Genomic DNA, 144179 nt, shown 5'->3' on the forward strand with positions numbered 1-144179 from the left:
TTTGAAAGACGTGCAGCCTGACTAGGTGGTGGAAAAGAAAAACCCATTTTATCAGGAAAAATTCAAGCCAGGTGCAAAAGTTTGTGTGAGCAAAGAGGAGCCAAATGATAATCAGCAAGACGATGGGGAAAATGTCTCTAATGTGTGTCAGAAACCTTCATGACAGCCCCTCCCATCACAGACCTGGAGGCCAAGAATGGAAAAATGGTTTTGTAGGATAGGCCCATGTGCCCACTGCTCTGTGTAGCCTCAAGACTTGGCACCCAGTGTCCTAACTGCTCCAGCACTAGCCATGGCTAAAATGGGATAAGATACCGCTAGGGATGTTGCTTCAGAAGGTAAAAGCCCCAAGCCTTGGTGGCTTCCTTGAGGTATTGGGCCTGCAGGTGCACAGAAGGCAAGAGTTGAGATTTAGGTACCTCCACCTAGATTTCAGAGGATGTATGGAAACATCTGGATGTCCGGGGTAAAGTCCATTGCAGGATACACTCCTCATACAGAGCCTCTACCAGGGCAGTGCAGAGGGGAAATGTGGGGTTGGAGCCCCCACACAGAGTCCCCACTGGGGCACTGCCTAGTAGAGCTGTGAGAAGAGGGCCACTGTCCTCCATAACCCCACATGGTAGATCCAATGACAGCTTACACCATGTGCCTTGAAAAGCCACAGGCACTCAATGTCAGCTTGTGAAAGCAGCCATTGGGGCTGGACTCTGCAGAGCCACCGTAGTGGAGCTGCCCAAGGCCTTGGGAGCCACGCCTCTGTATCATTGTGGCTTGCATGTGAGACATGAAGTCAAAGGAGATCATTTTGGGGCTTTAAGATATAAAGACTGCCCTGCTGAGTTTTGGACTTGCAGGGGGCCTGTAGTCCCTTTGCTTTGGCCAATTTCTCCCTTTTGGAATGAGACCATTTACCCAATTTCTGTACCCCCTTTGCATCTTGGAAGTAACTAAGCTATTTTATTATTTTACAGCCTCATAGGTGGAAGGGAATTGCATTTTCTCAGATGAGACTTTGGACTTGGACTTTTGAGTTAATGCTGAAATGAGTTAATATATTGGGGGACTGTTGGAAAGTTGTGACTGGCTTTAGAATGTGGAAGGAAATGAAATTTGGAATGGGCCAGGGTGGAATGATATGATTTGGCTCTATATCCCTACTTAAATTTTATGTTGAATTATAATTCTCAATGTTGGAAGAGGGCCTGATGAAGGTGATTGGATCATGATGGCAAATTTTCCACTTGCTGTTCTCATGAAATTGAGTGAGTTCTCATGCTACCTGATGGTTTAAAACTGTGTGACACCTCCCCCTTTGCTCTCTCTCTCTCCTGCTCTGCCATGGCGTGAGATACTTGATTCCCCTTTGCCTTTTGCCATGATTATGTTTTCTGATGCCCCCCAGGCTTCCTGTGAGCCAGTTAAACCTCTTTTCTTCATAAATTACCCAGTCTCAGGTAGCTCTTTATAACAGTGTGAGTACTAACTAATACAGCATTATGCTAAGTGAAACAAGTCAGGCACAGAAAGACAAATAGGTATAATCTCACTTATACGTGGTATCTAAAAAAATAGAAACAGAGTAGAAAGGTCATTTCCAGAGGCTGTCTGAGAGTAGGAGGGATAGGGAAAGAGAAAATGTTGATCACAGGTTACAAAGTTTCAGTTAGACTGGAGGAATACATTTCAGTTATCTAATGCACTGCATGGTGACCACAATTCATAGGAATTTTCAAATATTCTTAGTAAGTTGTATATTTCAAAATTGCTAAAAGAATACATTTTTAATATTCACACCAAAAAAAATGGCAAGTTGGTGTGGGGGTGGATATGTTCATTAGTTTAATTGAATTTTTTTCTATAATGTATACATAGCTCAAAACATCATATTGTACTTCATAAATATACACAATTATTATCACTTTTAAGATAATAAAAATAGATAATATTTAAAGTAATAAAAATACTTATTTAGGGCTCATAGTATTGAGCAAGATATGAATAGAAATATGTCCTGAGTACTTCCTATCTTATTATGCTGGACAACTGTTCTCCTTGCCCTGAGATTAGGTTCAATATTCTGATCTAGTACAACTTCTGAATTTTTTTTTTTTTTTTTTTTTTTTGAGACAGGTCTTGCTTTGTCACCTAGACTGGAGTGCTGTGTCATTATCTCAGCTCACTGCAGGCTCAACCACCTGGGCTCAAGCTATCCTCCCACTTCAGCCTCCCAAGTAGTTGGGACTACAGGTGTGTGTCACCACACCTGGCTATTTTTATTTTTTATTTTTTTTAATTTCTAGTAGAGATGAGGTCTCATTATATCGTCAAGGCTTGTCTCAAACTTCTGGGCTCCAGTGATCCTCCTGATTTGGCTTCCCGAAATGAAAAATGCTGGGATTACAGGTGTAAGCCCCCACACTAGATCTTGAGCTGTTAAATATTTGTCTTTTCAATGTTTCTTCCAAATATTTTGCACTTACTCTCACACAAGCCAAATTGTAGACCACTCTTAGAGTTGGTGGGTTTTTCTTACTCTACTTTTGCAAGAGTGGTGTTTATTTCCCCTGGAAATGCCAAGCCAACTAAAAATTATATACTTATACATATACACAAATTCTCCCCCTCTCTCTCATACACATGTGTATGGAGAAAGAGAGAGAGAGAGAGAGAGGTATTCTACCTGAAAACTAATAAAATTTAATTGGTTCTCTTGATCTTACAATGAATTATGCATTCTTTAATATAAATGTCCTAGTATATAAATAAAGTGTGCACTAAGTAATTTCTAAAGTACTGGAAGAGAATTGATTCCAGAAAAAAAAAAAATAGGAATATGCTTTGATTAAGCAATAAAGAGAAAACTCTGACACTATAAAAAACAAACAAACAAAAAAACAAAACACAGAAAGAAGGTGAGTAATTACGGAAGTAAACAAAGAGCAGAAGAGCAGCATAGTACCATGTCCTGGAAGCAAAGGGGAAAGAGAAATCCCCAAGACTACCTGATCAAGATCTTTCAATACTGCATGCAGATTTTGCCCCTTTTTCTTCACTTGTTTATTTTTCACACAACACCCACAGGTATACTTTTATAATTTCTGTCAGATTATTACTTTCCTGTGCTTAACATATAAATGACTTCTTATATCACTAGAAACATAATTCAAAATTATTCCTTTGGCTTCTTCTTACTTTGAGCCTATGCAATGTTTCCCAGTTGCCTACCCCTCTCTCCTAACATATTACCTTGGATATTCCTTAAGTTCCTTGAGCCGACCAAGCTTGCTTGTGCTTTAGATGCTTCATCTTCCCCTCCCCTCTAAATCACTCCCTGCCTCCCCTCAAATTTGGGCTGAAAAGTTGCCATGAGAGGGGGCCTTGCTGATCCCTCTGACTCCAACAACACATGCATTCCTCTATTTTCTTACCAAACTTTGTTTTTGAATACTTTATCGTGACCTCATAGATCAATTTATCTTTGAATGTGCTTAGCCCCTACGCACCTCATTTGAACAGAAGCTTTCTAAGTTTGGTAACCAATCTCTTGTTCTCTTTTGCCAGTACTAGAAATAGTTCTTGACCTGTGGTACCCTTAACAAATGTTTACTGAATCAATGAATCAATGGTGGGTATTTAGGCTTTTCACATACCAGGATAATGGTAACATTTGAAACAACAATTTAAATATAGTTATAGGTAATAAGACACTTTCCAAAGAGAGTGTGTGTTTGTGCAAGTGGTTAACTTGAATTAATACTTTTGCTTCATTATTATGGTTCATTGGCAAGAAGAAGGAATGCTAACTAGAGATGTCACCAGAGATAAAATTATGTTAAACACACTTGAGTGAGGAAGAGGTGGAGTCACTGCAGACAAAATTTGATGGATCAGAGGCAAGGTGGCAGAAAAAGTAATTAGTCAAAAAATACATTTATGAAAGCTGGAAGGAAATGCGAGTGAAAAGAAAAGAGACTAAATGGAGTTAGAAAAAATACAGGTTTTCTGCAGGTGAGAAGAACAATTGAAGGAAAATTGTCAGGTAACCTCAAAGTTCTCAATCTGTAAATAAAATTTCTACAGATATATGGAAACATAAAACAGCTGTAGAGTTGGCGCTATAAGGAACAGAAGAAAATATTATTGATAGATGGCACAGGATCATCCCAGAAGCAATAAATATGCAATAGGGTTAATCATATTTTGCCAAGCACTGCAAAATATTGAGAGCAGCCTGGAAGCAGAGACAGGAAGTAGAAAGTGTAGCTGAATTGATTAGAGGTTAGCCCAGTGTTGCCAATGGAGGGATGAAGAATAAGAAAGTCAATTGGAAATCTTTTATGGGAACAGAAATTCTGATTATACCAAGATCGCATATGTCATCTAACCAATTTTGAGGAACTAATTTTGAAGCAGTCAATCATAAACAATTCTAATATTTTACAGAATAAAATAAATTAGGGGATTCCATAAAATGTTTTTGAGATGGCGAGGGGAGAGGGGGGAGGGATTGCATTGGGAGTTATACCTGATGTAAATGATGAGTTGATGGGTGCAGCACACCAACATGGCACAAGTATACATATGTAACAAACTTGCACGTTATGCACATGTACACTACAACTTAAGTATAATAATAATAAATAAATTAAAAAAAAAAAAAAAAAAAAAAAAAAAAAGAAAGTAAGGGAAGAGAACAAGAGTCTGGTAATCCAGAGAATTCTCCAGATCTTGTCTAAGACCACCAAAGAGGTTCCTCTATGAGTCTGCAAGAACCACAGCATTACTGGACTTGGGGTTCCACCTAAGGCAAACACAGCTTAGATCACAACACCCAAGTGTTTTCAAATACCTGGAAAGCCTTCCCAAGAGATCTGGGTACAAACAATTCCAGACAGTGACGACTACACTGAATACTTAACTCTTCAATGCCTAGATACTGAAGAACATCACAAGCATCAACACTATCCAGGGAAAACATGACCTCCCCAAATGAATTAAATAAGGTGCCAGTGACTAATCGTGTAGAAACAGAGATATGTGACCTTTCAGAATTCAAAATATCTGTGTTGAGGAAACACATACTACCCAAAGCATAGGACTTCCAGTACTATGTTGAATAGCAGTGGTAACAGTGAGCATCCTTGTCGTGTTCCAGATCTTAAAGGAAAAGCTTTCAATTTTTCCCCGTTTGATATGATACTAGCTGTAGGTCTGTCATATATGGGTTTTATTACAGATTTGATGTAATCCCTATCAAAATACTAATGGCATTCTTCACAGAAGTAGAAAAAAAATCCTAAAATTCACATGGAACCATAAAAGACCTAGAATAGCTGAAACTATCCTGAGCAAAAAGAACAGAATGGGAGGAATCACACTACCTGACTTCAAATTATACTACAGAGCTATAGTAACCAAAACAGCATGGCATTAGGCATAAAAACAGACACATATATCAACAGAACAGTATAGAGAACCCTGGAACAAAAGCACACACCTACAGTGAATCCATTTTCGATAAAAGTGCCAAGAGCATTAACTGGGGAAAAGACAGTCTCTTCAATAAACGGTACTTGGAAAACTGGATATCCACATGCAGAAGAATGAAACTAGACCTCTATCTCTTGACATGTAGAAAACTCAAATCAAAATGGATTGAAGACTTAAAGCTAAGACTTCAAACTATGAAACTTCTACAATAAACATTGTGGAAAATCTCCAGGACATTGGTCTAGACAAAAATTTCTGATAGTTATCACAGGCTGGCAAGGGGAGTAGAGGACTGGTGGGGAGGTGGGGATGCTTAATAGGTGCAAAAAGATAAAAATAATGAATAAGACCTAATTAATAGCACAACAGGGCAACTACAGTCAATAATAACTGAAACATACATTTAAAAATAACTAAAAGAATGTAAATGGATTGTTTATAATGCAAAGGATAAATGCTTGAGGGGTTGGATACCCCAGTTTCCGTGATGTCATTGTTTCTCATTACATGCCTGTATCAAAATATCTCATGTACTCTGTAAATATATACAACTAGTATGTACCCACAAAAATTTTAAAAAAGATTAAAAAAAAGAATACTCCCAAGCAAAAAAAAAAAAAAAAAAAAAAAATGCTTTTGAGATTTTCTGTGATACTTAACAAAGTGATTTCACATCATCCCAACAGCAGAGATTGACCTGTTATTCACAAAAACTTTTTTGGCATTGATGGTTTTCTGGTGTACTTACTTTAGATTTAGAATACTCTGCAATTTGCTTCTCCTGACAAACCCACACTCACAAACACACACACAAACCCAGTATGTAAGTTGCCCTCCCACACTTAGCATTTTATTTCTATTTGATTCTTAGATATTAAACTTACTTCAGCACTTGTGCTCCCATACACCTGCACACACCTTCTCCTCTGTCACCTTCTTTCTCTCTCCCTCATTCTCATACATGTGTGTAAATGTTAAATAACCTGCAATGTTTTCAATACAGAATTTGACAGTGATTGTGTTAGGATACTATGAGATGATTTTATGAAGAATAGTTTATAAGATATAAAATAAAAAAAGATCAATTCATTTATAGGCCTACCTATCCCATTTCAAAAGCCAATTGCTTAAAAGTGAGAAGAGAACAGATTCATAGGAAGACTGGTTATAATATTGGAGTCATAAGCTTTTTCCAACGTAGATAATAGGTATGTTTTTGTGTGTGCTTGTCTGTATGTACCTTATGCTCTAATGACTTTTGGCTCCTAAGAGTTGTCTTTATTATTCTAATAAGCAGTTAATGAAAGGTACAAATGACCTTAGAAATGTTAAAAATCATAACGGCATAACTCTCCTAAAAGTAATGATTATTTTTTCTTATTATTTGTCATTACGTTTATCTGTAAAATCAATCTGAAACCGCTTTTCACCTTTTATTGTTATTCTTTAAAAATATAGTAGAATGGCCAGGCAGGGTGGCTCACGACTCTAATCACAGCACTTTGGGAGGCCGAGGTGGGTGGATCACCTGAGGTCGGGAGTTCAAGAGCAGCCTGGCCAACATGGTAAAACCCCGTCTCTACTAAAAACACAAAAATTAGCCTGGCATAGTGGCATGTACCTGTAATCCCAGCTACTTGGGAGGCTGAGGCACAAGAATAGCTTGAACTGGGAGGCGGATGTTGCAGCGAGTTAAGATTGCACCATTGCACTCCAGCCTGGGCAACAGAGGGAGACTTTGTTTCAAAAAAAAAAAAAAAAAAAAAAACTGTGTGTGTATGCATGTATATATATATACACACACACACATATATGGATACATTTATCACATATATAGTTGAGGATCAAATGTATGTGAATAAGTTATGTTTTCTACAGAAAGTTCTTCTAGTATTCTATTTTTGATATTTGAACTAAACATTAGTGTTAGTTTCTAAAATGTTCCATTTTTCCAAGAAATTGTGTTGTGTAAATTGGAATGATCAATTATGATATTATCCACCATGCAATTCTAATTGTGATTTATTAATAAACTCTAGAGAGTGGCCATTATTCTATTAGGCAATTAAAAAGCACTTAAAGTTTATAACATGAAAGACAGGGTTTGTTTATTTGCCCTTTTAAAAATGATGAATAATTTAAAATATTTTCAATGTGTGGTGGTGAATCAGTAATGGATAGTGAACGAATGAAGTAACCAACAAATTTCAGGGCTGGGTGCCGTGGCTCATGCCTGTAATCCCAGTACTTTGTGAGGCCTAGGCAGGTGGATCACTTAAGGTCCGGATCACTTGAGACCAGCCTGGTCGACATAGTGAAACCCGTCACTACTAAAAATACAAAAATTAACTGGGTGTAGTGGCACATGCCTGTAATCCCAGCTACCAGGGAGGCTGAGGCAGAAGATTTTCACGAACCCAGGAGGTGCATGTTGCAGAGCTGAGATCGCGCCACTGCACTCCAAACGTGGCAACAGAGTGAGACTCTGTTTAAAAAAATAAAAAATAAAAAATAAAAGGTAACACTATTTTATTTCTTAAGTTGAAGGTTTTTAGTGATTTTGTCCATGGCCTGGAAAGATCTCAGAGTCTTGATGATAAGTCATCAGAGCATGCAATTGCATCTAAGCAGCTTAGACCAGAGCATGAGACATATTGACCAGAGCGATTCTTCTGAAATTTCCATGCTCCTCCTCTGATCTGTATCAGGCCTGATCCAGAGATTCATATGTAAAGGATGCTGTGTGTAAGACATTAGAGGAAACACTTTTGGAGGGGTATAGCGACAAATTTCCTTTGCCACTCTATATCTTCAAGAATTTTCTATCATTTCTCTTCAGTTTCACCGGAATGTGTTTCTGTTCCAGCGTTCCAGAAACATTGCCTAAAATGGGTGTGCTTTGTGCGAGGCTAGGTTACCTGTTTTCTCATTTTAGGAGAGAGCTTAGGCCTTTTTACATTGAGATGATATTCAGGAAAACTTTTGCATGGCTTCACATGGGGTCAAGATTATATTATTCCCATGTAAACATGGCTTTCTATGTCAAATGTATAATATATGAGTATTTGAATTAATAAATTATTTTTTTCATGGAATTAGCATCAATGTCTCACAGCCTTGAAAAGCTCCAATACATGTTCAAAAGCTGTTTCAGCTTCTGATATACTATAGTTCCATGCTTTGGACATAAACAGGATCAGGACCCACAAAGTAGTTCATGTGTGCAATTTGGAAACTTTTATTTTTTGAAAAGTATTCTATATTTAAAATTACTTTCTAAAAATTATCATAAGCCTCTAGGTTTCCAAAAGACTAAAAGAATTCTGCTTTTAGCTCAATTTTCAACATCTATGTTTTTGAAGTTAAAGGGTATTTTTTAAAGTATATTCGTTTTCCAAGGGCTTGATCATTTTCTTTTCCCCTGAGTAACATATGGATTCACAGGCATTTGATCACAATTTGTTAATTTCTTCTGTGTTGATGACAATTAGTTATTATTATTCCCTATTGGGGTAGTCAAATTTTGATAGTATGTTAGATATTTACAATGTTGGAATTATATGGGCTTTTATATTATATTCCATAATAGATTTGTTTGTTAGCCTAAAGATATAGTCTACTGCTATAATTGGCAAAGAAATTTGTTTTTGATAACCCTCAACTCTCTTAAGTTTTGTTCATTTCTTTTTCTTATACTACCAGTTTTATTATCTTTATGTTTCTTTTCAGATATTTCATTAGTGTGTAACAATGCTTTCTTTTTAAGTTAAACAAAATTACCAATTATAGAAAATCTCTTAATATGGTATAACTTACTTGACCCATCATCCTTGTTGAAATATGAATCTTTTACTACAGTTTACTTGTGATCATTACACAATGCCATTCAGAACATTTTTTGAGTTTATTTTTCAAAAAACATCAAACAATAACTTTAAAAATATCAAAATAAACAAAAACAATAGAAAACAACAAAAAATACCTTCAAAAAAGGCAAAATAAAAGGAAGAAACTTTTCTAAAGAACTATAGTCAGAGAAAATATAAAGTGGAAAGGAGATTAAAGATGTAGAAGTACTTTTAAACTTCCCAAAGGAAATATATTTGCTATTTTACTAATCACTGTAAGCCTGCCTAAGGAATATAATCATATATTCATATCTTAATCTATTTGAGTTTTATTTGTACCGCATTGTGTAGAAAAATGCGATAACTTCTTATAGAATTAGTTTTATGAGAGAAACTTGAAAACAATATAAAAGATACACCATCATTCTCACACCCAGACACAAACACACACACAGACACACACACACACATAAAATAATGGACTGTTCAGAGCAAGTAGAAGAGTTATTGATAATTAAACTATGAAAGTCAACTATTACTTCTGTTTTCCTGGAATTAAATCTTACCTGAACTGAGTAATTTTTGGTACATTATTTAAGGCCATTCACAATTACTACTTTACTTTATCTACAATAATGTGTTGCCCAATGTCATGTAAAAGACATGTGTGATGGTTAGTGTTTGAATCAAAGTGCTGCCTTCATAACTTGGAAACCCATGTACTGATTTACCCTCATTTGTATGAATCTGAAAATTAGACTTGTTAGAAAAATTAAACACCATTAAATAGTGCACTCACATTCCAGGAAAAGCTGGAATGAGCTAATTTGAGTGCATGTTCCTCATATATGCATGTTATATTTCAAGATTAGCAAAAGAAGAAAGGCTTAAGGAGGAGAAAGCTACTTTTCTGCCAGTGATGCAACATCAGTGAATAGTATTGTTAGCTAATTACTAGGGAATTTTATAGAAAAATATACTAAAATTAGGACTGAATATATAGTTCAAGCACATATAATAGTTGTATAATAATGAAATGTGTATACTATTATCCATTCTTAAAATATAGTGATTCAAGAGGATAGTTCCTTTGCTGTTTTTCTTTACTGCTTGGTCTCTATTTTTAATTCCTCCGGGTGATTTTTCCCACTGATTCTCTCTTCCACTAGATGTCAGGCAAGAGGAGGGAGTGGTAGTGAATCTCAAACCAAGACTACAGTTACTTTTTAAAGTGTTGGAAATTGATGACTAAACATAGCCAAAGTGAATAGCGATCAGGCATATGGAAGATAAAATGCTCTGATAATTAATTTGAACTAAATATTAATAATAGCAGCTGCAGAAAAAAACTGTATTATCTCACAGTAATTCCAATCTCTGTTTTATCTTCCTGAGGGAAAAATAATTCCCTGTTCAGCAAGTTTAGCTCCACTTATGCTTTCCTAAAACAACGTGCACTTCTCCTTTGTAGCATTCAACACAATTTTAATTGAATAATTAATTTTGTCAAGGTTGACTGAATGCATATCCACTACCTCCTTTCAAATACAAACCTTGTGAGGTAGGGACTAAGTCTGTTTTGTTAATTGTTTTATTCACAGACTGTAGCATAATACATTGGGAGATAGTAAACTTTAAAAAAAATCATGCATTGAAGACATGACTAAATAAAAGGTGGAATAAATATGAAATAATGAACAGATGAATGATGATATGAAGTTATCCATTTCTAACAGGAACATATTTCATTTTTAGAGTTATTGTTCAGGCTCAATTTATATATTTCTCTTAAAAACTTACAAGACTCGTGATAATGCTGTGGTCTCTTTAGTAGACTAGCTATAATATTGTGGTTAAAATATCCTTAGAAGGAAGCACTAATAACACTATAGATACATAATGGACGATTCCTACAATATAAAGGGGCACAATTTAGAAACACATATTCTACTTGAGAACATAAATATATGAGTGATTTGAGCATATTATTCATGTTTTTACCATGTGACAGTTTATTACATTACATGCCAATTCCTCTAGTGAGTACTTAAAATGCACAATACAAGATGACTTATCATTCTTGCTTCTCCTTGCCCAATTCGTGTTCCGTGGCATTGAATTAACTACTTCTTCTCCCTAGAAAAGTCAGTCTCCCTCATTCTCAATGGACGTGAAGATTTTCTTACTTACGTCTCAGGAAACCTCTACATGCCACCTTCTCAATAAATCATCCCCCAACTCTTTAGGTGTATAATTGCCAATCTGCTTTGTTCCCCTGCACATTTATGTAAGATCTACGATAACAAGTAGCAAATTTTCTTGCAGCTTACAGCATGCATGCATGTTTCTTGCCAAGTATTAAATGTCCTCACAAAGGGAGCCATATTTTTTATCTATAGGCCTTTGCAGAGTAATACAAGTTAGATACCAAGTAAATATGTTGAATAGTTTAATAAGGTAATAAACTGAGTATAAAGTGAGGGAAGGTGAAGAGCTTTATCATTAAGAGTAGGTACTAAAATAGCATAATCAATCAAGGATTGAGTCCCATTAAATTAGGTAATCTGAGTATAAGTCAATAATCAAATTTTAATCATTGCCTCTTTCTTTTACTTCCAAGATCAGAGATTTAGCTATTTACTTTCAGGGCTACGGCATATCTTATTTTGCTAATTTCCAGACATAATTTGTCTTTGCTTCATGACCTCATATTTCATTTTCCTCTGATACCTTCACTATTTCACATCAGAAGTTTATTCTTTGGAAATCTTTGTTCTTTTTCACAGTTCTCAACATTTACATCGTAACCTACGTGGATGCAATTCAATCAATAATTAAGTTAACATTAGCAAATTCTACATTTTTATCATATTGCCTTTACAAAATATGAAATTTGAAGTGGGTTATTTCTGTTCACAATAATCTAATATTTCTTACTTACAGTAAATTCTATTATGACAACTGAGGGTAGAATGAAGAATGGAGGAGGAACTTCCCTATGAAAACAAATAATTTTGTAAGCTTTTTCCTCAATGCACCAATTAAATGGGAGACCATGGCTTTCATTAGAAAAAGATGTTACTGCTGAGGCTGGTCACTGGAGCATAGAAGTTCAAGACAAGCCTGGGTAACATAGCAATACCCCATCTCTACAAAGGTAAAAAATAAGTTAGGCAGAAGGGCAGTAATCTATGGTTTCAGCTACTTGGGAGGCCCAGATGGGAGGATAATTTAAACCTGGGAGGTCAGTGCTGGAGTGAGTGGTGTTGGCACCACTGCCCTCCAGCCTGCACTTCACTTATTCCAAAGTAATATTCTGTCTCAAATTAAAAAAAAAAGAGAGAGAGAGAGAGAGAGAGAATATGGAGCCAGGCACATACCTTATCCTATCTCAAATGTATTTTCAGTGCCTTATTTTTACAATTTGACTACATCCACATATTGAAATGTACTCTAGTCTTTCCTGATAAAATAAAAAGCAAAACATGTGAACACATACACAAACAATAACAAAGTGTCTCTTTATATCTCACAATTTTTTCTCCTGCTACTAATCCATTTCTTTCCTCTGAGGTGCTATACTGGTAGTCTTCCTATCATAACTCTTACAACACAACAATAAACCTACATTTTTATCCCAAAGGTTATCATTGACTTTCATGCTGCTAAATTCAATAGACATTATCAGTTTTCATTCTTGGATTATTTCCACATTTTTCTACAGTGGAACTTTCTTCTCATTCTCTTTTGATTGCTCTACATCGTGTACGTGTGGGTGTGCACGGCATGTGAATGTGAATTGTGTATATACACATAAGGTTTTTGTTGTTGTTGTTGTTGTTGTTGTTGAGGGAGTCTCGCTCTGTCGCTCTGTCGCCCAGGCTGGAGTGCAGTGGCGCGATCTCGACTCACTGCAAGCTCTGCCTCCCGGGTTCACTCCATTCTCCTGCCTCAGCCTCCCGAGTAGCTGGGACTACAGGCGTCCGCCACCACGCCCGGCTAATTTTTTGTGTTTTTAGTAGAGACGGGATTTCACCGGGTTAGCCAGGATGGTCTCTTTCTCCTGACCTTGTCATTCTCCCGCCTCAGCCTCCTAACATGCTGGAATTACAGGCATGAGCCACCTCGCCCAGCCTATGCTCGGTAAGCTTTTAAGGATAATGTCTGTTCTGATAAATCTACATCAACAAAGGATAATGTTTAGCATATAGATACCACTTAGTAAATGTTTATTAAGTGATTTGCTATAACGTAAATGATGCCAGCAGTGAGGAGTGGCTGCTACCAAGACACCAGCTGCAAGTGGGGTTGGTAGGGCTGGGCTGCATGCTCCACGGAGTGGGCGGGAGCTGGTAACAAGTGGGAGCCCCACCCTCCTGAGTGCAGCTGTAGAGCCACGGCTGCGGACCCGGACATCTCTGCACCGTGCCCCGCTTTCAGGCTCAGAGGTGTCTGCTCCCACTGCCTGACTTCTTCCAGCTCCTGCCACCAATCTTGAAGTGAGATTGGGGCTGAATCTAGGTGTTGTCACAGACTGTCCGGGTGTGCACACTCTTGGGGTAGTACTGACAGGCGAGCTCCCTGCTGCCTCGGCCTCCTCTGGACTTTGGGTGCTGACGAGCATACGATGGAGGCTGAGGGGAGGTTAAGGGCAGCTCAGCGCTGTACTGCAGGTGCTGCTTCACATAAACAGCCTGGGCTCCATGAACAGTGGCAGGAGGCAGACAGGCTTCTGGGTGGAAGGGGGCGTGTCCCTAATGAAGCTCCACCTTCAAGCTTGGGAGGACCTGAATCCCAGGGCAGGCTGCGGGTCCTGCAGACTAGAATGCGGACTTGTGGTGCATTTTCAGGGCCCACCATGGCTGCAATGGACCAATAGATAGGTACTTCTTCCCCTCTGAGGTCCATAAAAGCCCTGAACTAAGCCAGACTTGAGGACATGACAAGAAGGCCAGCTGCGGAGAGGAGCTACCCACTCCAGGATCTCCTCTTTGCTGAGAGCTGAACATTCGTTGGGTCACCCTGCCGGCGAAGAGGAGCTATGCACTGTGGGTCTCCTCTGAGCTGTTCTGTTGCTCAATAAAACTCCTCATTGCCTTGCTCACCCTCCTCTTGTTTGGGTACCTCATTCTTCCTGGAGGCAGGACAAGAACTCAGGCACGGCCTCATGGCAGGATTAAAAGAAATGTAACACAAACAAGGCTGAAATATGCCCCTTGCTTGCACGTTGTGGGTGACCAAAAGGAGAGAAGAGAGAAGGAATGAAGAGCTGCAGCTGTTCAGGGAGCTCAGACCTAGGAGATCCCCGAGCCAGGGCTGTGACACCCTCTTTGGGGTTCTGTGGTCTCTGATGGTTCCAAGGTTTGGGCGCCACTGCATTCTCTGGTGCCAGCTGTGAAAGATGTTTGAGGTCCAGCTGGTCCAGCAGCAACCTTGAGGGGAGCTGGTGACCATGCCGGCACCTGGAGCTTCCACCCCACTGCAGCAGGCATGCCTGGATGTCCGCAGCGGCCAGACCCTGCGCTCGCTCATACACCCTTCGCCACTCTGTGCCTCACTCACCTCTGGCGGGCATCAGATTCAGGCCAGTAGTGCAAGCCAAGTGCGGCCTGTCAGGCCAAGTGGGTGGAACAAGCCCAGCGGGGCCAAGCAAAACTCAGGCAAATGTGCCACTGACCACAGAGGTTTCCGGCTGGCAAAGCGATACCCCAAGTATCCCACGATGTAAATACATAAATTATAACTATTTTGATTTGTTGATCTTAAGGTACTTATAAAACATCTGCTTGAAATTCTAAAATACTTTGCAAATTTTTCAGGAGAATAAACCACTTAAGAAATAATCAGAAGTGGGATTTTGTACGTTTCCCATCTTAGAATTTGAAAACCATTCCCCTCTTACATTGTGTGTGTGTGTTTCATAACTTTCAATTATTGAAGTTATATGAAGATGGTCCCAACTTATGATGGTTCAACGTACTATTTTTCTACCTTACAATGGTGCAAAAACCACATTCAGTAGAAACCGTACAAGTACCTCTATATCCATTCTGTTTTCACTTTCAGTATAATATTCAATACATTTCATGAGATTTTCAATACTTTATAAATAAACTTCACGTTACATAATTTTTCTTATCTAGTCTAACTTTTTTTAGGCTAATGTTAGTGTTAGGAGCATATTTAAGGTAGGCTAGGATAAACAATGATGTTCCATAGGTTATTTGTATAAATACATTTTTGAATTATAATATTTTAAACTTAAGATAAGTTTATTGGGATGTAACCCCATTGTAAGTCAAGAAGCATTTGTATTTTTAAAGGTAAAAATATTTATAAATGGCTCAGGATTCAGCTTTTAAAAAGTCTGTCTCTATCAGAGAATATGTATGGTTTTCAAGTGGTTAAAATACAAACTGTCCTGTGTATTAATAGCACCATACTCTGTCCAAGTAAACTACTGAACAAAAACATTCTGTTCTTAATGTCACAGAGAAAATGAAGAAGCTGAGATGTTAGCAACACCTCAGTGTTTATGATTTTTCCTCCCAATTAGCATACCCACTATTTAACTAAAACTAGTGATGGCTATTTCAGAATGAATGAATTTGTACATGCATCTAGACTATCTCCTATTATCTACTGCCTGCCCTTCAAAACATCATATGATTAAAGCTGTAGTCTTATGAATATGCTTTATATTGTAGGGACATGATTTGTTTTTTTCATGCATATATTTCTAAACTTCTACATTACTACTATTATTTATTCATAACACTCTTCAAAAGAAAAATAAAACAGCAGGTTGTATAAGCAGTGGTAAGCTAACATGTTGACAAGGAAAATATTTCACCAAAATTACATTATACAGTTGAGAAGTTGAGGACAATATTGTCACTCCTCAAACGCATTGATGATGTTTGTTTAAGAATTAAAGTTGAGAATTACACCAGAAATGCAAGAGACAAATGCTTTGCATATGAAGAAAGAATGGTAACTTTTGCTATCTGCACTGAAGTACAGTAAGCATTCTGAGATTAAACATGAGATTCTAAGATCCAGGGCTCAGTGGGAAGTTGCGGTTGATAGTGGAATACGTGAAGGTAAGTTGGAAATGTGAGTCAAAAGAACAAGAAACATAAGTAGTTTTGTTTTCTAACATGTAACATTTAGCATTTAGGGTAATAACGTATATTAGATATTGTTCTAGGTGTCAGGATATCAGAGATTAGTAAGATAAATAAGTCCTTTCACATAAGGAGCTTAATTTATAATAGAGGTCTTGCAAAATTGTATATAGAGTAAATAGAGTGTGTGTGTGTATGTATACCTATATAAAAACACATGTTTATACTATGAAAAATATTCAAAATCAGTAAAAAGGTAAGGAATTACAGAAGTGGGGGTGTTAATATGGAAAGTAAAATCAAGCAATGTTTAATTAAGGACTTCTCTTTTGATTAAAACTTGAATAAATGAAACAACTGAGAAAGGTAAAAATACTGGAGAAACATTCATACAAAAATCAATACATTAATGTTCATAGTGGCTTTTTGCATAATATCCAAAACAGAAACAACCCAGATATCCTTTAATGGTAAATAGATTAACATATTATTACATTGGAATACTACAGCCGTACACTGGAATACTAGTCAGTAACAAAAAGGATGTACGAATCCCAAGGACATTTTCCTGAGTAAAAAACCCAACCTCAAAGGGTTACATGCCAAATTATTGTATTTATATTATGTTTTTGAAGATACAAAATTACAATAATGACAGATAGGTGTTTGCCAGGGTTTAGGCTTGAAGGAGGGATAAGGAAATTTTTCTGTGGGGATGCTGGGGTTTTGGCTTGAGGGAGGATATTACATGAGGAAATTTCTCTGCGGGGATATAACAGTTGTTCATCCTATTTATGGTGATGGTTATTTGAATGTACTCAGAAATAAAACTTCATGGAACTTGATAGCCCACAAATGCATCCTACTCCTCCCAAAATGTGTAATCCAAATAAGCTATGTAGCTGAGGTAATGGTTTTATATTCATATCTCTTTCCTGGTATCGGCAATGTCCTGTGATTATGGAAGATATTATTCTTGGGCAAACATGAACTCTGTGCTATTTTTGCAACCTCTTGTGCAAAATACTCTGAAGCAGTTTCAAAATGAAAACACAATGATGGGAAAAGAGCAGCAATTAGATTTACAGGTGTGAACAATATAGCATGTGAGAGAAAAGTGTTAAATTTCCACAGCCCATAAAAAGCACTATACACATGTTTGTTAAATAAAAAAGCAAATAAACAGCAAATGTTCAAATGTAATTAAAGTGGAATAGTCAAGGGATATGTGCAGAAGTAGTTAGAGGTAGCCAGGGTCCCATTACTGTTTAGATTTTATTTTATCTTGGATGGGAAAACATTATGGTATTTGGAGATGGAAAGTAAATTGAATTCATTCATAATTTACAACATAGCTGGTTAAAGGTTTCTCTCTGTGACTGATAATTAACCAATTGGCCACTATTTAACATGTTCCTATTGGCTTAGCCACTGTAATAGGCAAAGAAGAAGAAACAGAAGGTCTAAGAAATTAACAAGGAACTGATATTACTAGAATATAATATGATTTATTCTTAGAAAACCATAAAGAATCTTCAAAAAGACTGTTATTCAATGTAAATGGATCTAATGGTTTAGGTTTACTATTTTCAAGGCTGTTGGTTGCAATCAATGAATTCCTATTATCCATGATATAAAAAATGACTTTAAGAATAATATAATATGACCAGGTGTGATAGCTTATGCCTGTAATACCAACACTTTGGGAGGCTGAGGCAGGAGGATCACATAAAGCCAGGAGTTAGAGACTGGCCTGAGCAATATAGTGAGGCCCTTGCCTCTACCAAAAAAATTTAAAATGTGCCAGGTATGGTGGCATGTGCTTGTAGTCTCAGCTAGGCATGAGGTTGAATCAGGAAGATTGCTTGAACCCAAGAGTTTGAAGCTGCATCGAGCTATGATTGGGCCACTGCATTCCAGCCTGGGTATAAAGTGAGACCCTGTTTCTAAAAAATAAAAATATAAAATAAAATTAAATGACACAATACAACTGAATGAAAAATACCAAATTGCTAGCTAAAATTTGTAACAAAAGACATGCTAGACTCTATACAGTCTAGTCATTGTAAAGATTTATGTTTTCTTCAAATTTATGTCTTTATTCAATGCAATTGCGGTTAAATCTCTATCAAATTGGTTTTGGTAGTAAATGAATATCTAATTCTAAAATTTATATGAAGTACTTTGTTACAATAAGAGCCAAATTATTCTTGAAAAAGAATAAAAACTTAGGGGAGGATTTACTCTATTAAATACCCATTTTAATATAAAGCTATAGTAACAAAATAATGTGCATTTGTCACATGTATAAGCACATAAAAATCATGTATTATAAAAGAACCAAAAGTAGACGAATATTCATAAAAAGGTCATTTCAGAGCAGAATAAGAAAGTTGTTTTTCAATAAATAATGATATTAAGTTGGGATATACATATACAAAAAGCAAATAAAAATTAATACATGATGCAATCCATTCACTCAAATAAGATTAAGTAAAATTTACATCTAAGCGGAATATTCATCCATTAAGTTATGTTAAATAAATGTGAAACTATGTTCACTAATTTGATAAAGTTATTAACTCAAGTTTTTGGCTTGTGATTTGCTATTTCTCCTCCTGAACAGATGGAAAACCTTCATCTCCCTCGTCCCCATCTGACTTTAGATTGATAATTTGGGTTGATTTGGTCATGAAAATGAGCCAGAAGTAACAGGGTGCTGTTTACAAGCTTAGAGCTTAGGAGGTTTAAAGTGACTTATTTATTTATTATTATTTATTTTTCACTTCTGCTCTCACACTGTGAAGAATGTGCACCAGCAAGCCCTCTGGTCCTAGGAGGAGGGTGAGAGACACTGGGACAGCTATCTCCACTGAGTTGAAGCGCAAAGAAGAGGCAACATATCTCAATCACAGAAGTGCAGTGACAAGCAGTCAGTCTGCCAATACTAACCCTCCTGCAGACTTTTGAGCAAAAATTAAATATCATTATTTGAAGCTACTGAATATTGGACTGCCTTTATATTGAGAATAATGTTGGGAATCACTAATGTGAATTTGAGGAGGAAATCTACATTTTAAAAATAGGAGTTGAACAGCATTAAACATAAAATATTGATAAATTGAACTACATTAAAATTATAACTTTTCTTATCAAAAATTATTATGAGAGCAAAAAGTAAGCCATAAAAGAGCCTTTTCCCCAAAAAATATGAAAAAGTTTTGCAAATCAATAGTAAAAAAACATCAAAATAGAAAAAATGTAATTTTTCAGTCACTGCATGAAGCAGTATATCCAAAATGACCAACAAACATTTGAAAAGGAGCATCATTTTATTGTCAACTACATTACTACAAATTGAAAGCAAATTAACAGAAATTCATGACTGGATTAATGCAAATTAAGAGAAAAATGAGATAGTACTACAGATTCCTAGAATGAATACAATTTAAAGGCCTGACGATAACAAGTACTGGATTGTGAGGCAAATGGATTCCTGAATGCTGCCTGTGGCGTTATAAATCAATAACGCAACTTTGGAAAGTCATTCAGTATTTTCTAGTAAAATGAATTACACAGGAATGCAAAATTAATAATTCCATTTATAGGTATTTGAGAGTGCTTATGTTTACTGAGATATCATAACAATGGTCAGGGCAGCATTATAAATAGATGACAAATAACTGGAAACAGACCAAATGTTCGCTGATAGTGAAATGATGAAAAATGAACAGAATGTATCTATGCATGGCAAAGGTGACTCTTAGGAAGCAATATTGGATAAAGATGCAACACAGATACATATTTTATAATTTTTCAAATAAAGTTAAAACCAGTTAAAACTAAGCTTATAGTATTAGAAGAAAAGATGGTGGTTATATCATGGGACAAAGGGTGTGTCATTATTAGGACACAAAACTGGGAAAGCTTCTGAAGTATAGGTAATATTTCTTGACCTGGGGCGTGGTTATAAAAGGGTTCTTATATTATAAAATTTGTTCAGTTGTTCATTTAAAAATATATGTTTCTGCATTTGACTATTACATGTCAGTTGAAAAATTACCCTAATCAAATTGCCAACAACACAAAAGCCCAGAGCCAGACAGATTCACAGTTGAATACTACAAAACATTCAAAGAATAATTGGTATTAAACCTACGGAAACTGTTCCAAAAGATTGACAGAGAGTCCTCCATAATTCATTCTATGAAGCCAACATCACTCTGATACCAAAGTCAGGAAACGACATAACAAAATAAAGAAAACTACAGACTAATATCCCCGATGAATGTAGATGCAAATACCCTCAACAAAATACTAGAAAACCAAATCCAACAGCAAATCAAAAGGATAGTTCACCAAGATCAAGTGAGTTTCATCTCAGGGATACAGGGTGGTTCAACATAACATGAGTCAATAAATGTGATCCACCACTTAAACATAGTAAAAACAAAAACCACATGATCATCTCAATAGATACAGAAAAAGCACTTGGTAAAATCCAATATCGCTTTATGGCAAATACCTTCAAGAAACCACACCTAGAAGGAACATACCTCAAAATAATAAAAGCCATATATGTCAAACCTACAGTCAACATCATAGTGAATGGGGAAAATTTGAAAGCATTTCCCCCGATAACTGGAACAAAACAAGTATGCCCACTTTCACCACTTCTATTCAGCATGGTACTGGAAATCCTGGCCAGAGCAATCAGGCAAGAGAAGGAAAGAAAGGGCATCCAGATTGGAAAAGAGGAGGTCCAACTATCTCTGTTTGCTAATGATATGATCATATACCTAGAAAATTCCTCCAAAAGACTCTTAGATATGATCAATGAATTCAGTAAAGTCTCAGCTTACAAAATCAATGAACACAAGTTAGTAGCACTGCTATACACCACCAACAACCAAGCTGAGAATCAAATGAAGAGCTCAATCCCTTTTATGATAGCTGCAAAAAATAAAAATAAAATACCTAGAAATATACTTGACCAAGGAGGTAAAAAGATTTTTACATGGGAAACTACAAAGCACTACTGGAATAAATTATAGATGACACAAGCGAATGGAAAATATCCCATGCCCATTGATTGGAAAAACCAACATCATGAAAATGACCATGCTGCCCAAAGAAATCTACAGATTCAATGCAATTCCTTTTAGTATATACCAACATCATTTTTACAGCATTAAAAAATTCCTAAAATTCATATGGAACCAAAAAAGAGGCTGAATAGCCAAAGCAATCCTAAGCAAAAGGAACAAATCTAGAAACATCACATCACCAAACATCAAATTATAATGCAAGGGTATAGTAACCAAAACAGCATGGTACTGATATAAAAGTAGATACATAGACCAATAGAAAAGAAGAGAGAATCCAGAAATGAAGGCAAATTCTTGTCAACCAACTGATCTTTGAAAAAACATACAAAAACGTGAACTGGGAAAAAGAACCCTATTCAATAAATGGTGCTCAAAGATCTGAATAGCCACATGTAGAATACTGAAACTGTATCCATGTCTCTCACTGCAAACAAAAATCAACTCCAGATGGATAAAAGATTTAAATCTAAGACCTGAAACCATAAAAATTCTAGAAGAAAATCTAGGAAAGACTATTGGAAAATAATTTATGACTAAGACCCCAAAAGCAAATGCAATCAAAACAAAAATAAATAGGACCTAAGTAAACTAAAAAGTTTCATCACAGCAAAAGAAATTATTATCAGAATATACAGGAAGTCCAGAGAATTGGAGAAAATATTTGACAAGTGTATCCAACAGAAGACTGATATCCAGAATCTATAAGACCTCAACAAATCAACAAGAGAAAAAAAAAGTCTCGTCAAAAAGTGGGCAAATGACATGAATAGACATTTCACAAAAGAAGAAACACAAATGGCCACGAAACATTCAAAAATGCTTAACATTATTAATCATCAGGGAGATGCAGATTAAAACCACAGTGAGATACCTCCTTATCCCAGCCTGATAGCCATTATTAAAAAGTCAAAAAACAATAGATGTTGGTGTGGATGTGGTAAAAGAGAATGCTTACACACTGTTGGCAGGAATCTAAATTAATACAACCTTTGTAGGAAACAGTATGGAAGTTCTCAAATAATTAAAAGTAAATCTACCATTCAATACAGCAATCTCACTAATGGGTATCTACTCAAAGAAAAAAAAATCATTATATTAAAAAAGACCCCTGAACACAAATGTTTATTGCAGCACAATTTACTATTGCAAACATATGAAATCAACCTAAGCATCCATCAGCTGATGCTTTCATAAAGGAAATGTCATATATATACCATGGAATACTTCTTTGCCATATAAAATAATGTCTTTTGCAGCAACTTGGATAGAACTGAAAGCCTTTATTCTAAGGGAAGTAATTTAGGAATGGAAAACCAAATACCATATGTTCTCACTTACAAGTGGGAGCTAAGCTAAAGGTATGCAAAGGCATGCAGAGTGATGTAATGGACACTGGAGACTCAGAAGGAGGGAGAGTGAGAGGGGTGAAAGATTTAAAAATTACATATTGGGTACAATGAACACTACTTGGGTGACAGGTGCAGTAAATTCTCAGACTTCATTCTATACAATTCATCCATGTAATCAAAATCCACTTGTACCCCCAAAGTTATTGAAATATTTTGTGTGTGTGTATATATATATATATATGAGGATGGGTAGGTGTGTGTATATATACACATATGTACATATACATATATATAGAGAGAGAGGGAGAGAGAGAGAGAGAGACAGTTTTAACGACAGCAATCAATCAATCAATAAAATGTACCCATACCACATTGCAGAGTTGAGACTATAGTGAGTATAGTGAGTCTTAAGTGGAGTCAGAACTGTCAGTCAAGTTCTGGCTTGGACCAGGTTATTAGTGGTGTGGATGTTGAGCAGTGACAATATATCATGCATGAGGGAAAGAGAAATGCAGAATGACTGCACAGGTTCAGGCCTGGGTAACAGGATCAACGATGTGCAGCTGGGGGAGTAAAAAGGTTGAGGTATGTATTGAATAGGGTGTGCTTGTTGTTGCCCTTTTTTTTTTCTTTTTACTTCAAGAAGTAATTTTTTTTTTTACTTCTTATATTTAGAAGACATTAAAATTCTTATATTTAGAAGACATTAAAATTCAACTAAAGATGGCATATAGGCATTTGAGTCATTTGGAGCTTAAGAGAGGACTAGCATGTCTATTAAGTTTTGTGAATAATCACCACACAATCCTTTACAATGTGGAATTAGATGAAAATATCATGGAAAGACTATGTAGAAAAGTAACAAAGGTTGATGATTGAACTCTGAGGCATTTTGCCCATTATGAAGGAGGAAGCCAGCAAAGGAGAAAGAGAGCTAGGGAACCAGGAAACTACACACACACACACACACACACACACACACACACACACACAGAGAGAGAGAGAGAGAGAGAGAGAGAAGAGAGACAGAAAGAGTGAGAAATCATGTGATAACAAAAGCAGTAAAGTGAACATTTAAAACAAAGTCTATACAGTATTAAAGCATAATTATCTGCATTTCATGACGATTAAGGTAAAAGAGTAAGATAAATTATATAGATGAAAGAAAGAAAAATTTTAGAGACATGCCACAATCCCCCATGATGTGTGTTCTCCCTCTTGGCGACAAGTAACAAACCCAATTTTAGTTAATAGTTGGTGCGTTCCCATGCTGTCTTTGCCAGAAGAGACTTGACAAACCCCTTCACTGGTAACTAGACCACCAGGTCAGGTAATATTTCTAAAATTTCCTCTTGACTTCTCTCCTTTCACCCACTTGAAAGCTCATATAAGGCTTTCAAAATTGGAAAGCTCCCAAGTCACAGTATCTGTCCTGGGCTATGACAAAATGAGGTTCATGTCTATAAATATCATAAACCAACCTAAGGTTAAATGCATCCAAAACTTCCTAATGCATTGATGGAAGTGTTCCATTTTTTCATGGGAAAATCGTGAGCCAGTGAGTCCTTTGAGTAACTGCGGAATTGAAATATTTTCTTTATTCTTTGCTCAATCAATTGTCCTACTGTCTGACAGAGTGGGTTTTCACAACATTTGCAACCACTGAGAAATCGATTGTTAACTCGTATAAACTCTTTTATCTAACACTATCAAAATTAGTGGTGTGCTTCTCTGAATATGTGTCCTGAGAGTACATGCTAGCAGGGAATCATCAGACTCCTGATATTTCTCAGTAAAAAGTCTCTATTTTTTGCACTCTGAGTTTTGTGCTAACTGGCCATGGTCTCATTATACATGTATAGCCTTTTGGACAATCAGAATTCTTAATGGAGTTATTTTGAAAATGAGCATGGTGTCTCTCCAAATGACCATGAAGCCTAAGTTTTTCTTATATTGGGGAAAAACTGGTCTTCCTTTTTTCTGTACAAATCTTTCTGCTTCCTCCGTTCGATGTCTACTTTTTATCTGAGGCACTAAAATTGTCAGAGGATATATTTTTGCTAATTTTCCTTCCTCTAGACTATTCTTTTAACCAATTGCCCCATGTAAATGTCTATTCCCTCCAAATTGAATGAGTAGAATGTTTTCCCCTACAATCTTTTTCAAAGATCTAGTTTCATATTAATGACACATTGGAAATTACCCCTGCATTAAAACTCCATTATGTTGTTAAGCCAGCTTAACTTCAAAATGCATTTTAAAACTTTTCTTTCCCTTTCTCTTAGGTTTCAAGATATAACATTGAAAGGAACTGCAGAAGCCTTGTCTCCTAGTCTTACGATAGACTCCATGTCCCTCCCTTTCTCACTGTATATGCTCCCTTCACATTTATTGAACTGTATTCCAATATCTAACTATGCGCTTTCTTGGCAGTTCCAGGGGCTAATCTTGACACAGACAGACTAAGCCTGGAGACCCAGTTGCAAAATTCAAGAGATTATGTCAAGGCAGATAGTCAACAAGATGGCAGTTGTTGAAATGAGGCCAGCCTGAGATTCAGGTGGACTGGGACCCAAGATAGCCACCAGAACAAGATACACAGACACTGTATTCAACACAATTCTTGCAGGCATTCCATATCAAATTTTCTCTTTTTAAACCCCTGTCTCCCCGACCCCTGGATGCAAATCAAAGTGGTTACTTTGCCTGGAAATCCAGTCATTTCCCCTTTAGTAGTTTTAGTTAATAGCATCACTTCCTAGCAGACCTTGCTCTTTTTAATTGGACTCTGCAAGCAGTGAGCAATTGTACCTGTGTTAGGTTATGACGTTTTCTATATCCTCAGTTTTCTCGTGAAAAGCTGTTTTAACCGTTGTGATACATGGGCCTGAGAATCAATAATGTTGTTGGCCCAATATATCTAGTAAAAGGAAAGATTGAATTGTCAATCAGAATCAAATGTGTTTGGGATCTTTCAAAGGACCTAACGTTACTAATATCCAAAAAGATGCAATGGAAAAACAGTCGCAGGTTAAACATTCTTTCCTTATAGAATTCAGATTTCCAGATGCAACTGCACCAAAATGATTTTTATCTCCTGCATTTGGACCCACTTTTGTTTTGAAATCTAACAGAAGATGTTGCTTCTGAGCAGTATAAATGGAGACACTGCTACACAAAAGAAAGTCATTTTAATTTTAAAATATTTCCAGGCCGGGCACGGTGGCTCAAGCCTGTAATCCCAGCACTTTGGGAGGCCGAGACGGGCGGATCATGAGGTCAGGAGATCGAGACCATCCTGGCTGACACGGTGAAACCCCGTATCTACTAAAAAATACAAAAAACTAGCCGGGCGAGGTGGCGGGCGCCTGTAGTCCCAGCTACTTGGGAGGCTGAGGCAGGAGAATGGCGTGAACTCCGGAGGCGGAGCTTGCAGTGAGCTGAGATCCGGCCACTGCACTCCAGCCTGGGTGGCAGAGCGAGACTCCGTCTCGAAAAAAAAAAAAAAAAAAAAAAAAATAAAAAAAAAAAAAAAATAAAATAAAATAAAATAAAATATTTTCACTTTATAGTCATTGATTAGTGGTTTTTTGGACTACTCTTGATTCTCTAGACAGCCAGGGATCCTATAAATCTATAAAGGCCAAATTTACTTAGAATCAGCAATCTTGATAAATCAAGTGTGACCTGCTAAAATTATTTTATAAATTAGGGCTGTCCATTAACTTTTTGTTAGTAAATAATATTGAATGTGTGTTATAAATTCTGATATATAGAATTTCTCCCCACAAGCAAATTTGACTTCCATTTTTTCTTCTTCTGAGACATCTATGGTAGAGGAGTGAATGATAATAGTCCTCTTGCTAACCAACATTTTCTTACCATATGTAAAGCCCATTTTTTAATTTATGATTTCTGATAACCAGATCAAGTAATTTATAATAAAAATATTAAATAATTTTTAAGTACATATACAACATATGTAAAACCATTATATATGACATTTTTGTTTTATTTTTTACCATATTATTATCACTCATTAAAACATTATTACCTTATCAAAAAACAAATTTTTATTTTAATTATTTATCTTCCAAAAAATATTTAGGGATTTAACATTTACTGATATTGAAAAATATTTTAAGAAATAATTATTTCACTGCAGATTTATGTATTAAAATGTTTGCATTTGTATTATAAAATGATACATTATGTTCTAAGGTTTTATTCCAATTAACATCTTCATGTAGAAAATTAAAATGTAGATTTTCCTGATGTAGCCTAAAATATTTTATCTTTGTTAAATATTATTTTTAAAATCTAAAATATAATTTTCCTTTGAATATAAATGAAGTGGATTAGATGTCCACCCACTCCATAATTAAATTGTAAGACCATTGCATCCCTTAAGAGCAGATAAGATCAGTAAAAAAAGTAAGAATATAAAATATCTTAGCAACATAGTTAAAATAACCTAATTCAGGTATAGACTGCACCAAACAATAAGAAAATCCCTGTTGTTTTCAATGGCATTGGATACATTTGCCAAAACTCACCATATGCTGTGTCATTAATTATTAAAATCATTAAAATATGTTCTTTTTCTATAGTTGAATTAACCTAGAAATAAATATCAAAAAATAAAATTTCAAAAAATATCAAAAAATAAAATATATATTTTCTCTCAAGCAGGACATGTTCCCGTGTTAACTGTAATACCTATGCCCATCAAAATCAGGAAAAAAAACACTTAAGTATCCTATGGTTAATAAATATTAAATGAAAACTCCATGAAAGATAACTAGAAACACATGTAGCTAGTGGGATGCAGTTTAACTTTGTTCAGAAAACAAGCTATAGATTTAACTGCATATATTTGTAAAGTAATGAGATAGAAATTCAGTGGTTGAATCTTTCATCTCAAGAAACCAAGAAAGTAAAATAAAATCTGTATAAAAATACAGAATGGATAAAATCATAAAAATAAGAACACAAATTAATAAAATATATTTTAAAAATACAATGAAGTTGAAACAGAGCTATTAGTTTTTTTGAAAAGATCATTAAATTTAACAATTCTTCCATAAAAATGAAGGGAAAAATTAATGGAAAAAATGCAAAGTATCAATGTCAGCAATGCAAATAGGAACACACTCATGAATATAAGAAGAAACTAAGAGGTAACTTAAACAACTTTAAATCAATAAAGAAAAAGTTTTGAGTAATGGGGAATTCTTTTAAAAATAAATTTATAACTCACGCAGAGAGATGGACAATTTAAAAGTTTCTAAACGTTTTTAGAGAATCAATTAACTTAAGAGAACAGGACATCATTGATTGCACTAAATTTTAAATATACAGTTATTGGGAACAAGAAAAGTAGTAAACATTTCTTGTAAAAATTGATAGAGCCAGGTGTGAAACAAACTTTATTAGACATTTTGTGAGAATATTTTCTCAATCTGGTCAAAGTTCTGAATGAATTATCTTTTGAAATGGACCTGAGCAAGATTTTAAAGATATGATGACATTTTCTGGAAGGAAAAAAATACTATCCTTTCTGAGGTCTGACTGTAATATCTGTTCTTATATTAAGAAATCCAAAAGTTCATAGCTCACACATATTCATTTTTAATACATTTATATGAACATCTCCAAGCTGTTCTGCCTCCAATTACTTTTTGTATTGCTTTATGGGGAAAGTGCTATATTCTAAAAAGACGTACACCTAGTGTTAAACCGAGTTGTGTGTTTTACAAGGAAAATTTATTTCCAAGGTAATAATGCTAAATGGCTACTATGACTTAAATAAATGGCACCAGCATTGAGAAACATAGTTTTGTCATTGTGCAAGAAAGGTCATTTTTTTTTCTTCTCACCAGGATCAGTTAAGACAGAAATAAAGAAGAAAATTAAATATCTTAATGTGAGAGAAGAGATTTATTTTTCTAAATATTTTCTTTTACTTCAGTCTCTTATTTTAAAAACTCTAAATTCAACTATACAGCGTTGAATAAGCCCAATACTTTTTATTCAAAATTATTCTAGCTATACTCACTTTTATGTATATATGGTACCTTTTATGTTTATATATGTTCACACAATCTTCAGCAATGAAATTAATCAAAATATATAATTTGTAGGATGTAGAAACTATTATTTCACATGTGTCTTATTATTATATATGTGAGAATCATATGGTAATGAGCTAGTTACATTAGATACTGCAGAAAAATTAAAATATATTACAAAACTCTCATTCTGAAGCTTGTATTAAAAAAAGAAAAATAATATTGTCTAGAGACAATTTTTTGCCAAAATAATGTAATTAAGTACAGTCCATCTCTTTCTGACAAGAGAGGTGTTTTAATATATTGCTGGTGTGTTTAAAACATTTAAACCACACTTACATCTCAAATAATCACAAACCTGTAGAAGAGTTGAAAGTATAGTGAAAAAAACTTTTCATTTTTGAAAACAAAATAAAACAAATTGCCAGTCTGATTCTCAGAAACTTTAGTATATATTTTCTCTCAAGCAGGACATGTTCCTGTGTAACCATAATACCTATATCCATCAAAATCAGGAAGAGACCATATAAATCCACAGACCATATAAAAATTTTGCCAATTTCTCTAATAATGCCCTTTCTAGCATTATCCTAAAAGAATTCAGTTCAGAATCACCCTTGAATTTGTCATTTCCTTTAGTCTCTCCTTCGATCAGGAATGCTTGTTTGTCTTTGATTTCTATGTCTTTGGCACTTTAGAAGATTGTAGGCTAGTTATTTTTAAAGATATTTAAAATTTAGGTTGGTTTAACGACTCCTTGTGTTTAGACTCAGGTTATAAAAAGAGATGCTATGTTGTTATTGCATCCTATCAGGGGCTCACAATTCTCACATGCCTCCTTACTGACGACATTTATTTTTTAATGTATTTTTAAATATACATATAACATTATATGATTTATAAGGTACAACATAATGTTTTGAAGTATATACACATATTCATTTAACTCTAGTTGAGATTTTTACTAAGTTATCTTCTTCAAGGTTTTGGAAGCTACTTGCTTCTTATACTTTATCAGAAAGTATTTTCTTCCTCGCCTGAGTTCGTATCAAACTTCCAATGATGAGAGGAAATACATGTGAATCTGCATGGAAAGGAGAGAGAGCACAGTCTGTGAAACTAGCCAGAACAGGCATTTATCCTTCTAGCCCAGATACTTTGTTTATTAAAGGAAATAATTTGTTAATGATTATATTTCTTTCTCTTTTATCAAGCATTGTTTGTGATGCATTTTAAACATTAACAAAATATTTGTTTATATTTGTTAATATTAAGCTTATTCTTTAAACCCAGAAAAAAATGGTTTTATTATTGTTGTGGATATGGGTGACATGTGGGAGGTAAAATTGAAATAGACCCCAGGGTCAAGTTGTGGAAAGTATTTTGTCAAGTTAATTAGCTTGGGTTGTTCCTCATAGTTGGTAATAGGTTATAAATAGAAAAATGATCGTAGGAATTAGCATTTTTGACGAATTTCTTGACTCACACTAGTAAGAGTAAAGAATGCATTAATTTGGCCGGGCGCGGTGGCTCAAGCCTGTAATCCCAGCACTTTGGGAGGCCGAGATGGGCGGATCATGAGGTCAGGAGATCGAGACCATCCTGGCTAACACGGTGAAACCCCGTCTCTACTAAAAAAATACAAAAAACAAAACAAAACAAAACAAAACAAAAACTAGCCGGGCGAGGTAGCAGGCGCCTGTAGTCCCAGCTACTCCGGAGACTGAGGCAGGAGAATGGTGTAAACCCGGGAGGTGGAGCTTGCAGTGAGCTGAGATCCGGCCACTGCACTCCAGCCTGGGTGACAGAGCAAGACTCCGTCTCAAAAAAAAAAAAAAAAAAAAAAAAAAAAAAAAAAAAAAAAAAAAGCATTACTTTAATTGATCAATTTCACAGCAGTTTTAAAAATTAGTAATATAATGCACAAATGCAAAAGTGAATCTATCGTTCTTGTTTCCCTTGTTATTGCTAACATACTGGTATCAGAGCTTTGTTGTCTTTAAAAAGAAGTATTTCTTCCCTCCATGAGTTTATTTTTAAAAATTTAATAAAGTAAAAACAACTACATAAAAGCAAGCTTAGATAATAGTAAATGGGGATCAATACATTTACGTCTTATGGATGATGCTGATAGTGTTTCTTGTGTGAACTGGAAAATTACTACTACTTTTTAATTAGGCATATGATGTGGCAAATTAACTACATGCCTATGAACATCGGGCACCATGCAACATATTATCAAAAGCATTGTCTATTTTAATTCCCATAAATGACTACCACCTCTTTTCCATATGAATATATAATAACTGAGAAATGAAAAAATCATTATTAAGAATTCTACTGATAATCTAAACCCTCTAAACTGGAGAAAACACTAGCTTCAATTACATTGTTGGCAGGTCAAAAATATCATTTGCTGATACAACAAGGAGATTTTACTCTTGTAGAATTATTTTAGGAGGACCATTGGCAACATGCGCAGGTAGTGGCATTTAACTGTGTGCTGCAGTGACGTTTGTCTGCAAATTCTTGAGGAACTTATTCAGGAACAAATCCATAATTATATAATCAATTTGTAAACCAGACTACCCATTTTAAAAACAGTTAAATTACTGTAAAAATTGGGTTAGAGCCTCAATATCTGTTTCTCCAACAAATGCTAAGAAGAGTAAATCTTCATGTTATGAATGTTACTTTTTCTTTGCTTTCTTTAAAATGGAGAAATTATTGTTATAAAGACATTTATGTTTTTTCTAACAATAGTCAAGGCATTTTATTATTATATTAGCCTATTTTACAGATTTTGTCTGAATTCTTAATGAAAAGTAATGAGTTTTTTTTATCTTTTAAAAAATCCTCTAACTATATAGACCTATATATTCAAGATATTGTAATAATATATTACTTAAGGATTTATTTAATTAATTAAATAAATTTATTCAATTAATAATTTATTACTCTGTTAAGGATCAAAACTCTATATAACCCATAATTATTAAAGCTAGAGAATAAGAACAATTAAAATACAAAAATTTAATATTAGTAATTTAGTTTTTAAAATCTACTTGCCATAGCATATAAATTCAAGAAACGTTAATTTCAAGGTAATAGAGCTATGATAAATTTGTTTAGTGTCAGTTTGGGATAAGCCAAGTATAAAATAAGATTGAAGATGGTATTTTCTCTGAACTTCAAAGAGAACATGGATTAATTTTTAACATAAAGTTAGTAGTTAAATCAGGTGTACACAGAGTAAAGCTCTGTGATATTAATTACAAAGTTGTGTTTTCATTAAGTCTGAGAATTGAAGCAGGTCTTTTACTTCCATAGTAAAAATAAAATAAATAACATATTAATAATAAAAATGTTACATGGTAATTTCTAGAGCTATATGATTATAACAAATTACTTGAAAATGCAATTTGATCCTTAAGATGCATATTTGAAAGAAATTACCATAAAGACTTGTGTGTGCTTACCTGTGTTATGATATGCATATAGAAAAAGTAGCATTCACTGAATAAATTATCATTAATATGAATACATGGAGATTTGCCTGTATTTTCATGCAACAAAATATTATATGAAACTTAAATTCATTACATAACTGCTCACCATTTACATGCATGAGTAGGTGTGAATAATGAAGGTCTGAGTCTGTTACATTAAAATCTTTATATATCTAAATATATAATATCTTATTTATTTATTTAATTTTTGGGTTAGATCCTAAAATTGATTGTATTTTAGTAAAACATATAAAAAGTGAAAGTAAAGAAATAAATCTCACAATATTTAAGAACATGGTTTGGGATTTAAGAGCATGGTTTGGGATTTAAGAGAGAAGAGAATTGTTATCTTTACCCATTTCTGTCAGGTAAAATCAACTGGGGGCAGGGGTGGGGAAGGACTAAAGAAAGATAGAAACGAAAGCCACACTTGCTATGAAACAAGAAAACACATAATTCCAACAAGAGATTATATAAGGAAGGAATACTAGGTGGTATAAAACAAAATCTCAGGAACAGGATGATCATGCAGAGAAGAAATGTGTGTGTGTGTGTATGTATGTGTATGTGTGAGTGTAAATGGTGTGTATATCTTGCACACACATGCACAAAAGTAATATATAAAAATCAGAATATGAAAAAATATACTATAAAACAGATTTTTTTTTTAAAAAAGCATGATTTTATGGAAGATGATAGAGTAGGAGGCTTTAGAAACCAGTCCTCCCATGAGAATAATTATTGAGCTGGCAAGAACTATCAGAATAAATTATTTTCAAACACTGGACTGTGGTCAAATACTTGCAGTGTCCACTGGAATGCTTATTGAAAAGCATAGTTTGATATATTTCGAGTTTTTGTGTTTAATATATATGATGTATATATAATGGCTATGTATATATAGTGGTTATATATAACATTGTATATACATAGTGTTTATGTATATTTATATGGAGAGAGAAAGGTAGGTTTTAAAAACGGCTTACAGGATTGTTGAGGCTGGCACGTCTGAGATTTGTAGTACAGGTCAGCAGTGTAGAAATTTAGGTAAGAGTTGATGTTACAGTCCTTAGTCCATAATTCAGAGAGCATCAAGATAGAAGCTTAGGCAGTATCTCTTCTCTCTGTTGCCATTTTAAGGATGATTTCTTCCTCTCTGGGAAATGTCAATCTTCATTATCAATAAAAAAATGTAAATTGATTAAACTCATCAATTAAAAGGCAGAGATTGACAGAATGTAATTCTTTTTAAAAAGAACAAGTTTCCATTGTTATAAGAGACTCATTTTAGAATCAGAGACACAAATAGTTTGAAAACAAAAATGCAAAAAAAAGTATCCCATACAGATAATATTCAATAATAACCAAATAATAGCTAGAGTGGCTATACCATTATAAGACAAAGTAGATTTCAAGTGAAAGTTGTTGCAAGAATCAAAGGACAAGTATTTTCATAAGAAGTTCAAATCATCAAGAAGACATGACAATTATGAAATAAACACAAAACAACAGAGTCCTAAAATATGTAAAGCAAAAACTGACAGAATTGGAAAGAAATATATAGTTGTACAAAAATATTTGGGGATTTCAAAACTTACAACAAAACTATACAATTATAAAAATGTATGCAACTGACCTAAGGATAGGCCAAATGTAATCTAATTAAGAATAAACAAATAAACATTTATGGCCAATAGGTATTTTACAAGGGTGCTAAGACCATTCAATGGGAAAAGACCAGACTTCAGTAAATACTGCTAGCACTTGATAAACACAAGCAAAATAATAAAATTGGATCCCTACTTCATTTGATATTCAATAATCAACTTAAAATGAATCAAAAACCTAAATATAACAAGAAAAATTACATAACTCTTAAAAGAAAATTTAAATGTAAATCTTCATGACCTCAAATTTATCAGTGGAATCTTAGATTTGACAACAAAACATGAGAGACAAAAGAAAACCAATAAGTTAGACTTTATTAAAATTGAAAACCATTGTGTATCCATGAAAACTATTGAGAAAGTGAAAAGACAATCCACAGAATAGGAGAAAATATTTGCAAATTATGTATTTGATAAAGGTTCAGTATGAAGAATATAGATGGTTTACAAAACTTTATCAACAAAAAGTGAACAACTCAATTTAAAAATGAGTAATGGACTTGAATAGACATTTCTCTAAATAAGACATACAAATGACTGACAAGCAAATTAAAAGATATTCAATACCATTGGTATTAAGGAAATACAAATCAAAACCACAATGTGACACAATTTCACATTCACAAGGATGATTATAAGAAAATGAAAGAAAAATAAGTGTTATGTTTGCCACCTTCACCGCCCCCCACCTCCAATCAGTGAGTTAGACCAATCATGATCAGTCCTCACTCTTTTCCATTCAGCTCCCACTCTACCAACATATTTTCAGCATTCAGTAGTCTGTAAATTCCATGGTGACATGATTGCCAAGTGAATCACCTAATCTGGGGCTTCATAACTCTTAGATCTGTGGACTTCATATCTGCTCAGGGTAACTTATAATCTGTGAATAATCTAGCCACCTAATCATGGGAACCTTTAGATCTCACTAACATGTCCTCTCATGAGCATTGGTTACTCATGAGCAATGCACCCACACCTCAGTTAGTTCTTCAGGATGAATTTTCCATCTTCACGGTGGTCCAGTCAACCCTTTCAGTCATGCAATAGCATAGCAAACCATTCCATATTAGGAGACACTCTGTGATGTTTCTGAATGTCATCAATAAGAATCATCTGGAAGAATCATGCTGTTGTTCATCAGCAGAAGAATCAGTGGGTACACAGACACCCTTCCGTCAACATTTGTAGAGAGATACACTTGGGTTGAGACACAATTCTGTGCAATGTTTTGTCTGGCATCCAGTAAACCATTCCTTTTGTGACTCTTTCATTTCAAAATGAGGGATAGCGGTTGGGACTTCTCTTGGGTGAAGGCACAGAATAGTCTGAGTTTATGAGGTGCATATTTAGCAATTTCCTGGAAACATTCAAAAAATGAAAAAAACTTAATTTTAGTAGCATGGAAAGAGAGTTTAGGCAGGATTTACAAGTTATTAATCAATTGGAACTATAGTTCACAAACAATAATGTATTTCTCCATAATTTTTCTCTATAGTATATAAGTTTGGTTTATCATTATTGTATAAAAATAACTACATATTTTAAAAATCAAACTAAACTTTCTATCATTTTTTAAACTTCAGAATTATATCAGAGATTGAGTTGTCTTTACACTCTATCAATATCCGTGGTCTTTTGATAATTCAAAAAGGATATAGACTCTGGGAGGCTGCATTTAAAATAAAGGAGAATTAATTAAATCACTGCACCTTTTGAATACAGAATATAATTAATAGCAGTTCCATACTATCAATTTATTATCTACTTATTACAGAGGCCTGGTCATTCAAAAAGGCTCAACCCTTCACTTTACTTCAGTTCAATGAATGAGAAAACAGCCCTCTAATGCAATAATAGTAAATTCATTTACATTTTGAAACATTTAAATGAATAAATAAATATCTACTTTGGCTATTTCTGTTACTGTATAAAAGCAGTGCTTTAATAAGGTATTATAATTAATGCATGTTAATTATAAGAATTATACCACTGAACCATTTAATGAAGAGTCCAAGAGGCCAAGACCTATGGTTTTTGAAAATGTAGGACAATCTGAATAACTAACCTCCAGAGACAATGCTGAAAACAGACCTAAGTTTAAACTGTGACTGTGACAATTATTCTTCATTGGAATGCTTTTCTACGCCTCTAAATTTTGTCTTTCAGATTGGCAATACGGCTCTTATTTTATGTAGTAATAAAATTATTTTATTCAATAGTTGAACTATTAAATACTGGACGTTTTTCTCTAGAACTTTAATGTTCAGAGCTTAATAGAGATTCATAAATATACAGGTTAACCAACCGGTGTTGATAGGACTTTTGATTGTTTATGTTAAAAGTAATTCAGAGAACATCACGAGACACAAATGGCAAACATTTCTCTTGTAAAGGGGGGAAAAAAAGAAAAAAATAAAGAGAAGTTACTAGAGACAAAATTGCTTAACATATATGTAAAAAGTGTGCCCACATTATGGATCAAATTGAGTCAACAACTTTTAGCCTTACTAGACAAAGTATGACCTGTCAGTATTTATATATCTAATTTTTATACCTCTGTGTTATTTACATTTTCATAGCATAGAGGTAACTTTTAAGTATTTTTTTTTTTTGTTGAATATGTGGAGGATAGATAGAGATCCTCTTAGAGAAATAAAATTTTAAATAGTGGTTAAGTACTTCTGTACTCAATATCCACATCAGCTTTAAACAGATGCTACCATCTGTCTTTAAAGCCCTTAGGAAAATTTAAACTAGGTTTTAAATATAAACAGAGGACAACTTATTTCTCATTAAAAAGAGGGAGAAATTGATGATGTAGGTAAAAGCGTTTAGAAAAATTTGCCAACTTTTCTCCCATGAAATTACCATCAATCAACATTGATTATAGAGACTTCATATTTGGAAAGCATTTCGTTCATTTTATACTCACTTAGTTGCAACATTTTTGTCTTTTATTAAAACAATAGGTATAATAAAATGTGAATACAATAGAAAAAGTACAACTTTCAAAGAAATGTATGTGAGTAGATTACCTTTCTCATTAATAATAAAAACAACCTTAACATCCTAATAAATAAAAAAGTCACATTTGAGTTAATGTAGTAAGAGTACATATGGTTACAAGATTATTTTGTAGGCTAACCAAAGACAAACAATGTTTAAAATTTTATTTATCTTCCTTGTGATGCTACCTCACACTCTCTATATATGCCCTGAAATTAAAAACCTGCCTTTTAAATTTGACTGTTCTGGAAATTACATCTCTTGGAGATAGTTGATCCATCGTCTCCTTTTTTATTATACTCCTGTCTATTTAATAAACACCATGTCCCATGGAAAAGTATGCAATCACAGTTTTCTCCATTGCATGCACATGAACTAACTCATATGCCAGAACTTTGTTCCCCCTCATTTTCAAGAATCTTCAAAGCATTGTCAAAGCCTTCAAACTTTATCCTATGAACCACACAATACAATAGCCGTACTTTTTACATAGTAGGTTATTCAAAAATATTTAAATTATTTAATTTAGAAATCATATAAATAAAATTCTCAGAGTTAATTAAAACAGGGAAGGAATCCCCAAACTTATGCTCTGGACTACATGTTTTTGTTGAATATGTGACTATTTTAAGACTATTCATGTTTCATCAATAACTGCTCAATAATTGGTTTTTAAACATGTATTTTTTGCTGTAATAAACTTAATAGATTGCAGACTACAATTATGACAGCTTCCTATATTTAAAGCTTTTAAATTGGCCCTAACAATAAAGTAGCTACTAGATGGCAATTTTATATATATATATATGTTTGTGTGTGTGTGTGTATATATATCTGTCCATGTCTATATATAGGCATGATATATATACACACACACATATATATGTGTGTATATATATATAGATATGAACAGATATTTTTCAAAAGAAGATATACAAGTAGCCAATAAACAAATGAGAAAAATGCTCAATATCACTAATCACCAGAGAAATGCAAATTAAAGCCACAATCAGATAACATCTTACACCAGTCATAATGGCTATTAAAACGTCTGAAACAGACATTGGCAAGGATGTAGAGAAAAGGGAATGCATATGCACCACTGATGGGAACGTGAATTAGTACAATCTTTATGGAAAACAGTATGGTGATTTCTCAAATAACTAAAAAGAGAACTACTATTCTATTCAGCAATCCCGTTGCTGGGAATATACTCAAAGGGAAAGAAATTATTATATCAAAAAGATAACTATTCTTGTATGTTTATCACAACACTACTAACAATAGCAAACAAAGACATGGAATCAATGTAAGTGTTCATTAATGCGGGTTGGGTAGAGAAAATGTGAGATATATATATATCACATTTATATTTATATATATCCCACACATATAGAGAGAGGAAATTTACAACTCTGATACTAGAGCTTTAGAAAGTAAAGGTGCACTCTAACATGACTGCCTCCCTTCCATCTTATTTTTTAACCTCCCTTTAACAATATTATAAAATTGTTTCTAGTTTTACTTTTATTTTAGACATTATGTATATATTAGACATATATACACACACACACATATACACATATATACACACCATAAAATACAACTCAGTCATAAAACAAATTAAATTGTGTCTTTTGCAGCAACATGGATAAAAGTGAAGGCCATAATGCTCAGTGAAATAATGCAGAAAAAGAAAGTCAAATACCATAAGTTCTCACTTATAAGTGAGAGCTAAATAATTTGCACACATATACATACAAAGTAGAATAATACACATTGGAGACTTTAAAAGGTGGGAAGGTGTGGGGGAGGTGAGAGCTGAAAAATTATCTATTGGGTATAAGTTCTCTATTCAGGTGATGAGTACACTAAAAGCCCAAACTTTACCACAACACAGTGTGTAGGAAGGTAGGAAATCTGCCCTTGTATCCTCCAAATATATATTTTAAAAATTGAAAAGGATAAATAACAGTGAGACTGATCAATGATCACATTTGAATCTAAAACAAAATAGTCTAAAAATTATGGAATACAATTATTTCTAACCTAAAATTTGATATCCAGCCAAACTCTCAATCAGGCATTAAATTAAATATGAAGAGTTTTAGATTTGAATATTCTAAAATGTTCACTTTCCGTGTTCCAACATGTTATGCAAAATAATTGATAAAAATAAGAAAAATATATAGTACCGAATACAGAGGAAATCTAATATGAAAAAGAAATAATAAGAATAACCAAGAAAATGTAAAAGCTACCTAGAGAAGTACATAGAGAGTAACCCATGCAGACAGCAATAGATTTAGAAATTCAGAAGAGAAGAGCAAAACACCAGAAGAGAATATCTGATAGAGACTATTTTTTAGATGTTTCAGAATTGCATCAGAGTTAGGGGTCAGTTAGTGAAACACATAGGAAAATGAATTGAATCACCATAAGGAAAATCATTCACCCGAAAACAATAGTAATACAATAAAACAAATGTGATATTACTTTCCTTGGCAGCAAACAATGTTTAAAATTACAATTAAACAATAAATACCAATATAACCAAAAGTTGTTACTAAATTATATTGAAAAGACAAAAAAGATAAATGCTCATGGTTTTATTAAAAGATGTAAAAGGGAGTAACATCTAAATTGACTATTGAAGAGATTCAGTAGATAATGTCTAAAATAAAAGTAAAACTAAGAAACAATTTTATAATATTGTTAAAGGGAGGTTAAAAAATAAGATGGAAGGGAGGCCGTCATGTTAGAGTGCACTTTTACTTTCTAAAGCTCTAGTATTAGAGTTGTAAATTTCCTCCAATCAGTTCTATATATCCAATTTTAGTGGCATGAAAGTACCGTAGAGGTTGCAGTTTGGAATAATAAATGAGCAATGTCCTTCACTGAAATATTCTATCACCCAAAATCAATCTTTCCTACTTGACTTCATTTTGATGTTTGTCTCGCAATCTTAACGGTCAAGATTCTATAGGTTCTTCAGAATCTTGTCTGCATGTTACAGATAGACTGGTGAGTTACAGGTGAATGACAATTGAAACTTTCCAATAATTTGTCTTTTAATTAGCCCTTTCGTAATTAGAGGAGCAGTCTATTATCTCCAGAGGTGTTGCAAATTATTCTGTCTTTACAGCAGATGTCTGGAAAAGAGCAAAGGCAGAACTTTAGATTGGGGAATTAAGTGTAGACTTCTCTTTTCTACTCTATCTGGTAACTTTATCTGGCATCTGTTATGGAAAGTTAATGATCTCTTTTTATCAGATTTCAAACTCTAAATTGTTTTTCTAAATATTTCTAGTTTTGAGATATTATGATTATAGTTCATATTTTTACAGCTGCCTTATGGCATTTCTTTAAATATTTTTATGGTTAGCAACAAATTCTTCCACAGAGTTTACATAGAACTTTTTCTCCAACAAAAGGAAAGGCAATGTCTTAGTTAGGGCAACTTTAAAAGCTCTAGACAACAGTCACTTATTTGATGCACACTCTTTGACCATCACAAATTTGATCCTTTGTTCTCTTTAGGGTTAATTTTATGTTTATAAAATTTTAGTTAAGAATCATAGGCTATTTTCAGCTTAACCAATATCACATTTTATTAATAGGCTTTTACATTATTTGATACCAAATTTTGTGATCTGATAAAATGATTGTTTCCTAGACGGAGTTATAATTTTGTTTTACTCATCCACTCTGTGTGAAGGACTCTTGGTTGATCCCATTTGGAATGCAAACTTTCCTTTTCCTTTTCAGACTTCAGTGTACCCTCACAAAGCATAGCATATTTTTAAATTGCATACACATCAGCGAGAATGAAAAGGTAAAACAGGAATGGGAAGAATGACAAATATTTTACCCGCCTTATTTCAATGCAATAATTATCTTCTGACAGGAGAATAAGCCTCATATTTTTACTTAATAATTTATTAGAATATTGAATTTACTCACAATCTTATGCTGACTATGCCAGAATGTTTTATGGAAATTCTTGGCAAATAGCAGGAGAGAATTTTTTTCCATGCCAGATACTAAATTGAATGAGTCATTTTATATGGCAATGATTGAAAGATTCAAAACATAAGGCAGACAAAACCGATATGATTTGTATTAAAAATAAATTTTCCTTTCATTTCACTCAAGATAATGTTCCCTCAGACTTCTACTAATTATTTCTTTTTCCTTTGTTTCTCATATCTGATCTATGATGGTCACTTCTGTTAAGAGTGGCAGACACATGAAGACTTACTCACTGTGGTTTCTGTGGGTGAGTCATTTCAACTTTGATGGGTAAAAGCCAAGCAAACCACCACCCAGACTATTTTCTTAAGAAAAAACTAGGATTATTGATAGAAAAGTCAGAGTTTCAATAAGAACCATTGTATGTGTGGCAAATATTAAGCAGCATATTCTCCATATAGATATTTTTCCCCCCTCAATTCCTGGTGGACTTTTATTTGTTGGGTATGCTTCTGCTTTCCAACATATCTGTCTCTGAAAACAGGCTCAGTCCAAGGAAAACTTGTTAATCTGAACAAACCCTAACATAGCTTTTGTGTAACTCACTCTTGAAATAAATGTGAATGGTAGGATAGTTCAAATTTTTAAATGTAAAATGATTATTATCTTTCGAGGATGTATGCCGGTATTTTCCCGTCCCATTGCCTAGCAAGAAAGCCAAGTTATGAGCTGCCAAAGTATTTTTGCAACGCATAGAGATTTTTTTTTTTTTTTAAATCAGAGTAGGCCTGCACAGACCATTCCTTAAATGAACAGTTTGGGGCTTCATAACAGGCATCAAGTTCTAACCTAATATAGTATGTAGGGAGCAAGAGAACTATCTCAATGCCATAAGCATATATGTTGAGAGGAGTGAAAGAAATATAGCTCTGTTTTTGGTAAACATGTAGATTAAACCATGCTCTGTGTATTTGCCAAGGACTTGCATTTATCTGCTTGATATGTACATAGCTCAGTTTGATTGAATATTTGAGAATGTATCATAAAAAACTGTCAGTAGAAATAGTTCAACTCTTAAGATATCCCAATAAGGACTACTAGGTTTGAAAATATAGCTGACCACTTGCAGTTTTATTACTGCATATATATCTGCCCAAAGTATATGTGGGTTAATATTTTGGAGCTTCATGCTTTCTATTCATGGATATATTCTTTAGGAATATCTTCCCTCCATAAAATTGGAAGCTCAGGTACTCTTGAATTAACTATCATAAATATGTAACAGAGAATTGGGAGTTCTTATGAAAAAGAAGATTATTGGTCTTTCAAAAAATTTGTTTTGGAGAATTTCTAGATTTGAAAAATTTAGGCAGTGTTGTACACACAGAACATGCATAATTCAGTGAAAGTAACACAGCTGAGCCATGGGATTTTTCTTTTTATTTAAAAAGTAAAAGTGCCAGTAGAAAAGAATCACATAAACCTAAGAAATGTTGAAGTGGAGATTGCCAAATAGGAATTATAAACTATATTTATTACAAATGACAGAAACATTATTCTGAAAATTGAGAAATTCCTATAAAAGCAAATTGGAATCTGAGAATAGATTATGGTTTGCTTGATACATGAGTATTTCACATACCTAATTATTCAATATTACAGCATCAGTAAATAACTGATTAAATATTCTAAAACTCTTACATTGCTTCTATTTCTTTGAAGTCATATGCTTTAAATAATATTTCAATGTCATACTGAATGTAAGCATTTTGAAATATAATTAAACACTGTCTTCGTAATTGTCATGTGAGACAAGTCAATGCTCGGGTACTACTTACGTGAAGCAGAGCTTGTGAGGAATTGCATAGTCATATGTCATGACTTAGGAAACTGGCTTGCATGAGCAAAGGAAAAAAAACCAACAAAGCCAGTTCAACAATTATAATATGTACAGATTCCCAATTTTTCCATTACCTGCATAAAGAGAACCATCAGGGTTCAAGTCATTTGTCGGACAATAAATGTATTCATAATTTAGTAGGTGGACACTATCTTCCATATTGTTGTCTTGGTACATTCTAATAGTGCAAATGTGAGAGTTGCTTGTCCAGCACCAGTCATTCTAAATTTGGCTTCCAGCAATTCATAAGAGTTGTCTGGCATCACATGTTGTCCAAACCTGGAAGTCTTGGTCAGTGTGGAACATTGTAGGCCCTCTAGCAAGCTGCAGAAGCCACAGGACAAATGGGAAATGGAAGTTGTGTGCCTGTGAGAATAGGAAGGCATTTTCTACTTAACTAACATTATCCAGACAACTCAGACTAAGAGCACAGAGGCAATTTGGAATAACCCAGTTTTTGCATACAGTCACATCACTGTTATCGGTGATGTATCTAAAATATAACATGCTTTGTATACTTATTTGACCTTTCAGTTACTATTATATGTAACTAACCACAGTAAATCTGGTAGTATATATTAAAATTTTATTATTGCCATGAGTTTTTTTTAATCAGGAGTTTGGACAGATGGCATAATCTTTCTCTGCTCCGTGATGTGACTCAACAACATGGAACTCAAATAGTCTGGAGACATCTTCAATCTCATATCTGAAACTTGATGTATGCTGGCAGCTGGAACCTCAGCCAAATTGTCATCCCTAGCAACCACATCTAGCCATTTCATGTGGCCTTTCTGCATGGACTGTTTTAACTTTCCTCTCAGAATGGTTGCCGGATTCAAAGAAAAATCATCCTAAGAAAAATGAAGTGGAACTTAATGACTTTTTCATGACACAATCTCAGAATTCAAATGCATCATTTTTGCCATATTATATTGGCCAAAGCACTCAGAAAATCCACAAGGTCAAGGAAGGATCAAAGGGATCCTCTTGATAGCGAAGTTACAAGGTTCTAGAAGAGCTGTGGAACAAATAATGGATATTGTTTCAACATCTTTGGAACACATAATATGTCCCAGATAATTAGAAGAATGTACATCATACGATTGTATTCAAATTATTGTAAAAAGGTAAATTCACCAGATTCATATTTTAATTTCTAATACAATTTAATTTATTTGTGCTTGGGAATCATTATTGCCCCATGAGTAAGAGAGACTCAAAACAGAGTTAAGAGCTCACTCTGGAAAAGCAAATGTGACTAAAAATGTTGAAAGTGCAAAGTATATTCATATATTAATCGATGAACACTGAAATAAATGTAGAATGTCTATTAACCCAGAACAAAGAGGATAATAAACTCCTTCTCCTTCCCTTGTTTGTGTTTTCTTTGGTTTGAAGAGATCAAGGCAATTGGAAGTTCTATTGCAGGAGGTGACTACATAAAGTTTTTTCTAGATAATTATAAGGTAGTAAATAAATATGCATAATGACATGTGTTCTCTGTTTCCTTACAAATTGCCCAGCTCAAATCAATACTCTTGCAAGGTAGGCAGTGATTGATTGTATTTGTCCAGATCAGAGTAGTATATAATGGTAGAAAAACACAAGAAATTCTAATAATATTTAAGTGTTGTGTGTAAACATCTCTTAATATTGTAATTATTTACTGGTAGGCCACATTACGTTATGGTCACACTATAGAGGTTTTGGTTAGCATACAAAACATTGCTAATTATACTTTTGGTCAAAAGAAATTGTTGAACTTGTTGGCTTCTTTTGCATCAACAATACAATACCACTTGACAGATTCTTGGTCAAAATTAGACTTCTTGAGGTTGGGTTGCAAATGACCTAGTGGATCAAAATAGAAGAAGCAAAAATGATGATTTTATAAAGGAACTATATTTATTGTGAAATAATTTATGCAGCTTATTCTTTGGTTCTTTCAATTCCCTTGAATAAAATATGACAGTATCTACCCTCTTTAATCCATGTGTATTTTGGAATTGAAACGCTTACTAATGGAGACATGCAAACTCTCACCAGTATAAATTGTTTAGGGCTTACATCCATTACAATTTATCTGTAGTTTGATTAAGATTGATTTATGACTCTATTGCTCTAATCAAACATTTTGAATATCATAATATCTCATTATAGATTTTTATGACTGTTTTATATCTATTTATATCTATATCTACATATATAACTATAAAGCTATAGACACAGATGTATGTGTTTTAAATTAGAGACAGGGTCTCACACTGTTGCCTAGGCTGAACTGCAGTGGCATCATCATGGCTCACTGTAACCTTGAACTCCCGGGTGCAAGTGATCCTCCTGCCTCAGCATCCTGAGTAAGGTCTACAGGCATGTGTATTACTGGCAAGGTCTACAGGCATGCACCTCTGTGCCCAGTTGAATTTTTTTTTAATTGTAGATATGGTGTCTCACTCTATTGCCCAGGCTGGTCTTGAACTCCTGACCTCAAGTTATCCTCCCCCCTCAGACTCTCAAAGTGCTCGGATGACAATCATGAGCTACCACAGCTGAGCAGATATATGTTATTTACATATATAAAGTATCCACTACAGTGATCCAAATATAGCTCACTATTACTTCCACCATCTGTCAAAATACTTGAAGAAAGAGGTCAAGAATACACTCTAAATGTATCTGTTATTCCATATAAAAAATCTCCTCAATTTAGAAAAAAAAAAAATTCTCACTTTTTTTTCCCCACAGGAACTTTCAAAGTATATACATATATATTTCTCACAATATACAGACCTTTAGAAATGAAAAAGCTGTTTATCAGTACCATGATATTTTTAATCAAAATTAAAAAGAAATGCACAAAAGTATCTAGGAAGAAAATAAAATATTGAATATATTTTATAATTTTTGCTCAAATTTACCAAAGAAAAATAACTGCTTTCTGTAAAGTAATATTTATAATGTAGCACATAGATCATTTAGATTGTCAAAGATAAAGCCAAATGATTTGACTACAAATTTCAAATAATCATCAGAAAATATATCGTTTAGTCTAATGAGAACTTGTTGCCATCCAAATAGGCCACTGAAGCCATTCCACTGAAAGCAAGAATCCATTAAGTTTCTGATATCTACATGTGTCCCAAAGACTTTCTTAAATATATAATTCTTTGCTGAAATTAAAAAGTACACTTAAACTAACAAGCCACATTTTTCAGACATATGGATTTAAATGCCCTCGTTCACATTCTTACTTACCTGGTGGCATGTAAAAACCCATTGACAGTGGCAGCCCTGATCCATAAGAACATGTGTATTTGAACTGTATAAGCATTTACTTTTTTCCCTGTGTCTAACTCAAACCTTTTATGACAGTATATTTAGAATCCATTAATATATTGACATGTGTTTAAGTTATATGACATGTTTCACCTTAATTGCCATAAACTGTATCACTGATCTCTCATTTCTCTTCCATGTCCGGTGGTACCATCGGTGTTAAGCCATATTTTATGCCAACACCCTCCTGCCTGACTTTTCAGTATCGCCTTTTCTAACACCAACCAATCTTGATACCTCCAGTCATCACTTTTGAGGATGTAAAGTTCTTATTACATTATTTCCCCTCTCAGAAACATTTACTGGATTTTTAATACTCGGTTAAAATACTACTCTGCTAACCATTCTTATAGCAAAACTTATATGCACATAAAAGATACGGCCTTTGTATTTTCTGTGCCTCTATACTTCCATCAGACAAAAATCTGCTTCTCACATGTTATTGAGTGAATATTGAATAAAGGGATTCCTACGAGGCTAGTGTTTTTCTACTAGTAATTTGTAATTAGGTGACACTAATTTGAGTCAGCTTCATGAAGATTCAGCCTCAAAAGACATACAGAAAACAGGAGGAGGTATTTTCCATTGTTTGTGCATAGAAACATCAAATAATTAAACATTTATTAAATAGCCAGCATGTGCCATATACTATTTTAAATGACATTAATACAATGGTGATTTCCAAATAGTCTCTCCCTTTTTAATCTAGTGCAGACATCCAATCTTCAAGCAGTGAGAACAATGAAGCAATCAGAGAGGGATGGAAACATAACAGTGTTTTTAAGAAAGCAGAAAATTGTAGCTGGTTGTTTAGTTGCTGTTTCAACTCCTGGTTGGTCTGGCTTTAACTCGTTTTTTTTCATTTTTGGTGAAAAGTTGAAATCTCTTTTCACAGATGAGTCCATTGTCCACTTTAACCAATGTAAAAGATATGCAAAATGTTCCCAATTCCTTATACAGTTTTAATTCCCTGCTGATGTTCACTGACACTGTTAAAGACAGTGATAGAATATGAGTTGCATAGTTTTTTTTTTTTTTTCAACTTTGGGGCATTGGGATGTCCACATTATTAGTATGTTATATATTGAAGCCAACTTATAATGTCTCACAATGTAAACCCTAATCAGCCAGGCTCTTGCCACAAGTTCCAAAGCTTAGGAGCTATGTTCTCCTCTTAAAATATTGTGTGTTTTTTTGTTTATTTTTATTTTTATTTTGGCAATGTAACCTCTCTTTTCAGATACAAAAGACTTACATAATTAATTAGCCATATGAGTATATTAGAGAGTTACAGTGACAAGAAAAAGAGGCATTTCTAATTTGGGGGTGACACACAAGGGATGTTGGAGTTTATGTGACTAACTATAATTGCATGAAAAGTAAAAGCATTGAGCATCAGAGCTCTCCAACTGTGCAGATATCCTTATATTTAATTTTTTAAATGTATTTATTGTGCTAAATAACACATAACATGAAATATACACTCAACAACTTTTTAAGCATACAGTACAGTATTGTTAATTATATGTACATTGTTATACAGTAGATATGGTTTGGCTCTATGTCCCCACCTAAATCTCATCCTATAACTCCCATAATTTCCATGTGTTGTGAGAGGGTACTGGTGGGAGATAATTGAATCATGGGGTGGGTCTTTCCCATGCTGTTCTTGTGACAGTGAATACGTCTCATGAGATCTGATGGTTTTAAAAACGGGAGTTTCCCTGCACAAGCTGTCTCTTCTCTTGTCTGTCGCCATGTGAGACTGTCTTTCACCGTCCACCGTGATTGTGAGGCCTCCCCAAACATGTGGAACTGTGAGTCCAATAAACCTCATTCTTTGATAAATTGCCCAGTATGGGTAGGTCTTTATCAGCAGTGTGAAAATGAACTAATACAGTAAATTGGTACCAGTACAGTGGGGCACTGCTGAAAAGATACCTGAAATTGTGGAAGCAATTTTGGAACTGGATAACAGGCAGGGGTTGCAACAGATTTGAGGGCTGGGAAGAAGACAGAATAATGTGGGAAAATGTGAAACTCCCTAGAGACTTGTTGAATGGCTTTGACCAAAATGTTGTTAGTGATATGGACAATGAAACCCAGACTGAGGTGGTCTCAAATGGAGATGAGGAACTTGTTGGGAACTAGAGCTTGTTGGGAACTAGGTGACTCTTGTTATGTTTTAGCAATTAGACTGGTGGCATTTTGCCTCTGCCCTAGAGATTTGTAGAACTTTGAACTTCAGAGAGATTATTTAGGGTACCTGGCAGAAGAAATTTCTAAGCAGCAAAGCATTCAAGAGGTAGCTTGGGTGCTGTTAAAGGCATTCAGTTTTAAAAGTAAGACAGAGCATAGCAGTTTGAACAATTTGCAGCCTGACAATGCAATAGAAAAGAAAATCCCATTTTCTGGGAGAAATTCAAGCCAGATGAGGAAATTTGCATAAGTAATGAGGACCCAAAAGTTAATCACCAAGACAATGGGGAAAATGTCTCCAGGGAATGCAAGAGACCTTTGCAGTAGCCCCTCCCATCACAGGCCAGAGACTTAGAAGGAAAAAGTGGTTTCCAATGTGACTCCTAGGGTTGTGGTACCCTGTGTCTCAGCTGCTCAGGGACCAATGTAGAACACAAGCTATGGCTTCAGAGGGTACAAACCTCAAGCTTTGGCAGCTTCCATGTGGTGTGGAGTCTGCAAGTGCACAGGAGTCAGGAATGGAGGTTTGGTAACCTGCACCTAGATATTGGAAGATGTATGGAAACTCCTGGATGCCCAGGTAGAAGTTTGCTTCAGGGATGGGGTCCTCATGAAGAGCCTCTGCTAGGTCAGTGTGGAACGGAAATGTGGGGTAGGAGCCCCCACACAAATTCCCTACTGGAGCACCACCTAGCGGAGCTGTGAGAAGAGGGCCACAGTCCTCTAGATGCCAAAATGATAGATCCACTAACAGCTTGCACCATGAGCCTGAAAAAGTCACAGATTCTTAACACCAGCCAGTCAAAGCAGTTGGGAGGGAGGCTGTACCCTGCAAAGCCACAGGGGTGGAGCTTTCCAAGACATGGAAACCTATCTCTTGCATCAGCATGACCTGGATATGCAACATGGGGTCAAGGGAGATCATTTTGAAACTTCAAGATTTGACTCCCCTCCTGGATTTCAGACTTACATGGGGCCTATAATCCAATGAATCCTTTGATTTGGGGTCATGGTTTTCATCATGGTAAAACTGTATACCTGCTGAGTTGTAAATTCCCCCTCCACCTCCCATTCAGAATGGCTTGATGTATTTTTACCTAATTCATTTGTACTAATGTCCTCAAGTTGCATCCATATGTCCTTCTTTATTAAGGCTGAATGTTCCAGTGTATATACCTACCAAAATAACTAACTTACTTTTTATTTGCAACAAACATAAGAATGCATACATCTCTTCAACTACAGGTGCAACAAGAATACTCAAAAGTGGTTTGAACTACAGTATGATGCCACATTACTAACTTTTTGAGGATCATTTCTGTCTTATAATGTCACCTTACTCACAGAGACCCTCACTTCTAAACTGTCATCGTGTTTTTCCTTTTTCATAGACCTATGGGTCATTTTGGAGAAACACTATTCAAGTCCTTTGCCCATTTTTAATTGACCTATTTGTGGGTGGTGAATTTTTGGTTTTGTTTTTGACCTTACACATTGAGTGAAATTTCAGTTCAGGTTGTCTCTTTATTTTTATTCGATATGGCTTGTTTATTTTTATTTTTGTTTCTTTGCTCTAGAATACATGAGGCTTTAAAGCTTTCCCTCAGTTTAATAAAGTCTCAATTTCATTCTTTTAAAGTCTGTTTTCTTATAACTAAATATTCATTACTAAAATGATATTCTTTAATGTTACTTAATTACTGTTAGAATGATATAAGTACTTTATAACACAAGAATACCACATTACTAACCTCTTCAGTATAATGTCCTCACAGAGACCCTCACTCAAACTGTCCCTCTTCACTGATACAAATTTGACCTACACAGAAATCAGTTCATTTATCTGGTTATTAATTTCCTCTAGAATACATGGCTTTTCAGTTTAACCAGTTTTTTAGTTGCCTAACTTCTACACATCCTTCATCTAAAATACTAGTTTCACATTCTGCAGTCTGACTTCTTTGTCTACACACTCTACCCCTATACATTTCCATAAATGTTGCTTACATTTCCCTGTAATGTACACCTATAGCTCCCCCTGCATACCCAGAGCATAGCATCAATAAAAAGTTTTCTAGATTTCTTAATGTTTTTGCCTGTTGGCATCACTAGGCTGTGATTGTGTGGGAAATGAATTCTATGAATTATTGCATTACCTGTATAAAATATGTTTTGCCAATATTAGGCATTAGTAATTATTTATTGAGTCAGTAAACATGCTGCTACACTCTTTTTGGTCTAGGTGACATCACTGCATCCTTTTACACTAAGTCCAGTGTCATTACTTTTGGATTAACATTGCCATCAATTTGAATTTCAGCATAGCAACTGCCTGTGGAGAACTGAGTAAGCCCTTTTACATCAATTAATCTTAGTTTTATAATCTTTGAAAATAGTCACTTTAGATGCTTTGGATTTAATGTGATCAAGTTATTGAAGATGGATGGAAGAGTGGAGAGAGAGAGGACAATGAATATGAAGTTGAGAGTATAAAACTAATGTAATGTAGTTACAACCCTAATGTCTAAGCGATGTGGCAAGCCTTTATTTACAAAGTGTGTAGTTATGTATAGTGATGTAGGGAGTAAAAAAGATTGATGAATGAAAGGTGACAAAATAAGGAAACAAACAACAGAATAATGCTACCTTTACATTTTCTCCCCATTCTGGTTTATCCTTCCTGTTTTGCTTCCTTTCAAAATAAGAAAATAAACAATACAAAAATGCTATCTTTACTTTTTTTTCCCCTTTCTCTCTTATAATCCCCCCTTGTTTTGGCTGCCTTTTAAAAAATTCCTCTTCTTGCTTATTGCATTTTTGCACTTTGCTAAATTTCTCCATGTGTGGTTGGTCACCACTAGGACATTTTATAAACTAGGTATTCTTTCTTTTTCCTTTTTTCTATCTGCATATTTATCTTGATTTTTTATTTTCCTTTTTCATTTTCTTTCTATTTCTCATGTTGTTAACAATTAGCTTAAGAGATTTATCATGAGTACTAATAAAAGACGAAAAAAATGATGAGAACATCTATTTGTATACTGCAACTCCTAAGTCAAAGAATTTTCTATTTTCCCCATGTGTATTTGAAAGCTTAAGCACTGCATTTGATCAAACAAAAAATGATGTATAATTTATCAACCCTTCTTGATCTAGAATTCTTTCAAAATGCAATCTTTAAAAATATTTAGCATCTTAAAATAGTATACCAGTGTGCAATTTGGATGCACAAATGCTGTTATTAAATTTTTCTTATTTCTAAGAGTAAGAAGACCAATAGTTTACAATAACATAATATAACTGGGTGTTCAAGAGTTAACATAACTTTTAAATAATAATTCAACATATGAAAGGATGTTCAGGTTTATTAATAATCAGGAAATAAATTAAATCACCTTGGTGGCTGCAGTAGTGATGCTGCCTGAAAATCCATTATTGCTAACTATATGGTAGATTCTATTATTTCAACATGTATGCTGTCATGCAGAGTCCATATTGCTTCTAGTTCTTCACCTCCAAATAAACCATATCATTAATTTTTACTTTTCTGAGGCCTCTCAGATTAGCTTTGTACCTTTAGTTATAATTTATCATTTTAAATTGTTATGATTATGTCATATTGCTCTCTCTAGTTTATAAAATCTTTATATACTTAGTAGAATCTGACTTATTGTTTTCTTCTTTTTTCTTTTTTCTTTTTTTTAAGGTCTCATTTTTCCACTCAGACAGGAGTGCAGTGGTGTGATCTCAGCTCACCGCAACCTCTGCCTACCAGGTTCAAGTGATTCTTGTGCCTCAGTCTCACGAGTTGTTGGGATTACAGGAGTGCACCATCCCCCCAACTGATTTTTGTATTTTCAGTAGGGATGGGGTTTCACCATGTTGGCCAGGCTGTTCTCGAACTCCTAACCTCAGGTGATCTGCCTGCCTCTGCCTCCCAAAGTGCTGGGATTACAGTCATAAGCCACTGCGCCCGGCCATGGCATTTACTTATTTATTTATTGATTGATAGAGTCTCACTTTGTTACCCAGACTGAAGTGCAGTGGTGCGATCTCAGCTCACTGCAACCTCCGCCTCCCAGGCTCAAGCTATTCTCTTGCCTCAGCCTGGCAAGTAGCTGGGATTACAGGCCTGTGCTACTACCGCCTGGCTAATGTTTGTATTTTTAGTAGAGGTGGGGTTTCACCATGTTGGTCAGGCTTGTCTCAAACTCCTGACCTCAAATGATCCAACCACCTCAGCCTCCCAAAGTGCTGGGATTAGAGGCGTGAGCCACCATGTCTGGCCGGCTTATTTCTTTAGAGTAAAAGTGTTGACCAAATGACTACTTTATCCATCTATTTTAATTAACAAAATAAAATATTTTGAGTTAATGATTTCTGTTATCATTTCGTTAAATCTCTTTTTTCCTATGCTGTCTCCAGCTCTCCGTCCACCACTTAATTTTCACCAAAGTTGCACAGATATACCTTCCTTAAGTCTCTTGGATTTGACTTATTGCTCCCCCAGCAACATGCACTTTCTTAAACACAATGTACCTGGACAGTAGGGGAGATATTTCAATGAATATTTATCTTTACCTCACGGTTTACCAGCTTACTTCTCATAATGAATTTGCTTAATCTTCACAGAAATAAAAGTCTTATTCTACAAAAAAAAGGACAATCTTACAATCTTATTCATTTAAAACTGTGCATTTCAAAACACATACTCATTTTGAGGCTTTCCTTTACTCCTATAATATGTATAAATCCATTCAATATATTAATTCGCATGCATTCCTTTGAATCTAAGATCATTTAGCTAAATATTTATGTAAAGATAGTCTGAATGAATGTGTCTCTGTTTCTTTTAACTGAATAACAATTTTTCACACTCCTTGCAAATCTGCAAGTTTAACCAGGTTAAATTCCAATCCAAGTAACTAAGAGACATCATTTTGAATTAATTAAAAGATAACCCATGCTAATCCTGAAACCAAACTACCTAAGTCTATAATTTGATAAAAATATCTAGTTTTATAGTCAGAAATGGTGCTAATTATTTGAAGATTTAACAACACTAGATCGTGTCAAATTCCTCAATGGTTACAAAATCTTATAAATAACAAGGTAATAAAATTCTTTACCTTTCGTATAAGTATGTGTTCTAAAAAAAAAATGGCAAGACCCAAATTGGAACTTAAAAACCAGTGAGTTAGTGTAATGCCAAATGCACATAAAAATGGGTTCTGTAAATTTCCCATGAGAGATGATTCATTACTTTGAAGACGTCGATCAGGCAGATGTTATATTGAGTTATTTCCTCTGGTTCCTCTCATTTATCCTTCACTTGCCAGTATATGTGAGAAATACACTTTATGTGGGCTGATGTTCCTGCCTAATGCTCATCTTTTGCTCTCAGCTCCTGGGGCTTTGAACATGCATGTGTCTATTTTTGCAAGGAAATGATGGCATAATTAATTTTTGAATAGTAATGTTCTCTGAGTAATTATTCGGTAAACAACCATCTAGCATTATTCAAAACTGCATACATTTACAAATGAAACAGTTACACTTTGAATTCTTGTCTGAGGCACATCAACACATTAAGAGTGAATTGTATTATGTAGGTCTAAATGTGTTTACAATTTTGGTTTTTATTTAATTGTATTAAGGATATTTATTGTGTTCATTAGATTAACCAGGCCTATCCCAGAACCAAGATAGAAGGTACTGCCCATAGACATCTGTGTATTTTCTGAATATAGTTTTAACAAAGGGTTAGTAGTCTCGGATACAACTAAACATAAGTGTACGTCACAAATTCAACACTTGCTAAGCTACAAGCTCATTGAAATACTAATTCTGATATATTTTAGAAAGGAACAGCAGGATGGAAATCAGATCAATCCTAAACTAGTTAAAATCACAGAATAAAAATCACACTGTGTGTCATGGCATCTCTTCCCTAAGGGTAGCTGAAGTTAATTTCTGCAACTTCAGTGTTCCTTATAATCACTCAAGGATCTTGATATAACTTAACCTCCAAGAATCTTTCCCATGTCATAATTTGAGTTCTTTAGAAAATGGTTTGTTCATATAACTCACCTTGGTAAGTTTTAGTAGTTTTGTTTTTGTGTTTCTTTGCTTGTTTTATCAATGCCACAAGTCATGAGGAAAACTATATTGAATTGTTTGCTGAACAGCACATTAATCATATGAACAGATCTGTTAGAATGCAATGCATTTAGGAACTTGGTATTTTTCCTCAATCAGTCTAATACTGAAACATTGGATTTAGGGTTTAAAAAAGTGTATTTAAACCATATTTCTTCTGTGTATCTTTCACTAAGTCACACTGAACAAGTTACATTTCTGAGACTTAATGTTTCATCTCCAAAATAATGAAATAAATGTAAAGGTATTGGGAAAACTAGCACTGATATACATGGATAGATATTATAATACCTATCTATCACAATATAATTTGTAATGTTATAATTAATTACCAAAATTAGTCATTTAGGGTGAATGTATAGGGGAGCCTTGAAGGTTCAACTCTTATAAAAAACTAAACTATTTGGTTTGGATAAGGAAACTTTCTCTTAATAACTTTAATAAGTAATAGTTATTGACCATCTTATGCCAGACAGTTTTACCTATGTTACCTTATTCAATAATCACAATCATCTTATGAATAGCTCTTGAGATAAAATCAACAAAAGCTGCAAATCACCATATACAGCTCATCTCCTTGGAGCACCTACTTCCCACTAGGATCTGTATATTTACTATACCGTGTCTTCAGGGAGCTACATTTTATATTATGTTCACAATTTATAGTTATAATCTATAAGAAGGTCTGTCTGATAAGGCTTTACTGAGAGCCTCACAAAGGGCAGGAAGTTTCACTGATCTATTCTTAAAATGTTAATGTGATAATTCTTAAAAGCCACTGAAGACTTCACATTGTTCTTAGGATAAAGCTCAAAGTATTATTTTTGTCCTCTTCTTAATATCTCTAATACAGTAGAGGTCTCTGAACTTCTTAACATGATTCATTCATGATGGTTTTCTCTCTTCCTTTAATCTCCTTCTTTTTCTCACTCTTCTAGGGCTTTCAGTTATGTAGTTCAATTGACAGGAGTGTCTTCTCTTTTGTTCTCCACCTAACTGCTCTGCTGAAAAGTGCTTTTCCCATAGGAGTCAACACTGTTCTACCATTCAAGATTAGAATACACCCATAAATTTTCTTATAGCACTTCATAGTTTTTCCTTATATATTTATTAATACTTAAGTCATCCGTTATATTTCCAGGTTTAGGTATCTGTTTAACTATAGCAAGAAACATATCTCTTGTTTACAGTGGTTCTCAAACAGAATAAGCTCAGTAAATATTTGTGGAATGAATAAATGAATCCTAAATGAGGCCACATTATTTTACCTCATGTGTGTATTTGTTTGTTCCTTTGGTTTGTGTATTTGTCTCTTCTCACACTGCTATAAAGAGCTACCTGAGACTGAGTAATTTATGAAGAAAAGAGGTTTAACTGACTCACAGTACTGCAGACTGTCCAGAAAGCATGTTTATGAGGGCTCACAAAAACTTACAATCATGAGAGAAGGGTGAAGCGGAAGCAGGCACAATCTTCACATGGCAGAAAAGAGAGTGAAGGCGGAAGTGTTACACATTTTGAAACAACTATATCTCATGAGAACTCACTCACTACCACAAGAACAGCAAAGAGGAACTCCACCTCTGTGATCCAATCATCTCCACCAGATTCCTCCCCCAATACAGGAAATTACAATTCATTATGAGAGTTGGGTAGGGAAACAGAGACAAACCATATTACTCTGTCCTGAGCAAGTGAGTTTAGGCTTTTAGAAGATACCAGACAACATCTTGAATGCTTTGCTGCTTAGAAATTTCTTCGACCATATACCCTAAATCATCTCTCTCAAGTTCGCAGTTCAACAGATCTCTAAAGCAGGGGCACAATGCCACAAGCCTCTTTGCTAAAGAGTGGCAAGAGTGACCTCTACTCCAGTTCCCAGTAAATTCCTCATATCCATCTGAGACCACCTCAGCCAGGACTTCACTGTGCATATCAGTATCCGCATTTTGGTCACAAACATTCAAGAAGTCTCTAAGAATTTCCAAACATTCCCTCATCTTCGTGTTTTCTTCTGAACCCTTCAAACTGTTCCAGCCTCTGCCCATTACCCAGTTCCAACGTTGCTTCCAAATTTTGAGGTATTTTTAGAACAATGCCCCACTTCTCTGGTATAAATTTTCTGTATTTGTCTGTTCTCACTCTGCTATAAAGAACTACTGGACACTGAATAATTTATTAGGAAAAAAGGCTTAATTGACTCACAGTTCCTCAGGCTATACAGGAAGCATGGTTGGGGAGGCCTCAGGAAACTTGGCAATCATAGTAGAAGGGTGAAGGGGAAGCAAGCAAGTTCTTCACATGGTGGAGCAGGAGGAAGAGAGAAAAGCTGGGAAGTTCCACACACTTTTAAACAAGCAGATCTTGTGAGAACTCACTCACTATCATGAGAACAGCAGGGGAAAATTTGTCCCCATGATCTAATCACGTCCTACCATGTCCCTCCCCAGACACTGGGAATTACCGTTTGACATGAGATTTAGGTGGTGACACAGAGCCAAAGTATACCAGTTTGGTTTGGCTTTCTATTTAAAATTTGTTTTTACCACATTAAATCAAGTATTTAATTTTAAAGAAAATTACTTATCAAAGCCCTTATTTTAGCCTCCTTTTATCCAAGAAACAAATAAAATAAAGATGCTTTGGTGTATTCTATATTTTTACATTTAATTTTAGTGTTCTAGTTTTGTGGCTACTTCAGGGCAAATAAAATAATTATTATTAGTCATAATTTATAAAATAATATTCATTAGATTAACATTGTCAGGATATCTTCAGGGAATAAACATTTTTATTTCAATATTATATTTTAAAGGTCATCAAATTTTCAAGAATTTTATAGGAAAAAAATGACTGCAAATTAATTAACTCCACTTGAGACTAGACAAGATTAACCAAGAGAAAATGAAAATATGCTATGTACATAGCACATTGTATTGTGATAAACTTATGAAATGACCTAAAGAAATTTTTTGTTTTTAGATTTTATTATTAATTGATGTGTATATGTATGCTCTAAAAAAGTGCATAGGCAGAACTTAGTAATACTTCCTCTGGGTATTAACACATAATATATATACAATATGTAAATTGAATTCCCTGTTATGTTTTTGATAAAGCCATTCTCCCAAATCTTTCCATTATGTGGAATTAGTTTTGTGTAAGGTTTCTCTGTTCTCATAACACTGTTCTTCCATTTTTTGTTAAAATCATTCATGTCATTTTAATAATTTCATATCTTGACTCCTTCCCTCATAGACTAGGATCTACTTGAGAACAAGAAACACATGATTTTCATGTCATTATCTTAAAATTGGACAGATTCATTGTTACAATAACTAAAGTCAGATTTTTGTAGACAAATGACATAACGTAGACAGCAAAGTGATAGATTTTTAGGGGTTAGAATTCTTTCCAGATATCTAAGAAAGCATTAGATTAGAGGCTTTGATCAATGTGTACTGGAAGAAAACAAAAAAAAATCTGAAAAAAGTTTGGCAGGTACCCAGGGAAAGGCTGAGGACAACACAAATTGCTTTAATGCTGTGAGGTGATATGGAATCTAATAATAGATGGATCTGTTTCTCAACACTCCATCCTACATTTATTAACTTCTTTAATGATACTCTGAGAAACTCTAACCCACCAATTCAAAACATTAGTCATGAATCAGGCCCTACTTTGAAAATAGGTGGTCACTACAGACTACAAAATAAAGGCAATTAATCTCGTGTTTCAAGTCAAATGATACAGTCCATTATTATAATAGAAATTATTTAAAAAGACATGAGAGTCAACAAGATAAGTTTTCCCAATTGTTTTAGATTGATCTTTAGAGTAAAAAAATTTCTAAGACAAAGGTAAGGCTAGAAATTAAAAGAGATAAGAGGAGATTTAGTGAAAGATAACAACAGCAAGCAGAAATATATTTTCTCCAAACATTTTGAGTACTCACATAAAACGAAACAAAACAAAAGCTCTTGGGAAAAAACCTAGCCTAGGTGAAAAATTATCTTCACTCTCCCAAAATACAAACAGATGGTGACTGACAACACACACAAGATGTGAATAATATCCACATCTGTGTAGTAAAAGGAATGAAAAAGAAGTATCTGGTGGGCTTCAGAAAACAAAAAACCCAAAAATAGCCCACTGGCCAATGGGCATTCACTAAATGTGGTGAAAATGGGCTGGGGGTTGCTTTTCCTGAAGCTAAGTGAAAGCAAAAGGCTCACAGTAAGAAGGACTGAGGAGTGGAAAAAGTATGGTCTCTCAGAATTCTTCGAACTGGCATTTGAGAGCTTTTGTCTACACAGAAGGAAAGAAAAGGTTCATACCAAAGTGGGATTAGGCAGCAACACCACAAAATCTAACAAGACATGTCAATAGAATTCTCGAAATACGACACAAAATAGATAGAAGGTGGAAGTCCTGTGATACTAGAAATATTTCCTGAAACTTGACTCATTCTGAGTTAGAAAAGACTAATTTCAAATAGAAATAAGGAATCAGTATCAGAATAAAATCCCATAGAAAAATACTATATGAAATCAAAAAGGGAAGGGTGGTAAGAAAGATAATTACTCTCCTGTAAACAATACAATTATGCCAGAAAGATGTGCACACAAAAATTACTTAACAGGTAACATACTCATTCAAAATGAGTTAAAATAAAAGTAGAAAATAACCAAAGACATAAAAGCATGACATAAAACAGAATTTCAGAAGCTCAAAATGAGGTAACAGTATCTCAAAAAGAATTAGATATAAATGCAAATTATTTTAAGCAATTGAGATTAGCTAGTTATAAAACAAAAGCAAATAAGCATAAAGGGTAAAAGAAATAGGAGAAAAAACTAGAGAAATTAAACATTCAAAATAAATACCGAGGTGTTTAGGAAGTGAGTAACATCAACTGGATAGTCCTGCCTGCCTGAAACAAACAAGCCAAAACAGAAGAGTGTTTATATGAAACAATGCTTTTCAAGGCACTGGGCAACAGACAAAGGGCATTATTAGGTTAGAAATAAATGAGATAAGCCCCACACGTGCTCCTGCCTAGTGCCTGAGAAATTCCAGGTGTGATACACCTTGAACACAGACAGATAATAGCTGATTCCCACAGTCAAAGAGACAGAATTATGAATCTGGCAAGAAAATTAAAACCACAATGACATACCTCCTTAGAACAGTCAGATAACTAAAAACTCAAAATAAATAAATAAATAAATAACCCAGATGTTAGCAAAGGTGGGGAGAAAAAAGAATGCTTAAACAATGTTGGTGGGAAAGTAAAACAGTATAATCTCTATGAAAAACAGTGTGGAGAGTTCGTAAAGAACTAAAAATAGAACTGCCATTTGACTAGCAATCCCACTACTGGGTATATATCCAAAGGGAAATAAATTGTTATAGCAAAAAGACATCTGCATTTGTATGTTTCTCACAACACTTATTCACAATAGCAATGTCATGGAATCAACCTAAGTATCCATCAATAAATGACTAGATAAAGAATATGTGATATATATACACCATGGAATATTACACATCCATAAAGAAAGATTGAAATTTCATCTTTTGCAGTAACATTGATAGAGCTGGAGGCCATTATCATCAGTGATGTAACTATGAAACAGAACATCAAAATCTACATGTTTTACCTTACAAGTGGTGATGCAGTATTTTTTGCTCCTTTGTTCACCTAAATCCAGGTTCTTGTCTCATGACCAGGAAAAATTTGGCATGCAGACAAATGGAAAGGTGAGGAGAGTGGAATTTATTAAGTGAAAGGAAAGCGTTCAGCATGCAGGTTTTCACCTCACAAATTGAATACCAGGCCACCACACACGAGCTGAAGAGACCAGGCTCCTCCCCAGCATGAGGCTCAAATTCCTGGTGACTCCACCGCATTCCCCTAGTGCGTGTGGGCTTCCAGTCTATTGCAGGCATGCCCAGGCAAGACCCTGAGCAGGTTTACTTACCTGCACAAAAACATCTGGTGTACATGCTTGTGGAGTGGGTCAGAGATTCTCTGGGGGCCTTTCCCTGTTTGCCTAGGCATTTGCCTGTCTCCTGCTTCTATCTGTGGGAACTAACCAATGGGTACACATGGATATACAGAGGCAAATAATAGACTCTGGAGATTCCAAAAGGGTGGAGAGTAGGATGGAGGTGAGTGTCAAAAATTTACCTGTTGGGTACAACATTCGTTATTTAATTAATGAGCAAACTAGAAGCCCAAAACTCATTATTATGCAGTATGTCCATGTAACAAACATGTCCATATAATCCCTGAATTTATGAAAAAAATAGAATAAACAATAAATAAAATTAAATAAACATATAAATATTTTTAATTGGCAAAGCCTAGGAATCTTAATTCACCAGCTTCAGTGAGGTGGGAGGTACACAAAGGGAAGCCCTGTCTCTGCAGAGGACGTTCATCAGAGTTCTGATGAGCACAGGACAAAATGACCTGAGGCTGGGTAAATAACCATCTGGAAGGACTGGAAAGAACTGATCAAGAGGACTCCAGCAGGGCTAGAATTAGAGCCTATTCCCACCAACCTCACTGGCAAACTTCAAAATTCATGGGGCGCTGAGTATTCAGAATGATCTTGCTTCAGTTGTAAAAGATAATTCGCCAGACTACACGGTAAATATTAGTTTCCATCTAGCATATCTAAAATTCTTATATACCTAGTAATAGAGTTTCAAAATGTATGAAGCAAAAGGTGATAAAAATGAAAAGAAAAAGAGGCAAATCAACAAACTCAGGGAGTTCAACACATATCTCTCTCAGTTATTTCAAGAGCAATAAATATTCCCCCAAATGTGCAAGATTATAGTACAGTTGAATGGCAACATCAGCCATTGTGACCTAAGAATTGAGATGGATAAAACACTTTACTTGGCCCGGCGTGGTGGCTCACGCCTGTAATCCCAGCACTTTGGGAGGCCGAGGCGGGCAGATCATGAGGTCAGGAGATCTAGACCATCTTGGCTAACAAGGTGAAACCCCACCTCTACTAAAAATACAAAAAATTAGCCAGGCGTGGTGGTGGGCGCCTGCAGTCCCAGCTACTCGCGAGGCTGAAGCAGGAGAATGGCTTGAACCCGGGAGGCGGAGCTTGCAGTGAGCCGAGATTGCGCCACTGCACTCCAGCCTGGGCGACAGAGCAAGACTCCGCCCCCTCAAAAAACAAAAACAAAAAAATACTTTACTCAACAACAGCAGAACACACATTTTTCAAAGGGCTTACTGAATATTTATCAAGATAGTCCATATTCTGAGTCATAAAGTATGTTTCAATTCATTTAATAAGTTTCACGTAACACAAGATATTATTCCTGAGACTAGTGGAGTTAATTTATAAATCAATAACCAAAACATATCTCAAAATACTTCATCAAGTGAATAGCGAATAACACAGACTTTTAAACAACCAAGTGGGAGGAAGAAGTCAAAAGAATGTTTTTGACCTGAATGAAAATGGAAACGCAATATATCAAAATTTATGGGAAGCAACTGAACAGTACTTGAGAGTGACTTAGAACAAGAAACACCTGTAATAAAGAGAAAGTTCTCAAACCATTTTCAGGAATTCAGTAAAAATAAATATAGAGGATGCAAACAGCCCTGTCAGCCAAATTGACATAACAGACATTTGTAAATATGCCATCCCAAAAGAGTAGAATACACAGTCTGTAAAGTACGTGAGTGCTATTTACCAAGATGGACGATCCTGTGATCCATAAAATAGATTGAAATAAATTTAAAACTATTCAAGTCAGATAAAGTATGTTTCCTGATTACAATATAATTAAATTAAACATCAGTAACAGAAAGCTGAAAAATCTCTAAATACTTGGAAACAAGTAGCACACTTTTATTAATAAGCCAAAGAAGAATTCAAATGAAAAATTAACTGTACTTTAAAATGAATGGAAATGAAAACATAATTTGTTAAAACAGTATCTAGCGAAAATGAAAAGCTCTGGTGCCTATATTCATTATATGAAGTCAAGTAAGTCAGGCACAAAAAGATAAATGTGCATGTCCTCACTTACATGTGAGAGCTAAATAAGTTTATCTCATGAAAGTAGAAAGTAGAACGGTGGGTAGAGAGTAGAACTTTTCCATAAGTTGGGAAGGGTATGGGGGAAAGGGAAATGAAGAAAGGTTGGTTAATGGGTACAAAAGTACAGTAAGATAAAAGGAATAATTTTTAGTGTTCAATAGCACAATAGGGTGAATATGGTTAACAATAGTTTATTATATATATTATAGTAACTAGAAGATATGGAATGTTCCCAACAGAAAGAAATAATACATTTTTTACCTGATTATTACATGTTGTATGGATATATCAAGTTATCACATGCACCTCATGAATATGTTCAATTATGTATCAGGAAAAATTTAAAAACAAGAAATATATCAAAACAAAAGTAGCATATTATACACATAAACATACACAAAAAGAAATAAAGATCTCAAATTAATAATGCCAGCTTCAAACTTAGGAAACTAGAAAAAGGCAGGCAGGCAGGCAGAGAAATTGAGTCCAAGGAAAGCAGAAAACAGTGTAACAACAAAGAGAAGAGCAGAAATCCATGAAATAGAGAACAGAAAATGATTTTTTAAATCAATGAAATAAAAGCAAACTCTTTTAGAAGATCAGTAATATTGATTGGCCTGCAGCCACATTCATCAATCAAAAAGGAAGGACTACACAGATTACCTTTTTCAGGAATAAGGGTTACATCATTAGAGATTCTGTAAGTATTAAATACATAAGGAATATTGTGAGTAATATTTTTGCCAATAAATGCAAAAGCAGATAAAAAAATGTTTTGAAGGATGCAAACAAACTGCATTTAAGATCAAACAGATAATATGTCCTATATCTACTTTAAAAATGAAATTTGTGTTTAAAAACCGTGTCACAGGCTGGGCTCAGTGGCTCATGCCTGTAATCCCAGCATGAGCTGGGAGGCAGGGGTGGGAAGATCACTTGAGGTCAGGAGTTTGAGACCAGCCTCTTCAACATGGTGAAAACCTGTCTCTAACAAAAATACAAAAATTAGCTGTGTGTCATGTTTCATGCCTGAGTCCCAGCTACTCAAATCGCTTGAACCTGGGAGGTAGTAGTTTTAGATCGCAGCACTGCACTCCAGCCTGGGGTGACAGAGGGAGACTCTGCCTTAAAAAAAAAAAAAAAAGAAAAAGAAAAAGGAAAACAAAAAGAAAACTCTTCTCACAAAAAAAACACTCATGGCTCAAAGTCTTTACAGTGCATTTTATGAAATATTTAAGGAGGAAATAATACTTCTACAAAAATCTTCCAGAAACTTGAAGAAGTTATGCTTCCCATCACATTTATACCAAAACTAGGCAAAGACATTAGAAAAAAAAAATATTCCTCATGGATTAATATTTCTCAAGAATACATAGATAAAAATTTGAAACAAAAATTTAGCTAGTCAACCCCACCCAGCAACGTATGAAAATCATAATAAATACATAATGACCAAGTGGAGTTTATCTAATAAATACAATGTTTGCTTAAAAACAATCTATTTCACAATATTACAACATTTTTAAAAGAGAAAATGATTATTTTGATAAATATAGAGAAACATTTGACAAAATTCAACATTCGTTTCTGATGAATATACTCTAAGCAAAAGAGGGATAGAAGGATCTTTTTTGTAATGTAATACGTACTATCTACAAAATATCTGTAGCTCGACTGGTATTTAGCAATGAAAGACTTAATTCTCTCTCCCTAAAATCAGAAACAAGACAAGAATGTCTGTTTCTAGTGCCCATATTGACAATGTGGGCACAATTGTAAAAACAATGTAAAAGTAGGTTTTAAAAAAAAATGGAAGAAATGATGAGCCAATTAGGAAAAAAAAAATGTTTCTGTTTACAGAGGGATCTATGCAGAAAATCAAAATGGAATTGACCAAAAATTACCAGAACTAATACATGAACTTTGCAATATTGTAGAAAACAAGATTAATACACACAGATTAATTATATTTCTACATATTAGAAAAAAGTATTTGAAAACTGAAGCTTAAAATTAATACCATGTATAATAGTATTAAAATAAGAGAAATACAATTTTTAGGAATACAGCTGACAAAATGTGAAAGATATTCTCTTTCACTGAAAACTACAAAATATTGCTAAGAGAACCTAAATAAATGGAGATGTGTACTGGAGATGTGTTTCAAAAACAGACAATACATATATGAAGACCTCATTTTTGACAAATACTTAAGTCAGTGGAAAATTAATAATATTTTTATCAAACAGAGTTAGAATTTTCAAATATCATATACAATAAAATTCACTATGATCTCTGCTTAGCCTAACACCATATACAAAATTGAACTCAAATCTAATAGACCTGAATGTGAAACCAAAACCCCAAAGCTTCTATAAGGCAACTCTGGAGAAAATGTTTGCACTTTTGGTTAGGTCTTGATTTCTTAGACATGACACCAAATCATGATTCAAAAAGATACAGCATCAAAATTTAAATCATCAGAATTTAAATCAGCTGATGTTACTGAAAACAAAAGCACAGACTTGCGGAAAATATTTTCAAATCTATAAAGAACTCTCAAAACTCAACAATGAGAAAATGAATAACCAAACATAAATGAACAAAATATTTGAAAGATAATTACCAAATATATATAGATGGCAAATAAGCATATAAAAACATGTGTCAACATGAAAACTAATGAAATACCACTTCATACTAGTTAGAATGATTAAAATTAAAAATACTGAACCTAACAATATTAATAAATTTGTGTAGGAATTTAAACTGTCATAGACTTTTGGTGGAAACTGAAAATAAAATGATACAACCACTTTGAGAAATGGTTTGATGTATTCTTAAGTTAAACACACACATACCATAGCTCACAGCTATTCCACTCTTAGGTAGTTACCCAAGGAAAATGAAAGCATAGCTTGCAGAGAATTACCCAAATGTTCATAGCAACATTATTTGTCATAGCACACAACTGAGAAAAACCCAAATGTCTGTCAACAGATAAATAATCAAACTATGGTATATAATGCAATACTGTTTAGCAATAAGTATTCTATATGATTCCGTTTACATAAAATTAGAGGAAATACATGCTAATGTATGATGACATAAAGCAGATTGGCGGTTACCTAGTATGAGGGACGATTGCGGCAGAGAAGAGCGGAAGAAACCTTTGAAATTGATATTTTATTATTTTAATTGTGGTGAAGGTTTCATAAGTATATATATATGCCATAACATTTCATCTCATAATGTGAAGAGAAATGCCATGTGTTATATTATTCATGAAGATATGTTTTATGTATGAGAGATGAAGATAATAACATGTTTAGTCACAAAGTATTTTGAATATAAAATATCATTACTAATAAATCAATTTTTTACTTATGCTGAGTTCTCAAAAAATTATATATTGAAGACACAAAGGCTTAAATAGATATTAAAGTACACATAAAAAGTCAACAAACTACACAATAAATTCATCACAAAACAGTGGCAGAACACCAAGTGAAATACAATTTCTGAATCTGAAAAGTTATATTTGTGCATTGGCCTCTAGAAACAGAAAAGCCTATGTTGAATGAAGTATGTTTGATATTCAGACAAATACTATTTTTAAGATACTGGAGGTTTTTTGTTCTATGAAGAATGACATAAACATAAACAATATTTAATTTAGAAGAACAGCACTGTAATCTGAAATATTCACTATAACATTGAAAATGGATCAAAATAATAAAGAATCGTGTGTAATTAAAAATAAAATTACAGCAAGTGGCATTTTATTTAATGTTACATACTAATGCTTAAGGAAATTTCATTGTGGGTTTTGGTACATGAAGCATTACTAAAAGTCTGAGAAAAGTCTTCCTGTATTAAGGAATATGATGTTACAGGGTTACAGGCTTTCAGCATGCCTTTCAGCATGCCTCAGTCACTTGGAAACAACAAGATAGTACATCAAGATCAACTCTGAATTGTAGTTAAAGAAGAAAAATGGGAATCCACCAGAATCACAAAGGACACCCCAGAAATCAGAGAGAAAAATGCCAGCAAACAGCCCCCATGATGGTATCTGGCTGATAAAAGAGACTGAAGCCCCCACTACATGAGAGAGAGAGAGAGACTTACCTTTCCACTGAGGATCCATACAGCACAGACCAAGGCAGAGTACTTTGTTTCTTCCCACCCCTGGAACTAACTTTGGGAAAGAATGAAGATGCTATGAGAGAAAGAGACCGGGAAAAGCTGAAGACATTTTCCTACACCCAGAACTGAGAGCATGACACCGTTTTAAATCTGGGTACATATAAAGTCAGCCATTCCTTGGTGGACTGACAGTGTGGCTGAACAGGCATTTTAGTTTCAGGACAGGGATTGGAACACCTGCTCTGGAGCCCAGTAGGGGTCTCCAAAGTCAGAACTGCTGAAAGTGCCCCAGCAGTAGGGCTGGAATTGTGCTGTCCCTCATGGCAAGCCTGGGGCAGGACGAGACCTTCTCCAGCTGCATTTTCTCCCAGGTAGTATGACTTGCAGCCAGGGACAGCTTAGTATCATGAAATTGATCTGTGTGTACCATTGTTTGGGGTCCCACCCTGCTCTCCTGAGATCATGGTGTAGCAGGGGCCTCTCTGCTCCAACTCCAGGCAGAAATACAGGCATTAAGAACATCCACTTGCCTAGACCAGCAACCTGTACTGCCCCACCATTCCTGGACTTAGATCATGGTGTAATGGTGCTCTTTATGTTTAAGTGTTCTTTATGTTTAAGTTTAAGTTGATAATAAACACAAAGAAAATTCTAATGCTATCCAGGAAATGGAGGAAGAAATAAACATCTTGAAAAGAAATCTATTAGAGCTTCTGGAATTGAAAAACTAACTTAAGAACTTTCAAAATATAATTGAAAGCTTTATCAAGAGACTGGACCAAGCAACAGAAGAAATTTCAGAGTTTGAAGACCAATCTTTTGAACCAACCTAGTCAGACAAAAATTTCCAAAAAAGAATTTTTTTAAATGAATAAACTTATTAAGAAATATAGGATTATGTAAAGTGTTCAAACCTGTGAACTGTAGATATTTTGGAGATAAAAAGTAATCAACTTGGAAAATATATTTGAGGAAATAATTCAAGAAGATTTCCTAAGTTTGCTAGATAGGTAAACATCCAGATGTAGGAAATCTAGAGACTATCAGTGAGATATTAGACAAAATGAACATCACCAAGGCATATAGTCTCCCGACAGTCCAATATCAATACTAAAGAAAAACTCTTAAAGGCAGCTAGTGATAAAGGGCAAATTACATACTAAAGGAACCTCATAGGGCTGGGTGCAGTGGCTCACATCTGTAATCCCAGCACTTTGAGAGGCCAAGGCAGGCAGATCACCTGAGGTCAGGAGTTTGAAACTAGCCTGGCCAACATGGTGAAAAGCCATCTCTACTAAAAATACAAAAAATTATCCAGGAATGCGCCAGTAGTCCCAGATGCTTATGAGGCTAAGGCATGAGAATCGCTTGAACCAAGGAGGCAGAGGTTGAAGTGAGCCGAGATCACAACACTGCACTCCAGCCTGGGTGAGAGAGTGAGACTATACCTCAAACAAAACAAAACAAAAACTCGGGTTGGGCGGGGGTGGCGGGAACTCAAAAGGCTTACAGTGGACTTAGTGGACTTCTCAGGAGAAACCATCCAATCCAGGAGAGATTCGTGGCCTATTTTCAATATTCTGAATAAAATAAATTCCAACTAAGAATTTTATATCCCTCAAACTAAGCTTTGTAAGTGAAGGAGAAATAAAATATTTTCCAGAGAAGCAAGCACTAAGGGAATTCATTACCAATACAAAAGATCCTTAAGGGAGTTCTCAATGTTGAAACAAAAGGATGATACTTGCTGCCACACAAACACACTTGAGTACATAGCCTGCAGATCCTATAAAGCAACCACGCAATAGAAACTAGAAGTCAACAAGCTCACAACTTCACAACAGCTTTTAAACCTCACTTATCAATATTAATTTTGAAAGTAAATGGTGTAAACTCCCCAGCAAAAAGGCACACACAGGCAAGTTGAACAAAAAAAAAAAAACAAAAAGAAAGAAAGAAAAAAAAGGAAGACCCATCTAGCTGCTGTTTTTAAGAGACCCATCGCACACATAATGACACTTACATGTTCAGAGAAAAGAGAAAAGGGTCGGAGTAAGAGCTACAACACAAATAGAAAACAAATATGAGCAAAAGTCACTATTCCCATATGAGATAAAACAGTCTTTCAACCAGCAACAGTATAAAATGACAAATAAAGGCATTACATAATCATAAAGTGTGCAATTCAACAAAATGAGTTAACTATCCCAAATATATAAGCACCCAACAATGAAGCACACAGATTCATAAACAAGTACTTCTAGAACTATGAAAAGATTTAGGCAGCCATATAATGATAGTGAGGACATCACAGCACTCTGACAGCAGTAGACAGACTATTGAAGCAGAACACTAACAAAGACATTCTGGGCCCAAACTTGACACTTGACCAATTGGATCTAATAAAAATCTACAGGATACTCTACCCATCAACCACTAAATATACGTTTTTCTTATCTTTACATGGGACAAAGTCCAAGATCAACCACGTAATTGGCCATAAAGTCTTAATAAATTTTTAAAAATTGGAATCATACAAATCATACTCTTAGACCACAGTGTAATAAAAATGTAAATCAATTCCAAGAACATATCACAAAACACACAATGACGTGAAAATTTAAAAACTTGCTTCTGAATGACATTTGGGTAAATAATGAAATCAAGACATAAATTTATTTTTTTTTTCAAATAAATGAAAACAAAGACATAACATACCAACATCTTTGGGATGTAGCCATAGCAATGTTAAGAGGAAAGTACAGCACTAAACACCTACCTCAAAAGGAAAGGTCTCAAATCAACGATCTAACAGCACACCTACAGTAACCCAGAAAAACGATAATAAACTAAACCCAAAACTACCAAAAGAAGAGGCATAGCTAAAATTAGAGTACAACTGAATGAAATTAAGACCTAATAATCCATATGAAGAATCATCAAAAGCAAAAGTTAGGTTATTTGAAAAGATAAAAAGATTAATAGACTGGTAGCTAGATTATCAAAGAAAAAAGGAAAAAGGATTCAAATTAGCACAATTAGAATCTACAAAGGTGATATTTAAATGAATTTCTCAGAAATACAAAAGAACCTCAGACTAATATGAATGGATACCTCTATGCACACAATCTAGAAAATCTAGAGGAAATGGATACATTCCTAGAAACACACAACCTCCAAAGATAGAAACAGGAAGAAATTGAAATACTGGACAGACAAATATTGAGTTCCAAATTTGAATCACTGATAAAAAAAAACTTACCAACCAAAGAGATCGCAGACCAGATGGTTTCTAATTCTATCAGATACAAAAAGAGGTCGTACCAATTCTACTGGAAATATTCCAAAAAATGGAGGATGAAATTCTCCCTAACTCGTTTGAAGAAGCCAGCATCACCCTGAAACCAAAGACTGGCAAAGACACAATAAAAAATAAAACTACCAGCCAATATCCCTGATGAACATGGGCACAAAATCCTCAACAATATACTGGTAAACCAAATCCAGCAGCATATCAAAAAGTTAATTCACCATGATCAAGTAGGCTTAATTCCTGAGATTCAAGTTTGATTCAACAAACCCAAATCAATAAATGTGATTCACTACATAAACAGTATTTTTTAAAAAAACATATAAACCTCTCAATAGATGAAGGAAACACTTCCAATAAAATTTGCCATCACTTTATGATAAAAACCCTCAATAAAGTAGGCATCAAAGCAACACACCTCAAAAAAATAAGAGCCATGTATGAAAAATCCACATTTAACATCACATCGAATGGATTAAAACTGAAAGCATTCCCTTTGAGAACTACAACAAGACAAGGATACCCACTCTCACCATTCCAATGGAAAATAGTACTGTAAATGCTAGCTACAGCAATTAGGCAAGATAAGGGAAAAAGGACATCTAAGTAGATAAATGAAATAGGAAAAGAATTCAAACTATTCACCAAAAAGCCATTAGAAACGGTAAAAAATCAATGTACAAAAATCAGTAACATTTCCATACACCAATAACATTCGACTGAAAGGCAAATCAAGAATGCAACCCCAATGACAATAGCCACACAAAAAAATCAAATACCTAGGAATACATCTAAAAACAGAGTAAAAGATCTCTACAAGGAGAACTAGAGAACACTACTAAAAATAATAAATGACACGTAGCATGCTATTGAATTGAAATAATCAATATCATTAAAATGGCCATACTCCCCAAAACAACTGACAAATTCAGCACCGTTCCTACCAAATGACCAATTTCATTTTGCACAGACATGGAAAAAGAAAATTATTCTGAAATACATATCGAACAAAAAATAGCCTAAATAGGCAAAATAATAGTAAGTAAAAAGCACATGTTGAAGGTATCACATTAGCTGACTTCAGAATATGCTATGAGGCTACAGTAACCAAAACAGCATGGTAGTGGTACAAAAACAGATAAATGGATCAAGGGAACAGAATAGAGAAACCAGAATTAAGTTGCACACTTAGTGCCATCTAATCTTAAACAAGGCTGAAAAAATGAGTAATGGTGAAAGGCCTCCCTATTCAACAAATGGCACTGGGGTACCTGGAAAGCCATATGCAGAATAATGAAACTGGACCCCTACCTTTCACCATATACAAAAATTAACTCAAGATGGGTTAAAATCTTCAATGTAGGACCTTAAAGTATTAGAGTCCTGGAAGAAAACCTAGGAAATAACTGGACACTGGTCTTGAAAAAGAATTATGATGAAGACCTCAAAGGCAATTGCAACAGAAGCAAAAATTGATAAGAGATCTAATTAAACCAAAACTTGTCTGCAAGGCAAAATAAACTGCACAAAAAGTAAACACCTTACAGAATGGGAGAAAGTATTCACAAGCTATGCATCTGACAACGGTGTAAGATTCAGAATCGGTAAGGAACTTAAACAAATTTACAAGTATAAAATGAGCAACTGTATTAAAAAGTGAGCAAGGGCACAAACAGACACTTTTTAAAAGACATACACATTATTGACATACACATTGTCAGCATACATAGGAAAATATGCTCAACAACACTAATCATTAGAGAAATGCAAATCAAAGCTGCAGTGAAATACCATCTCACGCCTGTAAGAATGTCTATTATTAAAAAGTCAAAAAATAATGGGTGTTGGTGAAGCTGTAGAGAATAGGAACATTTATACACTGTTTGTGGGAATGTAAGTTAGTTCAACCACTGTGGAAAGCATTTTGGAGATTTCCCAAAGAACTTAAGACAGAATTACCTTTTGATCCAGTGATCCGAATACTGGGTGTATATCGAAAACAAATCATTCTATAAAAAGACATGTACTTGCAGGTTCATCACGGTGCTACTCACAATAACATAGGCATAGAATCAACCCAGGTGCCCATCAATGGTGGACTGTATAAAGAAAACGTGGTATGTATACACCATGGAATACTATGCAGTCATTAAGCAGAACTAAATTATGTTCTATGCAGAAACATGATGCAGCTAGAAGCTAGTAGCTGCTGATTAAGACAGTAACAGAAAACCAAGTACCACATGTGCTCATGTATAAGTGGGAGCTATATTTCAGGTACTCATGGACATAAACATGGCAACAATAGACTCTGAGGACAACTAGTGGGGAAGTGGTGGAGCGAAGGAGGGGGACAAGCTTCTAAAAACTATTGGGAACTATGCTCAGTACCTGAGTGATGGGATCACATATCCCAAACCTCAGCATCATGCAATATACTCAGGAAACAAATCTGCATATATACTCCCTAAATCTAAAATAAAAGTCAAAAAATTGTGGAAGCATATAAAAAAAGAAAATGATACAGATTTTCACCTAGTTTTACTTGAAATATATGCCATTCTTTTTCCTTGATAAATATATACTGAATTAAAAATATATTTGCATAATAAAACCAAAACATTATAATGCTGACTGCATTTTCTTATTTTGGGATTAATAGGGTAGGAAAGGAGAACTCCATTATAGTAAGTGGCATGCAAATTAATTTGTGCTCAAGATGAAGTTGATATTATTACTCTTGCACGCACATAAACATAAATATGCACTCCAGCTATGTATGAATAGTTAGGAAGCTCTTGGTTCTGCACCACATTGCATTATTTTTAAAGGAAAGAAAGACATTTTCAGGGTTAGCCCCAAGAGCAAGTCAGTGAAATGTCAAACACATTTTGGCAAGTGGTCAAAAGAAGAATATTGAAAGGTGAAACCAGAGCTCATTCTTATTAATAATCTGTTACATAATAATGAGATTTTGAAATAATGGACAAGAGCACAATCCTGAAAGTCAATGGGATTATAATGATGGAAGTATTGTAAAGGAATTAATATTATAAAGGAAGGGTATGATTCACATTTACGGTGTTAAAAATACTGTAGTAATCACCAAATCTATTTACACCTCAAATAAGTGAAAGCTTGCTTTCTCCATTTAGCTTTTTAAATAAATTACTGGGAATACCTCTTTTATGAATATTCACCTATGTACAAAGGATACTTGGTAAAATTTTAACCACAATAAAGCCAAATCTCCAGGCACATTCTGAAACCACTTAGTTAGTAGTCCAAGAAATGATATTTGTTTCACTATGGGAAAGCAAAAACAAAGGCAAATTTCAATTTTTACTCAGAATAGTCTTAGCGCCAACTTTTTCATTTATCTTCCAAAAATACCAAGGTATTAAACCAGTTGAGTGTTTTGGTTACTTATTCAAAAGTTCTTTTAAAATGTTATCTTAGGATGTGCAGGTATAGACAAATAAAGACACATAAAATAAAATAAAATCGATATTTAAAGCACCCGAGGTTATTTTGGTTGGTTTTATTCACTGTATATTTTGTTTTTAAAATTTCAGAGTATAATTTCAATCTGTTGTGAATACAGCATTTTGCATCAGAGTGATTTCATGTTCTATTAAGAAGCAATTATTTTTCAGACCAAAAAATTATGATTTTGGAGTTTCACCCTTGTATTTGTCTAAACTTTAAGTCATATTTAACTTACTCCTCCTTGTCTCTGGCAGTAGAGCAGGCCATACTTTAAAGAAAGGAAGGGTTTTGGTTTAAACAGATGGCTTCCTGTCCTCCCTGATTCAAGGGTCACCATAGCAACGAGGAAAGAGGAGGTGTTGCCTAGCAACTGGAAATATTAATGAAGAGATTTCCAAAATGTATTTAGGGAAAAAAAGTTATTGGAAGAACTTCAGAACTTGGCATAAATGTACACCAAAATTTATTTATGAAACATGCTGAGTACATAATCATAAATCTGGAAGACATAATGTTTTAAAAGGGAAAATATCAAACAATGGCCTTATTAGATTTTTTCAAAAACTGATATTTTTGCATTAATGACATCATTTATTGACAAATACGACAAAGTAAAATCACTCATTTTTTTCTTCAGATGTAATATTAAATTCGGCTAAATTAATTACAGAATTTATTACTATTGTATGCTGTAATACAACTTGACATTCAAGGTAGGATCAGGAATTTAGCTAGTTGAACTTTATGCTATGTATGCTAACACACATGATATGGTCATCCAAAACATTTCAGGGGCTTCTCTCTCAACCCCTTGAAATAGGCACTGCAGTTACAAACCGTCAATGTCTATGTTGACTAAAAGTATCTTTTCCCTTCGAAAAAGTTTTTCTTAGTAGCATTTCACCCTGCATTATGTTTTGAAGTTAATCTTAAAAACGTGATTCATGCAAGATTTTCTTTTAGATCAGTTAAAATAGAACGAACCTGAGTCTCTAAGGTAGATGTGTATCTGTCTTAATATCTTTCTGTGTTCCTATATTGAAATATAAATTTTAATAAATAGTCAATATCAGATATGAAATAATTATGTTTATATGGGTTACATTACTTAATATATCTGTTTATGTCAAGTGCCTATCAATGTTTTTGCACTGGTTTTATAATAACTATATCATCATCATAGAACAAAAATTATTCTTCTATGATTTATAGGAACTTACAGAGTACCAATACTTTGCTAGGCACTATAGTAATCATAAACATATATTGCTAATCTTTAAAAAAAGTCTGTAACTAGTTAGTGTCTCCAATTTAGCATGAAATTATGGAGATTAGGAAAGTTTAACCAACACAGATGATAGTGCAGCAAACTATTTATCAACATTTTCTCTGAACCTGAAAGATAGAGGCTCAAAATCTACCTCCATGCAGTCCCGTGCAAGATATTAAGTCATTCTGCCCCTCAGTCTTTTCACTTTACCATATGTGTTATCATTCAGTATTTGATCTTTAAGATTTTGTTAAGACCTAATACACGCAAAGCAAAAATAAATAGATTATAAGAGTTGAAAGAATTAATATACATGAAGCTCTCAATAATGCTAGCACATGCAATGAGGTGTGCTGCTTTTGTTGCCTTTTTATGTTGCTAAAAGTTTTCTGAATTCTTACTGAGTAAGCTATCCATATAACAAGGGCTCTTCTGGTACCTAAATGCAGTTTCTTGTTAGCAGTATAGATACTGATTTATAAAGGTAGTTAAATATATGTTATATTAGTTTATGGAAAGGATATAAGCTATTTAATTTTAAAATAAATTTCAAGATTTATTAAAATTGTTTTCTTATGTATAAGAAAGTAAGACCCAGAGATATGAAAGGATGCATCTAAAGTAAAGAAAAAAGATCAGTGTCTTTCTTCTTAGCTCATTTTTTTTACTAAATAGCTAATATATTAGCTATATACACACATATATACTATATTAAAACATCATGTTGTATACTATACATACACATATATATATACACGGTTTAATTTGTCAATTTTAAATATTAAAAATAAAATTGTTTAAAAAGGATTAGAGTGATACCCATTTAGTATCTCATAATAAGGTCAGGATCAGCTTCACTGGTTGAGTTCTTTTAAAGTCTCAAAGGCTGAAACCAAAGTGTTACCAGGGCAGGCATTTGCCTGGATCTGAAGAAGAATCTGCCTCCAAGCTCATTTGGGTTATTAGCAGAACCAGTTCTTTGTGGCTATAGGTTGAGGTACCCATTTATTTCCTTCTTTCCTTCTTCTTTTTAAAATTTTTCACCAAATATCAGTTGGAGGTCACTTTCTGCTCCAAGTGGCTGCCTGTATTATTTCTCAGCTCCTGGTTGTCTCCATCGTCAAAGTCAGCAACGAGGCACTGAATTCTCATACCTACAACCTCTGACTATCTGCCACCAACCAGAAAACTCTCTCATTTAAAGGGTTCATGCATTTAAATTAGGGCCACCCAAAAATATCTTTCTATTTTAAGGTTAACTAATAATCTTTATTATCTCCACAAAATCACTTTTGCCATTTAATGTAACACTCATGGAGTGACAACATTTCATATTGATAAATTCTACTGACACTTAAAGGGGAGAAGATTCTACAATGGGAGATCATTGGGGTTTATTCTTAGAATTCTACTTGCACAACAGTATCCAAATCTATTATACCAAAGAACATTATCTGAAACATTATGTGATAATGTGAGACAGTATTAAAGGTGGTCTTAATATGTGTCTGAATAAATGCTAGTTGAACAGGCATTAGAATAATATGTTTAGCTGACTCTAAAATTAGATGAAAAAGAATGCCTATGTGTTCGCAGGTTCATCTTGTTCCAAATATCTTTCTCTCTTTTATGCTTTCAAGTTGCTATCAAGATATCAAAATTAGCTGGTTTTGAGCTCTAAATTTAAAATACACATAAACCATTGAAAACAGTAGGGTTTACCTTACAGAGCTCGATTTTTTTCTGAACTGCCAAAAAAATTATTCTATAATAAAAATCAATATAAAATTATGTACTAGGCTGGACATTAAAAAGCTTTATTATTCCTCTTAATTATATCTTCTCATAAAGATGTTTCCATAATTAAGGAAAATTATTTTTTCATAATTGTTCTATTCTTAAAAATAATTATTCTATCTTTAATTATTATATATTTCAAATAATCAGAATAAATGTCTATAAAAAGTCCACAAATATAAACTTTAAAATAAGCAATACCAATTATATTTGGGAAGATGACATTATTATTCTAATAGAGTATAAATAAGTGTTCCCAGCCCATTTTTTGACATCTCTTGTCAGAAAAAGTTTCAAATACAATTAAATAAATAAATAAATTCAAATAATCATCTACATAAATTCAAATAATCTTCTAAATGCTGGGGTGCATGCATATGTAAATTTACAAACTAAGTTATTACTTGCTAATTTAAACATTATAATCAGGACATTTTGCCATTAAAATCTACAAATTAACATAGCAATGTTGTTTATGTCTTCCTCTCAGTTTGACAACCATTTGTTGTATAATAATTTTTTAAAATCTAGCATAATTAAGCTGTATTTTCTACAAAATATCACGTATATTATTCTCATATATCTCTGGAATAATCAGAGATAAATATAAGGCATGTATTAAAAACTAATAAATAGCTTGTTTTGTATTTAAGTTATAATTCTATATTTTTATTATTATTTAAAAATTATGCTCTCTACCATTAACTAGGGTGAATGAGAAACCTTAAAACAAATCAGATATATGGTTTCAAAGTAGTTTTTTTTTTTTTTCATTTTGTATGGTGTCTCTTCACTTGATTGATTCCTTTCCCATGCAGAAGATTTTTAGTTTTTATATAATCCTATATGTATATTTCTGTTTTTGCTGCTTGTGATTTTGATATCATATCCAAAAAAACAATTTCCTACACCAATGTGTGAAGAGATTAATATTCAAAATATATAAGAAATTGAAACAACACAATAGAAAGAAAACAAATAGCTTGATTACAGTAATAATAATAATAGTAACAGGCAATGGACCTGAATGAACATTTTGGAAAAGAAGACATATAAATACTCAACAAGTATATGAAAAAAACTCAATATCACTAATTATTAGAGAAATCCAAATCAAAACCACAATAAGACATCACCTTACATCTGCTAGAATGACTATTATCAAAAAACAAAATATTCAACATACTCAAATCTATAAATGTGATTCACCAAACCCTCAACAAGCTAAGCATTGAAGGGCCATATTTCAAGATAATGAAATCTATGTATGACAAAACCACAGCCAACATTACACTTAACACGAAAAGCTGAAAGCATTTCTTTTAAGATCTGGAAAAAGAGAAGGATGCTTACTTTTACCAGTCCTATTCAACATAGTACTAGAAGTCCTAGCCAGCATAATCAGGCAAGAGAAATAAATGTCATCCAAATTAGAAAAGAAAAGTCAAATTATCTCTGTTTGCTGATACTATGATCTTATACCTAGATAACCCTAAAAACTCCTTCAAAAGACTGCAAGGTTTGGTAAACAAATTCAGTAAAGTCCAAGAATACATAATACATGAACCAAAATAAGGAGCATTTCTACACATCAATAATAATTAAGCTGAAAATCAAATCCAAAAGTCAATCCCATTTACAGTCATTACAAAGAAATAATAAAATACCCTAGGAATACATTTAGCCAAAGAAGTGAAAATGTCTACATAAAAAAACTACAAAATTCTCATGAAAGAAACTGTAGATGACACTAACAATGGAAAAACATCCTTTGCTCATGGATCATAACAATTAATATCCTTAATATGATCATACTGCCCAAAATAATCTACAGATGCAATGTAATCCCTATCAAAATATCCAAGTGACTTTTACAGAATTAGAATAAAGAAGTCATTCATACGGAGCCAAAAAAAAAAAAAAAAAAGAAAAAAAAAAAACCCCCAGCAATCCTAAGCAAACAGAACAAAGCTGGAAGCATCATACTACCTGACTTCAAATTATACTACAAAGGTGTGGTAATCTACACAGCATGGTATTGGTGTTAAAACAGACACATAACCCAATGGAACAGAATACAGAATCCATAAATAAAACCATATACCTACAGCCAACTGATATTTGACGAAGTTGACAAAAACATTCCCTGAGGAAAAGACACCTTTTTCAATAAGTGGTGCTGGGAAATTTGAATGGTCATATGCAGAATAAAATTTAATCTCTGTCTCTCACTGTATATAAACAATTGACACAAGATTTAAATGTAAGACTTTATAAAAATGGTAGAAGAAACAAATAGGAAAAACTCTTCAAAACATTGGAACATTCAGAGAATTCATGACTAAGACCTCAAAAGCAAATGCCATAAAAACAAAAATAGACAAATAGGACTTTCTTAAACTAAAAAGAGCCTACAGAGCAAAAGAAAAAAATCAGCAGAGTGAACAGACAACCTGGCAAATAGGAGAAAATGTTTTCAAACTATGCATCCAACAAATAACTGATATTCAGAATCTACAAAAAATCTCAAATGACTCAATCACCACCACCACCACCACCACAACAAACCATTAAAAAATGGGCAAAGGTCGTGAACAGACATCTTTCAAAAGAAGACATACAAATGGCAACCAGCATATGAAAAAATGCTCAACATCACTAATAATTAGAGAAACAAAATTAAAACAATATATTATCATTTTATACCAGTTAAAATGGCTATTACTAAAAATTTAAAAACAAAAAAGATGTTGATGAGAATATGGAGAAAAGGGAATGTTTATACACTATCAGCGAGAATGTAAATTGATACAACCTTTATGAAAAACAGTATGGAGATGTCTCAAGAACCAAGGATACAATTACCTTTCAATCTAGCAATTCCACTACTGGGTATCTATGCAAAAGAAAATAAATGCGTTTATCAAGAAGATATCTGCATTCATGTGTTTATTCTAGCACTCTTCACAACAACAAAGATATGGAATCAACCTGCTTATGAATGGATGTTTGAATAATAAAAATGTGGTGCAAAAAATATATATGTGTACATATGTGTATATATATGTATGTGTATATGTATACATGGATGACATTCATTATATTCTGTGTGTATGTGTGTATATATATATATAATGGAGTACTATTCAGCCACAACAAAGAATGAAATAATGTCTTTGGCAGCAACATGGATGGAACTGGAGGCTTTTTTGTTAACTAAAATAACCCCCCCAAAAAATGTCAAAATCTGTAGGTTCTCACTTAAAAGCAGGAGGTAAATAATATGTACATATCAACATAGAGATTGGAATAATAGACATCAGAGACAGAAAGGTGGGAGGGTGGGAGGGAAAATGGGATGAAAAATTACGTTATGGTTACAATATATAACATTTGTGTGATGGGTACCTAAAAGCCCAGATTTTGCCAGTGCACAATGTATCTGTGTAACAAAACTGCACTTGTTCCCTCTAAATCTATGAAAACATTTTTAAAAAGATAGTAAGCATAGGGGAGAATGTGGAAAAAAAGAGAACTCTTGTACACTATTGATGAAAATGTAAGTTGATACAGCTAAATGACAAAGAGTATGAAGATTTTCAAAAAATTAGAAAGATTTCTATTTTTTAAATAAGAAATATTTCTTATTTAAAATTACCATATTATCCAGCAACCCCACCTTAGGATAGATATACAAAGAAAATAAAATCAGTATCTCAAAGAGATACCCATTCCATACACCTATATTTATTACAGCATTCTTCACAATAGCCAAGACATGCTCATCAACAAATGAATGGATAAAGAAAATCTCTCTCTCACACTCTCTGAAACCTTGATCTCTCTCTCTCTCTCTCCCTCTCATATAAATATATATCTCCACAAATACAAATTCAATCAGTAGCAAACCACTGGCATGAGAGTTGCTGTCATTGTGGTAGTTACTGAGAATCAAAAGAAGCAAATAAGACTCCAAATACTCTCAACAATGTCAGTTGGCTAATTACACTTATTAACTACATATCAATTACTTAATATATATAAAACCTCGTGTACTGTCTCATTTAACATTATTTTTACAATGTGGTAACTGCACTTATTTCTGTAACAAAGATGGAGAGACTAAGCTCAGTAAGGCTAACTTTCTTAAAGTAACCGAGGTAATACTGAATGCAACCAATGTCCATACTTGCTGTGGTTTAATGGGTCTTTTTCAAAACTCAAGTGAAGTCAATGTAATGGTATTCAGAGGTGCTTCCTTTAAGAGGTCATTAGGCTATGAAGGTTGCTTTGTTTATTAATGCAAGCAAGGTCGTTTAAAAAAAGAGGATTCAGAAAGCATTTGGCTAGAATGCTAGCTTGCAATTTTGATCTTCTGCTATGTGAAGACACAGCAAGCAGGTCCTCACCAGATACTGATGCATTGATTTTGAACTTCCCAGCCCCTAGAAATGTAATAAATAAATTTCCGTTGTTTATGAATTTTCCAGTCTCAGGCATTCTTGTCCAGCAGCATAAAACAGACTAAGGCAGAAAGTGGAACTGAGAATTAGATGTTGCTATAACAATTACCTAAAAATGTGGAAGCAGTTTTGGAACTGGGTAATGGGTAGAGGCTAGAATCCTTTTTAAGTGAATGTCAGAAAAAAGTCTGTGTTTCTTCCATGAATCTAAGAGTAAAGGCTATTCTGATGAGGTCTCAAATAAAAAGGAGAAACAAGGTATTGGAAACTGGAGGAAAAATAAACTTTGCTATATAGTGGTAAAGAACTTTGATGAAGTATGTCCATGTCCCAGGACTTTATGGAAGGCAGAATTAGTGGTAATGAAAAAGGATGTTTGGCATAAGGAATCTCTGAGTAGCAAGGCATTCAAGATGCTGTATGTCTTCTCTTAACTGCTGAGTTATAAAAACTTAACTGCTAGTAAGTTCAAGAATAGATGAATGATTTAAAGGTGGGATTCTAAATTAAAAGGAAATGGAACATAAAGATCTGGAAAGTTCTTACCATGGCCATATAAAGAATTTTTAAGCATGTCTAGGAGAGAAAGCCAGGGATATGACCAAGGAACCATTTGATAAGGAAAATAGTATGTCTAGAAGGAAGCCAGGTACTTTTTTATCAGGACAATGAGAGAACGACCTCAACAGCATTTCAGAGATCTTCAGGGATGCTCTTCTTATCACAGGCCTGGAGTGCTAGGACCTTGGGTGGGAGGTGCCGGGGGCAGAATAGTTTTAGGGAAAGTGCCCACGGTGTCTGTGGAACCTCAGCGCTAGCTGCCCATGGCTTCCTTGGGGCTCAGTTACCCACATTTGGGGGCAGCAGTTCTCAATCACTCCAGCTATGGCTCAAGCAGGTCCAGGTATGGTTCAGGTCACCACTCTGGAGAGCACAAACTTTGCATCTCAAAGCATCGAAGTGCTACTAACTCTGCAATTCTGCAGGCATGCAGACCACAAGACAAGAGCTATGAGACATGGCTACCTCCACTTAGATTTCAAAAGATGTTTTGAATAGCCTCAGGGCCCAGAAGGAGACCTGCTGCAGACTCCAAGCTGTCACAAAGGACCCCCACTAGGGTAATGTCCATCAGAACAATGGGGTTGGGAACACCACAGAGAGTTAAAACTAGAGCAACACTTAATGGAGCCCTGAGGGCTGGGCCACTCTCAGGACTCCAGAACTGGAGAGTGACAAGCATGCAACATCAGCTTGGAAGAACTGCAGGCATGTGACCTCAATACATGAGAGTTGATGTTTGGGCCAGTCTCAGCAAAGTCATCATGTCATGGCTGTCAAAATCCTTGGGGCCAATCTTGTGCCCTACTGTGACTAAAAGAGAATAAATGAAGTCAAGGAGATTGTTGTCAAGCCCTAAGATTTAATGCTCCTTGTGCTCTTGGATTTTAGACTTACTTGGGACCTATCACTCCTTTCTTCTCGCTTATTTTTCCCTTTCATGATGGAAATGTCTATGCTTTGCCTGTCCCAACATTGCATTTTGGAAGCACGTAACTTGTTTAATTTTACAGTTTACAGATGGAGAGAAATTTGACTCAGGATGAGTCATGAGGCTCATCCTTATCTAATTTAGATGATACCTAGATGAGACTTTGAACTTTAGATGTTAAAGTTGGCACTGAATAAATTAAGACTTTCAGGTTATTTGTATGAAATGGATGTATTTTCTATGTGAGAAGCACCTGAATATTGGTGGTCCAGTGGTGGAATTCTAGGCTTTAAATATGTCGTCTTCAAAATTCAGGTGTTTCTAATGTGATAGTATTGTGCTGAGTCCTTTAACAGGTGATTAAGCCATGAGGGCTGCTCTCTAGTTAATGGGTTAAGGTTTCTTGTAAAGGGGGTTTCATGCAGTGTTCAATTAGCTTACTCTCTTCCTTTTGCCATGTGAGAATACAGCAAGAAGACACTTAGTAGGCCAAATGTGGGTGCCTGCATCTTGGACCTCCCAGGCTCCAGAATTGTAAGAAATATATTTTTGTTCTTTATTAATTACTTAGTCTTGGGTATTCTAACAGCACAAAACAGACTAGACAAACATAGTTTGTATCTATATGTTTTGATAAGAATGACCTTGATTCAACTTTCTTAAAGGTATATAAATAGTTTTCTTACCTCACATTTTTTTGTAAATGAACAGATTGTATATAGCATATAATTGCTGTTAGAGTGAGAATGAAGTTTGACACCTATTTATCCCACAGAATTTTAAAGTATAATATTCATGCATATCTTCCAGTAGTAGTTTTATTACAGTTATAAAATTACTAGCCAGAAACTGAAGTGCAGAAATGATGACATCAAGAATAAGATATCCCAGGGAGAGAATTAATGTCAAAATAATTACATGGTTCACAGTCAAGACTGTGTTATTATTAGCAACTCTAGATAAGCTAATTAAGTAAGTAAAAAAGTGTGTTTAAGCCAGTTAAGTTGGAGTGTTTCTATGGCTTCTGAACAAATAGGTAACACCTAATAGCTGAGAATGTACTCATTAATCAAAGGAACTGAGAATTATATCACACTGATTAAAGCCACATGTAGTAAAAATGTCTATTTAGTCGTCTTTTAGATCTTAGCAAATGCTGGATGGCTACTAACTTTAATGTACTCCTACAGTCAGATAAATTTTTCATTTTGTTATTCTTTGACAATGATTTTTATAGTTACTTAAATTCTAGCAATGTCTTGTCCTTTCTTAAATCAATACTTATTGTTAGTTTTTAAATAGTACCAAATTATACCTTTAAAAGTATAGAACAAACTTCTTGTATGAAGCCTGAACTCAGAAGATATATAATATGCAGTAGTTTAGTAAATTTAAGATAAGGCTAACATTTGACATTTACTTGCCTCTGAAATAAAGATTACTCTATTTATGTCTAAATTAATTTCTCTTTAAGTATTCCAAAGATTTTATTTAGAAAAGAAAAATAAAACAACAGAAATCTCTTTATATACGAATATGGAAGAATCATACATACTGGGAGGAAAAAATGTAGAATTTGTAAGGTGAAAAGAATCATAAAAGTTATAAATGCAGTGGCAGTGCAAGGTTAAAAATCTTGCTACTCGTTGCAGGCCATTGATCTTAATTCTTACTTAGGCTGCCTTCATGATTTGTGGTTTATTTTGAAATATATCACTGCAAAATTTTCAGGAAAGTACTCCTCAAGCTCTCATGAAATAAATACGACAAGATGAATTAACTTAGCAAATATTTTCATGCTTCACATCCTATGATTTTAGTATAATTTATAACTAAAAGAGTATGCTAATAATTATTCAGAAAATACTTGTCTTCAAGAGTATTTCAATTATTCCTTAAAAAGTGAAGAACTTTACTTTAAATTTTTTAACTTTTGTCTTTAAATAAAAATTAAAGAAAATTTAATGTTCTGTTAAGCACTGTAAATATTAAAGTAAAAAGCGTGGAGTGCATAGCTCTTAATGTAATATAGATTCCATGAGAATACAGCATGAGTCAGTTAGAAATACATAACCGAATGGGAGAAATGTATATGTATAATGTCTTGCTGTAGTGTTTAATTTTATATCTCACTTTATCTTTGCTTTAAATATTTGCAAACTAGCTAACATCCTCTAAAATGTAGTCTAAATCTTTAGCGCTATTTCGTATTTAAAATCCTGCATTTTGAGTAGAACTTGGTGGCAAGAATGTATTGCCCAAAATTAGAAATATTAACACAAAAATGTTTGAGGACAATAGAAAATAGATTAACATGTATTTTAACGGCTCCTAAGTTTTGAAGAATGTGCTAGCCTCTGGATAATAGAAAACTGAAGAGGATGCATTTTGTAATCTGACAGACCTTGCTTTTAATCCTGGATTGTGAAATTATTCGATGCGTGAATTTGAACAGGTTACTTGTACTTTTTTGATATCTATGTTTCATCTGTAAAGTGGGGATAATCAAATCTACCTTACTGAACTATTTTGAGAATTAGAGATGGCTTATTTCAACAACTGACAACATTCTTGTCACAGAGAGAAGTAAGAAAATTTCCTAGGCCTTGAGCTATTCGGTGCTTCCTACAATGCTTTTACACCTGGAAATCACTCTGGAACCACGTGGAGAGTTTTTAAGATGTTCCGATGGCCATGTTATTTCACACACTAATTAAATTAGAATCTCCATAGGAGGGACCTGAAAATTCATATTTGTTTAAAACTGGAGTCATTACCAGTTGTAGCCAGATTTACGAATCACTGATTTAAAACAAGGCAATTTGATATTGTTAATAGTCTTAAAAATACTTGGTCATAGCTATTGAACAAATTTAATATTAAACAACTTTGGGTTAACAACAAATGGAAGGAGAGAAATCAAAGGACCCTTGAGACAATGGCAGGATTAAAACTAGGAAATGAGAGAAAATAAGATAATGCCATTGCTCTTAATTGAAAAGAAAATAATAATGAAGAAGCAGTGTTTTGCAAAGGAAAGTCAAGGTATGATGGTATTAATACAATCCTTTTATATATTTGTATAATTTTGGTCAAAGTAGAAAGGCAAGTTCTGAGGTTAAATTTAAAAAGTTATATCTAGTGATGCATAAAAACATGTAATTACATATGCAAAATGGGTAATTTTGCATGTGATTTGTAATTTGCTTTTGTTTAATTTGAAGTTAAGCTAAATTGCTTCCTTTGCCTGTAGAGTTTTAGGTTGCTATATTTTTCTCCATTTCAGATCTTCTAAAGTATCACCTGCATTTGCCTTGGAGACTTAAAACCTTTTTATAATTCAATATGTATCTGTCCCAGGTGGATCTCATATAACCATGACAGTATTAATAGGTTCATGAAATAAAAATAGGCTTGGTTACAAATTGTTATGTATTTTTATCATCGAAATTATAAATTATTAAGGATGTTGGGAAAATTTTATGAACTTTTCCCATATAGAGACAGAAGTAAATTTTTTATAAAAGACGATATTATGCATCTGCTATTTGAATTTTTTTAAGAAGAGAAACTATATAGAGGAGATGTCTTTGTTTACTTATCAATTTAAAGATGTTTTGGTCATCTATATCTCCTGGTTATCTATATCTCCTTTCAAAATTACAGTAAAATATATCTGGCAAATGAGACAAATGTTTATGTATAACATTTTCTTTCGAGCCCCAGTTTATACTGCCATATATCTTGCATGTATTTAATTACAATATTTATGCCTGAAGCACATTTTTCTTATAATTTATCTTCTAACATTGTAATGATATGAAATAAATTAATGCTTATTTAAGGGTGGACCTTCCAGTTCACTGGAGCGGTCTTTTATTAAATGTCACCCCGTGGACATAAAAATCAAATACACTTTCTCCAATGTTTCACTTTTAGGCAAGAATTAGATACCCCATGCCGAGAACATAGTTCATTAAATGCCTCCAGTTTGCAGATTTATATTTTTAAAATACATTATCTATGTATACACACACAGAATAAACACTTTCATAAAATGTTCACTTCCTAATAACTGAAATCTTATAAATGTGATTACAATAAGGATTTGGGGATGGGGAGACCATTTTGGATTGTCAAGGTTGACTCAATATAATCACGAGAGATCTTGAATGTGAAAGTAGGGCCAGGCGCAGTGGCTCACGCCTGTAATCCCAGCACTTTGGGAGGAGGCCGAGACAGGCGGATCAAGAGGTCAAGAGATCAAGACCATCCTGGCCAACATGGTGAAACCCAGTCTCTATTAAAAATACAAAAATTCGCTGGGCGTGGCGGCGGGTGTCTGTAGTCCCAGCTACTCAGGAGGCTGAAGCAGGAGAATCACTTGAAACAGCGGGGCGGAGGTTGCAGTGAGTCGAGATCCTACCACTGGTGACAGAGTGAGACTCAGTCTCCAAAAAAAAAAAAAAAAAAAAGTGAAAGGAGCAGGTAAAAGAAGCGTCAATGTCAGAGTGATGAGATGTAAGAAAGACACTTGCCCATTGCTGACTTTAAAACTAAAAGAAAGCCATAGTCAGGGAACCTTGGCAGCCTCTAGAAACTAAAAACGTTAAATAAACAGAGTCTTGCCTGGAACCTCCAGAGAGAGCATGACCATGCGGAAATCTTGATTTTGTTCCAGTAAAACTCATTTGGGAAAGCTGATTTTCAGAACTGCAACAAAATAAATTTGTGTTAGTTTAAACCACGATGTTTGTGATAATTTGTTACTGCAATAATACAAATGATTGTGTATAGTTGCATGTGTTTTGTGTATACGTAAATTGAAGTCAAAGTAGATTTAGAAGCACAAATTCTAGGAAGTCACAAGAAATTCACAACATAATTGCATTTATCTTTTTTTAATGAAGCATCAGCTCATGTGAAGTTAGATTTTAGAGACAAAACCATATTGTCCTCTAAGATCTGAGGCTGTGGAAGAAAACTGGCAAGTTAACTATCTAATGAGAGTTGGAGGGAGGATAATGGTGATATTCTTAACTGGATTTATTAATTTATTAATTTACTATTTCTTTTTAAATAAAATGAAAAGGGGAGGGATGAATGCCAGGGTGTTTTTAAGAAAGAGTGTGCTTGAAAGGATAGATTCTCAGTCAACAATTGCTATCTGGTCTTTTTAGAATAGTGAATCAGCAGGAATACTTGACCTTGAATGAGTTAGTCAGTTTCTGTTTTGTCTACTGTAAAATAATAATGGTACCATCAATTCCAAAGTTAATTGTGAAAATAACGATATAAAATAAGACAAATATTTCGAAATATAATGTGTCCCAAAATATTAAGTCCCTTTGCTTCTGTATGCTTAACGTGTCTTGTACTACACAGAGTAGACACATTAAAAATTATTCATAAAGTTAAGAAAAATAAGCCTCAGTGCTCATACCTGTAATCCCAGCACTTTGGGAGGCCAAGGCGGGTGGATCACCTGAGGTTGGGAGTTTGAGACCAGCCTTGCCAACATTGTGGAAATCTATCTCTACTAAAAACACAAATATATATATTAGCCAGGCATTGTGGAGCTCCCCTGTAATCCCAGCTAATAGGGAGACTGAGGCAGGAGAATTTCTTGAACCCAGAAGACGAAGGTTGCAGTGATCTGAGATTGCGCCGTTGTACCCCAGCCTGGGCAAAAGAGCGAGACTCCATCTCAAAAAAAAAAAAAAAAAAGCCTCAGTGACTGCTTTTTTAGGTGTGTATCTGCGTCAATAAAATAAGAAATTAGAACATAAATTTCAAATTTAATTCTGGTAAGGTCTACTTCTCATTTGAAGAGAGAAGCTTTCCATTCTGCCTTCTCTGAAATGCATACTAGTCCAGGTATATCTATTTTCCAGAATTGAGAAACAGGAAAAGTATATGAACCAAATTCAAAGAACTTCCTATGACTTTAAGTTCTATTATACCCTATTTTTTATAATAAGACAAATCCTTAAAAACAGATACAACTGGCAATAAAGAAACACAGTTTTATACTTCAAGTTAAAGGTTGTGTGAGACAGTATGTGAAATGCTAATGATACCACATTTATTTCCTACTTAAGAAACGAATTTATCTAAATAAATATTGTCATATACTCTCCAAAAATTATCTTCACAGACCACTGCTAGAAAAGTCTAGTTTCAAATATCTTTTTATTTTTAATATTTTATTTCAGAATTAGAAACATTTTCAAGTAAAAAATTCTAAGTACATTCTATGTCACAATGAAAGCCATTTCATTTAGTAATTCTACCATCCATAATTTTTCGTTTGTCAATTTAAATCTTAGATTGTACTTTCAATGTACATATCTGAGTAATTTACAAGCAATTATTGCATTTATATAAGAATATGAAAAAACATTGAATTATAATTACAAAAGGCACAAAAATTTAAAAACTGTGTATTTCCATACCTTATTTATACACCCAAGAACATGTTATATATGTACACTGACAAAAATAAAAAGAAATGTATAGTTATAACATAGATATGGGTACCCATTTATCACTTACAAGCCCTATTGTAATGGACTGAATGTTTGTGTCCCTCTCAAAATACATGTCTTGAAATCTAATCCACAGTGAAATACTATATGATAGCAGGGATTTTGGAGGTAGTTAGGTTATGACAGTGGATCCTCATGAATGGGATTAGTGGCCTTATGAAAAAGAGCTAAATAACTCTCTTGCCCTCTTCCCACCATGTGAGGCTACAACACGATGTCGGTGGTCTGCACCCCAGAAGAGGAGCCTCACAAGAACCCCATCATGGTGACACACTGAACTCAGACTTTCAGCCTCCAGAACTTTGAAAAAAAAAAATTTCTGTTGTTTATAAGCCATCCAATCTATGATATTGTGTTATAGCATTCCAAACTAAGACACCTACTGACAAAATAGATGAACTATAGCAATTGATTATTTAATTCAAACTACTTAATCAGTGTTTGAGGATGAGAAAGAGGAGTTTTATCCTAACTCTTGTGCCTATTTTTTAAAAAAAGACATTTATTCATTCATTCGTTTTTATTACGGGCCTATGACTTACCCTATATCAATCTCCTGGCAAACATAATCGAACAAAATAGAAAAAGATTTTTGTCCTCTAGGCCTTGAAATTGTCAGTGAAAAATATACGTAATCAATAAGTAAATCATATCATAGTTTTAAAATTTTTAAATATTGAAAAAAATAAGTAGAGCAACTGAAGATCACCAGATTTTCTTCTTTAGCCTGATACAGTAAAAACTTAAAAAGACAAAGTGTTTATCAACTTATCCCCAGAAATATTTTCACAAATAATATTATTCTTTAATTTTCAAAACTCCTCTGATAGATAGATCCTTGTCAGTAATGATCTTAGAATTGAAAGATTGAAAATTGAATTGAAATTGAAAATAATGTGCTGAAGAACACTCAACTAGCAATGTCACCTTATGTAAAAATGTGACTTTGTTCATATGAGATGAAGTTTTGTTAAACATTTTATTGTACATTTCTGCTGGCTATTGAAAGTTTAGTATAAAATGAAGGATGGCAAAGAATGCATTTCGAATACCCATTCTATGTATAAGAAAATACAAGTTCTATCATTCTTGCAAGGAATCAAAACATATTTCTAGCTCCATTTGGAGTTAGAACTGAGTCTTTTGTTACTTAAATAGGCCCATTTGAGATGTCTCTACAGAATGGAATAGTGTAAGGAAAAAAATTCAGTATAGAACTTCTGCTTTTTGCAGATGTGAGCAGTGAGTTGATGTTATCTTTCATAATTAACAGCAGCACAAGTTTCTAATGGCTGCCAGGTCACAGAATGGCACCTTTCTGGTGGCAGTAGTAGCTATTTTCCTCTAGTCAAAATACTTGTTTTGCGCCCACAGTTGCATAAGTTGCAGAGTTGGAGGTTTCTCCCCAGGTAAGATGTGGTTGTATGTTTCTGAGGAGGCACCTGGCGGGAGAAGCAGATACACAGCTACTCTGTTCCTCCAATCATTATTTAATGATTCAATGAACAACTTATTCAATAATGAATCCCTTTTTCATTTAAAGTATATAGCGTACTTTTGGTTATTTAGTAATCAACAGCCTTGACTGACATAATGAACATATGGCTTCCTGAGACTCTTTCCCCTGTATCTGAAACTGATTATTTTTCTTTTCTTGAGTGTCCCTGCTTGAGGTCAAAGTAGAGAGACTCTGAATTTGTTGTGCTTGTTTCTGCTTTGGAGGTTTTCCTTATCAAATGTATGTGTTCCTTCCTAATTTAAGATCCTGTCCCATCTCCAAGGCATTCTGTTGCTCACTCTACATTTGCCCTGCATGTCACATGCAACTCTGAAGGACTCTTCTAATAATACAAACCAGTGTTACCCACTTTGTTAACTTCCCATGTTTCATTGGTTGTTTTCTAGTAGTCTTTCTTCTGTTTTCCAAGAAGAGAAGTAAAAACATACTTTTTACCTGTTGATATGCTTCTCACCATATTTAAGAGTATTTTCAGGACTTTATAGTGTGCCTTCTGTATGTGGTGTTTTTAGGATCCTTAGCTACCAATTTCTAATGGCCTGCCCAGAGGACTTAATATTCTGACACAAAATCTCCACTGTCCATATTAAGAAGTTCTCTTCCTGGTCGTTCTTTTAAAGTTATATTTTCAGTAGTGGAGACTGGTTTCCCATTGGCTTGCTAGCACCTCATTTGCTATATTATAAGAATAGCATACTCAACTTTTAGAATAGAACTAGTATGTGTGTATACATATGATGATATACACAATTAAAATATATAATTATGACATATAACTCTAAGTTATATAATTTGATTTTACTTTAAAATAAAATAGCTGCCGGATATGGGTTGGCTGTGTGCCACCAAAATCTCATCTTGTAACGCTCATAATTCCCACATGTTGTGGGAAGGACCCAATGGTAGGTAATTGAATCATGGGAGCAGGTCTTTCTCATACTGTTCTTGTGATAGTGAATAAGTTTCATGAGATCTGATGGTATTATAAGGGAGTTCCCCTGCACAAGCTCTCTCTCTTTGCCTGCTGCCCTTCGTGTAAAACCGTGACTTGCTCCTCCTTGCCTCCCACCGTGATTGTGAGGCCTCCCCAGCCATGTGGAACTGTGAGTCCATTAAACTTCTTTCTTTTGTAAATTGCTCAGTCTCAGGTATATCTTTCTCAGCAGCATGAAAAGACACTAATATAGTGACCTCACTAAAATAAATTATGTGGGTAACTTTGAATTATATGGATTACTTTGTGTTTGCTAGTTGGTGTTTAGGGAAGTTAGGCTCCCGCCCTCCCACAGAGGTTAAGGGATGAGGGCTCTCTCTCTCCTGATGATTACATTTCAAAGGGATGTCTCCTTGAGAAAGAAAGACAGTCCTAAATTATAAACCTAGCCAGAGGTTGGGAGAAGATTTGCATCTCAAAGGGTCAAAGGAAGAATTCACACTGGAGAATTTTCTAAAGTAAATGTTCTAAGAAAAGGGAGGACAAGGTCCCCTGATTAGGAAGAAACTGTCACAAGTTTGGTCAAGCTGAAGGGAACATTAAGGCTATCTGGCTCTGGGTTTGTGAAAAGCTAACTTCTATTTGCTTGGGAAATCTAGGACCCTCAAGGTAAGGAATTAATTTATCAGGGAGAGCAAACATAGACACTAAGCTTCATGTAAAAAGAGTACTGTTTATTTTTTAATTTTTTATTAATTTTTTAGGATAATGTAGTTCATATTGCTCTAGTAATCCTCTGTCCTGGCTTCAGTTTCACTTCTCATCCTCAGACTCCTGTGATGAAGCTGGAGAAGTCAGTAACAAGAAATAAATAAGTAGATCATTAAAATAACTGTGAGTTAATGAGTGCTTAAGACAGTGTCCAAATTGTTGTCATGTACTGGAGTGAAATCAAGCCCAGCAAGAGAAGTGTTTGCTCGAGTTTAATGAAGCTATTATGGGAACACAGAGTAAGATGCAGCAGAGTGCGGGGCACAGAGGCCTGGAGAGAGAGAAGCATCCAGAACCACATGAAACAGGAAGCCACATGCACATAATGGAGGTCTCAGCAGCAAGCAAGGCTGATTATTAAGGGAGTAGAGAAGATAAAATAAAGCGAACATAGAATTTGCTGGGACATCAATGGTTTGAAGCTGTAGAGAGCTTGATATATATATGAAGTAATTGACTGTGATCTTTAGACAATTTAGAAAGAAAAATAGCCTGTTCAAGATTTACACAATTCTTCATAGTGCCTGAATTACCAAACCATGTACGACACCCAGACTAGTTCAATCCAGAGAAATCTGTTAAATATATGTCCTGTTCATCACAGGGCAGAGATGTTCAGAATCAGTCATCCTCTGTTATACACGTACTTTTTGTACGTGCTTTCATAAAGAAACTGAATTACAAGAAGAAAATATGTAACTTGAAATAGCCAAATATACTAATCTGATTATGACATAGTCTTTGGATATTTTCGGAGAAGTAACATTAAATTGCATGTATTTTAAGCCATAATGAGAAGAACAGGATATGCGTAATGCTAAGCTGCATGATATTCCCGATAAATCTCTGCATTTGGGAGAAGTAATTACTGCTGCTCTTCTGAACTTATGGTACCTGCTATTAACCCAGTAGGAAATTTTAAATTGTAACTTACCCTGAAGTCAAACACTCGTAGAAATGACTGTGCCCCTCCTTCTCACAGGAATAATAAACATTCTTTTCTATCTTCCTTTGAACTAAGGGGGCTGAACATTGCATAAAAATAGTGTGTATGTTGTTTTCATTTAAGTATTCTTTTGCTGTATTATTTCATTTAAAATGGTGTAAAGTAAAAAAAAAGTAGTAAGTATAATGCTTTCATTTTAATCACTTATTTTGTACTTGTACTAAGTGCAGGCTAACTATGACACAGATCACTAAAACAGATATTTGTAATTGTTTTATATGGAACATTCAAAATAGAAATATAAAACCATTTTTGTCTGCTTTCAAATTAATACCCTCTGGCTGGTGATTGTCTGTTCTCACTAGCATAACTTTTCAAAGTTTAATGACTGGATATTTTAGAGAAGGACAGTATTCTATATCAGTCATCATTTTGGGCAATTTCAAATGTACATTTATATCTCTTTCTGGCTGAATACTTTGGAAGAAACCAGGGAGTTATAATTTGGAGAAAACTGCACTTAGAATATCAAAAAATAACCAGTGATTTCTGATTTAAGAAAAAAATATTCCTGATATCTCACCGAGTCTTGTGTGTGCATGTGGTCCATGTGGCTGAGTGCACCTTGCTTCTCAAACTGCATGATATTTAATACTATCAGGTATATAGTCCCAAGAACATTGTTACAAGGCATGGCTTGCTACATTAATTTTTAAAGTAGCTAACATTGAACATGTGCTCTGACATACTCTGAAATTAATGTGTACTATGGACACGTAGGTGGTGACTGATGGGGAAATAGGGAATTGATTATCCTTATGGGACATTAAGACACTGGCAAATAAATAGACAATAAAAGTGGAATGAGCACTGTTTATTCAACAGGAATTGGTATGCGATATACATTCTATTAAGTAGGAAGGAAAAAGACAAATCTACAATTTAATAAATAATATTAGAAGGAGTCAATTACAGATTGGAAAAAAATTACAGTCACCAACCTCACATTATCCAAAATAATAAATTAAGTGATATAAATCCATACATAAATTCAATAATAAACAATAAGCATTGAAAATAAATCCTGAAAAGCGTTAAAGAAAATAAAGAAAAAGATAAATATAGAAATAAATAAGGAAAGAAAAAGATTAATACATTTAAGTATGTCAAAATAGAAAATTATTTGTTTAAAAAAAATTGTCAACATGCAATTAACTAGTAAGTAGACGCTTTAAAGATTTCTTACAAATGAATTAGAATAAAGGAGAAAACCAGGTGCAGTGTAGGTGGCTTGTGAAGGGGCCTTGGAGTGAGGAATCAGGACACTGAGCCGCTTGGTTCCACAGGGTGAGGAGCTGCTGCATTCGTTTATTTGCCTCTTTAGTGCTGAGTGGCAACAATCTCGCACTATAGGAAGTTGCTTGGCCACAGGAAGGAAGGAGACGTGGCCACGGCCACACGATAAACCTCGGAACCTCACGCTCCGGGCAGGAAGCCACCAGGAAAGGCCACATATCGATTTCATTTTTATCGATGTCCAGAATAAGCAAATTCTGGAGATGGAGAGTAGATGACGGGCTGCTGAGGACTCGGGAGAATTTGGCGGTGATAACTCAAGGGCGTGGGGTTTCCTTTTGATTGTGGTGATGGTCGCACGGCTCTGTGAACCACTAAAAATCAAGGAATTGTGCACTGTAAATGGGTGAATCGTGAGGTAGGTGAATTGCATCTCAATGAAGCTGCTACCAAAATTAAAAGGAAAAAGGAAAAACGGGAATAAAGTGAGATCAGCGTAGCCAATTACTACATTCTGTTCTTCAACTGTTATTTTGCCAAAAGTCATCAAACAATACGGCTAAAAATGGAAGCATCTTACCATTTGCAAATAACAACACAACGCAACTGGCTTGTGACACATGCAGGAAAACCTGGAGAGTCCAGTTTGGCCAGTGGACGGCCGAACCCAAAAAGACTGGGAGAGTCCAGTTTCGCCAGCGGACAGCCAGATCCAGAAAGGCTGGAAGAGTCCAGTTTCGCCAATAGACGGCGGGACCCAGAAAGGCTGGGAGAGTCCAGTTTCGCCAGCAGACTGCTGGACCCGGCAAGGAAGACTGGCACCTAGTGAGGTTGACAGTGCAGGGCGGGAGTTCACCTGGCTTTTGACCCTGGTGTTTCAGATGTGATGTCTCACAAAGGAGTTCAGCTCCTCTCAGAATAATGGACCCAGTATTATTTGTAAAGACATACCAATAGCTCAATATCCATGCACGGGGTAAGAGCACATAGTCCAGAGAGAATTTCCTGGGGCCCAGAATTGGTGCTGGATCTCACAGTGGAAAACCTCAACCCAACACCTGGGAGTGCTCTTGGGAACCAGTACTTTCCTGGGGCGGGAAGAGGTGACAAACCTATGGCAACACCCGCCCACCACAACACCTGCCCACCACCACACCTGAGTCCACACCTGCCCACCAAAACACCCACCCACCACAACACCCACCCGCCACAACACCTGAGCCCACACCTGCCCACCACAACACCTGAGTCAACACCTGCCCAGCACAATGCTGCCCACCACAACACCCACCCACCACAACACCCACCCACCACAACACCTGCCCACCACAACACCCGAATCAACACCTGCCCAGCACAATACTGCCCACCACAACACCCACCCACCACAACACCTGCCCACCACAACACCTGAATCAACACCTGCCCAGCACAATACTGCCACCACAACACCCACCCACCACAACACCTGAGTTCACACCTGCCCACCAAAACACCCACTCACCACAACACCGACCCACCACAACACCCACCTACCGCAACACCCGAGCCAACACCTGTCCACCACAACACCTGCCCACAACAACACCTGAGTCCACACCTGCCCACCAAAACACCCACCCACCACAACACCCACCCACCACAACACCCACCTACCACAACACCTGAGCCAACACCTGCCCACCACAACACCTGAATCAACACCTGCCCAGCACAATACTGCCCACCACAACACCCACCAACCACAACACCCACCCACCACAACACCTGAGTTCACACGTGCCTAGAACAATACCTGCACACCACAACACCCGCCCACCAGAACACCTGAGTCCACACCTGCCCAGCACAATACCTGCCCACCACAACACCTGCACACAACAACACCCTCCCACCACAATACCTGAGCCCACAACTGCCCACAACACCCGCCCACAACAACACCTGAGTCCACACCTGGCCAGCGCAATACCCACCCACCACAACACCTGAGCCACACCTGCCCACCACAACATCCGCCCAGCACAACACCTGAGCCCACACCTTCCCACCACAACACCCGCCCACCACACCTGAGTCAACACTTGCCCACCACAGTACCCACCCACCACAACACCCATTTGTTTATACATATGTACATATGTGCAAAAACTGTCTTCATAGGCCTCTTGTAGTACATGGAGATCCTGTACATGTTTGGAAAGATTCATACCTAAATGTTTCATTGTTTGGATCTATTACACAAAGGCATTTTTTAAAAAAATTGAATCTCCAATTATACGTTGATATTATGTAAAAATATGATTGGCTTTCTATGTAAATGTAGAAATATGGTTTGTTGATCATAAATTCTACTTTGCTAAATTCATTCACTATTTCTGGGAGATATTTAGTTAGTTAGCTTTTGTGTTTCTTGAGATTTTCTGGGTGTAAAATCATGTCATCTACAACTAAGGACACTGTTGTTTTCTCTCCAATCAATATGCATTTTATTTCTTTTTCTTGCCTTATTGTAAGACTGGGATTTTAAATGTAATGTCCAATAGGATTAGAAAATCTGGGCATTCCTATCTTCTTCCTGATCTCACTGCGAAAGCATGAGTCCTTCACTGTCTAGTGTGATGCCAGCTGTAGACCTTCTGCAGATGCCCTGTTCAGGTTGGAGAAGTTCTCCTCTAATCTTTGTTGCTGAGTTTTTATCATAGATTGATATTACTTTTCTCAACTGCCTTTTGGCATCAGTTAATATTATCATGTCATTTTTATTCTTTAGAATGTTAATATGATGTATTGCATCAGTCGGTTTTACTTTTTGAGCTATCAAACCACCCTTGTATATACCCAAAGGATTATAAATCATGCTGCTATAAAGACACATGCACACGTGTGTTTATTGCGGCACTATTCACAACAGCAAAGACTTGGGTTTTTAAATTTTTGTTTCAAGTATTTTAGAGTTCTGACACTTGGGGAATTCATGTTTAGGATTGTTGTTTTCTTGACTCTTTTGTCACTATTTATTTCTTCTCTTTATCTCTGGTGATTTTGTTTGCTTCAAAGCGTACTTTGCCTAATGCTAACATGGCTTATCCCGCTGTCTTTGATGAGGGTTTGCATGGCTTTTGCTTTATTTTTCATCTTTTGATTTGCATCATATCTCTATCATTATATTTGGGGTGATTTAGTTTTACATAGTGCATCACTGTCTATGAAATAAAATGTACATAGTTAACTTTTCATACTTTGCCTAGAATCCATATTTGCTACTTGGAATTTATGAATCGATCTCCATGTAGGTCTCCTTCACCTGCCCCTCCAGTGACAGAAGAGTTACGAGCTAGTCTGCACACTGAGTCTCCACGAGAAGATAATCTCATTTAAAACATTCCTTTCTCATGTTTTCCTCTGTTGATAAGATTGGATAATTTCCATTGACCTATATTCAAATCCATGGACTCTTTGTTCTATTCTGATATTTCTTTACCATCTTCTATAATCCCATCCAGTGAAGTTTTTTCAAAAAGAACTTGTTGCCCCTCCATTCTACGATGTCCATTTGGTTTACATGTACATCTTCTAGTTCTTTCCTGAGATTTTCTCCTTTCTCATTCGCTTTAAGAGTGTTTGTGACTATGGGTGGAGTTATTTTATCACAGCTATTTTCATGTTTTTGTCAGCAGATCACAACATCTCAGTCGTCTTGGCATAGGCATGGGCTGGCTGGTTCCTGAGCGAGTTGAGATTTTCCTGGATCTTCATATCCTAGTAAGGTTGAATTGCATTCTAGACACCGTGAATATTATGTTAGGAGACTCTGCATCTTATTTTACTCCGGTGAAGAATGTTGATTTTGTATTGGTTTGTTTTGGTGAGCATTAACCCAATTAAATTCAGGCTGCAAGTTTCAACTAACATTTTGTGGTCTGGGTTTCCACAGCCAGTTCCTTTCTCAAAGCCTTCAGGGCTGTTTGCATCTGCCCTGTGTGTGCACCGCCAGGGTCTAGGCTGAGGTCTGCCCATGAGCTCAAATCCACATGTGTGCAGCTCAGGGCATCCCAGGAGGCCGCACACCACTTACCAAGACTCTCCCTCTCCCGAATCTCCCTAAAATGTCCTTTCTCCTTGGGAACCCTCATTTTCATTCTCTAGCTAGAAAGCTGGGGATTTAGTTACCTGCTGAGCTGTGCACTCCCATGGCTGCGGCAGGCCTGGGCCAAGTGCTGGGAAGACGGAGGGAGAAAGAAGTAATAGGGCTGGTCCCATCCTGCTGGAGCCCCACATGGAGGGGAGGTTCCCCCGCAGGGCTGGGTCCTGCCCTCAGCCTTTGTCACCACAGCTGCTGCCACAGACTCAGGTGATTGCCGGGGGCAGGGAGCAGAGGACAGGGTGTGGGGAGGGGTGGGGTGTCTGCCCTTCCCCTTAGGTCCTCTCTCTGTGGCTCCCAGTTCAGATTGTGTGGTCTTTCCTGGAGTGTCCTGCACATGGTCCCTGAGCACTTGTGGACCCTGCTGCCTCGATAAAGGCAGGGGATGCACAAGAGACCCAGGAGGGGACGCAGGTGCACCCGCCGCCTGGTGGCTGCTCCTCATGTTCTGCACCGTGGTTCTTTCCAGAGTCCGTGGCTGGGGGCTCCCTGGGAGAGGTGAGTGGCATGTCTCCCCTCCTCAACCAGTATCGGAAGCCCCCTGAGCCGGGCCTTCCCAACGAGGGCTCTGACCTCAGACCTGCCGCGGCTTGCTTGTATGTTCAGTCCTGATGTTCAGGAACTAACATCGCTTAAATATTTATGCAGACTTCTGTCCATGAAGTTGTGCAGCTTCAACCCCTGGGTACTTTTCATGGAGTCTTAGTTCACATGCACTAGTTTCCTTTTCTACTTTTTATACTTTTGTGGAACATTAAAATTTCTTCTATAACATTTCTGTCCTCTAAAAATATCTTTTAAAAATGAAATTTGATACATATAAAATACCGACGCGTCTACAGTTACATCCTAGTCTGTCCGCATGATCATTAACTGGGATGGATCAGCTCATGTGGTGCTGAGGAACCACGTGGCTTAAGAGCTCTAACAATTTTCAGGACTTTGTTATGTAGAAGGTGATTTCTGTTTCTACTTTGAATATAAATGTACGTCAGTAGGAACGGGACAGGTAAGCCATCTCGTGGCACTTCACTATGTGTTAAAAATTCTAAGACGTATCGTCCCGTGAAGAACTTTCAAAGGGATGGCTTGGTGACCGACGATTCCCGACCATGTTTCGCTGCTTCAGAGAGGGTTCCACTGCATTAGTCTCTCCTCGTGGGTGACGGACAGGATTTCACCCCACCACAACCTGTTGAAGCCCCTCTCCTCTGACTTCAGAGCTGTCCAGGGCCCAGGTTATGAGGCAGCTGTCTACAGACCCCACGTACAGGTTGGGAGCACTTTTCTTCAAGAAACTTGCAGGACAGTTCCTGGAACTGAGGCCTACACGACAATGGAGAATTCAGGGTTTCTTTCACTTTCTTAAAATAAGTCCAATTAAATTTATGAGTATGACCATGACTATGCAGAAATATAACTAATATCTCAAATTACTGCATACATGTGTGCTGGTTCTCGGATGCCAGTACGATGTCACCTGTGTGAGGCTATCAACATTAGGAAGATGAAAGACACTTCTGAAGTCATAACAGGGGCAAGCGCTGGAGGAGATCAATGAAACGCTACCTGCCACCCCCAGAGCCTGGCAGAAAGCAGCTCGCCCAGGAGGGCTGGCCAGGTTCTGTGCCAGGTTCTGTTCCCTGGGCTACTTAACAGTGTTCCAGAGACTGCGGGCTTCAACAACAGAAATCTATTTTCTCTCAGTTCTGGGGGCCAAAAGTCTCTGAGATCAAGGTGTAGCCGGGCGTGGTGGCACACTCCTGTAGTCACAGGTACTCGGGAGGCTGAGGCAGGAGAATCACTTGAACCAGGGAGGCAGAGGTTGCAGTGAGCTGAGATGATGCCACGCACTCCAGCCTAGGAGACAGAGTGAGACTCCGTCTAAATAAATAAATAAATAAGGTTCCAAGTACTGTAAAGAAAAATAAAGCAGGCTGGACTCGGTGGCTCATACCTGTAATCTCAACACTTTGGGAGGCTGAAACGGGAGGATTGCTTGAGCTCAGGAGTTCGGGACCAGCCAGGGCAACATGACAAAACCCTGTCTCAAAAAAAAAAAAAAAAAAATAGCTGGGTGTGGTGGCATGCGCCTGTAGTCCCAGCCACTGTGGAGGCTGAGGATTGCTTGAGCCCGGGAGGTGAAGGTTGCAGTAAGCCAGGATCATCCCATTGCACTGCAGCCTGGATGACAGAGCCAGATGAGGGAGAGAAGGAAAGAAAGGAAGGAAGGAAGGAAGGAAAGGAAGGAAGGAAGGAAGGAAGGAAGGAAGGAAGGAAGGAAGGAAGGAAAGAAAGAGAGAGAAAGAAAGAAGAGAAAGAAAGAAAGAAAGAGAAAGAAAGAAAAAGAAAGAAAGAAAGAAAGAAAGAAAGAAAGAAAGAAAGAAAGAAAGAAAGAAAGAAAGAAAGAAAGAAAGAAAGAAAGAAAGAAAGAAAGAAAGAAAGAAGGAAGGAAGGAAGGAAGGAAGGAAGGATGGAAGGAAGGAAGGAAGGAAAGAAGGAGAGAGAGAGAGAGAAAGGAAGAGAAAGAAAGAAAAGGAAGAAATGGGGTCATGTAGGGGAGGGGGCTGGGGACACAGGGGAGGGTGCTGGGGATGCAAGTTTTCCTGAGCTCTTACAGTTTTCTGCACCTCTCCTGTCTCACGGGACGTGGGCCACCTGGGGCTTGTGGTTGTTTTGCGCCAAGCTAATATCTTGTTCTTTCCAACAGATGGAAGCCAGTTGAGGCTTCTCTGTCCTCCACGGGGAACAGCACTGGCCTAGACCTGCAGACACCATTGCAAAGGGAAGTCAGCTTAGGCGAACCCGTTGGTGAAGAATGATTATAACGTGGGGACACAGAAGCTGACATTTCTTTCTGTGGGTGATTTAATGTTGGGCCTCAATATTTCACTCCCCCGTAACAGTATGACACAGCCACATCCTTGCCAGGGCCGGAGGGAGGATAGATGGACTTATCCATCCTATAGGTGTTGCTTGTGGCTGGGTGACTTACTTCTGCCAACAAGACTTTCACAGACACGGCACAAGCAGAAGCCTGGAAGTTGTGCGTACTGCCAGGCCTGCCCTCTAAGGCTCTTGATTTTCCCCCACGAGATGATGCACATGCCCCAAGGAATGGCGGCTCTGGCTGCAGGAAGAGAGGCATGTGGGGCACACGTGGTTCCCATCCTCAACCTAGAGTCAAGCCCAGAGTAGATCAGCCTAAGCCCAGCCATGCCTCGGGTGCAGGAGTGATGAGCGAATGCTAACTGTCCATGGAATTGACTTTCAAAGGGGCATGTCATGTGCCTCATCCCAGCAACAGTGAAGGTATTTCTCTATTAGTTATTCGGTAAATAACTATTGGCAAACAATGTGCTGGGAAGGTGGAGTGATTTCAGTAGATTTAGCCTCTACTCTCATGGAGCTTCCTTTCTAGAGGGGAAGGCAGATGATGGATGCATAAATAGAAATGATTCTAATAGGTTGATGCAGCAGTCATTGCGGTTTTTGTCATTAAAAGTAATGGCAAAAAAAAGTGGTGAGGAGCCGGTTCATTAATAGTGATGGCAAAAACCACTATGACTTCTGTACCAACCTAATAGAATAATGACAGGTGTGCAAAATGTGGCAATGGGGAACTTCCAAGTGCTAGGATAGTATCTAGCTTCCTGGAGTCAGGAGATAGGGGTTGGCAACCTAACCAAGGTTAAGTCGGAGTGAGGGGTTGGGCAGGGAGTGGTATTTCAGTGGAGAGTCCAAGGATGAATGGTAATTAGATAATAAATCCCTGTGGTGAGAGGGGGAGTGTTTCCAGCACAGAGAAGAGCCTGTGCAAAGGCCAGGGCGGGGGATGGGAGAGGTGAGAGGACGCGTGTGTGCATCCACCTGAGGGGTGACAAGAGGCTGGAGCTGAGTGGGTTGAGAAGAGGATGTGGAGCCCAGGAAAAGCACCCCAGGCAGAGGGCATAGCAAGGCAAAGGCCCAGAGTCAGGCCTGAACCTGTGTGGTTTGAGGAAGTGACAGAGGCCTGTCCGGCAGGAAGGGAATGGCAGAGGGGAGGGACCTTAGGCCAGAGCAGAGGGTAGGGTAGAGGGCAGGGCTGTGCTGGGCACTGTGGGCTATGTGTGGACACTGGCATTTAAGAGGGGAGACCATAGGCCAGGGCAGATGGCAGAGCCACTCTGGGCACTGTGGGCTGTGGATGGGAGCTAGCATTTAAGAGGGGAGTCCATAGACCAGGGCAGAGGGTAGGGCCGTGCTAGGCACCATGGGCTGTGGATGGGAGCTGGCATTTATGCTCAGGTGATGGCCACATGTTAAAAGATTTTAAGGAGGGGAGTAACATTTGGAACTAATGTGTATTCTGGGAATCTCAACAAAGAAATTCATAGCTTGAATTTTCATAAGATTTCTGCACAGGCAGAGAAAAATAAGATTGTGTCTACAGCTGTGTGATGATCATATTAAAAAATATTTCTCAGTTTTTAAACATCATTTCAAATGGTGTATTTCTGTCTCACATTGGACATAAGTAGATTGCAAGGTTAATGAAAAGTAGAAAAGTTAACTGAGTTGCGTGAACATAAAAGATATGTCGATTTGAAAACAAAACATGTATTCATTTACTTCTGCTGCAGTTTTCTTGACTGCTGAATTTCATGAGAAGGGATTGTTCAGGGAGGGTCGTGGGACTGAAGACCTGGACAATAGCTGGTGCTACCCCTGTTAAAATTGGAGGGTGGCGGAAATGGAACCTTGGGGAGGAGCAGGTGCTGCCTTTTAAGTCTATGAGAGTTGTTGAGCTGGAGGTCTCCGGAGGAGCTGGTGCTGCCACTGATGTCTAAGGTTGTAGAGCTGAAGACCAATGAAGGAGCCGGTGTTGCTGTTCTTCTGTGAGTGTCGTGGAGATGGAGATCTAGGAAGGGGAGGTGTTCTAGTTTGAGGATCTTTCAACTGGAGCCCCGGGAGGAGCTGGGGTTGTTTTAATTGGAGGGTCTTGGAACTGGAGATCCAGGGAGGAGCTGGTGTGTTTCAATGGGAGGGTCATGGAGCTGGAGACCTGGGGAGGAGCTGGTGTTTTTTAGTTGGAGGTTCATGCAGTTGCAGACCTTGGAGGAGTGGGTGTTTCTTTAGTTTGAGTGTCATGCAGCTGTAGAACCCGGGAGGAGCTGGAGTTTTTCTAGTATGAATGTCTTGCAGCTGGAGACCCGCAGAGGAGCTGATGTTCTAGTTTAAGGGTTGTGCAGCTGATGACTCGGGGAGGAGCTGATGTTGTTCTAGTTTGAAGTTCATGGAGCTGGAGACACGGGGAAGAGATGATGTTGTCCTAGTTTGAGTGTCATGGAGCTGGAGACCCATAGAGGAGATGGTGTTGCTCTAGTTTGAAGTTCATGCAGCTGGAGACCTGGGGAGAAGTGGGTGTTTTTTAGTTTGAGGGTCATGTAGCTATAGAACCCAGGAGGAGCTGGCGTTTTTCTAGTATGAGTGTCCTGCAGCTAGAGACCTGGAGAGGAGCTGATGTTCTAGTTTGAAGTTCATGCAGCTGGACACCCAGAGAGGAGCTGGTGTTTCTTTAGTTTAAGGGTCATGCACCTGTAGAACCCGGGAGGAGCTGGTGTTTTTCTAGTATGAGTGTCCTGCAGCTGAAGACCCAGAGAGGAGCTGATGTTGTTCCAGTTTGAGGGTCATGGAGCTGGAGATCCAGAGAGGAGCTGGGGTTGTTCTAGTTTGAGGTTTGTGCACTTGGAAACCCAGAGAGAAGCTGGTGTTTCTTTAGTTTGAGGGTAATGCAGCTGTAGAACCCAGGAGGAGCTGGAGTTTTTCTAGTATGAGTGTCTTGCAGCTGGAGACCGGAGAGGAGTTGATGTTCTAGTTTCAGGGTCGTGCAACTGAAGACTTGGGGAGAAGCCGATGTTGTTCACCTTTGAGGGTCAAGGAGCTGGAAACCCAGAAAGGAGTTGGTGTTGTTCTAGTTTGAGTTTCATGCAGCTTGAGACCCAGAGAGGAGCTGGTGTTTTCATTTGAGGGCCGTACAGCTTTAGAACCTTGAAGGAGCTGGCATTTTTCTAGTATGAGTGTCCTGCAACTAGAGTCACTGAGAAGATCTGATGTTCTAATTTGAGGCGCGTGCAGCTGAAGACTCAGGGAAGAGCTGATGTTGTTCTTGTTTGAGGGTCTTTCAGCTGGAGACTCAGGGAGAAGCTGATGTTGTTCTAGTTTGAGTGTCATGGAGCTGGAGACCCGGGTAGGAGCTGATGTTCTAGTTTGAGAGCTGTGCAATTGGAGACCCGGGGACGAGCTGATGTTCTAGTTTGAGGATCATGCAGCTAGAGACCTGAGGAGGAGCTGATGTTTTTCTGATCAGATGGTCATGCAGCTGGAGACAGCAGGAGGAACTGATGTTTTGCTATTTTGAGGGTTGTGGAGCTGGAGAACCGGGGAGGAGCTCGTGCTGCTCTTGTTTAAGTCTGAGGGTCATGAAGCTGGAGATCCAGGGAGGAGCTGATGTTGTTCTAGTCTGAATGTTGTGGAGCTGGAGAAATGAGGAGGAGCTGACGTTGTTCTAGTTTGAGGGTCATGGAGCTGGAGACCCAGGGAGGAGTTGATGTTATTCTAGTTTGAGGGTAACGGAGGTGGACACCCAGGGAGAAGCTGGTGTTTTTTTAGTTTGAGGGTCATGCAGCTGACCCTCAAACATCCTCAAACTAGAACAACACTGCTCCCCTCTGGGTGTCCAGCTCCGCGACCCTCAAACTAAAAAATCACCAGTTCCTCCCTGGGTGTCCAGCTCCACGACCCTCAATCTGGAAAAACACCAGCTCCTTGGGCGTCCAGCTCCACGATGTTCAAACTAGGTTTAAATCAGCTCCTTCCCAGGTGTCCAGCTGTATGACCCTCAAACTAGAAAAGCCCAAGGACGTTTTTTTTTTTAGTTTGCTGCTGTTTTTCTCATTTGAGGGTCGTGCAGCTGGAGACCCGGGGAGAAGCTGATGTTGTTCTAATTTGACAGCAGTGGAGCTGGAGACCTGGAGAGGAGCTGATGCTGTTCTAGTTTGCTGATTGTAGAGCTGGAGACCCAGGGAGGAGCTGTTGTTTTTCTATTTGAGTGTCATGCAGCTGGAGACCCTGGTAGGAGCTGATGTTGTAGTTTGAGAGTTGTGCAGCTGGAGACCTGGGGAGGAGCTGATGTTGTTCTAGTTTGAGGGTCGTGCAGCTGGAGATCCAGGGAGGAAGTGGTGCTGCGGTTCAAATCTGAAGGTCCCGGAGCTGAAATCTATGAGAGGAGCCAATCCTGCCTTTGATGTCTTAGGTTGTGGAGCTGGAGACCCACGGAGGAGCTGGTGTTGGTGTTCTAGTGTGAGGGTCAGGCAGCTGGAGATCCAGGGAGGAGCTGATGGTGTTCTGGTTGAGGGCCGTGGAGCTGGAAAACTAGGGAGGAGGTGATCCTTCTGTTGTTTAAGTCGGAAGGTCATCGAGCTAGAGATCTGGAGAAGAGCTGGTGCTGCGGTTCAAGTTGGAGGGTCCTGGAGCTTGAGTCACCGGGATGAGATGATGCTGCCACTCATGTTTTAGGTTGTAAAGCTGGAGACCTGTGGAGGAACCAATGTTGCTCTTCTAGTGTGAGGTGTGTAGAGCTGGAGATCCAAGGGTGAGTGATGTTGTTCTAGTTTGAGTGTCATTCAGCTAGAGACCCAGGGAGGAGCTGGAGTTGTTCAAGTTTGAGTGTCGTTCAGCTGGAGACCCAGGGAGGAGCTGGTGTTGTTCTAGTTTGAGTGTCATTCAGCTGGAGACCCAGGGAGGAGCTGATGTTGTTCTAGTTTGAGGTTCTTACTGCTGGAGGCCTGGGGAGGAGCTGATGTTGTTCTAGTTTGAGGGTCTTGCTGCTGGAGGTCTGGGGAGGAGCTGGTGCTGTTCTAGTTTGAGAGTCGTGGAGCTGGAGATTCACAAATGAGCTGGTGCTACTGTTGTTTAAGTCTGAGGGTTGTGGAGCTGGAGATCCAGGGAAGAGTTGGGGCTGCGGTTCAAGTCTGGGGTCCTGGTGTTGGAACTCCCCCGGAGGAGTTTGTACTGCCACGAATGTCTTAGGTTTTGGAACTGGAGACCTGAGGAGAAGCCGGGCTGGTGTTCTAGTTTGAGGTTTGTGGAGCTGGAATCCTGGTCAGGAGCCAGTGATGTTGTTTAAGTCAGAGGTTCGTGGAGCTAAACATGGAGCCGATGTTGGGGAATTAGAGAGAGAGAGAGTTACAGGACGCCACTTGAAACTGTATATGTAGCTGAATCCCAAGCAAATTAAGTCTGGGAGCTTCTCAGTCCTCGTGATCAATGAATTCTTTTTTATCTTACACAGTTTGGATTTGTTTTCTGTCTCACGTGATAGAAAGACCCTGATTAATACCCTCAGAATTGAAAAGCTTAAAAATAAACTAAATGATATTGGTATAATAATAATATAAATTAAACTATGATTATCCTGACAGAGACAAAATCACACACCACACACAATATATATCTTTTCAATCAGTTAGTAAAATAAAATATAAATTGAAAAATAGACCCATGCAAAGCTATAAAAAGTTATTTCATGGAGAAGCAATGGATGACAGAGATTAATCTGAGAGTTACTATTAATGGAGAAACTTAGAACTTACCATTTTTCCTGTGATGTTTCGGTGCTGATACTGATATTCTGTGAGTTCTGGCAGCTGAGTTCATTCACACAGCCTTGTGATATAGCAGGTGTCACAGAAGGACCCTGTCCCAGCTGGTGCTGCTCCACTGCTATGATGGTGTGGCCTCTGATCTCTGACTGTGTCTTGAGGGGAGACCAGGCCCTTGGTCATAAGCATATCCATGGTGAGGTTCTGTGGATGGAACTTCATGGATGTTCCTGATGTTCCTTCCTGATGTTCATCTACCATCCTGCTATTTAATGTATCTTATTTGTCTTCTAAATATTGAATAGAAATAAAGCATTTGTACAATATGGGTAAGGTATAAAGAATATCAACACATTGGACACAGAGGACCTCCATCAAGTTTAGGGAATAGAATCTGAAGAGATATAACTTTGAGTCCTCCCTGGAGGCCCTGCCTGAGTCCTAGTCCCTTCCTTTCCCCTGCAGAGGGAATCACTTCCTGCTTTAGTCTTCAGTATTCCCATACTTTCCTTCATAGTACGTTTCTTTCACCACATATGTGTACATCCCTAAAAAATATGCCATTTAGTTTTGGAACTTTCTGTTGTCTTTTTGAGCAGAGTCTTGCTCTGTTGCCTTGGCTGTAGTTTTGAACTTTAATATGAAGAAATTCTCTGTGTGGTTGCTGTTATACTGCATGGCTCTGAGCATCTGCTCGATGTTTATTTTTCTCCTCCATTCTCTTCCTGAGACCCACCCACATCGACATGATTCATATTCATTGCAGCGTGATCTCCCTTCATATGAGGGGAGCATGGGAAATGTCTTCATTTCCCTGTGGAAGAGTGTTTGGCCAGGTTGGGTCCCTTAGGACTGTGTTTTGCTAGGAACATGCTTAAAATATATTTCACAACCATTCTTAGCAGTGTCTGGTATTTCTGCTACTCTCCATTCTCCCCAACACTCACATTGATTGGGTTGTGGGATTTTTGCCAGTCTGGCGGGTGTCACGTGAAATCTCCCCCTGTTAGGCTGAGACCCTCTTCATGTTTTTATTAGCCATTTCTCCACATTTCCTCTTCTGTGGAGGAGTGGTTCAACTCTTTTGCCCAGCTTCTGTTTAGTTGTTTGAATTTTTGCCTTTTTCTTTTATTAGTACTATGTTTTTGTGACAGAGTCTCACTCTGTCGCCCAGGCTATAGTGCAGTGGCACGATCTCAGCTCAGTGCAACCTCCACCTTCTGGGTTCAAGTGATTATCTTGCCTCAGCCTTCTGAGTAGCTGGGACTACAGGCACATGCCACAACATCTGATTAATTTTTGTATTGTTACTAGAGATGGGGTTTCACCATGTTGGCCAGGTTGGTCTCAAACTCCTGACTTCAGAATATTTTCACTGGATATACTATTCTAGGATGAAAGGTTTTTTTTTTTTTTTTTTTTTTTTCCTTCAGTTCTTTAAATATGTCACGCCACTCTCTCCTGGCTTATAAGGTTTCCACTAAAAATTCTGCTGCAGGATATACTGGAGTTCCTTAAATGTTATTTGTTTCTCTTCTCTTTCTGCCTTTAGAATTCTCTCTTCATCCTTGACTTTTGGGAGTTTATTAAATGCCTTTGAGGTCATCTTGTTTGGGTGAAATCTACTTGGTGTTCTATAACCTTCTTGCATTTGAATTTTGATATCGTTCTCTAGGTTTGGGAGGCTCTCTGTTACTATCTCTTTAAATAGATTTTCTATGCTGATCTCTCTCTCTACCTCCTCTAATGCTTAGACTTTTTCTCTTGAGGCTATTTTCTAGATCTTGTAGGTGTGCTTCATTGTTTTTATTTTATTTCTCACTTTATAGTTTTTTATTATTTTTTCTTTTGTCTTCTCTGTGTATTTTCAAATAGCCTGTCTTCAACCCCACTAATTATTTCTTCTGCTTGAACAGTTCTGCTGGTAAGAGATCTGATGCATTCTTCAGTGTGTCAATTACATTTTTCAGCTCGAGAATTTTGGCTTGATTCTTAAAAATTATTTCAATCTCTTTGTTAAATATATTTGATAGGATTCTGAACTCCTTCTCTGTGTTGTCTTGAGTTTCATTGAGCTTCCTCAAAACAGCTATTTTGAATTTTTTCTCTGAAAGTTCACATATCTCTATCACTCTGAGATTGGTCACTCATGCCTTATTTAGCTCATTTTGTATTGTCATGTTTTCCTGAATGCTCTTGATGCTTGTGGATGTTGGTCAATATCTGGGCATTAAATAACTAGTTATTTATTGTAATCTCCACAGTCTGTGTTTGTGTGTACCCATCTTTCTTTGTTTATTTCTTTTTTTCTGAGACAGAGTCTCACTCTGCCACTCAGGCTGGAGTGCAATGGCATGATCATGGCTCATTGCAGCCTCAACCTCCTGGGCTCAAGCGATCCTCTCACCTCAGCCTCCCAAGTAGCTAGGACTACAGGCACATGCCACCATGTCCAGCTGATTTTTGTTTTTCTTGTAGACACAGGGTCTCAGTATGTTGCCCAGGCTGGTCTTGATCTCATGGATTCAAGTGATCCTCCCTCCTCAGCTTCCCAAAGTGCTGGAATTATAGGCATATAGGCATGAGTCACCACATCTGGGCCCCTTCTTCCTCCTCCTCCTCCTCCTCCTCTTCCTCCTCCCTTTCTTCTTCTTCTTCTTCTTCTTCTTCTTCTTCCTCTTCTTCTTCTTCCTCTTCTTCTTCACCTTTCTTCTTCTTCTTCTTCTTTTTTTTTTTGGATGGAGTTTCTCTCTTGTTGCCCAGGCTGGAGTGCACTGGCACAATCTTGGCTCACTGCAACCTCTGCCTCCCGGCTTCAAGTGATTCTCCTGCCTCAGTCTCCTGAGTAGCTGAGATTACAGGCATGTGCCACCATGTCCGGCCAATTTTGTAATTTTAGTAGAGACGGGGTTTCTCCATGTTGGTCAGGCTGGTCTCGAACTCTTGACCTCAGGTGATCCACCTGCCTCAGCCTCCCAAAGTGCTGGGATTACAGGCTTGAGCCACTGCGCCCAGCCTTCCATCCTTCTTGAGAAGGCTATTCCAGTATTCAAAGGAAAGTTAGGGTTGTGATCTAAGTCTTTGGTCACTGCAGTCATATCTGCATCAGAGACACCTCAAGCCCAGTAACACTATGACTCTTGCAGATTCATAGAGGTACCAGCTTGGTGGTCTTAAGTAAGATCTGGGAGAATTCCCTGGATTACCAGGCAGAGCCTCTTGTTCTTTTCCTTCACTTTCCCCCAAACAAATGGAGTCTTGCTCTCTCCATGCTGAGCTGCCAGGAGTTAGGGGAGGGACAGCATAAGCACTCCTGTGACCACCGCACTAGGACTATAGCAGGACGAGCTGCAGACAAAACCCCTCAGACACTGGGTTAAAGAAGGAAGAGGCTTTATTCAGCTGGGAGTGTCGGCAGACTTGCATCTCACGAACCGAGCTCCCAGAAGAAAGAATTCCTGGCCCTTTTAAGGGCTTACAAGTCTAAGGGGTTCTACATGAAAGGGTCGTGATAGATTGAGATCTATAGATAGCACATGTGGTTAGAGTGAGGGGTTAATCTTTTTACCTCAGACCTGGTCATCAGTGGTGCTGGCTGGTCTTGCCACTGACTTCATTCCTGCTGTTTTTCAGCTTTTACTTCCTCCTTCTCTTCAGAGACAGGAAACAGTAAGAAAAACGGCCTCTGTCCTCAGGACCATGCTGGGTCAGACCTGAAGCCAGCCCAGCACATCTCCCACAGCCTGCGGCAACTATTGCTTCACTCCCACTGACATTTATTTAAGACCCAAGTGCTCTTTGCTGAGCAGGTGGTGAAAGCAGCCAGGCTTGTCTTTCTCCTTTCATGGTGCAGGCACCCTTCTGGCCCAGGGTGGGTCTAGAAACCAGGGTGAATCTCAAAATGCTTTCCAGGAGCTAGGGCCTAGAATTGGAAATTTTTGGACTCTACTTGGTGCTTGATTTTACTGTGAGTGAGCTGACACCCGAGTTAAAGACAGAGTTGTTTTCACTCTTCCTGGTCCTTTCCTCAAGCGGAAGGAGCCTCTCCCCATGGCCACTACCACCCCAGGTCCATGGCAAGAACTGCTTGGCTACCAATGATATTTATTCAAGCCCCAAGGGCTCTTTAGTCAGCAGGTGGCAAATGCGGCCAGGCTTGTGTCTTTCTCTTCAGGGTGGCATATTCCCTTCCAGCCCAGAGCAGGTGCAGAAATGCCATCCAGGTAATAAGACCTGGAATCTGGGACTTAAGAGTCTGCTTGTGCTTTATTTACTATGGCTGAGCTGGTAACCTCATTGCACGACAAAGTCCTCTTTGCTCTTCTCTCCCTTTTTTTCAAGGAGGAGTCTCTCTCTGTGGCCACCACAGTTGGAGATGTGCTGGGTCACCCTTAAAACCAGTATGGCTCTGAGTGTCACCCAAGACCCCTGGTGAGTACTGCCTGGCTACTGCTGATATTTATTTAATGCCCATGGGCTATTTAGTCAGGAAGTGAAGAACGCTGCCAGGATGGGGCCCTTTCCTTCCAGGCGGCAGGTTTCCTTCTGGCCCAGTGTGTGTCTAGAAATATTGTCCAGGAGCTGGGGCCTAGAACAGGGGAGCTTCAGGACTCTGCTGGGTGAGTTATTTTACTGTGGCGGAGCTGGTACCCAAGTGGCAAGACGAAGTCCTCTTTATCCTCCTCTCTCCTCTCATCCAGTAGAAGGAAGGAGCCTCTCCCTGTGCTGTGAGCTGCACAGCCTGAGGGTGGGTGAGGGTTGACACAAACACTCCTTGGGCTGCCCCCGCCGGTGTCTCACTAGGTCATGTGCACCCCGAGTCCACTGGCTCCAGGGTGTTTCCAGGAATTGCAATCCCTGTGGCCTAGACTGTCTTTCAAGTTTATTTAGGACCCCAGAGCCCTTTAGCCGGCAGTGTGTGGCTTGCCAGAACTCAGGTTCACAGTACTGGGATTGAGGATTTGCCTTTGCTAGGGCTGGTGTAAATGCTGTACCTGTGAGCGCCCGCTGAGTGCTGTCCTGTGTTGTTTTCCACGGTGACTGTGTAGCACCGAGTGCCAGTGCAAAGTCCTGTCATCACTGTGCTCCACTTCCCCCAGCACACAGATTCTCTCTCTGTGCCATGGGGCTGCTGCCGTGGGGTAGGAGGTGGGTGATGTTAGCATTTCGAAACTGTCTTTCCGGTCCTGTTCAGCGCCTCTTTTCTCGAGACGATGTTAAAACCAGATACTGCAACTGTTCATCTGATTTTTGGTTCATATGAAGGTGCTTTCTCATCTTGAGAGTTTTCCGTTTTGTGGTCCTGGGCAGGGGTGGGGTCGGGGTGTGGGATGATTGCTGGAGGATTCTACTTGAGCATCTCGCTCCACTTTCCTCTCACCGCCTTTTCAATATTGCTAGGAAAGCCCTAGCCAATGCAATAAGATTAGAAAAATAAAGAAGAAGTATAATAATCAGAAATAGGTATAATTGGGTCAGGCGAGGTGGCTCACGCCTGTGATCGAGCACAGGGAAGCCAAGGCGGGAGGATCACTTGAGGTCAGGAGGATCACTTGAGGTCAGGAGTTTGAGACTAGCCTGGTCAACATCGTGAAACCCCGTCTCTACTAAAATTACAAAAATTAGCCAGGCTTCATGGTGGGCACCTGTAATCCCAGTTACTCGGGAGGCTGAGGCAGGAGAATCACTTGAACCCAGGAGGCAGAGGTTACAGTGAGCCAAGATTGTGCCACAGCACTCCAGCCTGGGCAACAGAGGGAGACCCTGTCACAAAAAAAAAAAAAAAAAAAAAAAAAAAAAAAAGAAAAAAGAAAAAAATGCAGCCATGAAAAAGAATGAGTTAATGTCTTTGCAGGGACATGGATGAAGCTGGAAGCCATCATTCTCAGCAAACTAACACAGGAACAGAAAACCAAACACTGCGCGTTCTCACTCATAGGTGGGAGTTGAACAATGAGAACACGTGGACACAGGGAGGGGAACGTCACATACGGGGGCCTGTCAGGGGGTGGGGGGCAAGGGAAAGGAGAGCATTAGGACAACTACCTAATGCATGCAGGGCTTAAAATCTCAATGACGGATTGATAGGTGCAGCAAACCACCATGGTGCATGTATACCTGTGTAACAAACCTGCATGTTCTGCACATGTATCTCAGAAATTAAATTTTTTTAAAAAAATAAATAAGTACAATTATCTTTATTGCTAAGTTTATGATTGCTTCTGTATAATATCCCAAGAAATTTCAAAAAAACTTCCAGAGCAGATAAATGAATTTGTCAAGGTCATGGGATACATGATTACTGTATTAAAATCATTTATATTCTTGGTTGGGAGCCATGGCTCACTCCTGTAATCTCAGAACTTTGGGAGACAGAGGCGGGAAGATTGCCTGAGCTCACAAGTTCAAGACTAGACTAAATAATGTGGCGAAACCCCATCACAAAAAAAAAAAAAAAAAAAAAAAAACACGCACACAAAGGATCAGGGTCCAGAGGGACTCAGCAGTTTCTACTTTTAGAATCAAGTGCGAGTTTATAATTGGAAATGGTAATGTATATTATGATATTGGAAGAAAACTCACACTTAGGCAGTGTATATTAAATAAAAAATGGGCCAAAGATAATTGGCATTTACTTTAGTATCTAATTTTTCCACCCCTTTTATTTGTTCATGAAGCTATAAGGGAACATATTGAGAAATTTTACACTTGACATTGGTGTCAGTTCTGACCTGTGTTTCATAATATTTGCAATCCTGTATGCCTTACTTACTTAAATGAGAGAGGTTTATCTGAAAGCATACACTATAACATAAAAAAGGAAAAACTCACATGAAAATGCCAATTTCTTCCCTTTTTGCATCCCTATTTAATCAAAATTGTGAAATGCATTTCATAGCAACTCTGGGAAAATATCCTCATGCCTCATAGATACTTGTAAGAAAGAAATTTGCTTAGTACAATAAAAGACATCCTTTGAGAGCTCTATAAATACTTGTTGACTGGCTGACTAAAATAATATATACTTTTTCTCATGTGGCTGCAATTGCTAAAGAGGTATTGAACACATTCTAATTGAAATAACTCTAAAAATGCTTTCAATTTTGGGAAAGTTCCACTTTACAAGTAGGAACCTTCATCAAAGATTTATAGCAGTCAAATGAAGTAAGCTATAAAACATATCAAAAAGACTATTTGACACGGTGGCAGTAGAATAGAGTTGGTCTTGCTATAATCATTGTATTATTCAGAAAATGCTTGTTTTTAAATTAAGATATTATTATCATGCAAATGGGATTATGAGGGTAACATGAGCATATTTATTTTTATTTATCTGATTTATTATTACCCATTTCTATGACTATCAAAGCTCCTATTAGAAGTAAGATGTTAAAAACATTGCAACATGACGGTAAATTTTACACCAGCAAGAATCACCAAATAAAAATATAAAAAATATATGCAAAGTCATGAGATGGTGAAGCATACATTGTAAGCAATAAATAAATATTGGCACTTTTAGAAATTTTTAATCAACTTTATTGCGATCTAATTTGCATTTTTAAAACCACATCCATTTTGAGTGTACCTTTTAAAATGAGTTTGACAAAAGTCAAACTCTATTATTTCCCACCCCAATGGAGATAGAAAGTATTTTTAGAAACCCCAAAGCTTTCCTTATATTCTTTTTTTTTTTTTAATATATATATTTTTATTATTATTATACTTTAAGTTTTAGGGTACATGTGCATAACATGCAGGTTTGTTACATATGTATACTTGTGCCATATTGCTGTGCTGCACCCATCAACTCGTCAGCACCCATCAACTCGTCATTTACATCAAGTATAACTCCCAATGCAATCCCTCCCCCCTTCCCCCCCCCATGATAGGCCCCAGTGTGTGATGTTCCCCTTCCCGAGTCCAAGTGATCTCATTGTTCAGTTCCCACCTATAAGTGAGAACATGCGGTGTTTGGTTTTCTGTTCTTGTGATAGTTTGCTAAGAATGATGGTTTCCAGCTGCATCCATGTCCCTACAAAAGACACAAACTCATCCTTTTTTATGGCTGCATAGTATTCCATGGTGTATATGTGCCACATTTTCTTAATCCAATCTGTCACTGATGGACATTTGGGTTGATTCCAAGTCTTTGCTATTGTGAATAGTGCTGCAATAAACATACGTGTGCATGTGTCTTTATAGCAGCATAATTTATAATCCTTTGGGTATATACCCAGTAATGGGATGGCTGGGTCATATGGTACATCTAGTTCTAGATCCTTGAGGAATCGCCATACTGTTTTCCATAATGGTTGAACTAGTTTACAATCCCACCAACAGTGTAAAAGTGTTCCTATTTCTCCACATCCTCTCCAGCACCTGTTGTTTCCAGACTTTTTAATGATCGCCATTCTAACTGGTGTGAGATGGTATCTCATTGTGGTTTTGATTTGCATTTCTCTGATGGCCAGTGATGATGAGCATTTTTTCATGTGTCTGTTGGCTGTATGAATGTCTTCTTTTGAGAAATGTCTGTTCATATCCTTTGCCCACTTTTTGATGGGGTTGTCTTTTTTTTTCTTGTAAATTTGTTTGAGTTCTTTGTAGGTTCTGGATATGAGCCCTTTGTCAGATGAGTAGATTGCAAAAATTTTCTCCCACTCTGTAGGTTGCCTGTTCACTCTGATGGTAGTTTCTTTTGCTGTGCAGAAGCTCTTTAGTTTAATTAGATCCCATTTGTCAATTTTGGCTTTTGCTGCCGTTGCTTTTGGTGTTTTAGACATGAAGTCTTTGCCCATGCCTATGTCCTGAATGGTACTACCTAGGTTTTCCTCTAGTTTTCCTCTAGGATTTTTATGGTATTAGGTCTAACATTTAAGTCTCTAATCCATCTTGAATTAATTTTTGTATAAGGAGTAAGGAAAGGATCCAGTTTCAGCTTTCTACTTATGGCTAGCCAATTATCCCAGCACCATTTATTAAATAGGGAATCCTTTCCCCATTTCTTGTTTCTCTCAGGATTGTCAAAGATCAGATGGCTGTAGATGTGTGGTATTATTTCTGAGGACTCTGTTCTGTTCCATTGGTCTATATCTCTGTTTTGATACCAGTACCATGCTGTTTTGGTTACTGTAGCCTTGTAGTATAGTTTGAAGTCAGGTAGCGTGATGCCTCCAGCTTTGTTCTTTTGACTTAGGATTGTCTTGGAGATGCGGGCTCTTTTTTGGTTCCATATGAACTTTAAAGCAGTTTTTTCCAATTCTGTGAAGAAACTCATTGGTAGCTTGATGGGGATGGCATTGAATCTATAAATTACCTTGGGCAGTATGGCCATTTTCACGATATTGATTCTTCCTATCCATGGGCATGGTATGTTCTTCCATTTGTTTGTGTCCTCTTTTATTTCACTGAGCAGTGGTTTGTAGTTCTCCTTGAAGAAGTCCTTTACATCCCTTGTCAGTTGGATTCCTAGGTATTTTATTCTCTTTGAAGCAATTGTGAATGGAAGTTCATTCATGATTTGGCTCTGTGTTTGTCTGTTACTGGTGTATAAGAATGCTTGTGATTTTTGCACATTAATTTTGTATCCTGAGACTTTGCTGAAGTTGCTTATCAGCTTAAGGAGATTTTGGGCTGAGACAATGGGGTTTTCTAAATATACAATCATGTCATCTGCAAACAGGGACAATTTGACTTCTTCTTTTCCTAACTGAATACCCTTGATTTCTTTCTCTTGCCTAATTGCCCTAGCCAGAACTTCCAACACTATGTTGAATAGGAGTGGTGAGAGAGGGCATCCCTGTCTTGTGCCAGTTTTCAAAGGGAATTTTTCCAGTTTTTTTGCCCATTCAGTATGATATTGGCTGTGGGTTTGTCATAAATAGCTCTTATGATTTTGAGGTACGTTCCATCAATACCGAATTTATTGAGTGTTTTTAGCATGAAGGGCTGTTGAATTTTGTCAAAAGCCTTTTCTGCATCTATTGAGATAATCATGTGGTTCTTGTCTTTGGTTCTGTTTATATGCTGGATTATGTTTATTGATTTGCGAATGTTGAACCAGCCTTGCATCCCAGGGATGAAGCCCACTTGATCATGGTGGATAAGCTTTTTGATGTGTTGCTGAATCCGGTTTGCCAGTATTTTATTGAGGATTTTTGCATCGATGTTCATCAGAGATATTGGTCTAAAATTCTCTTTTTTTGTTGTGTCTGCCAGGCTTTGGTATCAGTATGATGTTGGCGTCATAAAATGAGTTAGGGAGGATTCCCTCTTTTTCTATTGATTGGAATAGTTTCAGAAGGAATGGTACCAACTCCTCCTTGTACCTCTGGTAGAATTCAGCTGTGAATCCATCTGGTCCTGGACTTTTTTTGGTTGGTAGGCTATTAATTATTGCCTCAATTTCAGAGCCTGCTATTGGTCTATTCAGGGATTCAGCTTCTTCCTGGTTTAGTCTTGGAAGAGTGTATGTGTCCAGGAAATTATCCACTTCTTCTAGATTTTCCAGTTTATTTGCGAAGAGGTGTTTATAGTATTCTCTGATGGTAGTTTGTATTTCTGTGGGGTCAGTGGTGATATCCACTTTATCATTTTTAATTGCATCGATTTGATTCTTCTCTCTTTTCTTCTTTATTAGTCTTGCTAGTGGTCTGTCAATTTTGTTGATCTTTTCAAAAAACCAACTCCTGGATTCATTGATTTTTTGGAGGGTTTTTTGTGTCTCTATCTCCTTCAGTTCTGCTCTGATCTTAGTTATTTCTTGCCTTCTGCTAGCTTTTGAATGTGTTTGCTCTTGCTTCTCTAGTTCTTTTAATTGCGATGTTAGAGTGTCAATTTTAGATCTTTCCTGCTTTCTCTTGTGGGCGTTTAGTGCTATAAATTTCCCTCTACACACTGCTTTAAATGTGTCCCAGAGATTCTGGTATGTTGTATCTTTGTTCTCATTGGTTTCAAAGAACATCTTTATTTCTGCCTTCATTTCGTTATGTACCCAGTAGTCATTCAGGAGCAGGTTGTTCAATTTCCATGTAGTTGAGCGGTTTTGATTGAGTTTCTTAGTCCTGAGTTCTAGTTTGATTGCACTGTGGTCTGAGAGACAGTTTGTTATAATTTCTGTTCTTGTACATTTGCTGAGGAGTGCTTTACTTCCAATTACGTGGTCCATTTTGGAGTAAGTACGATGTGGTGCTGAGAAGAATGTATATTCTGTTGATTTGGGGTGGAGAGTTCTATAGATGTCTATTAGGTCTGCTTGCTGCAGAGATGAGTTCAATTCCTGGATATCCTTGTTAACTTTCTGTCTCGTTGATCTGTCTAATGTTGACAGTGGAGTGTTGAAGTCTCCCATTATTATTGTATGGGAGTCTAAGTCTCTTTGTAAGTCTCTAAGGACTTGCTTTATGAGTCTGGGTGCTCCTGTATTGGGTGCATATATATTTAGGATAGTTAGCTCTTCCTGTTGAATTGATCCCTTTACCATTATGTAATGGCCTTCTTTGTCTCTTTTGATCTTTGATGGTTTAAAGTCTGTTTTATCAGAGACTAGTATTGCAATCCCTGCTTTTTTTTGTTCTCCATTTGCTTGGTAAATCTTCCTCCATCCCTTTATTTTGAGCCTATGTATGTCTCTGCGTGTGAGATGGGTCTCCTGAATACAGCAGACTGATGGGTCTTGACTCTTGATCCAGTTTGCCAGTCTGTGTCTTTTAATTGGAGCATTTAGTCCATTTACATTTAAGGTTAAGATTGTTATGTGTGAACTTGATCCTGCCATTATGATATTAACTGGCTATTTTGCTCGTTAGTTGATGCAGTTTCTTCCTAGCCTCGATGGTCTTTACATTTTGGCATGTTTTTGCAATGGCTGGTACCGGTTGTTCCTTTCCATGTTTAGTGCTTCCTTCAGGGTCTCTTGTAAGGCAGGCCTAGTAGTGACAAAATCCCTAAGCATTTGCTTATCTGTAAAGGATTTTATTTCTCCTTCACTTATGAAACTTAGTTTGGCTGGATATGAAATTCTGGGTTGAAAATTCTTTTCTTTAAGAATGTTGAATATTGGCCCCCACTCTCTTCTGGCTTGTAGAGTTTCTGCCGAGAGATCTGCTGTTAGTCTGATGGGCTTCCCTTTGTGGGTAACCCGACCTTTCTCTCTGGCTGCCCTTAAGATTTTTTCCTTCATTTCAACTTTGGTGAATCTGGCAATTATGTGTCTTGCAGTTGCTCTTCTCGAGGAGTATCTTTGTGGCATTCTCTGTATATCCTGGATTTGAATGTTGGCCTGCCCTACTAGGTTGGGGAAGTTCTCCTGGATGATATCCTGAAGAGTGTTTTCCAACTTGGTTCCATTTTCCCCCTCACTTTCAGGCACCCCAATCAGATGTAGATTTGGTCTTTTTACATAATCCCATACTTCTTGTAGGCTTTGTTCATTTCTTTTTCTTCTTTTCTCTTTTGGTTTCTCTTCTCGCTTCATTTCATTCATTTGATCCTCAATCGCTGATACTCTTTCTTCCAGTTGATCGAGTCGGTTACTGAAGCTTGTGCATTTGTCACGTATTTCTCGTGTCATGGTTTTCATCTCTTTCATTTCGTTTATGACCTTCTCTGCATTAATTACTCTAGCCATCAATTCTTCCACTTTTTTTTCAAGATTTTTAGTTTCTTTGCGCTGGGTACGTAATTCTTCCTTTAGCTCTGAGAAATTTGATGGACTGAAGCCTTCTTCTCTCATCTCGTCAAAGTCATTCTCCGTCCAGCTTTGATCCGTTGCTGGTGATGAGCTGCACTCCTTTGCCGGGGGAGATGCGCTCTTATTTTTTGAATTTCCAGCTTTTCTGCCCTGCTTTTTCCCCATCTTTGTGGTTTTATCTGCCTCTGATCTTTGATGATGGTGATGTACTGATGAGGTTTTGGTGTAGGTGCCCTTCCTGTTTGATAGTTTTCCTTCTAACAGTCAGGACCCTCAGCTGTAGGTCTGTTGGAGATTGCTTGAGGTCCACTCCAGACCCTGTTTGCCTGGGTATCAGCAGCAGAGGCTGCAGAAGATAGAATATTTCTGAACAGCGAGTGTACCTGTCTGATTCTTCCTTTGGAAGCTTCCTCTCAGGGGTGTACTCCACCCTGTGAGGTGTGGGGTGTCAGACTGCCCCTAGTGGGGGATGTCTCCCAGTTAGGCTACTCAGGGGTCAGGGACCCACTTGAGCAGGCAGTCTGTCCCTTCTCAGATCTCAACCTCCGTGTTGGGAGATCCACTGCTCTCTTCAAAGCTGTCAGACAGAGTCGTTTGCGTCTGCAGAGGATTCTGCTGTGTTTGTTATTGTTTACTGTGCCCTGTCCCCAGAGGTTGAGTCTACAGAGACAGGCAGGTTTCCTTGAGCTGCTGTGAGCTCCACCCAGTTCGAGCTTCCCAGCAGCTTTGTTACCTACTTAAGCCTCAGCAATGGCGGGCGCCCCTCCCCCAGCCTTGCTGCTGCCTTGCCGGTAGATCACAGACTGCTGTGCTAGCAATGAGGGAGGCTCCGTGGGCGTGGGACCCTCCCGGCCAGGTGTGGGATGTGATCTCCTAGTGTGCCTGTTTGCTTAAAGCGCAGTATTGGGGTGGGAGTTACCCGATTTTCCAGGTGTTGTGTGTCTCAGTTCCCCTGGCTAGGAAAAGGGATTCCCTTCCCCCTTGCGCTTCCCAGGCGAGGCGATGCCTCGCCCTGCTTCAGCTCTCCCTGGTCGGGCTGCAGCAGCTGACCAGCACCGATCGTCCAGCACTCCCCAGTGAGATGAACCCAGTACCTCAGTTGAAAATGCAGAAATCACCGGTCTTCTGTGTCGCTCGCGCTGGTAGTTGGAGACTGGAGCTGTTCCTATTCGGCCATCTTCGCTTTCCTTATATTCTTTTCCCTAGTCCCAAGTAATAACCAATGTGCTTTTTGAGACTACATACTAATTTTCCTCTTCTAAGTCTCACACAAATTGAATCAAGCAGTATATCCTATTTGATGACTGGCTTCTTTTAATTAGCATAACGTGCTTATGAATGCCATTAAATGTTAACAGTAGTTCCATACTTTCCATCGCTGAATAGTATTCTCTTGTAATAAAATTTTTGCAATGTGTTTATCCATTCACACATTAATTGACATTTGGGTTTTTACCAGGTTTTGGATACTGTGAATAGAGTTGCTATAAACTTTCATATGAGTTTTTGTGTACACATATGATTTCCTTTCCCTGAGATAAACATGTATGAATGGAATTGCTGGGTCATTTGGTATGTGTATATTTAGTTTTATGCATTTTCCTAATTTTAAAGTTTATGGATGATCAGAGTCTTATTATAGTTGCTGCTTAAATGCTGTCTTTAATTCTGGACTTATTTTAACCACTTTTCATATTGTGGCTGTGTAATAACTGAGTAATGGGCTCTGAGATGAGTCTGGAAGTTGGGGAAAATGTTATCTTTCTTGTAACAGTGAATGAAACATTTTACTCCAATTTCTCCTGTCAGTACAAGAACATTCATAGGCTTTCTCAGGCTGTTGTAATGTTTACAGTATGAAATTTGGGGAAATAAATTCATTTTTACCAAATTTCAATGGTTTGTGAGCAGCAGATATGTATAAAACATTTAAGGTAATTGAGAAAGTTTTCTACTTTGCAGACTACACTTTGACTCAGATTTGACTTTGAAAACTTTATTTTTTTTCTTATTATACTTTAAGTTCTTGGGTACATGTGCAGAACGTGCATGGTTGTTATATAGGTACATACGTGCCATGGTGGTTTGCTGCACCCATCAACCCATCTTCTACATTAGGTATTTCTCCAAATGCTATCCATGCCCTAGCCCCCGACCCCCTGACAGGCCCCAGGGTGTGATGTTCCCCTCCCTGTGTCCATGTGTTCTCTTTGTTCAACTCCCACCTATGAGTGAGAACACGCGGTGTTTGGTTTTCCGTTCTTGTGTTAGTTTGCTGAGAATGATGGTTTCCAGCTTCACCCATGTCCCTGCAAAAGACATGAACTCATCCTTTTTTATGGCTGCATAGTATTCCATGGTGTATATGTGCCACATTATCTTTATCCAGTCTATCACTGATGGGCATTTGGGTTGGTTCCAAGTCTTTGCTATTGTGAACAGTGCCACAATAACGTATCTCAAAATAATAAGAGCTATTTATGACAAACCCACAGCCAATATCATACTGAATAGGCAAAAACTGGAAGCATTCCCTTTGAAAACCAGCACAAGACAAGGATGCCCTCTCTCACCACTCCTATTCAATATAATATTGGAAGTTCTGGCCAGGGCAATCAGGCAAGAGAAAGAAATCAAATGTGTTCAGTTAGCAAAAGAGGAAGTCAATTTGTCTCTGCAGATGACATGATTGTATAGTTAGAAAACCCCATCATCTCAGCTCAAAATCGCCTTAAGCTACTAAGCAACTTCAGCGAAGTCTCAGGATGCAAAATCAATGTGCAAAAATCGCAAACATTCCTATACACCAATAACAGACAGGGAACTTTAACATTCATTATCAGTGCTTCAGCTTTGAAACCAGGAGTTCATTAATGAGAAACTAAATTTGATCCACAAACTACTGTAGTGAAAAAGGGTGACAAGCTAAGAATATATGAGAGACATTTTTATTCATCAGTATTATGGATTTTTCACAAAAATGTGAGTGGTGAAATAAATGGTTTATAGCAGAATACTCATACTCTCACACACGTACACACACCCTTCACATACACAGGTAAACATATTTATTTGTATCATTTGTTTAGAATTCTATGTAAAGAATTTTATGTTTTATTTGAGACGGAGTCTTGCTTTGTCGCCCAGACTGGAGTGCAGTGGGGCGATCTCGCCTAACTTCAAGCTCCGCCTCCCAGGTTCATGCCATTCTCTCTCCTCAGCCTCCCGAGTAGCTGGGACTACAGGCACCCGCCACCACACCCGGCTGATTTTGTTTTTGTATTTTTAGTGGAGACGGGGTTTCACCGTGTTAGCCAGGATGGTCTCAATCTCCTGACCTCGTGATCTGCCCGCCTCCGCCTCCCAAAGTGCTGGGATTACAGGCGTGAGTCACCGCTCCCGGACATAAAGATTTTTTAGAGATTACGTTTACGAAGTTTCAGCTCAAAAAGGTTAAATGTCTTTAACTTAAAAGTAAAATAAAATAAAATAAAATAAAATAAAATAAAATAAAATATTATGGTAAGCTAGGTGAACAAAAACACTGTGTTTACTATATTGGTGCCACATATGGGTACACAAACCAAGTTTTTTTTTTTTAATAAATGATGTTCCCAATGCAGAGTTCATTCCCATTTAAATATTTTACCCTCTACATACTTATATAGTATATTATGATTAATAATAATTAATTTGTAATGGTATATATATTTAGTTTTATATTAATTTTATGCCCTCCTTAAGGATATGTTTAAATTGGAAGATGCTAGAGGCTTATCTTTGTTTACCTAGCAGCGGTAAAAGCAAAAAAGTGATGGATTAATTGAAACGACATAAAGCACACTCTATAGAATATAAATATTTAAGCATGATATGAGAGTATTAACAGAGAAAACTTCCAGCAAAAGCAGTTAATTAGCACTGAATCATGATGGGTTAATATCTTTTTGTATGATTCTTTAGCAGTGAATTGTCAATAGGCTATATATAAATGATGTATTGTGTGTGACAGCCTTCACACATTTTCATCTTAAATCAAGGAAATGACTGGTCTTATCTTTATCACTAACTGAGCAGTGGAAAAATGTTTTCAGTTATATTACAAAATATAGTTGTTAGTGTATCATTGATTAGGGACATATTTATGTGGCATTTAAAGACTAGATCATACCTTTCAATGGGGAGGAGTTTCGAGACATTAACTGGAATGATTTTCATTTAATTTGGAAGAATAGCTATTTGTTAATTTGAATAAGAATTGTCATGTGTGAAAATATTAAGTGAAGCTGTAACTTTCCTAGCACATTTTTAACTTTTATCTTACTACTTTATTTCTGTTAGGAACCAATACTAATGAAGTCATCTTGATGTAAAATTGTTTAAAAGACTAATATTAAAGACCATACAAACACATAAATATAACATATTAATGACTTTTCCTAAATACTGTCTTGCATTATTTTTAATACATGGCAATTGACTTAAGTTTAGTTCCAAATATAAAGCATTTGGGGGCACATTTGTCTATACCTCACTTATCCAATTCTCTTTATTTTATTGTATCTTCAAAAAAGCAAGGTCAGTGTTTTCTTATTCTGTATTAGTTTAACATACACACTCATTTGAGCATTATAAAACTTATAAAAACATAGTTTAAAATATGATTAATTCTATACAACTTATTTTTTCAGATATGTGTAGATAGGTAAATTATATTCATTGATTACATTAATTTGAGAGTTTTATATAATGCAAAATAGTTGTGTTTGTAAAGCTAGACAAATTATTATTGTCTTTATTTCCTTTAAGTATTTTTTGTTTATTTTCCACCCAATATTAAATTTTGGCATGCATAAACACAAATTCACATACACAAACGCATTATGCTCAGTGAACACAGTTTGGAACATCAACTTATAAATTCTGATGGTCATCAAATATGAAAAAGGGAAGTCATTTTTCATCTTCTGTTATATACCTCACATTTTATAACAAAATTTGTATTTATAGTAGGAATAGTTTCATGTTCATCAATTTTTCTCATGTTTACCACTATTAAAAAAATCTTATTTCTTTTATTAATAATTAATGTTAAAGGAATGTCATTGATACATTTAATGTATATTTCAAGAAGTGGAATAATATAGTATTAAACCTACTACATCTTATTTATTTATTAATTTATAATTTCAACTTTTGTTTTAGGTACATGTGCAGGTTTGTTTCGTGGGTATATTATATGATGCTGAGGTTTGGGATACAAATAATCCCATCACCCAGATAGTGAGCATGGCAACCAACAGTTAGTTTTTCAGACCTTGTGGTCTCTCCCCAACTTTATTAGTCCTTGGTGTTCTATTGTTGCCATCTTCATGTTCATGAATACCTATTGTTTAGCTCTCACTGTTAAGTGAGAATATGGGGTGTTTTATTTTCTGTTTCTGTGCTAATTTGCTTAGGATAATGGCCTCCAACTGCATCTATATTGTTGCAAAGGCATGATTTCATCCTTTCTATGGCTCTGTAGTGTTCAAAGTTGTATATGTAACATATTTTCTTCATCCAATCCACCATTGATAGGCAGCTAAGTTGATTTCATGTCTTTGCTCTTGTGAATAGTGCTGCAATGAACATGAGAGTGTACATCTTTTTGATAGAACAATTTGTTGTCTTTTGGATGTATACGCAGTAATAGGATTTCTGGGGCTAATGGTAATTCCGTTTTAAGTTCTTTGAGAAATCTCCAAACTGCTTTTCACAGCAGCCGAACTAATTTATATTCATGTCAAAAGTCTACAAGTATTCTCTTTTCTCCCTAACCTTGTCAAAATACGTTATTTTTTATTTTTATTTGTTTAAATTGTAGCCATTCTTATTTGTGTGAAATTTTATCTCATTGTATTTCTGATTTGCACTTCTCTTATTAGTAATGTGGAGAATTTTTTCATATCTTTGTTGGATTATTGTCTTCTTTTGAGAAACGTCTGTTTGTGTCTTTCACCCTTTTTTTAAAATGGAGTTAGTTTTATTGCTTGTTGAAATGTTTAAGTTCCTTGTAGATTCTGGATATTAGATCTTTGTCAGATGCACAGTTTGTGAATATTTTCTCTCACTTCATAGGTTTCCATAGGTTGTCTGCCATTCTGTAGGATGTCTGTTCACTCTGTTGACCATTTCTTTTGGTGTGTAGATACTCATAAGGTTAATTAGTTCCCAATTGTCAATTTTTGTTTTTCTTGCAATTGCTTTTCAGGCCTTAGTCATAAATTATTTTCCAAGGCTGATATCCAAAATTATGTTTTCTAGGTTTTCTTCTAGGATTCTTACAGTGTGAAGTCTTGCATTTAGATATTTACTCCATCTTGAGTTCATGTTCATATATAATGAAATGTAGGGGCCCAATCCAGGTATCCCAGCACCATGTATTGAAAAAGAGTCCTTTCCCCATTGCTTATTTTGTCAACTTTGTTGAAGATCAGGTGGCTGTATGTGTGCAACTTTATTTCTGGTTTCTCTATTCTGTTTCATTGGTCTATGTGTCGGTTTTCCTACCACTACCATGCTGTTTCCTTTCCTGCAGCCTTCTGGTGTACTTTGAAGTTCAGAAGCATAATGCCTTTTTTTTCTTTTTGCTTAGGAATGATTTGGCTACTCAGGATCCCTTTTTGGGTCTATAAAATTTAGAATAGTTTTTTTCCTAATTCTGTGAAAAATGACATTGGTAGTTTCATAGGAATAGTGTTGAATCTGTAGATTACTTTGGGCAGTATGGTATTTGTTTTTCCAATCCATGAGCAAGAAATGTTTTCTTCCATTATTTTGTGTCATTTCTGATTATTTTAGCAGTCTTTTACAGTTCTCCTTGTAAGTATTATTTACCTCTTTAGTGAGATGTATTCCTATGTGTTTTTTCTGGCTACTGTAAATGGGATTATGTTCTTGATTTGGCTCTTAGCTTTAATGTTACTGGTGCATAGAGATGGTACTAATTTTTGTGCATTGAATTTGTATCCTGAAACTTTACCAAAGTCCTTTAATAGTTCCAGGAGCTTTTTGGGAGAGTCTTTAAGGTTTTCTTAGGTATAGAATCATATCATTGGCAGAGAGAAATAGTTTGACGTCTTATTTTTCTAATTTGGATTTCTTTTATTTCTTTATCTTGCCTGTTTACTCTAGCTAGGATTTTTGGTACTATTTTGAATAGGAGTGGTGACAGAGGGTATCTTAAGTTTGTTCTGATTTTGAAGGGAAATGCTTCCAGCTTTACTCCCTTCAGTACAATGTGGCTGTGGGTTTGTCATAGATGACTCTTATTATTTTAAAGGTATGTTCTTTCAAAGCTTAGTTTGTTGAGGATTTTTATCATGAAGAGATGTTGAATTTTATTGAAAGCTTTACCTGTATCTATTGAGATGATTATATTGTTTTTAGTTGTAACTCTGTTTGGTGAATCACATTTATTGATTTGCATATATTGAACCAATCTTGCTTCTCAGGAATGAAGCCTACTTGGTCATGCTGTATTTAGTTTTTGATGTGCTGCTGGATTTGGTTTGCCAGGTTTTTTTTTTTTTTTTTTTTTTTTTTTTTTTTTTTTTTTTTTTTTAAGATTTTTGTGTCTTTGTTGTTCAGCTACATTGGCCTGTAGATTTCTTTTTGTTTGTTTGTTTTGTTTTGTCTTTGCTAGGTTTTGGTATCAGAGTGATGCTGGTATCATTGAATGAGTTAGGGAAGATTTCATCCTAGTTAATTTTTTTGGAATAGATTGCATAGAATTGGTACCAGCTCTTTGGATGTCTGGTAGAATTTTTCTATGAATCCACGTGGTCTTGGGCTTTTTTTTTTTATTGTTAGAGTTTTTTTATTACTGAGTCACTTTTGGGACTCAATATTGGTCTGTTCAGTATTTCAATTTCTTCCTGATTCAATCTTAGGAGGTTGTGTGTTTCCAGAAATTTATCCATTTTCTCTATGTTTTTTAGTTTGCTGCATAGAAGTGTTCATAATTGTCTCTGATGAACTTTTGTATTTTTTGTGAGATGGTAAACCAAATTTACTTTAAAGATAATATTATGTCTTCTCTGCATTACATTTTCTGTCTCACTGCATTGCCCAGACTGGAGTGCAGTGACCCAATCTCAGCTCACTGCAACCTCCACGAGCAATTCTCCTGCCTTAATCTCCTGAGTAGCTGGGATTACAGGTGCCTGCCACCACACCCAACTAATTTTTGTATTTTTAGTAGAGATGAGGTTTCATCATGTTGGCCAGGCTGGTATCGATCTCCTGACCTGTGATCCTCCCAACTCAGCCTCCCAAAGTGCTGAGATTACAGGAGTAAGCCACCACACCGGCCTGTTTCCCTTAAGACTCTCTAAAATACACATATTTGATTTTGAATAATTATTAGAGTTTTGTATGATTTCTACTGTTTATATTTCTCTACAAATCAAAGTTAGGAAATTTTCTAAGTGAACCAAATTCTTCTTCAATTAAATGTCCTAAGGAATTTAGCTAGCTCCAAATGAATATAACTATATTTTCATGTTTATATTTATATGTATAATCATTCTTAATTTACCCAAAAGACATCAATGCACTCTAGTCAAATAGTATAACTCATTTAAACCTGAGCATCTTAGAGTCCTCAATGTAATAGTTTATATAAACTTTAAGTATATTATTATATTTTCTATTAGGTATTCATTGGAAGCTTATGCTTTAAACCTCGTTATTTTGAACAATAGATGTTTTCGTAGTAAATTTAAGCTTTTTTTTTGGATAATTTAAATTTTTAGTTTGACACTTTGGCTCAGATAAGTCTGACAAATTAAATTTTCCCACAAATATAAATCTAAAATTACTTTGGCATACATATGCCAAAACAATTTTAATCAAAATTTATCCTCAAATATTTGTTAAAAATAAATTTTTATAAATATCAAATAATTTTCATATAGGTTCAGATAAAATGAGTTTTGTGTATTTATTATATGTATAAATGCATTGCATGGTTTTATAATTTACTTCACAGAGAGGCAACGTTACATATTTCTCATTTTCAGAAAACAGAAATTCAGACCAAAGGTAATAAACTAAGCAACTGACATTTACTGAGATGTTCTAAACATCGAGTGTAAACAGAAGATAGCCCTTAGTCTTGCAGGTTTAATAGACATTTGAAGATTACAGATATTAAAAATATATTCTATAAGAATACAGATATTAGGAAAAGCTCTAGATCCCAATTCCTGCTGCCTTAGCACATTTTAGTCCACCCATCAGAGCATCACCTGTTCTGGGTCAGGATGGCACATAAAAAATGGTGGTTTGATTTTTTTTCCTGCCATTCCATTGGGATGGTGATTCAGTAGGAAATAAATTTGTTATATAAAAGTTTAGTTGTTGAAAAATCTCAATTCGAAGGCTGCAATCTACTCCCAATTCATGTGGGGACTTGGCTTGTCAAACTAAAGGTGTCCAGGATTACAAATGGTACAAGTAACATATCAATCACATCTAAAATTGCAACCACTTACTACTGATATAATAACCAAGGCCCTCTTTGAAAATCTATCTGTGGTAATAAGGTTATGATAAGTTACTGATATTTGGGGGATACCAGTGAACTTCTCTGAGACTGAGTTGATCATGTTGTCAACTGATGAATGCTTTAAACATCTCTATTTGAGTACAGTGTGCTGACAAAAAAAGAAAGGAAAAAAAAGGGGAAAAAGTAGATTGTTTGATTTTGCTGATCAGAATGTATTTTCTAGTTACCAACAAATAAAAATGTTTAAAAATACCTGAAAAGAGAGGGCATGAACTTAAGACCCCTACTTTGGACTGAGAATTTCTCAACTGAGTGAAAATCTGTCTCGAATGATAAAGCATGGCTCAAGCTCAAGCTTGACAAGTGCAGATGGAATTTACAAATCTAGACTGTCTCTTTTCTATCTTTTTTTCTGTATTTGCTGGTGTTATTAGCTAGTATCCCTTCTCCAGATGCCCAACTAGAGCTATATTCCAACAAAAATGAGTTTTTTTGTTTCACCAGGCCTATATAATTCATCAATCTACTATAGTGTGGGACACCGGAAGGCAGACTATGGCTTACAGAAGGAAACTAAACTCTGTAGAAGAGTAAAAAGTTCAAAGAGATGCATACTCTGCCTTTGGTTAGCAGAAAAAGTAGAAGATTTAATTCTCAAACATTTGTTATGAATTTAGAAAGAACTTTCCTTTCTTTTTTGAGAGGTCATGGTAAATTGTTCTTGTTAAGAGTTCCCAGGTCTGCAAAGGTCAAAGCTAAGGAGAATTTAATCAGGATGAGGCCTAGGATCCTTGGAATTTTTAAAGTAACATTGTTTGGTGCCACTCCAGCCAGGCAAGCATGTATGATCAGTTAGCTCTCATTCTCCTTCCTCCTCCAGGCAAATTCAGTTCAGGAGTGTAAGGAGAATGAGACAAAATAATTTGCTTTCATAATTACACGTAGTAGGTACAGCTAACATAGCAGCTTCATTCCTAATCTATTTCCTATTGCGGAAAACTAACAACAGAAAACCTCTGCTCACTTTTTTAGGTCCAGAAAATGGAGCAATAATGTTTCAAAAGAGAAATTGTTTTCAGCTGGAGCTACGGCTTGGAAAACCAGATGGTTTTCAGCAAAAACTGAAAACTCAACAAGTCAACTGTTCGGGCCCTTTCCTGCTTCTCACTATCTGGCCACCTGTTGTGGAGCTCATCTCATTTTGGGAATGATTTCACCTGATCTAGGGGTAAGCCCAGTAAGAAATAAAATAGGGTAAATAATAGAAAGAGGCAGATATACAGCCAATATCTAAATCCTTTCCTCAAACACTTAGAGACACTGAGGAAAATGTCATTTTCTTAGCATGATGCTGTTTTGCAGGTAACCATTACTGTCTGAATGAACACAATTAAGGTTCTCTGTGGGAGGAAGGCATGATAAAAAGAAAACTTTATTTACTAGACAGCTTTGTCGTGAGGGCCTGTATCTGGTGTAATAGGTTCTGATTCTCATATGTTTCATTTGACTCCATCTTCTCTTTCTTCTACGGAAATATTTAGATTCCTCTGTGCACAGTTCAGAAAGCAGAATGGGCAGAAGGCAAATACATTTTTGATGCCAAGTACAGCATTATTTCCACATGGCAAGAGGAGAGAATTCACAGAGAGAAAACATACTCTTCAAACACTGGACAGGAGAAGCACGTTGCCAGACAGAAAATAGATTCCTGCCTGGATAGGATGGAGGAAATTGGAAAGAAATGTCTGCAGATTTCCAAAATAGAGAACACTTTCTCTGCTTTCTCTAGCAATGGGCAAAGTCACAGAAGGAAAATCATGTGATACATCTAGAACGAGCAAACCATGCCCAACATTCCAAATTGTTTTCCATATACAAATTACAGATAAGATGAAATAGAGATAAATTTGAATAATTCCAAGACTCCTAGGCCTTGCCCTGATTAAATTTCCTTAGCTTTGACCTTTGAGGATCTGGGAACTCTTAATGGCAACAATTTATCATGACCTCTCAAAAAAGAAAAGGAAAGCTCTTTCTGAATTCATAACAAATGTTTGAGAATTAAATCGTCTACTTTCTCTGCTAACCAAAGGCAGAGTATGTTTGTCTTTGAGCTTTCTACTCTTGTACGGAGTTTAGTCTCCTTCTGTAAGCCATAGTCTGCCTTCAGGTGTCCCATACTTAAAGAATATATATCCCTGGTGAAATACAAAAATTCGTTTTTCTTGGAATATAGCTCTAGTTGGGAATCGGGAGGAAGGATACTAGCAAATAACACCCGCAAATACAGGAAAAAAAAAAAAAAAGATAGAAAAGAGACAGTCTAGATTTGCAAATTCCATCTGCACTTGTCAAGCTTGAGCTTGAGTCATGCCTTATGACATATTTTTACTCAGTTGAGAAATTCTGAGTCCAAAGTAAGGGTCTCAAATTTATGCAAGGGAGACGTTTGCCACCATCATTCAATCACCTCCCACCAGTCCACTCCCCTAACACATGGGGATGACAATTCAAGATGAGATTTGCATAGGGACACAGAGCCAAATTATGCCACTTTTGAACTTGAACAATGAGAACATAAGAAATTATCAGTGGTTAAGGAAAAAAAAAAGTAACCTTTTGACTAGGGTATTGTAAGAAAGGTTTCAGAAAGAAGTACACATCCATCACCCTAAATAATTTCCGTGTTCTTTTGTGAATTTTTTTTAAAATTTCTTTTGGTAAGAACACTTAATGTAAGATTTATTCTCTCAATATATTTTATTTTATTTTATTTTATTTATTTATCTATTTGAGATGAAGTCTCGCTCTGTCTCCCAGGCTGGAGTGCAATGTCACAATCTCAGCTCACTGCAACCTCTGCCTCCCGGGTTCAAATGATTCTCCTGTCTCCGCCTCCCGAGTAGCTGGGATTACAGGCATGCACCACCATGCCCAGCTAATTGTTTGTATTTTCAGTAGAGATGGGGTTTCACCATGTTGACCAGGCTGGTCTTGAACTCCTGACCTCTGGTGATCCACCCACCTCGGCCTCCCAAAATGCTAGGATTACAGGCGTGAGCCACCATGACCGTGCTCAACATATTTTAAAGTACACAACACTCTATTGTCAACTGTTGGCACTATATCATACAGAGATCTCTAGAATTTATTCATCTTGAATCTTAGTTCACTCCTGCTCTTATAAAAACATAACACAAACTGGAAATTTATAAATAGCAGAAATTCATTTCAGACATTTCTTGAGACTGGGAAGTCCCAGCTCAAAGTATTGGCAGATACAGTGTCGGGTTAGGGTCTCTCTCTGCTTCCAAGATGGTTCTTGTTGCTGTGTCTTCCCATGGCAGAAGGTGGAATGGCAAAGGAGAGGAACAGCATATACATATGTATATCTCAACATACATTATATATATATATGTATATCGAGATGGAGGCTAGTTTCTGTCACCCAGGCTGGAGTGCAGTGGCACAATCTCAGCTCACTGCAGCCTCTGCCTCCCGAGTTTACAACATTCTCCTGTCTCAGCCTCCCGAGTAGCTGGGACTACAGGCACCTGCCATCACACCCGGCTAATTTTTTTTGTGTGTGTGTGTGTGTGTGTGTGTGTGTGTGTATTTTTAGTAGAGACGGGGTTTCACCGTGTTACCCAGGATGGTCTCGATCTCCTGACCTTGTGAGCCACCTGCCTTGGCCTCTCAAAATGCTGGGATTACAGGCCTGAGCCACTGCACCCGACCGATTATGTATCTTTTATAAGGTCATTAATCCCATTTATGAAGGCAGAGTGGGCCCCTCTAAAGACCTCACCTATTAATACTATCGCTTTGGGGATTATGTTTTAACATATAGATTTTGGGAGGATATTATTCATACCATGGCATCTTATATAACAGATATTTTATATTCACTGAAGAATAATAGCCCACTTCCTCCTCCACCAGCCCCTGACAACCACCATTCTATCCTCTCCTTCTATGAGTTTAACTATTTTAGATATTTTATATAAGTGGAATCAAACAGTATTTGTCCTCCTTTGCTTGGCTTATTTCACTTAGCACAACGCCCTCCAGTTTCATACATGCTGACACAAATGGTAGGATAAGGCACAAATGACAGGCTGAGTAATGTTATGTTGTAGGGAGTATATTTTCTTTATCCATCTAGCTATTGACTGACATTTGGTTTGTTTCTATATCTTGGATATTAAAGATAATCTGGAACAAAAATAATGTGGCAATGAACATTGATGTATATCTCTTCCAGATCCTGATTGCAATTTTTGGATGTATACTCAGAAATGAGATTGCTGGATAGAATGGTAGTTCTATTTTAACTTTTTGAGGAACCTTTATAATGTTTATTATAGTGACTGCACCATCCTACATTCCCACCAACACTGTATATGAGTGATCCAATTTCTCCAAATGCTTGCACCACTTGTCCTTTTTTTTTTTTTTTTTTTTTTTTTTTTTTTTGAGATGGAATCTTGATCTTTTCACATAGGCTGGAGTACAGTGACATGATCTCGCTCACTGCCTCCTCCGCCTCTCAAGTTCAAGCGATTCTCCTGTCTCACCCTAACAAGAAGCTGGGATTACAGACTCCAGCCACCAGGTCCGGCTAAGTTTTGTATTTTTAGTGGAGATGGGATTTCACCATCTTGGCCAGGCTGATCTCGAACTCCTGACCTCGGGTGATCTGCCAGCCTCGGCCTTCCAAAGTGTACCACTTGTCTTTCTTCTTTCATTATAGGCATCTTAGCAAATGTGAGTTTTGATTGGAACTTCCCTGATTAGTGATGTTGAGCAGCTTTTCATATACCTGTTGGCCATTTGCAAATGTTCTTGGGGAAAGGTCTATCTATATCCTTGGCTTATTTTCTAATCAGGTTGTTTCATTTTGCTTTGTTTTCTGCTATTGAGGTGTAGGAGAGTCTTATGTATTATAAATATAAACTCCTTATTAAATGTTTGGTTTGCAAAGATTGTCTCCCTTTCCACAGAATAGCTTTTAACTTTGTTGCTTGTTTCCATTCTTGTGCAGAAGCTTTTTAATTTAATGTAGCTTCACTTGCCCATCTTTGTGCTTGTTGCCTGTGCTTTTGTGTCGAATCCAAGAAACCATTGTCAAGATCAATGTCAAGAATTGTCCCTTATGTTTTTGCAAGGAGCTTTACAGTTCCGGGTCTTGCAGTTAAGTCTCTACTGCATTTTGAGTTGATTTTTCTGTATGGTATAAGACAGGCATCTGGTTTATTCTTTTGCATGTGGATATCCAGTTTTTCCAATACCATTTGTGGATCACACTTCCTTTCCCTATTGTGTGTTCTTGGCATCCTTGTAAAAGATTAGTTTCTCATATGTGCATGGAATTATTTCTGGGATCTCTCTTCTCTTTTATTGATATATATGTCTATATTTATAGTATTGCATGTATATGCATATGTCCAAACTCATCAAGATATATACATTAAATGTGTAAACTGTTTTGTATAGCCGTTATGCCTCAGCAAAGTAAAAAAACAAATTTAACACTTCTTACATAAGAGAGGAGCATTCTACATTAAATCAAATGTCATTCCTGGCCACAGTTATATGTGTGTGCATATATATATTATGTATAATATAGATACACATATGTGTGTGTATATATATTCCTATATGTATATTAATGTTCCGAGCTTGATAAATCTAAGCCACAATGTTAGAAGTCAAAATTATTAAGCTACTCTTTGACACTATGGTTGGATCTCCGAAAATTATTTTTTTCCTTGTTCTGGCTGACTTTAAGTTTTATAATTGAGAAAGGAGTCACAGGAAGGAATCAAGGAAGAGAAAAGACTTGCTCCAACCTGTTTGTTTGCTTTTCTCAAATGTTTGCCACACAAATTGCCCTTCATACAGGCAGAAGTTATTAATTACCACCTCCAACTTTTCTCTGATACTCCTAGAAATATGTTCAATTCCCTTGTGTCTATTATTCACATTTCTTTTTTCTATTAATGTATATTATATCCTCACATTAACTTCTATATTTTGACATATATAACTTCTTTTCTACTTTTGAATAGGACCTGGCTGAGGCTCAGCATATGGTCCAAGAGTAGCCACAGAAATAGATCATTAGAATGATATTTAGTAATTTATTTGCATGTATCTTAAGACTTCATGTTAGTTATAGTCAGTGAGAAGTAAGTTAACTGCAACTATGGACATACAGTGGCATTATGAATAATTAATTCTGCAGCAAAAGTTTTAGAGAATCAATTGATTATTTCACTTGTCTATTATGTTAAAAATGATTACCAGGACTGTGAGATATGGTGCCTTCTTCAGTTCACCCTAGAAAACTTAAAAATCAGGAACCCTCCCCCTCCAGCGAGAAAATTTTAATTAGGAGGGAACATGAAGTGAATTGCTGTAGTTTTTTAAACTTATTTTTATTAATCTGATTAACAGGTAAAAGCATTTGTCTTCTTTGTGAAAATGTATAAAGAAATACAATTATTTATGTACTTTTCTGTACATCTTTCATATTTCAATAACATTCCAAAAAATAGGATATAAGACTAAATTGAAAAAGTTCCCATTGATCATGGTGAGAACAATTTGAGAATAAAAAAGATAAATCAGTAATTGATCTAAAATATGTAATTAAATAAACATTTACTTGAATCTGGGAGAAGAGATACAAAAAATAAGTGAGAAAAGTTTGTTCTTTGCAGCAACAAACCAGTTAATAAAAATACAACAAATGATGGCATTCTTGAAAATCATCATATTTTAAACGCAATTTAATGATTAGTTCAAGCAAAGAATATCAAGAAATGTTAAGTTGTGTGAATGGTTGTTGAGGAACAAGTTATTTACATGGTGTCAAAGAATAATCCCAATATTTTATTTTTTTCACTACAAATTGAAAAATATATTCATAATAATGTAATCTATCTCTTCCTTAATTCAGTGCTCAAATTTGCCATCACCAATTTGGGCAGCCTAACATGAATACTGTACTGCAGGAATTAAGCAGCATCAGCAATGCAATATCTCTGCAGAAATTATTGACCAGAATATAGAAAAAAAGGAAATTGAATTCCCAACACAAGACACTCTAAGATACCCCTCAAGGTAACTGGCCTGGACTCTTTGCCTTTAATGTTACGAAGAACACAGAGAAGTAATGGGAATTATTTAGATTGGGGAAGACTAAAGACCTATAACAGAAAAACACAAGGAATGAAAATGAATTAAAAAATTAAAAGGTAAAGGAAATTGTGCAGCCAACTAGGAAAGCTAAGAATAGATATTTTGCTTGATTATATCATTGTAACACTGTTTACTTTTGTAGGTAATTGATGGTAATTTGGTTGTATTTTCATAGGAGTTAATACCCTTTACCTCTGAGACGTGGATGGTGAAGTATTTTGGAGTGTGAGGTTCTGATGTCTGCAGCGTTCTGCCAGAAAGGAAGATATATACCAGTGAAACAAGTTTGGCAAGGTTTTAACCATTTATTCGTTCATGTGAAGGATGTATGTGTATTTGTTGTTATTCTTTTCTCTGTACATTTGGATTGTAATGAAGAAAAATAATTTAATTAAAATAAGAACACTCAAATTTTAAAAATTTTATCCTCTCTCAGAACTTTTAAATTTCATTTGCATTAAGGAAAATTATTTAATGCAAAAGATTACCTTAAGAAGCAATACTTTGCCTTCACAACTTTCTCAGTGATTTCATGCTTTATGTCACCCTAAAACAAATGGACAAATGCGTGTACTTCACAGATAAATACCAACTCAAATTTGCTTCATAAAAAGACAAATGAATGGAAAGAAATTAAAAATATATAGAAAATAGAAAATTTCAGGTTCTTTTATTAATTTTAACCAGTTGATAAAAGTATAAATGCTTATATTTAAAAAGGTCATGTATATGCTACAAAGCTTAATATTTATCTTCTTTATTCACTTCATTCTTTTCTAACATTGTGCAAATGTTAGCTTTTTCTTTACAGAAAGTTTGTTATAAATATATGAATTAATTGATTTAACATTTAGATAATTCTAGTAATAGTCGATTAATATCTTAGTTCCAGATTTATCAAAAGTCTACAGTGGTTCAGAAAAAAATATAGAAAGAAATATTTTTCAAGGTCGAACTGACTATATAAGGTGAGAACTTAAATAATATGTATTTATAGTTTTGAAGATATTAATGCATATTTCAAGAAATTATTCTGACATCTAAACACAAACTTTTTACATATGATGGGCAGTATTACAATGGACAAACAGAATTTAAAGGAAATAATATATTGGATACTTTTCTTTGTAAACAAAGTAAAATTAACTGTTTAATAAAAATATTTTGGTTTTAGTTAGTATTTAGTAGCTCATATGATCATCAATCACACTATAACAGTGAAGTCAAACCATATAGGTTACCAAATCAGAGCTATCTCCTTCCTGTCACGGAACTAAACATTTACAAATTTAAATAAATTAAATTCTAGAAAAATAATCCCCCTTTATAGGAGATAAGAGTCCCTTTGTTATTTTCGTTTTGGGAGCCTGATGGAAAGAGTCCTGAATGCACAAGGGAAAAAGAAACCAGATGAAGTTTTATGAAACTTGTAATGGCCATGCACAGGCTAAGTGATGAATTAGAATCTTGAGGATTCCTAGTTACCAATTGAACCTCATTCTAATTACCAACACTAACTCTGATATTCTTTGAGTAAATACAGACAGTATGCCAATAGCTGAGAACCAGTTAGTAAAGACAAAATAGTTCTCCAAAATGGGCTGTGGGCTTCTCAGGTGCAAGGCAACATCCCAAAGCCACAGGGCAGGGCAGGAGAGCTGAGATACAGCTTCGAACAAGAGTTGGTTATCCTGACTGTCAGGCAACAGCCTGCCAAAGGCCAAGAACAGGGAACTGTAGTAAAAAGAAAGTATTTGAACAACTTAAAAAGAGAGACAAGAGTGGAGTATAAACAACATATGCAGACCCAAATATATGGCAGTGGATTAAAAATCAAAGTGAAATCTTTCATAGTAGAAAAAAATTATATCAGAGTTCCAGTCCTCAGATTCCATTCCTGCTAGAGGGAAGGTCTTGATAATTCTCCTAAAATATTGGTAGTAGGCTAAATCTAACTATAGCTGTAAAAAGGCCAGACACAACTAAGCTGCTGATTAGATACCAATCATACAATCTAGTAGCCTGTTAGAATATGGAGTATGACCATTTCTGGAAGTTACATTATTAGTGTCAACTTTTAGTGTTTGTTTTTATAGACACTGACCTACATATAACTAAGATTGTGAAATTTGAAAGAAGCACAAAAATATAACCCATAATCAAGAAAGAAAAGGATCACCAGAAGAATCTTTTGAAATAATCAAACCAAATATTTAAAATAACTATGCAAAATAATAGATAAATGATCTATTGGAAAGTTACATGGATAAACAGATGACAATTTTTAACACATAAAATGAAGCTATAAATAGCAAATGGGAATGTTAGAACAGAAAAATGAAATAACATTAATAAAAACATTTGTCATTGAAATTCAGTGAATTAGATTCAATAGAAAAAGTATCATTCAAAGTAAAGCCAGTCTACAAATTATCTATAATGGAAGAGTAAAACAAACAAAAAACAAAAATAAAATAAGAAACAATAAAAATTTAACAGAATATTCAAGACCTGTGGAAAATGTAAAATGGTTTAGCATGCATGTAACGGGAGTCCCAGGTGGAAAGCAATGAAAAAACTAAGCATAAGACGCATTTGAGGAAACAGTAGCCAAGAATTTTCCCAAAATATTGGAGTGCCTTAACTCTGAGATCTACGATGCTCAGTCTATCCAAATCAGGATAAATGCATAGAAAACTGAACTAGGCATATTATAGTCAAAGGGCTGTACACTAAATAAGGAAGGAAATCATAAAAACTGCTGGGCTCTTGGGAAATGGCACATTTTAAAGAATCAAATAAGCACAATGACATTAAAATCTTACTAGAATAAAATAAAGAAAGAAGCCAAAGGAGATAATGGAATAACACATTTAAAGTGCTGAGGACAAGGTAAACTACAAACCTGAAATACTATATCTAGAAAAAAATATTTCAAAGACAAGGCAAAATAACTACATATTTAAAGATAATTGTTAAATATGTAATTTAATTTTTCTCCAGCAAATTTGCATTACAGTAATTGATAAAGTAGTTTTTCATTCTGAAATTATATAATATGAAATCCAAATGTGTAGAGAGAAATACCACAAGTGGTAAACATATGAATAAGGATAATTTATCTGGTCACCAAAAGAAAAAATGAATTGGTAAAGCACACTGATAGAAAATAATTATTGTAGATATATATGAAAAAAAAAAATTCATTTCCAAAATGTACAAGTGCCCCTAGAAAGGACAAGTGAATTTAATAAATTATGAAGAAAAAAATTTATTATAATTGACTAAATAAGATATATAGATAGATGTTAAGTCCCTTAAAAGTTGCAGAACATCATTAGTTATCAGAGACATGAAAATTAAACCATAAAGCAATTCTAACACTAGAACGGCAAGGATTAAAAAAACTGACAATGGAAAATGTTGGTGAGGATGTATAACAAATAGAACTTTCATATTTTATTAATGCGAGTGTAAAGTGTTAACGCTTTTGAGAAGATGTTGGCAATATCTTAAAAATAAAAAGTATTTCTACGTCATGACCAAGACACCGTTTTCCTGAAGAAATGAAAATGTGTGTCCACGAGAAATTTGCATCAGCATTATTCATGGTAGACCAAAAAAGGGAAATAAGATTTCAACAACTGCCAAAAATCTTAAAATTATGATATTTTCATACAATGGAATTCTACTTTGGGATAACAGTAAATTAACTACTGAGACATACTATAACATGGATAAATATTGAAAAATTTACCTTAAAAACATAATGAGCAAAAGAAGCAGATACAGAAACAACGTGTATGTATTATACTACATATATTACCTATTGTAGGTTATCTATTGATGTTTATGAAATTACACCAAAGAACTGTAACTTAAAATAATAAACATTTGGCTAGGTGTGGTGGCTCACACCTGTAATCCCAACACTTTAGGAGGCCAAGGAGTGCAGATTACCTGAGCTCAGGTGTTCCCAACCAGCGTGGGCAACAGGGTGAAACCCTGTCTCTACTAATATACAAAAAATTAGTCGGGCTTGGTGGCATGCACCTCTAGTCCCAGCTACTTGGGAGGTTGAAGCAGGAGAATTGCTTAAACTCATGAGGCAGAGGTTGCAGTGAGCCAAGATCATGCCACTGCACTCCAGCCTGGGCAACAGAGTGAGACTTTGTCTCAAACAAACAAACAAATCAAAACAGAAAACAATAAACATTTATCTCACAGTTTCTGTAAGTCAGAAATCTGGGCACATCTTAGCTGGACACCTCTGATTGAAACGCTCCTGAATTAGCCGTCAGGGTGTTAACTTGGGTTGTAGTATCACCTGAAGGTACTATATGGGAAGATCTACTCCTAGAATCTCATGTGAATGTTGAGAAAAGTCATTTCCTCCTGGATTTTTAGACTCTGAGTCTCAGTTCCAAACTGAGTGTTGGTCATAAACTTCCCTCAGTTTTGCACCAGAAAGAGCTTTTAAAACCTCACAGTATTTTCAAAGTGAGAGAAAGAATGATCCCAATGTGGAAGCCACAGTCTTTTTATAATAATCTGGTAAGTGGCCTTTTTTGTTTTTGTTTTTCCATTTGTTTGTTTGTTTTTGCCACATTCTAGTCATTGGAAGCAAGCTATTAGACCCAATACACACCAAAGGGAGGGAATTACATCAGGGCATGAATATGAGGACTTGAAAATTATTAGTGGATGTGTCAGAGGCTGTTTTTCACATTGATGAATTTATTTATACAAAACACAAGAATCAGCGCACTAAATTATGCTGACTAAAATCAGCAAGTGGTAATATACAATAGTGGAAAAATTTAACTAGAAAGAAGAGTGAAGACATTCTTTGGGAGGACAGAAGTGATTTATATCTTTTTTCAGATAATAACAGTAATAATAAGGGTTGTTTCAACTTTGAAAACAATCTACAACAATGATTTATACATTATATTAGATAATTATAGTAATAATAGGGGTAGTTTCCATTTTGAAAGCAAACTACATTCATGAAACTGAAGCATAATATATGTATAATTGATACAATAATAAAATTATAAGAACAAAAATCATGAAATCAAATACATATTTGAATATTGTAGAAGTAATGAATCTTTTAAAATTAAAGGGTAACAAAGTGTCAACACATCACATTTAATTTTCCATAAAAATACTTGGCAATTTGTTGCTGAAAATGCTTATAACCACAACATACATTTTCTTAAACAGTAGCTATTTCCAATATTTGGACATAATATATTAAATATGAACACATTGTCTATTGATTTTTATTTTAAACCATCATCTTGGCTTCAGAACTATCAGCTTTTTAAAAAACACCAAAGGCTTTTCTAAACAAAAATCTTCAGCTTTCAGTTTTGTCACAGAAAATCAGAATATGTATTAAGAGCCCATAGCAGTGTTTCACATACATTAGTAGATCATAACTTTTTTTTTTTTTTTTTTTTTTGAGATGGACTCTTGCTCTGTTGCCCAGGCTGGAATGCAGTGGTGCGATCTCAGCTCACTGCAAGCTCTGCCTCCCGGGTTCACACCATTCTCCTGCCTCAGCCTCCCCAGTAGCTGGGACTACAGGAGCCTGTCACCATACTCGGCTAATTTTTTGTATTTTTAGTAGGTACAGGGTTTCACCTTGTAAGCCAGGATAGTCTTGTCTTGATCTCCTGACCTCGTAATCTGCCCGCCTCAGCCTCCCAAAGTGCTGGGATTACAGGCGTTAGCCACCGCGCCTGGACCCATAAATGAGTCTTTTAAAACCTAAGCCTTAAGAGGTGACAATGTGCTAACAGCCCTCACTCTCAGGGCCTCCCCGGCCTCGGATTCTACTCTGTCAGCACTTGAGGAGCCCTTCAGCCCATCACTGCACGGTAGGATCACATCTCCGGCTGCTGGAGGCTGGAGCCCGCTCCCTCTGCTTGCAGGGAGGTGTTGAGGGAAAGGCGTGGGCGGGAACTGGGACTGCGTGAGTTCCGGGAGGCACGGGCACGGACTCAGTCTGCCCTGCGCTCGGAGCGGCGGCCACGTTGCCGGCCCAGGGCAGTGAGGGGCTTAGCACCTGGTCCAGCAGCTGCTGAGGTTGCCCGGGGTCCCAACACTGCCAGCCCACATGCACCGCACTTGAATTCTGGCCAGGCCTCAGCGGCCTCCCCGTGGGGCAGGGCTAGGAACCTGCAGCCCACCATGTTGGAGACCCCCCACTCTGCGGTGGGCTCCTGCAGGGCCCGAGCTTCTCCTACGAGCCCTGAACCCTGCTCCACGGTGCTCGGTCCCATCAACCACTCAGGGGCTGAGGAGTTCGCGTGCACAACTCAGTCCTGGCAGGCACCTTGCCTGCAGCCCCAGTGCCAGATCCACTAGGTGAAGCCAGCTGGGCTCCTGAGTCTAGTGGCGACTTGGAGAACTTTTATATCTAGCTAAGGGATCGTAAACGCACCAATCAGCAGTCTATGTCTAGCTCAGGGTTTGTAACTACACCAATCAGTACTCTGTATCTAGCTAACCTAGTGGGAAGTTGGAGAACTTTTCTGTCTAGCACTCTGTGTCTAGCTAAAGGATTGTAAATGCACCAATAAGCACCCTATGTCTAGCTCAGGGGTTGTAAATGCACCAATCAGCACTCTGTCAAAATGGACCAATCAGCTCTCTGTAAAACGGACCAATCAGCTCTCTGTAAAACAGACCAATCAGCAGGATGTGAGTGGGGTGAGATAAGGGAATAAAAGCAGGCTGCCTGAGCCAATCAGTGACAGCCAGCGTACCGCTGCCCAGTGTGGAAGCTTTTTTTTTCAGTCTACAATAAATCTTATTGTTGCTCACTTTTTGGGTCCTGGACATCTTTATGAGCTGTAACACTCACAGGGAAGGTCTGCAGTTTCATTCTTGAAGCCACCAAGACCAGGAGCTCACTGGGAAGAATGGGCAACTCTGGACCCACCGCCTTTTAAGAGCTGTAACACTCACTGTGAAGATTTGTAGCTTCACTGCTGAAGCCAGTGAGACCACGAACCCACCAGAAGGAAAAAGCTCCAGACACATCTGAACTTCTGAAGGAAGAAACGCCAGACACATCATCTTTGAAAACTGTAACACTCACTGTGAGGG

This window comes from Macaca thibetana, chromosome 6, assembly GCF_024542745.1.
Source record: "Macaca thibetana thibetana isolate TM-01 chromosome 6, ASM2454274v1, whole genome shotgun sequence".
NCBI lineage: Eukaryota > Metazoa > Chordata > Mammalia > Primates > Cercopithecidae > Macaca > Macaca thibetana.